The 144,179-nt window shown below is 35.0% G+C and overlaps 1 protein-coding gene across 1 annotated transcript; it reads left to right on the top strand.

Annotated features, from left to right (window-relative positions):
* The first annotated feature begins 42,011 nt into the window (after positions 1 to 42,011).
* LOC150093058 (very long chain fatty acid elongase 7-like) lies at positions 42,012 to 125,720 on the top strand. The gene is made up of 8 exons (XM_090414134.1): positions 42,012 to 42,230; positions 66,236 to 66,323; positions 111,358 to 111,548; positions 111,733 to 111,813; positions 119,941 to 119,997; positions 124,740 to 124,845; positions 125,195 to 125,331; positions 125,427 to 125,720. The coding sequence occupies exons 1-8, from the start codon at positions 42,012 to 42,014 to the stop codon at positions 125,718 to 125,720; spliced, it is 1,173 nt and encodes a 390-aa protein (XP_090270260.1).
* Positions 125,721 to 144,179: the final 18,459 nt, after the last annotated feature.

The following is a 144,179-nucleotide window of genomic DNA, read 5'->3' as shown; positions in this document are numbered from 1 at the left end:
TGTTTTCTAATTTACTTTCCTTAATATCTGTTTATTTAATCTTTACCACTTGATTGTATAGCAAAATTGAAGCCAGTAACTGACAAATAAAAATAATCATGAAGATTCGTTATCACATCATGTACAAACAACTGGTGATTATTTTATTCATAAAATTAAATTTCTTTTGATGTATAAAATAAAATATTATATTTTAAAGTAAAGATTTATATTTTATTTGATGATATAAATAAAATTATTGAATAATATAGTTTTTTTAGTATAAAGTTTGTAATAAAACGCTGCATATTTAATAAATACCTGGTAATAAAATCAACACGATATGACTGATTTGTTTTACCAAATGAAAGACAACTTCAGTACTCCTCCTAAGTTTTTTAGAGACACTGAAGTGCAATGATAAGAACCCTCACTGACCTGGGAGTGCTCAGTTAGGGAATTCCACTCACTGACAACCTGCAAAAAAATCTGCTGCTCTTTCCTGTTTGGCCATAGCCGTACTACTACACAATCCACGGAGTATACCCTTTTCTTTCCTGTCAAGAAATTTGAAGAGTTAATCCGATAAAATTCGTCTAATGGCTTAAATGCGTCTATCCTCTCTTTTCTGCCTAACGTTTGTAACCTATAAACCTTATAAAGACATTCTTATGTCTGACCGTCAATGCATTCTTTAGCATCTGGATAATCCGATATGCTATACATGTATTCTGTTCACATATTTAATATAAAATAGTTTTTAAATTTCAATAGGATTATTATATATATATATATTTAATAGAGCACCGCCCTGTCTGTTCCGGCGATAACATCCTGGTCTTCTTAGCAAATGATATTTTATCTGATAATTGTCAGTGTTTTCTAGCATTTGATTGTTTTTATTATTACGTGACACCTCCAGGAAGTCCACGACTCATCGAGGAAGGGCACCCACTCTATAATTCTCTGTCTCCACTACTCAATCCACTAACTACAACTAACCTCAACTACAACAACGCCATCTACCGCCCGCCGCCACCACTAGTATTTCCACCAACAATCAGAAGCATACATGCCCACGGCTGGATTCGAACCCGCAACCTTTTGGCTGGAAAGCGGATTTGCTAACCACTCAGCCAACCAATCTGGCAATTTTCCTGTAAGAAAAAAAAAAAAAAAAATTACGGGAAAACCCTGTTACCTTGGTATGAAACACGCTCTTTGTATCTTACACAGAATTTCGAAATCAGATTGTCCCCACCAAACGGCGTATCATACGTATCATACTGCTTATAATTTATTTGCTTTCTAAATGTATAAGATATTGAGTGAATTCTGATTGCATCTAGTATTAGAACTAGATGAAATCAGAATTCATCCAATATCAATCACTACAGAAATTTATTTCTTTAATTTCTCTTGTTTATTTTATAACCCATAAGTGAAAGTTTATTTTTCACATCTGTGTAGTATTTTTTTTTCTCTAGAAATATAAAAATTCCTTTCCTATACGGTAAAGAGGACAGAAGATATTTATTTAGTTTTTTAATTTTGTTAAATTTATTCTCTCCCTTCTCCTCTCGAAAGAGCATCTTTGTTCAGAGTTTGAAACACATTTATGAAGGCCATTGATGAAATGTTAATGAAACGTTTATTTATTTTAATTAGAAATGAAAAAGAAAAATTTCTACATTCCTTAATTTGACTTTATGCAAAAATCGAGTTATTTTCGAAGAAGAACTTACAAAATACGCAATAAATCTAGAAAATCCAAAAGAAATCTAGCACCAGGTGCTTGAACTACCTTTGCTCCGACTTGCCTCGACATGTCCTACTTTAGCGTCAGTGTATGTCAAGGTGCCTCAAGTTTCTAACTGGTAAACGTCAGCGGAAAATGGGAGCGAAGAACCAATAATGTTAAGGTCCAGAATGATTGAAATGTTGTCATAAGACTGTTGAAGTTAAAATGATGAACGAGTCAAATTCTTAAAGTTGAAGTTCCTGTGATATCCAACTGATTCATACACTGATGAGCACACACATCTCTAAACTCAAACCTTTGTCAACAGTGTCAATACAAAATTTAAATTAAATATTTCTTTATGTAAACACAAATTTGCAATAAGAACTCATTTGCACTTCCAGCCTAATACCTGAACTTCAGCTCAGCATTCATCATCTAATGGTTACTTTTTACCTCTCACTTCCTCCACTAAATATCTCCTTGAAAATGTAAGCTCATATTGTCGTTGACATAACGGTTCAATAGTAATTGCCCTAAAACTACAGTGAATTTCAACCGCTCACTCCAATGACAATCACATCTTTCTCTCCTTAATATTGCTCTCCGACACACAACTCCTGGATATATTAGCTAGTCAAACAATCCACTGATGTGACATCTCAACCCCTTAAACATCAACTTTTAATTCAACAACCAATGAATGTTCGTGAGAAATTTAGAAACATAACAGTATATATATATATATATATATATATATATACTGTACGATCACAGACGCGAGACTCTTCGACACTTGTGCGCATGTCAGAAGAAGGAGAATCCATTCCATTCTGATTACAGAGCAATCAATCCGTATTGTGGGATGAGTTGTTTATTATTACATATCTGAAGATTAACTTCTCTCTTATGAATATTGTAGTTTATAAGGTCATAACTAGTTTGTTTGTATAACAGTTGGAAAATTTTACGTAAAAAGCACGTGATTTCGAGTGTTGTGACCCATTCGTACATCGCCTTATTTCTTCCTTCTCTTCAACATGAATTGACTCTTCTTGGCGCCGAACCAACTGAGGTTTTAGTGTCTGTGATCCGACGGTATTCATTTTAACCTCCATTCGTTCAATTATACAATTCCTATTTCATTTTTTAAATAATCCATTTAATCCTAAATATAATTTCTTCTTACTTATTATTTTTTTTTGAAATTATTTGTTACCAAGAACATAGTTCTTAATAAATATTTCCTAAAAAACTCTCATGAGTTGCCGATCTCTCTCTCTCTCTCTCTCTCTCTCTCTCTCTCTCTCTCTCCCTTCAAGGCCCTCCTGAAAGAAGACCTTGAAGGAAGCCTCAGGCTAACCCCTAATTCTAACACAATCGCCTTTGTATTCAACATAAATTCCTTTCTCCTATCGATAACTGGGGCAAGGATAAGATCTCAGTTACAATCCCATCTTCTGACACTAAAACCAAATTCAAAACGATTGATACTAATGTTCTTTTCCACTTCATACTACCTAAGAAAACTGTCTTCCAAGAGGTACAAAAGTATCATTTACTTCACAGTCTACTCTTTACTTCATGCATACTATATTAAGATAAACTAAATCGTCCATAATGATGATCACCTGCTTATTGTGTTCTAAGCTAATTTGTATAAAAGTTTCCAATTCATCTCCAGCGTTCTGGAGACAAATGGAACAATTCTTTTAAATGCTCCCCCTATTTATGTGGTTGCAAGATTAGCAGGAAAATCCTAGAAAGATTTAACAAATCACATTCGCTGATTTTATTTATTTCTCATTTTTCTTTCCCGTAACTGTTCGTTCAGCTAATTTTCCTTTTATTTGGTTCTTTCATCACGAGAATTCGAAATGCCATAGGCGACGTATTATCCCACAAGTCTCCCGCAGGTACCCAAGTAATAAATCACATTTTTGTCGATGATCAATGAACGTATTAAAGCTGTAACTATTTTCATTTGTCAGTGATGGCGCCCCAGAGGATTCTTTAGGTCACAGTAAAAGTGTTTTGCGAACATAGGCGTCTAACTCACAAATAAACCACAATTATGATTGTTATCGACCACATAATAACGACATTGTCACTTATCTTTCCTGCCCAGGTTACTTGAAGGTTAGAGGGCGGTGAAGAAACGTTTAAATCATGATCTTCAATGATTAATCACAAACGCTGGTTTTGTTATTAAAGTCTAAATCAGAATTAGAGAAATGATAAGGAAATAATCAGTGGCAGCTCGTGGCTTGAAATCGTGGGGGATGCTACAACTTTCCAAATATACATACTGTGAGTACACTGTATACGTGTTTGAATAAAATATCAAAATTATGGTAAAAATTTAAAAAAAAATTACACATGAAAAAATATTGTTTATTATCGATAAAATTATACAGTTTAGTATAATTCAAATTACTTAAAAATAAAATCCATTCTTCTTGTTTTGTTTCGAACGAAAAGGTCAATAACTTTTTCCTTGATGTTTGTGTGACTGTTGAAGAATTTTTTCTCCGTTGAAATCCTCGCAAGTGCATTTAACCTATCCTGATTCATAGTGCTCCTCAGAAATGTTTTTATTCGCTTTAATGTTGAAAAACAGCGTTCAGGCTCTGATGTAGTCATAGGAATTGTCAAGAGAATTTTTATCCATACAGTAATTTCACTAAGAACACAATCTAAATTATTTTCGGTTATAAATTTTAACAAGTCAATTAATTTACAATAATCGTGCATGTCGAGTCTACTGTGGAATACTCGAAGTTCAGTTGCAAGTTTTTCTTTGTTGATCACGGGATATGCTTCAGTGGTCAATTTTATTTCTTCTGATTTTTGAGGCAATTTATTCTTAAAATTAGATAATTTACCCTTGTTAAATAAGTAAATAAAAAAACAAATAAAATAAGTAAGACGGAGTAAACACGATAAGCACTACGAACACTCTACTACTGGCGCAAACTGCATATAAATAGCAGTGGAACTGCGCGACGGACAGTGCCGCTAGCGTCCTTCGCCTTCCTAAGTGCTACAAGATGGATTTTTATTATTTTTTATACGAAATAAGAGAATTGTATAGGATTGTTGATGATAAATTAAATATTACAAGCAAATATAAATAAATTAATAAATATACAGTATTTATATATCGAGAAAAATTGGGGGTGCGGCAGTTCCGAAGTGCCTGAGCCACCCCTGGTCATATGATTATAATATTATATTATATTGGACCTCTCTCTCTCTCTCTCTCTTTCTTCCTTTTGCTATGATGTCTTTTTTTTGTTGTTGTTGTTCGTTTTTTATGACAGAATTCAAAACATATCTTTATAATGATATATCACGTATACTAGTTTCTTTACGTCACAGTGATTGGTTCTTTCAAAACATTTACCACTTCTGCATCCTCAATGTCCTCTTCAAAAGCTAAGCCACTGACATGTAATGATATTATCATAAAAACCAAATGGTTTGTTTTCTGAAATCTCGCGTTTAAGTGAGTAGTTGAGTGAGTAGTAAATAAAAAATTAAAACTTGTCAAGGAAGCAAGGAGATTGCGCACATGATTTAAAAAAAATATAGCATATTTGCAATTTACTCAGAAAACACTTCTACCTGAAAACATATATTTAAAACAATTTATTAATTTAATGAATTGTATTATTAATTAATTATTAATTTAATGAATTGTTTTTTTTATTGCCTATAAAAAAACCTTGGAAAGTCTCTCTGATTTGTTCCAAGACTCATCATCATAACACTAGAAATGATATGCTTTATTTTATGTGCACTTTCACAACTGAACAGTAGATAATAGCTTTGTCATGTCTGTTATTATGACTGTCGAAAACCTGAAGAGCAATTTTAACTTTTCCTTAAAACCAGAAAATGCTAACTGCTATTTTACAGGAAGATCAAATGCATTCTTCACTGCGCAAGTGATGAATGCGTGAACACCGCCATTAATTGCTGGTGATTTTTATTTCTTCCTTGCGATACTAATCACCAACCATGAATATAATCTCATATTTATCCAGGGGCGGCTCGTGCATAGGGACTTCGGAATTGCAGCACCCCCAATTTTTCTCGATATATAAATATATTTATTAATTTATTTATATTTGCTGGTAATATTTAATTTTATCATCAACAATCCTATACAATTCTTTTATTTTGTATAAAAAATAATAAAAATCCATCTTGTAGCACTTAGCAGGGCAAAGGACGCTAGCGGCACTGTGTTTACCACAGTGTCATATTGCTACGCGCGCAAGCATATGCACGTCATAGTAAGATGCGAGCTATTAGCGTAATGCGGCACTGTCCATTGCGCAGTTCCACTGTTGTTTATCTGCAGTTTGAGCCAGTAGTAGAGTGTTCGTAGTGCTTATCGTGTTTACTCCGTCTCTTTAAGTATTTGGACATTACAATTAAAGACACAACATTTGTTATCGTTTTTATTTTAGAACATTATTTGGGGTTACGATGATGGATTTTATTTTTAAGTAATTTTGAATTATACCAAACTGTAAAATTTTATCGATAATAAACAATATTTTTTCATGTTTAATTTTTTTTTTTTTTTTTTTTCCATAATATTTCAAGCCACGAGCCTCCACTGTGTTCATCTTCAATTCTTTTGTTCATTAGTACATCCTAACTATCTTAACAGTATATGTTATGTTACGTTTTTAGTAGTACTCTAGAGCCAAATGTTTCCATAGTTTAACTTCAAATTATAAAAACATGCATCCCAACAGATTTCCGGGAGAGTACGGGGATTTACCGGTGTCAATTCTAATAAAGTCTCCAGGAAATATGAGTATAAAATTAAAAGCAGCAAGAAACGAAAGAATGTGTGAAAAAGAATGAAGCGAATTGATGACATAATTCCTTTGTTGTGTAACGATTCAAGGATTTTTATGCAACTCATAGGGAAGCCACCTCCACGTTTGAGCACAGTAATCATTGGGATGGTTGAGTGAAAGCAACATCCTAATTTAATTGTCATCTGCGATATTCGTATTTTGATTGAAACTTCTAAGATTACTTCCCCCTATACTTCTGTCGTCAGAAAAAAAATATAAAAAGAGGTGTGGCTAGAAGATTGATGGTATTTTAAACAGCTATTAATTAACTCAGGATATCTTATTTAACAGCAAGGGATTTTAAGATTTTTTCCTCATATTGTCTTTATTAAAAATTTATTAAATAATTTTTTAATTATTAAGTTAACTTTATTAAATTTTGCGTATCATTTTTCAAGGAGAGCCGCATAAATATGCGGTAAACATTTCCCCAACTGTATTTACATAGAAACATTCAAATTCAGCGTGTGTGTGTGTGTGTGTGTGTGTGTGTGTGTGTGTGTGTGTGTGTGTGTGTGTGTGTGTGTGTGTGTGTGTGTGTGTGTGTGTGTGTGTGTGTGTGTGTGTGTGTGTGTGTGTGTGTGTGTGTGTGTGTGTGTGTGTGAATTTTCTCTTCAAGCAGTTTTAGCTTAGTTTCTCTTTGATCTGCTAATATAGCGTTTTCTCTTTATTTTTAGGCGATGTTCTAAGAATCTAAATGCATCTAAGACTCTCCCTCCTGGAAACTGGTATTTAACTTTAATTTAAAAAGGGTTGGGAGGGGGAATAAATATTAACTACGTTATAAAACTGTCCCATTTCGATATCTTAGAGCTGAGTCCAAATCTCAGTATGGACTCTTAGCCAAAACGTAATAAGTAGTTTAAATCTTAAGTCATATTTGATTATAAGTCTGCTGATATTCCAAAACACTTTATTCTTAATCTTTCACAAGTGAAATCAAAACAAAATAATTGCAAATCTGTAAATAAAAATACTGGTTCATTTGAGTTATTAAGAAAAAGATGACAGAAAAAATTTATTACATCTGTGAGCTACGATATAATAAATGTTGTTTTATGTTTCTTGTATCAGTCGTCTGCTAAATAAGAGTAGTAGAAAAGGCGATCTCTCTTTTGGCTGTTTATTTTCAATGAGCCAATCGCATCCTTCTTCTTTACTACCCCAGTAAGATCTTCTGGTTCCCATCTGCCATACGGCCGCGGGAGGGTAGCTATATGCTACCATTCTAGGGAGAGATGATTATGAGCAAAGTGGTTTCCCGTTGCCTTCCTTGCCGTAAGTATTTATGACTGTAGCCTGTGTGTTCACGGGGCCGGTTTGCCTGCTTGCGGGATGAAAAACCCCAGATAAACTGGCGGAAAAAACCCTGCTGCCCACGCCCAAGACCGGCTAACTTGGCTATGGCTGAGGAAGATCCTTAAGCTCCTCACGTCGTGGACGGGAATCGAACCTAGGACACTCCTTCCCCAGGCATATGGTTGTGAAGCGCAAAGCCACTAGGCTAACCGCGCGGGTCCAGTAAGATCAGAAGTAAAAAAAAAACAACAAAAAACGCAAATTTGACAATTAAGAATTATTTTGATTATATATTTATTCTCTTATATTCTCTATGTTCTTAACACTTTACTGTTATTCGTGATAGCACAGTAGCGAGTTCTTTATGTTCGAGTATACGCGAAACAGGTTAATTTTCTTTGTAATCTTCATGCCACCCACACGAGGTCTTTCACGTCATAAAATATGAAAAGAGCTGCAAAACCTGTTTCATACATCCCGTATTTCTTTTCATAAATCGTGGTCCTGGTTTCCTTGCAAACAACATAAACACATCACGAGTGTAATAATTGGTGATTGTGTTTATGATTTCCCGACTTCTATTTAGATTTTCTTTTAACCAACACGTCCAATAGTGCTCAAAACTTCAGCTATGTTATCGACCATTATCCGCAAAGTAACGTAACAGTATTCGTTAATTTACACAAAACAGTACTTTCTTAAATCTACATAGGATGTCTATTCTTACTTCCCTAAAAATGTTTGATATTAACATTATTATAACGTAAAACTTTGCGAGTTTTATTTTCAACACTGACATGATGACTACTGAGCCGCAGAAGCTTGCAATGCCATGGGCCTAAAAGTCTATGCTTGTACAATTAAAAGTTTCGATAAATTCGCAAAATATACTGTTCGAAGAAAGGAGAAGACATATCATATTTATGCCAATGAATGTATCGAAATAATTTTCGATACGTTAATTATATCGCCATGGCAACCATCGTGAATCCTAACTTAGAATCTCACACGGGTGAAGTGAACTAAATATTCTCACCAAGTGAAGAGGTGTATAAGCACTGAAATTTTTCCCATCTCTGTATAAAAATAATAATATTATATAAATAAAATAATTTTTCTCCAATTACGATAAAATTGAAAACGATATGTGCCTGGTTGTACACAACTCAAACTCATTTATTGTACATAAGGAAAATGAAATTTTATATGAATTTCGAATAAACATATAGGTGTATATTTTTACAAATTTTACACTAAGTGTTATGAATGTTTTATGCATTTAATTCTCAGTTAATTGTAAATGCGTTTTTCTTTATATACTGATTCCAGATGAGATGCATCAGCTTAGATCCTAAGAGCGTGTGCTTAGCTTATATGAGGATGATACTAGTTTATTGTCTAGTGTTTAGTGTATTTAGGAATGTTAGGACGTTACTGAGCTGAAATATCCAGAACTAATAAATTGTATTTCATTAAGATTGTAAGGTGTGCAGGGTGCGTATTTCTCGTTCATAGCACGTCCTTACGGTCCTTTTTTAGGCTACCAGTTTGTAAGATTTTCAAAAGGTAGTTTGTGTTTTACATATCTGCAACTGGCTTTTCCTTAGCAATTATTATATTTATATGTTATGTAGTTAGTTGTCCAATATCTTGTTATATCATATGTGGCTTTTGCTATCCTGGTATCTATTTTTATCTTCGTATCCAATATTTATTTTTGCAAACCGGTGTAGTAGTGATATAAAGGTTTTGTGGTTACTATTTTATGTTCTGACATTGTATCGAGTATAAAACCGGGTTGGTATCTTTGTTACTCCCCCCCCCCCAAAAAAAACACATCAGATTTACCATTTTATACTGTAGTAATATTAATCTATTTTGTTTGTAGTGTGCACAAAATGACCACGTTGTTATATAGTATCTTAGCATGTCTTTGCGTAATGCTTTGTACATTAATGTTTTATGTACGAGTACATAGAAACTGAGCCATTTAATCCGAAGAGCTTGCTTGCTGTTGGACAGATATTAGTTTGTAATATATTTATTTCCATCCGGTTAACAAGGGTTAACTACTGAATATCATTAATTTTGTCTTATCACAATTTAGGTATATAAAATTTTTGGTAAGCCTATTAGTGACCAGATTTATGTAATGTACTATGTTTACTTAGATAATTATAACAAGTGTTGTACACATACTAGGTCTTCGGGTGATGAGGTACTACTTTTTTTTTTTTGATTACTTTTTAAAAATTGTATTATATTTGTATCGCAAATAAATATGGATTATATTCAGTAATTAATTTTTCATTAACTAAAAAAATCCAAATTAAGTTTTAAGCAAACTGTGTCTCGTAGCATGTATACGCTATTGCTGTCCTGCCCTTCGTTAGAACAGCAATAGCGTTAGAACCGCGTGATTCGAATTGTTTGCATTAAAAAGGAATTGCCTATTTATTACTAGCAAAAAAGTCGAAGATACCCCCCCCAAAAAAAAGAGCTAATCTATGTGGAAATGCAGCTAAACAAAAGTCATAGGAAGACTTTGGTAAGAATACAGAAAATAAATAAACAAAATCTTCTGGAGGGTATTGGAAAAAGCTTAGAAATGGAGGAAAGAGTACTTTAAAGGAATCAAAGATGATAAAGGTGACATCAAAACTGAAAATAAGAATAGTCTAGATGTCAAAAGTAATTACTTTGTTGAACGAAACGAGCAGTGATAGAACCCCAATAAAACATTTTCAAGGGGATTGTAAAGAGGAGTGCTTATCAATACTTGAGGTAGAAAAAGCCATCAAAAACTTGAAATGCAGAAAGACAGCTGGAGGTATAAAGGTTTTGTAGTGGCTACACTGCCTAATTCACAGAGCCTGATCAGAAGGTCGAATTCCCGATGATTGGAGTAGAACTCTAATAGTTCCCATCTATAAAAAGAATGGAATAAAACTTAATGTTAGAATTACAGAGGAATTTCTCTACTTAGTTCCAGGTAAGATTTATGCAAGCATATTTAAAAAGTGGTTGAGAAAGATTGTGGGAGAGAAACTTGAACAAGCAGTGCTCAGGGCAAATACAGGTTGTCAAGATCAGATTTTCACTTTAAGATAAATTGTTGAGAATTCATGGAAATATGACAAAGATTTGTACTTAAGTTTTGTAAACAAGTAAAATATTTCAACTATTTAGGAACAGTTTTTAGTTTAGTGAAAAATGATATTTTGACATGTGGATGTACTACATACCCTGAACATTTAAAAAAAAAATGCATTTTCTTTTATTTTCAAAATGCTCTCTAGGCAAACGGATGAAAATAACAGAATGCAACCAATTTTATTGTATAGTTATCTATCCAGAGTATCCCATAAAAATTTCAAATTTTTATATCGCCCCATCATAACCTTTTCATAGGTGCACACATTCCGTCTGCATGTATAAGTGATGCATATGAGAAATAAGACTTGTGAATTCACTTTAGCGCCTGCAGGGTAGAGTACAAATGGAGAAAAAGAGCATTCAAAACACGGAAAGAAATTTAATCACCATCTTGGAATATCTTTTCCTGAAAATGAAAAAAAAAAAAAAGAAAATTTTTTCGAAAAAAATTTTCAAAAATCAACCAACTTAAGCAATTTGAAATTATTAAGCAATTTCAAATTAATTTGTGATTAATTTGAAAACTCTCCAAAACTGTGAAAATTTTTCCTCGCATAATTAACGGAAGCTTTTCCATAAAACTGCTTTAGTTTTTATGTGATATACTTAGTTGGCGTCCTATGTTTTAGAATTTCGATAACTGCGTAATGGCATAGGCGTTTTGGGCTGTTAATATTCGATATGCTGTCCTTACTGTGCAAATAAAACTAGCGCTCATAAAATCAACTTCATGATTCTATACTTTAGCGATATTAATCGATTTAGATATATTATAATCTGCCCATACGTCGTTACAGTGTATCTTAATATGTTTCACTAGTGCTTTTATTAATATTGGAACTAAGCCATGTAGTCTGTATACGTTGCTGATATCCAGAGTTTACCTTGCAGGTGATTCATGAGACTATTCCAGTTCATATCTGCGTCTAAGTAAATTCCAAGGTAATGTATTGTTTCAGCCTGAGTGATGGGGCAGTTGTGTTGATCTACGTAACTTGTGTTTAAGAGGGGTCGCGGTGCAAGGATGCTACAGTTACTGCTCTGATAAGCGAGAAATCGACGAAGAGTACGTGACGACGAGAACGTCAACATGATTGACGTCGTTAATCATGTAGCACCTTTTTTTCAAGTAAGGGATAAGAAATACAATACGAATATGAAAAAAAAAACATACGATAGAGTATAAACATACAACAGGAATAACCAGAATATCGATTAAACAGAAAACGAAACAACAAAATAGAATAAGAAAAAAAAAAGGTGGGGTGTGTTTACTAAACTTTTAGTAAACATTCTATGGGAAAGTGTTGTGCAAAAGATAGTAAATTTTTACTCCATCAATGCCGAAGTTTGCTGAAATGTAAACTGGAGAGAGGAAATAGCTGCTATAAGTCATATAATAATCATTTCGACATTTAAGTGGTTTTTTACGTCTTTAAATGTTTCAAAAATCATCATTAAGTACTTCTTTGACACTCAAGCGTCTTCCCCATTTCCTGTTATATGTACACATTTTAGTCCATTTGTATTGAACAAGTTTACCGAAATTTCGGGCATCCACCTGTACGGTAGCCGTGACACACTTTTTTCTTAACAGTTGTGATTGTCTCCCGGATGGGTGAGTTTTTAATGAATACTAGGGCGATTTAATATTTCAGGAACATCTTGTCATTCTTTATTTTTATTAGGATGTTTTATTTGATTTCATTTCGTTTTTTTTTTTTTTTCAATAAGTTTTACCTTAGGTATCTTGTTTACAGAAAAATCAACATTCTTTAAATATGTATAATTTAGCGCTGAAGCCGATATTAATCCTTCAGTGTGATAGTTACACACACACACGCACGCACACAAACACAATTTACTCGCGCGAAATATTTAATTGTTGTTCCCGATTCTTTTCTAAATTCAAAACATGGCATTGGTGTTAGTTTAGGTTACAAAAAACGAAACAAAATAGTAATTTAATTTGTTCAAATTAAACATATTTGGTCGTTTGAAAGTTAAGCATAAAAAACTTATTGCTTAATACTGACCATATACAAATATTTTAACATTCTTTACCTACCAGTTTCGCTAGCAAACTGTCTAGCTTTTTCAAGGCGTTGACCGAAAAGTATAAAAAATACTTGTAAATACAAATTGAAAGGAACATTAAAAACGTTTTCAACGTTTTTAATGTTTGGAGATCTTGGAGTTTGGAGATCAGACAGAGAGAGCACGTTGGTGATGTAAACCACAACAGAAGTATTTCCTCCTGCTTAGCACATCATTTCTGTACGTCTAACCACACGATAGAGGGGTAAAACAGCTCCATGCCATATTTAGACGACGACGATTATAGACATCGTTTATTCAAGGAAGCCGCAGTAGTGTTAAAAACTGGTGGAAACCTCAACAGAAACCATGGTACTATTCTTAACAGTTCATGGAAAAACCTCATCCTCTCTCTAAATCCATCTGAAGTACAGCTAGCTAGTAATCACATTATGCGTTTACAACAAACACGCATGCGTGATAATGATTAAGAACAATAAGTCCACTCAGTCTCTGTCACGCGAACGTGCACCCTTAGCTACTAGAGTGTTTACACTTTTTTAATGTTCCTTTCAATTTGCATTTACTAGTATTTTTTATACATTTCCGTCAACGCCTTGAAAAGGCTAGACAGTTTGCTAGCGAAACTGGTAGGCAACGAATGTTAAAATATTTGTATATGGTCAGTATTAAACAATAAGTTTTTTATGCTTAGGAATTTAATTTATTTCCCTTAAGAAACTTTGAATTAGGAACCATGTCTGCATTCTCAATTTTTAACCATAAGAGCTTCGTGAAGCTTTGTCTAACTATTGTGGTCCAAACGGCAGCAAAATCAGTCCAGGAGCTGATTTATTATAAACATTATAACTTTTACAGTATAATCCATTAAATTAAACATAATAATAATTATGCTAATAAATAGTTTGTAATATTTCAATATGTTTTAATATATATTAAAAATTAATTTTTAATTAGATATAATTAAAAATGATAAATATTTAAAACACCAATATCAAACCTATATTTGTTTTTTATATAAAATTGTAAAAAAATTGTTTTTTATATAAAATTGTAAAAAAATGAAATAAGCTGTCCAAGAAAGGCCATAGTCCATCTCGTCAACATTACAAATGCCATCTTTAGATTCCAGCATTTCCCTTCTACATGGAAAACAGCCACAATCATGCCACTGAAGAAGCCAGGAAAAAATGCTCACCTACCTGGAAGCTACAGACCCATAAGCCTATTATCCTGCCTCGGAAAGATAACAGAGAAAGTGATCCTCTCAAGATTCCAAGCAGAAACAGATAAGTTAGGAATTTTGCCTAATGAACAGTTCGGCTTCCGTAGGGCCCATAGTACATCCCAACAAGTGCACCGGCTGGTAGAAATTATTACTAAAGGTTTCAACTGGAAACTCAATACAGTTGCCATCTTCATCGACGCAGAGAAGGCGTTTGATAAAGTATGGCATCAAGGTCTTCTCTACAAACTGATAAAATTTAATTTTTCATCAGGCTAATAAAGGTAATACATTCTTACCTGAAAGACAGATACATGCAGGTCAGGGTAGGCGAAACGGTTTCGACCAGACGCAGGATCTCGGCAGGCGTACCTCAAGGATCTCTTCTGGCACCTCTACTGTTTTCAATATATGTAGCAGACATCCCTCTGAACCCAAGAACAACATTCACTGCATTATATGCAGATGATACTGCACTGATGGCAAGATCACTGAGCCCAAAACTGGCAACTAAAAGATTACAAAATAGCATACACACCTTAGAAAAATGGATGGCAGACTGGAGGATCCAAGTTAACCCCCAGAAAAGCTCAGCCATACTGTTCACTAGAAAGAAAATTCACACCATGGAGGATATCTATTTATTGGGAGTAAAGATTCCATGGCAGACTGAAGTTAAATATCTTGGAGTGATTCTTGATAGTAAACTCCTATTCAGCAAACATATTAGTTACATTACCTCTAAGACATCCAACGTCTTAGCACAGCTCTTCCCTATGATCAACAGAAAAAGTAAACTGGATATGCAAACAAAATTAACAATCTACAAGATGGCAATTAGACCGGTTATCACTTACGCATCCCCAGCTTGGAGCCACACCGCAAATTCAAACATTCTAAAACTTCAGAGATTACAGAATAAGAGCCTGAGGATGATTCTGGATGCCCCCTGGTACATAAGAAACACCCAGATCCATAGAGAAGTTAATATCCCTTATATCTCTTCCCTTCTCAAAAATCTAGCTGAGAAGTTCTTTACCAAGACAAGTAACCACCCAAACCCTTTAATCAAGGAAGCCTCGGAATATAATGAAGAAGAAATCAACAAATATAAAAGACCAAAGTCTATCTTAAGTTCAGCTGAACACAACTTACTTCACTGCCCTCAATGGGCGAGCATAAAGCTCACAAACATTCCATTTAAAGTCCTACCATTACAAGACAAAGGGGAATATGAAAAGCAATTTTGCTTCACCCATCTAGCCAGAAATGTTAATGTTTAATGTTAAATAAGCTGTAGACCTTCGACTTCGAGGATAATGGATGGCAATGCTGTAGCCAATGAAGTTCTAACTGAGGCTCGGCTATTGTTGTTACCCTCCCGCCATGATCAGAGCTTTCATAGCTAAATAACACCTTATCCCTACACTGTCCTCTACAGATAAAGGGGAAGATGAAAAGCATTCTTGCTTCGCCCCTTTAAGCCAGTCCTTATCCTTATCCTTATAAGGACTAATAAGCTGTAGATGTTTACTTCTTTCCCGGAATTAAACTACGATATTAATGAAAAGCAAGTTCAGAATTTTTTTTTTTATCTAAATATTCTTTGAAATTTCAGGGGTCACGTAGAAATAATCAACTTACTACTTGACATAACTAATTTTTTGTCACACCACAAAATAGATTAATCATTTCTGCTTAGCTATTAATTATGGACTCGATTAACAAAATAAGGAAACTGCAAATAGCAGCTGCACATTCCTATAAGAATTATACAGTCATTAGCGAGCAAGCTACCAGGATCAACCCCTTATTTTCCACAATTTCCTATTTGGAGTGAAATTTTAGTTCCATAATTAGAGTGTGTTCACACCTTACTAAAGGGGAAATTTTCCCATAGTGATCTATTACTTATTACTGACTTGAATACAAAATACGAAAACACTGTTGAAATTTAAAAAGATAAAGAGGTCGCTAATTTATTGTGACGTGCTGTTCTATTCGTGATATTAAATGGCCATGAGCATCATGGTCATTTTATGTCTCGAGTGTTAAGACTGGAAAATATACTTTTGTGTCCTTGCAGATCCGGTAGATATACTTGCAGTGTGCTGTTGACTTTCTCCGACATGCAATTACGAATGAGGTTAATGAGTTCGAGAAGATCTAAGATAGGAATATTTTAAACGATTCCTATATAAATGTCTGGCATTCTCAACTTTAATAACATAAAAATTAAATGAAAATGGCAAGACATCGTAGAGTAGTCGTTATGTATCCATTTAGAAATGATCAAAACACAATTCATTTGACCTTAGATTAATGTAGTCAGTTAACCCATGAGAGTGAAGGAAACATTGTGTATTTCGTACAGTTTGTAAAGGAAGAGGAAAGTTAAATACTTAGATAAATAAATAAACTAAAAGTACAGCAACTGTCATACCATCCAGATGGTATTTCAAGTACTCAGGCAAATTCGTGTAAAGGTAGAATAAGCTCCCATTCTATCGATAACTTTTCTTTAACATTTTTTTTAATTAAAAAAAAACTTTCAAGATAAAGCTGTATATGATAGAAAGAGGAGGAAAGCCGTGCTCAATACTTTCGTCTACCGTATGTTAAAATGTTGACAGCATTTCAGCCGATAGATGTCATGAAAGCACTGAATCATTTATATAACATCTTATTTTTTGTCAAGAAAACAAAAGACATTTGTTAACACATAGTGTTGCAAACAATACTTATCAGTTGGATCTGATATTTTATATTGGTAAGTTTAAAAATAAATAAATAAAAATGGTGATATGCGAAAAAAGTTGGTCGCAAACGTCGATAATGCCACAAAAATAGAACTAACAAAGAATTTGGATAATTAGCTGTATACATTTAATATTAGCTTATAGTTTGGCTTTTATAGATTTTTAAAACCAGTTTCTTGATATATTCTTGCGAAAGGGATTAAATCCGTTAGTAGATGCTATCTGGTCCTAGGAGTTAAGGTTGCATGCATTTGTATTATGCTATGGCGACATAAATATCGTATTAATTTTAATATGTTTATTATTACTCATTTAATTATTCTTTTTTGCAGGCTAATGCACGTTGGTTTATCTATTACTGGCAGTGAAATAATTTCTTGAGTTTTTTTCAAGTCCTAAAACATTTCTTATAGTTAACGTGCATTCTCGGACATTTTCCTGTGGTTCGATTCGTCCTTGAATTATGAGATACTTAAACAACTCCCAGAAGTGAAAGATTCTTGTTTACGTCAATAAATACTTAGAAATTGTCATTTTGTGTTAGGGAAAAACTTGGCAGGGCAGTGACGTTACTGGTTAAAATATGTTTACGAACAAGTTTTGAGGAGCAAAACAAGGTTACAGTTTTACCGGACGGTGAGTGACTAATCGCAAACTCCTAAAGAAATTAAAAAAATGATTACAATGGCTGATTGCAATGAAAGGTAAGAAAACATTAACTGTAACAAAAACAATGGAAATAATAAATTAATCTTAGTGATTCTAATATCAGCTTCGAGGTTATTTATTCCGTCTGAAAACCCATTCCATTATTCTTATTGTGTTTATTATTTTCCTTGGATATTATCTCGTATTAAATTATGTCCTCAGGTAAACTATACATCTGTTTTAGCCAATTTTGTGACGAAATATATCTGTAATTTAACTTAACAGAAACAGAACACTTGAAAAACTGTCGTTGAACGCTCTCCTGTTCGTTTCACGCACTGAGGTACCAGGGACCCCTCCTATTGCAGATGCAATAATTCGTGTTTTGGCTCCGGGCATTCTACGAAATGTAGTTACGGGTACCAGATCACCTTGAACTTTGTGAGGTTGTTTCGACATCAGTATGCGAAGTTGATGAACCTTGGATTTAACTTATAATTTTGAAGATAAAGTTGGCCTCATTGTTACCTTGACCAAGTAACCTTCGGGCATGGAAAGAAATCAAAAGGCATTTTTGTAAGGCACAAAAATTAAGTTATTTATATTATAAATGCATTGTAAGTTTGTTTATTCGGATTTTGTGTACACATAAAAAGGGTAGTCAGAAGTTATTGTGTGAAATCTTAATAAATCAATTACTGAAGGTCCAGGTTTACTGTATTGTGACGCTGACGGAGAAGTTGAAAACAAAGAGAGATAAAATGCTATCTATGAAATTTATATCCAAATATATTGTTGAAACCGAAAATTCTTCATAAAATCGGCATAAAATGCATCGCAATTATACCGAAAATTTAATAAAACAACCTTACAATTAAAACACATCTGCTAGAATTCCTTTGTATCTCTTTGGGTTTCTACAGTACACTCCTTTCAATCTATACATATTAAAAAGCATTCAAACATTCAAGTCCATGAATCTTATCCTTTCAAGTGATGTATTCTAAACTTGACAATATTATTGGTTCGTCATATAATTTTTAAGGCTTTTTTAAAGTAAAAAAAATACTTAATGTGGGTTCCTCTATTTTTTTTTTTCTCTTGGTATAGTGCCAAAGGAAAACGAGATGATGACAAGTAACTACCCAAGTCAAGGTTTTGAGTGATGTTTTATCGCAAAGGAATACGTAGCATTCATCACTTTCAGTTATTTTCCTTATAATTATAAAACTGACAGAAATTTGAGGAAAGGGCTACTAAAATTTCCAAAAATGATGAGAAAATATTCCTCTTCCTCTATCATTTAACTGTTATCATCTTAATAAATAGAAAAAATAATAATAATAAGCTGCTAGGAGGCGTGATCCTTAACTTATCAAACACGAGATCCTTTTTAAAAGAGTTTCAACATTTGATTGCACATCATTTTCTACAGTTTTCACATTCCCTCTAAGTTTTTTTTTTTTTTTTGTTGTTGTTGTTGTTTTATCAATTTACATCGGTATTTCCATTCGTCTTTATTTGAGAGAGCAGTGCTCCTTTTCTTTTTATCATACGACGAAAGAAGGGTTTTTGACTCCTGGAAACTCAGGTTTTCCATGCCGCAAAAAGAAAACTGGCCAGAAGAACACACGCAATTTACAAACATAACACGATTGCCTCATTGTCTAGTTGCTAGGGACATAAATCCAGAACAGACATTTGAAATCTAATCTCTCTTTTTTTTTAATTATGTTTTTCTATCTTAAAAGAAGAAATTATACATGCAAATTCCATTGCATAAAAAAAAATAAATCGTCTAACGCAGCACGAAGAGTTTAGCAGTATTGTTTCATTTCTAAGTTATTTCGTTTTTTTTTTTTTTTGAAATAGGTAGACAGTTGGTCTTTTCCTTCCATTACCTTCATAGTTGTAATCCTTGCAAGAATGCTAGAAGGCAATGTTCTTTGGCCCAGTTAGTACTATCATTTATTTGCATGTTCTGTGATTGATTTTGTTGATTTACTGAAATAAAAACTCCAATTTATTCAGGAAAAATGAAGAATTTCTTGTAAAACACTTCACAGACGAAAATAAAATCCACCATAGAAGTAAGAGCTCTTCTTGTTCCATTTGCCACGTTTCCTGGAACAGGAATGGCGGCAAAAATGTGATATTTTCAACTTGTTAAAAATATCACATTATTTTTCCTCATCGGATGGGGGGGGGGGGACTGTAGGGGTACCATCTTCCAAAAAGTTGACACTCAAGTTTTGAGTACTTCAGCAGACGCGCTGCACCGAAGACAATAGCAGAAGAGATACCCAATACTTCTGATGCCTTAGCATACTTCACAGTAAGGATCGCAAAGTCTAGCGCGATATTGTAACATCGCTAGTTTTACAGCAAGCTTAACACAGGCAATGTTAAGCTTGCTGTAAAACCCACCCCACACACACACACACATACGCAGCCAACTGTTTTGGGTGTTGGTGAATAGCACTCCTTCGTTTGTGACCACGTCAACCAACAAATAATATCTTTCACAATAAAATTTCCATTTTCTGGTCAGTTTAAGCATTCAAACTCCATCTCTTAAAAGTATTTTTAATGTGTTGCATATGAAATAAGAGTTCAGTGCGGTCAATAATCTCTAAATAGGGCAGGGAAAATGCAAAAAAAAAAAAAAAACTAATTAATATGCCCGATATGTATGAATTGAAAGCAGTGCTTTTGTATGGCTTGAACCGTGTGAGTAATGTAGACGTATTTTAATATGGGAAGCACGAACTCCTTTCCATGTGTAGGTGGAAGATGGAATGCTCTCAGTGCGTTATACTTTCCATCGCTCCGAAAGGAGTTCATGATCTATAATGTTTTATCTTAGGTGTCTATTATATTTGTGACCTTTATGATGCGAAGCAATATACTCGTAGGTCCCATGATGGATTTTATTATTATTGCTTTCCTTATGAAAAGCAAGTAACTATGCTTGAAGGACGTTAGTTTTACTAGACAGGAACTCGACAACTCTTGGGTGAAGCAGCACAAGACTCGCAAGAAAAGTATTCCTACCTATTTCGAGGACATCTCAGAGGTGTCAAGCCAAACTCAAGAGTGACACAGTCAAATTTTTCAAAAAGAAAAAAGAAGATTATTTATTAAAAAATAAGTTACTTATAATCAGTTATTTATTTAGTCCTTATAAGGACTGGCTTAAAGGGGCGAAGCAAGAATGCTTTTCATCTTCCCCGTTATCTGTAGAGGACAGTGTAGGGATAAGGTGTTATTGTGCTATTAAAGCTCTGATCATGGCAGGAGGATAACAGCAATAGCCGAGCCTCAGTTAGTACTTTATTGGCTATAGCATTGCCATCCATTACCTCCAAGGGTATTAATCACCGCATCTCACCTAATTCCAGTTATTTATTTATATTTTATATATCTATTTATACTTCTTTGTAATGATTTATTAAAATGGTGTATTTAAACGTATATGATTTTTTGGCTAAATAAAATGAACATTCAGTGGATATACTGAAATGATTTATTATAATTAAATATAAAACTATTTATTTATTTAATAAATCTATTAAGGGAAGGTTAACATTATTAAACTCTTAAAATGCATGAAGTCTTATGTCTGTTAATTGCGTATGTTCTTTTGTCAAGATTGCGTGTTTTGCGAAGCCAAAAGACCGAGTTTCCGCAAGGAAACTCGTGCATAAAAATACATACCCCATCTCCGTAGGAGACCCCGTAACTCATCTACAGATGAAAAAACCCTCGTAAAGGTTCTTTGCATTCTACGCTGTCCCAACAAAAATAAATAATTTGTCGAGTGAAAATGGTAAACTAAAAATGTACGAGTAATCAAAGCTCAAATAGCTATTGGAGTGACTTTGTGATCCAAAAAATTTTCGGTGAAACTAAATTCGGTGAAACTAATTCTGTGAAATAAAGAGGGCTTTTATAACTATATAAATATTTTATTATTGTAAACTTTACTATATATATATATATATATATATTTTTTTTTTTTTTTTTTTTTTTTTTACTGTATCACTGTTGTTGCTTTTAATATCACAAATACTTTTTGAGACGACGTTTTTCATGTATTAATTCCTTTCTTCAAATAATCAATATTTTATGCCTCTTATGGTATATTTATTGTTTTGGGCTTATAAAATGCTAGTCAATTTATGATGTTGAATGAATTTGTGAAATTCAATCACTTGAAAAAATGCAATAATTGTTTCATCCTTTCTTGTTCACGCTATTTACTACCCCTTGTTCAATAAATGACCTTGCCAGAAAGGACGAGGGGGGGGGGGAACAAATTGTCTTGAAACGTAAAAATTGTTAAAGTTAAAATATGAGTGTAGAGCTTCGGTTTTGCAAGAATACAAAAAAAATTAAAATTCACATAAAAAGGATTTCAACATCATTTTAGAATTACAAAGCGAACTTACTGAATAGTTGAAATTCTTCGAACAAATTAATCGTATTTTAATATGAATCATAAAATATAATTTAAAAAAAATGTGTTGGAAAGAAAACACGATTTTCAGTTATTAAGCCATTTCTCTCATTTTCGTAATCAGTGCGTAACTGTGTTAGAAGAGGGAACATATTGTTATCTCATGCTCACAATCATTTGGAGCACATGCATCCATATTACGATGCATTAATCTCGAAATCTCTACTAAAAACAAAACAATTCTTAATGAAGCGGGAAAAATGTTTTTTATTTTTTTTATCAGCTAAAATTTTGTTATTATGAAATGAATAATTTTTTTTCATTGTCATGTTTATATAATGACGTTATTCGTCTGTGTGTGACATTAACATTTGATAACATATGCGAAACACTGAAGAGTAAATTTAACGTTGAGATATGCTTATCTCTCTATCTATTTTATGTTTTTTTTAAAGAAAACTAGAAACTAGTCATTTGAAATCAATTGATACGTGCCTCGAAAGAGAAAGATCAAAACTGAAGAGAAACTTGTGTAGTTGAAAAACATCTACTATTATAATTATATATCTACATCTAGAAATTGAAGAAGGAAGCAATTATACTTGCTTCTTGGAAATGAAAACTCAAAAAGCGAAAGCAAAAAAAAAATGAATACTCGAAAACTGTCAATCTATTTTATCTCTATCTTTCTCTCTTCTTTTTTTCATTGGCTAGAATCCAAACTCTGGTGACAATCAAAATGCCGATGCTGATAACTGCAGGAAAAGAATTATTTTTTTCACCTTATCCTTATAAGGACTGGCTTAAAGGGGCGAAGCAAGAATGCTTTTCATCTTCCCCGTTATCTGTAGAGGAGAGTGTAGGGATAAAGTGTCATTGAGCTATTAAAGCTCTGATCATGACAGGAGGGTAACAGCAATAGCCGAGCCTCAATTAGTACTTCATTGGCTACAGCATTGCCATCTGTATAAAGGTAAAGCCGTCTCTAAAAATTGACGATCCCTAGGCCACTCAATCGTGGGCGAAAGACGGTCCATCTCAGCGTTGGCTCCACTCAGTGATGACTTTCCATCCACACCGAGCAGAACCGCTCATATTCCGAAGAAAAGCATTCACTGACAAAGCCCCTCAGCGGGCCGTGCCGGAGAACACTTTACCCGGAGACTCAAATTGCTCCCTTAAGGCAAAAACCTTAAGAGAGCGAACTCAAACTCTCAAATCTCTGCGCCCTAGGGGTCAACACAACTCAACACAAGCCATCCATTACCCTCCAAGAGTATTAATCACCGCATCTAACGGTTTTTCACTTTTTTGCAAATCAAAATTATGTCTACCGTATGAAACTAAAAATGGCTGTAAGATCAGTTTTGATAAATGCATGCATAATATCAAAATTTTATTTTCTTTTTCATTTGGTTATACTACAAATTAAAGATGCTAAGAAATTATATTCTTGGATTAATTATTTCTCCAAGTGTAAGCAAACAAAGTTTGCAAAGCTGCCATCCATTTGTTTATTATTTATTTATTTATTTATTATTTCCCTTCCGTTGACTCTTCTATCATAAAGAAGAAAATGAAAAACAAAATATGATAGAAAATCTTTTAAGAGTAGAAACATATTTCAAACGGGGAATTTATTTCAAGGATAGTATGAAAACTGAAACTAAAATGCAAGTTATCATGAAAGTTAGTTGATTTTTATGAACACCTGCACTCTTCAAGGACGAGCACACACATAATTGTAGACGAGGACTATTTAAAAGATTTTAAGTTTAATTTTTTTTTTTTTTTGAAGAAAACCTCCTACTAGTCTATTCCAAATATATACAAACGCGAGAGTATCAGTTGAAAAAGAACTTTATCTTTTTCTGATGATCTTTCTTCTAGCATTGTTGCATTGGGAAACAAAGAATTTCCAGAAGGAAAAACAGTCACACTACATCCCGACTAAAGAATTGGAAATGAAGATTTACCAGAAATTTTTTCATGTGTGTAAATGCGTCGTGCTCTTAATTTCTTTTTAGTAAAATAAAAGCTCACGTTATTAAGTTCTTTTATGTAGTCAATATAAAACTGATTTGCACAAATTAAAAAAAAAAACAGGGAGATTCTTTGCTAAAAACCTTCGTAATATTGTAATCGAGTTATACTGAAGTAGGAAATGTTACAACTAAGGCAACGTAAAACAGATCATGTGCTTGTACAAGAATACTCAAGAGAAAAAAATTCTCTTCGCTATTCTTCAAGTAAACGGTAACTGAAGATCAAGCTGAAACGTTGAGAAAGACTGTTTTGCTCGAATTGTGTTCAATCCATTATTATTATTATTATTACTACTACTACTACTACACTGGTGCCACTATGGAGAAAGCAGGCTCATCCCGGGAGGCCCATCGTGAGAGACACACACAAACGATTATTTACACAATGTCGCTAACACCTTTTCTTAAAACTGCTCCAACAGGGGTTCCAAGATTCCATCTGGTCTGGTCCGCTCATGTATTGGAACATTTCTTCAGCATCTATATTTCTATATTGCTCCTATGATTACCATCGTAGTCTGTGCAATGCTCCCTGTCATCATAAGGGAGTTCTGCGCACTTCACCTCTTACTCTCTCGCATCTAGATTTTATCTATCACTACTGCTTCCCAAAGAAACATAAGCGACCAGTCTATTCGTATAATAATAACTTTCATATTTTCCTTGTCGCTGCGTTTCTTGATATCCAGGTAATCCAATGATCTATCTTGCTGGCTCTGACTACACGTGCTCTGATGTTTATGTAACTGTGAACAATCACTCCCAATGTATTGTCATCCTTCAAACAAACAAACAGTTTGTTTCAAAACAGTTAATCTCAAAATTAACAGGTGGATTTCGTTCAAGGAAAGGAAAGTTAGTGTCTAGATAAAACTGATAATCGGAATTGTATAGTTTTGAAATCACAGACAGTTCCTTTCGATACGTTAAGAGTAGCAAACGCAATCTAGTTAAGTATTGTGAAGTCGAAAGTGATAAACTTCTTTTGTACTCAAGGATAAGGAAGAAGTTCCACAAGGAAAAAAAAACTTTTAAATTATCTTTGAATTTCAAGGAAATTGAAAAGTATCTGATATATTAAATAAGATATGAAAGAAGAAATGCGTTCTTCGTGAAAAAAAGTTGGCTATAAATTATCTTTCGGCTCTCAAAGAAAAAGGTTTGAGTTAATTATATTTTAATGGTCATTATTAATAGGAAAAAAAAGTGTGCTTAATAAGTTTCAAGTAAATTGTTTTTGTTTGGGTGTTCTTGTCAAATCCTGTGATCTTGAAGAGAAGGCAAGAAATTTTGCATGATATTTATGATGTTTGATGTTAAATTTGTGAGTATTTTTCTCCTTCGGAGATAGATTTTATTTATAATGCAGATTTGTAACACACAGCTTTCAACACAAACATTTTAAACACACACGTTTTTCATGCAATAATAAATTTACTCTGACATTACTCATTTGTAAACGAAGATTTTGATTTTGAATTTTCTGTCTCTCACTCAATCTCTGAAGTTAGCTTTTATAATAAAATCCCGGTTCCGAATCTGTGATATTAACTGAAGAGTTCATAGCCCACGCTGGTATATAACCAGGCACAAGAAACTAGGATCCCTGTGTCAACTTTATTAATTATTATCCTCTTCAGTTTGAATTATCTGAAAAATTCATCCAGTGCAGATATTATATTGTGTTGTGGTGTTTTGTGTCCAGGAAAGTAAAGTAAAATAATGGGTGAGCCACAAAAGTCATTGAAAGTTTCTTTCTTCAGGAAAATAGCATGATACAAAACTCTTCACTTATCTCTAAAAGGATGGAAACCGATTATTATTTTAGAAGACACATACATAGTGATTTATTTATCCAGGACTACTTGGGAAAAGTTACATAGGAAATGGTCTGATATACTCAGCTACTTACAAAAAAGAGTTGACCTCGGTGAGTATTAGTTCCCCATCTCGCCAAGAAGGGGAAACTAATACTTGATGATACAGGAGCTGATGGAAGTAACGTTTTTTCTATTAGTTGTGAAGAAGCTGAGAGATTTTCACCAAAAATGTACGACATTGATAATCATTTACTATTTTTGGAAACTGAATTTCCAGCTATTCGTATAATGGGGAAAATAATCTCTAATCATTTAAATTCGTCAATGGTAAAGTTAGACTTTCAAGATTTTATCCAATTCGATAAAGATTCTTTATTTTGGGACATTTAAGAACATTTTACGAAAACTGTTTGTGTATATTTGGTGACAAAAGAATACACACAATGTTTAGGGAGGCATGGTGTCATTTCTAGACTGACACAATATCAAATGTATGGAGGTGTGGTTACAATGGTATCTTATTTAAAAACAATTTTGCATGACCAGCTATTTTGATGTAATGTAACTAACCACCAGTGAGTAACAAAAATTTTATTCATTAAACTCTTTTGAAAATGTTAAGAGCGTAAACTAAATATTGTGAAATATTTTTAGGTACTTACATGTTTTTCGAATTTTTCTCTGTGAATATACTTGTAAATAGTAATTCAGCAAAATAAAATATACATTTATAAACTTAAATGAACAATGATGTGTGCTTTTGTTGTTGTGTTTTTCCACAGTGAATTTTTAACTCAGTTATTCTGAATAGATATTGATATTTAAATCCACACCTTTATACCTTAATGCAATTCTGTTTAATTATTGTAAAATCACTACTGTGAAATTAATGCCAGGAATGGGGGAAAAAGTGTTGAAAACTGATATCCATGTCTTGATTATTTTAGAAATTGTCTAATGCTACCTGTTGACATTGTTTGAGTTATCTGAAAACAATTCGTTCACATAATCAAAAATCCGAACTGTTAGTATTAGGTTGTTTTACAGAGAGACTGCAGATAATTAACCCAAAATCGTGACTTAAACTCTTAAAGTTTGGTATAGAAAAAAATGTTTGTACTCTCCAGGTAACACATATACAAATTTTACCTTTCCCACACAAAGTAAGATAAAAACACACCAACAGCATGCGAAAACATGTTGTTGAGTCATCTGCACAAAAGGTTCATTTTTGAAGGAACGGTCAGGATAGGGCATAGTAAGGGTAAACAGTACTATAAGAAAAAACCATAGAGTTGAGAGACTTTGGACTTAAGGTAATCGTTCATCCACTGCAGCTGTTGTTTTGTGTTGTAGTGTTCTGTCTTTCGGTAATGTAAAAATAATGGGTGAGCCACAAAATTCTTTGCAAGTTTCTTTGTGAAACGTTCTAATTGTTCAGAATTTTATAACATAAAATATAAGATCAGAGCTAATAATCGGTGAAATAATAATAATAATTATAATAAATAACTATTTATTTGTGGTGCCAAATGAAGTAATCTAAGAAGAAGAAGACGAATGAAGGAAAACGATAATGCAAAATCTATAGTGGGTGAAAAGTACGAATTTTCGGTTATCATTGCTATAATTGATGTACAATTTCTTTTGAATAAGAGTTCAAATTTATTTCCTAAAGAAATTTGTATTTCTGATGGAATTATTGTAAGATATGCATTGACAAAATCACTTTGTAGTTGGAAAGAATTACCTGAAAGAGTTAAAAAACAGAATTCTTGGTTAATAAAATATAACCATCAGCTGAAGGTTATATTTTATTAACCAATAACCAAACTAAGAAATTGATGGTAGAATTAACATGCGAATATCAAATATTACTCAAACAAGAATAAAAAAATCAAAAACATTAACCAGGCTAATAGGGAGGCCTGTTCTTGATTTAAATGAAATTGGATGCCCAAACCGTGAAAACATAACGTGTGCTTTTAAATTCTTTTGGAAACATAACGAAAGATTCTGTGCTTTTAATAATGTTCAGAAATATATATGTATTGGTTTCAAAAAAATAAATATGCAACCCTTAATTTTACTGCAGTAATAAATTCCCAATGATCACCAAATGAAAATTAACTTTCAGATGAGAGTCACATTGTCAAAAACCACATGGTGGCAATTCTGCCTACCATACTACTGATACCCAGTACTTCTGATGCTTTACCATACTTCCCAGTAAGGATCTAGAAGTCTAGTGTGATATTGTAACATCACTAGTTTTACAGCAAGCCTAACATAGGCAATCCTCTAAACTAGAGGTCCCAAATGAAATGGTTAATCCCCCCCCACATACACACACATATGCAACCAATTGTTTTGGATGTTTGTGAATAGCACTCCTTCCTTTGTGACCACGCCAACCATCAAATAATATCTTTTACAATAAAACTTCCATTTTCTGGTCAGTTGAAGCATCTAAACCCCATCTCTTAAAAGTATTTTTAATGTGTTGCATATTAATATGTTTTCTTTTCTTTTTAGTAAAATAAAAGATCGTGTTATTAAGTTCTTTTAAGTATTCAATATAAAACTGATTTACACAAATTAGAAAACAGGGAGATTCTATGCTAAAAGCATTCGTAATATTGTAATCGAGTTATACTGTGGTAGGAAATGTTACAACTAAGGCAACGTAAAACAAAACATGTGACGGTAGAAGAATACTCAAGAGAAAAAAATGCTCTTCGCTATTCTTCAAGGAAATGGAAACTGAAGATCAAGCTGAAACATTGAGAAAGACTGTTTTGCTCGAATTGTGTAATCCATTATTATTATTATTATTATTATTATTATTATTATTATTATTATTATTACACTGATGCCACCAATAAGAAAGAAGACTCATCCTAGGAGGCCCATCGTGAGAGGCACACATAAACGATTATTTACACGTCTAATCTTGGATTCCACCAACCAGGAATCCAAGATTCCCTCTGGTCTGGTCCTCTGGTGTATTGGAACATTTCTCCAGCACCTGCTAGGCATATTATTTATAAGCCACTTTAGTAATTTATATAATTCTATATTGCCCCTATTTTTCGCTAATTAGCCAAACGTTTAGCTAATTAGCGAAATTAGTTTGTCTGCAGAGATTGCCATCATAGTCTGCAGAATGCTTCCTGTCATCATAAGGGAGTTCTGCGCCCTTCACCTCTTACTCTCTCACCTCTAGATTTTATCTATCACTACTGCTTCCCAAAGAAACATAAGCGATCAGGCTATTCGTATAATAATAACTTTCGTTTGTTCCTTGTCTCTGTTTCTTGATATCCAGGCAATCCAATGATCTATCTTGCTGGCTTTGACTACATGTGCTCTGATGTTTATGTAACTGTGAGCAATCACTTCCAATGTATTGTCATCCTTCAAACAAACAAACAGTTTGTTTCAAAACAGTTAATCTCAAAATTAACAGGTGGCTTTCGTTCAAGGAAAGGAAAGTTAGTGTCCAGATAAAACTGATAATCAGAGTTGTATAGTTTTGAAATCACAGACAGTTCCTTTCGATACGTTAAGTAGCAAACGCAATCTAGTTAAGTATTGTGAAGTCGAAAGTGATAAACTTCTTTTGTACTCAAGGATAAGGAAGAAGTTCCACAAGGAAAAAGAAACTTTTAAATTATCTTTGAATTTCAAGGAAATTGAAAAGGATCTGATATATTAAAGAAGATATGAAAGAAGAAATGCGTTTTTCGTGAAAAAAAGTTGGCTATAAATTATCTTTCGGCTCTCAAAGAAAAAGGTTTGAGTTAATTATATTTTAATGATCATTATTAATAGGAAAAAAAAGTGTGCTTAATAAGTTTCAAGTAAATTGTGTTTGTTTGGGTGTTCTCGTCAAATCCTGTGATCTTGAAGAGAAGACAAGGAATTTTGCATGATATTTATGATGTTTGATGTTAAATTTGTGAGCTTTTTTCTCCTTCGGAGATAGATTTTATTTATAATGCAGATTTGTAACACACAGCTTTCAACACAAACATTTTAAACACACACGTTTTTCGTGCAATAATAAATTTACTCTGATATTACTTATTTGTAAACGAAGATTTTGATTTTGAAATTTCTCTGTCTCTCACTCAATCTCTGAAGTTAGCTTTTATAATAAAAACCCGGTTCCGAGTGTGTGATATTAACTGTAGCGGTGATAACCCACTCTGTATATAACCAGGAACGAGAAAATAGGATCCCTGTGTCAACTGTATTAATTATTATCCTCTCCTGTTTGAATTATCTGAAAAATAACGTGGATATTTCCTCGTATCATTAATAAAGCAATTAAACAGAAGTTGCCCAAGTAAAGGCATCTGAGGTTAGATTGATTGTTACTCAGGTGTATTTCCGTAGATTCCTCTCTGCCCTTATAGTATTTGTTTTCTTTCCAACAGGCATCTTCTTACCCATGTAACGTGCCCAATATCCGCTTCTGTTTGATCCAGTTTACGTAAAGCAGCTCCGATTCTGAAATTTGTAGTAATATTGAGTGTCTCTTTCCTTTATAATGCGTCTCCCTCACTTTATTATAAAAAGTAAATTATTTACTAAGGTAACACAAGATCTACCTTTCACAAAGTCGTTTTGTGCTATCCTTACTATAAAACATCCTATTCCTATGTATCCACCTTTCCTTTCTTCTGCTCTTAAAAAACCATACCATAATTCCTGAGATACTGATCTGGCTGGGCTTTGCTTTCTCTATCTTGGAGACCTTTCTATGTCATGGAACTATTTTGCGATTCCTCCCCTCTTTTCGAATCCTGCGAGAGCTGAGACTTAAACATCGTGGTCAGGACAATGCCAAATCTCTTGAACCTTTTCATTACACACAGTCCGATTCCCCAACGAATCATATACAGATTATACAAACTGAAATTTTATAACATCCTAAGCTAATCCAGTTCGTCCATCTTTCTCTTTTCACATTATTCCTTGTCACATAGTACTTCAATTATCTCTCCCTGAATAACACACCCCTCACCAAATTATCACTGAGTAACTCCATTATACATTCTATGTCTGACACCTTTTTAGAAATACATTGCTTTGAAAGAGGTTAATAGAAACACCATGGGCAAGTTGCATCGTGGCATGTAACGTGTTCACTTGATTTTAGCCGGTATAAATTGGAGGAATATGATGCTCCCAAGTCAGTGCAATTGTGATTGAGTGAAAATGAGAAGGGGACTGACGGAAAGGGACCTTGTGATATGATGGCATGTTGCATGCCTATCTGTTCAGCAAATTGTTGACAATTTATTATTATTATTATTATTTTATTATTATTACTTGACACTCCAGGAGTCCAAAAACTCATCGAGGGAAGACACCTACTCTACCACTCAATCCACCAACTGACCGCAACTACACCAACGGCATCTACCGCCAACCACCACCACTAGTATTTTCACAGACAAACATCCATGTCCACGGCGGGATTCGAACCCGCAACCTTTTGGCTGGAGAGCGGATAAGCTAACCACTCGGCAAACGAGGCCGGCATTACCCTATATTTTCGCAGCAATGAGACAACTGTATATCCTTAATTTGGGCCATCCTGGGTTAACAATCAGTGATACCATACAGAGAAGGAAGCGCACGAGTCAACTACAAATGCTACTGGCGGTGGACAACCCATCACACTCACCGTAAATTACTGTGTAAAAACGGCTATTCTTCGACCTACGTATTGAATGCAGAGATCCGGGCATCGACTGGAACATGAACCCGCACAAAAACATTCAGCCGAGGCTCACGACAAAATGGGTTGCCATGGTGGGACCTTATTACGAAATCCCCACATTACCCGAGCATGCAGCATCGTCTTCAGTAGAGCAAAGAGCATGTATACCAGGACGTGGAGCTTGGAAAGCTCTGTTATGAATCAACGAATCATCCTATATCCTCTAGCGGGCAGATGGATGAGTGTGGGTTTGGGGGTAGCGGATGTCAGGTAAACATCTTACCAGAGTGAATAACCCCAAGTATGAAATTCGGAGGTGTGGGTGTAATGGTATGGTTCTGTTTTTCCTGGTTTGGCCTTTGACCTCTGTTTGTGGTGTCACAAACATTGAACTTCGAGAAGTACCTGAACATTCTGGACAATGCAATGCTTCCTAGTTTGTGGCGTTTCGATGAGACTCACCATTGTCTCTCTTTCATCAAGACAACACACCGTGTCATAAGGCTGCTACTGTAACTGCGTGCTTTGTGGACATGAACATTATCCCACTTTATTGGCCTGAACAGGGCCCTGATCTCAACCCTATTGAATATCTCTGGTTTAAATTGGAGAGTCGGATGAGGTCACGGGACGTCTACCCCACAACAATGCAAGCCTTCGTTACATGTATACAGGGAGAATGATCCAATATTCCCATTGATCGCTATGGTACGCTTGTGGAAGATATGCCCTGTAGGATCGCAGTCATCGCAGCGTTTTATTGAGATGGACTCCATGGCTGTTGGTTCCTCATGCTCTGTTATCCTTTGTCTTCTTTCCAAGCAGTGTACTTCTCTATTATGTAATAATCTGCTAAGTAAGCCAACCTGTACAGTGAATCTCCACATAATATGAAGGACAGCAAATAATCTTTACACAGCATATGAATAACTGCAGTGCTTTTTTAAAAAAAGAAACAGCGAGCGGCAAAAAAAAATGAAAAAATAATAATAAAGTTTATTCCAGAATGCTTATATACACAAAATTATTTATGCAAAGAAACGATAATCATCACTGTACATACTTGATTATAAAAAATTAATTTGCTAACAGTGGAAAATCACTAATTCGTTGAATTAACTTTTTGCATCACATTTTGCGAGTCAGAACAGTAATGCTGGTCCTCGTGATCTATGAATGATGGCATTCATTTAATAATTGTCATTTACTGATTATTCAGTAAGATTTTTTTTTACTCGTAAAAACAACATTCAGCATTACTAATGTTATTCATATTCTATATATCGATTCCTTTTCTTCATTCATATTATGTGTTATGATTTATTAGCGTGCATAATGACCTGATAAGCAGTATCTTGTTCTTCCAGGATATAAGAATGATTCTAATGAATCTGTAACAGATTCAAAAAAGTATTATGGCAACGCATTCACAATAAACTGGAAATTTTTGTAATAAGCACATGAAATATCTATTGTTTAAGACAGTGTTTCTGCCCTAATATTAGTTTTCGTGGAGCCTCTCCATCTTTCCCTCTTGCAATTCTTGTGTTGAGACACTGACAAAAACCATAAAGGGCATGAATTAATTAAAATTTTTAAATATCCATACAGATTTAAATACGTCATCAAATCTTTCGAAAATTGTATAGATCAGGCATCACTGCACAGGCAGATGAATCGTATCTGTCTTTCGGAAACATCTGCGATTTCATCACGGGAAGTCTCGAATGTTCTGGAAATGTTTCTGCGAGTATAAATAAGACTCGAAGGGCGACAGTAACACTGCAACAGTGAGAAGTCGATGGTCGGCATTGTTTTACTCCTATACTCCTACAAGGCAGAAGAGCAACACATCAAAGTTTTATTTGTACTTGTAGAATGGAAGAGGATCTTTCGGTGATCTGAAATTTCCGAATAGTATTGACTGGCTTGAATGCTACTCTAATATTGTGTGGTTTTAGGATAGCCAAGTAATTGCTACAGCATTACCCCTCCAAGGGTAATGCTGTAGCTATTCTTTGATAGAATGACTCTTATTAGTATTGTCTATCTAAATCTCTAAATGGTGTTTTAGATTTGATTTGATTTATTTTAAAATAAATCAAATAAATTGCTTCTTTTTAATTTTTTCTATATAACTTTAAACTTTAACTAATATTTAATAGTTATATTCTTTCATTTAATTACAAAAATAGAAAAGAGTTGCTCTCAAATCTTTCTATTATTATATTTAAGATTGCATATTATAATAGTACTTTTTGATATCGCATTTAATAGTAAAACAATACATTTCATTACTATAGACAGTAACTGCTGTGTATGGTATAATTAATTTTCTCATTATAGAAACATGTCTGTTTCTCTCTGATCTGTAACCACTCGAGTCATCCACAGAACGAGAAACATGATTACACATGATTATATACAGCAAGGTCTCATTTTATGTCACCTCTATTTTCGAAAATTCAAATTAACGAACATTTCACAATGAACATAAAAAATTCAAAACATAACAAAGAAAAAAAAAAGAAAAAACATAAACACCATGTGTCGGCAGTGTTGTTTCTTTGTCCGTTGTTACGTGTTGTATGGCATTAGGTCGAGATTACAAAACAGTTTGCTTAATGTATGATCCACCGTGAGTTAAGTTGTATGGATTCTAAGAAATTGAGTTTCATTAATAATAGCATTGAAATAATAAACGAAAAATGTCATCTAAACGTATGGCCGAAATGCGTAAAAATTATCTATATGACTGTAATATCAGTTTTATTACTGGATTAAAAAAAAAAAAACATAATCTCTCATCTTAAAATTAAAAAAATATATATACTATTTTTCCTCAAACCTTAACATCTGGAAGTATGTAAAAGGTTTATACGCAATATGCCTTTGCTTTATCTGTTCACTCTTATAAATCTAAAATGCATTTTTCATATATGACTCCGTGTAAAAGATGACCAAAGACACAACACTGTCACGCTCAGTGGAACAGTATCCAAGAGGTTCGTTATGAGACGTGATATCGAAATTAAAGAGGAAATAATGTTGCTTGCAAAAAAAAAAAAAAAATCGCTATTATAATTATTTATCTAGAAATTGAAGAATCAAACAATATGATTGCTTTCATGGAAATGAAAATTCGCCTAGTGAAAGCAAAAACAAAATATTCTTTGTATGTTTCTGTTTCCACTGGCCACAATCCAAATGCCGATAACAAGCAAATATCCACATTGCTGAAGTTCTTAAAACCTGTCTAATACTGCCATACTAAAACAACGCCTTAATATGGCAGTATTACGTTTATACAAGTAAATCAATAAATAAATTCTTTAACTCCTAAGGAGACTAAATTATACTTCTTTATTTAATCCTATATATTTTAACTATATATCCTATAAATCCTATATCCTATATATTTATAAATCCTATATTTTTAACTAACTTTTAGAAAACCGGAGCTACACTTTCCTATTACCTAAAGCTAAGTTGAGTCCATATCATGGATGATTTTAGAAGTGTCGCATAGCTGACACTTCAGACCTATGGCTGGAGGGATTGTCTTAAGCATTCATGATTATATCCGTGTTTGTTCACCGGGCCGGTTTGCTTGCTTACGGGATGAAAAACCCTAGATAAACTGGAGGAAAAACCCTGCTGTCCACGCCCAAGACTAGTTAACTTGGTTATGTCTGAGAAAGATCCTTAAGCTCCTCACTTCGTCGACGGGAATCGAACCTAGGATACTCCTTCCCTAGGCATATGGTTGTGAAGCGCATAGCCACTAGGCGACCCTCGCGGACTTTCTAGCGGTGTTGCATTCTGGTGGAAGAAATTGCAAGAAGGCAACGCAGGCACACTTGATCCCAACTGAAGAGTTGGAAATGAAAATTCATCAGCATTTCTTTATGCGTGTAAATGCACAGGTGTCCTGCTCTAAGTTTTTCTTTTCTTTCTTTTTTTTAGTTGAATAAAATTTCGTGTTTTTAAGTTCTTTTAACTATGCAAATATAATTGAATTGCGCAAATTAGAAAACAGAGAGATTGCTAAAAACATCGTAATTCGTAAAAACATTGCAATCGAGTTACATTTTGGTGGGAACATGTTGCAACAACATGTGACTACCCAAAAATATTCATGGGAAAAATTTTTCTATTGAATATTCTTCAAGAAAAGTAAAACTGAACCTCAAGCTGAAACGTTGAGAAAGACACTGGTGCTGGCGAATCAAATAAGTAAACACTTCTTATATCTTTTCTAAAGCTGTGACATTTCTTTGAATTCCAGAACATTTTTACCCTCGGTTAGGAAGACAGACCAAAATTTGACTTCTTGTTTGTTTTCAGCGAAACTTCGGTGGATCATTTTCGATAACTAATCAAGGCGAAAGAAAAACCCGTATCGTTGGTGAAAGCGAACATCTTTTGGTATCAGAATCCTGAAATGCAGTTACACAGAATACGTTAAGTAGTGCAATGGTTACTTGCATAGTGAACATACTTTTCTTACCAAAGTTATGCAACACCATCCCTCTGGCTGCAAGAAAACGGTTGGATCTAAGCAATTGCAAACCATTCTGCTATACCGAATGATTTGCAAACGGAAAGATTTCGTAGTGTTTCAGAATGGAATAATTGCCAATTGTGCATGTCGTGGTATCACCACAGAGAAAGAAGGTTTATCGCCAAAGGCTTATTCTAAACCCCTATTCATAACATTCACGACTACCTCTTGCAACTTGGGACCTTTATCATAGGAGACCCACACTAAGCTTTATTTGCACAATGTCTATAATACGGCTTCTTAAAAATGTCCAACAAAGTTATTCAAGACTTCCTCTGGTAACACATTCCATTCATTTATCATTGTCCAATCAAAAAATTCCTCACTTTCTCGTTAATGACACAGCGTTCAGGGGTTTTCTCTCTCTTGTACTGTCATATACTGGAATATTTCGTCAGTCAACTTTATAAAAGAAGATTGCCCTGTTTAGCAATTTATATATTTCTTCAGCCTATCATCATAGTTTGCGGAATATAACTTGTCATCATTGAGGAGTTCTCTGCACTTCACTGTCTTGGTCTCTCGCCTCTAGATTTTATCAACCACTTCTGTGTCCCAAAGGCGAAAAAATTTGTACATAACAGTCAGGACGCGATCATATCATAATAATCTCCGTATTCTTCTCCTTGTCAGTGTGTTTGTGTTTGTAATTACATCACGATAGAATCCCTTGCACTGTCATTTTCCTACAGTTCAGTCCCATCGATGTAATACACATCTTGTAGTCTTATGATCCGAAAGTGCAAAACTTTGCATTCTACTTGTAACCATTATGATTTGTCTGGCTATTTACATCATCCTCCAGGATTGTAGGAAATCTGTTATTTAGTGACATCGAATTACCTTATATTAAAAAACAGAGAAGGACGATTTTAAATAAATAAAAAAGGAAAGAATAACATTTTGAAGTCTAAATTCATGAACATTTTGTACTCAAGGATAAGGAAGACGTTCCACAAAGAAACAAGAAGTTTAAAATTATCTTTGCATTCAAGGAAATTGCAAAGGAATCGATATGTTAAAGAAGATACGAAAGAATAGATGCATTCTCTCTTGAGAAAAGTTGTGTTCGAATTATCTTTTGGTTTTCAAAGAAAAATATTCAGTTAATGATATTTTAATGGCCATTGATAAGAAAGGAAGAAAATATGCTTGATAGGTTTCAAGTTGTGATATTAATTTTCTTTGTCTCTCACTCATTCTCTTAAGTTAGCTTATTACTATAACAAAACACCTGTTCCAATTAATAATGTGATATTAACTGAAAAGTTGATAAACGATTTCTAGTATATAACCAGGGAGAAGAAAACAGAAATACTACTTTCCTTTTGCTAATTTTTGTCCTCCTTCATTTGAATTAAATTATCTGAAAAAATAGTGGATATTTCCTCTTATCATTAATTAAAAAAAATTAAACAATAGTGGCCCAAATAAAGAGCCGTAAGATACGCCATTGGTCACTTATGTGCATTCCCTTGTATTCCACTCTGCTCTACTATTTTCTTCGATGTCAACCCATCAACCATGCTCTTGTTCACGACATCTGCTTCATTTCCATCTTCATTTGCTCCACTTTACGTAATGGAGCTTCTGTATCCTGTCTATACTGAGATACGGCAAATCGTAGTATAATGGTAGCCATTAACTTTATAACACTTCGCACTCACTAATATGAAAAGTAAATAATATACTAAGGCAAGACCCACCTTTCACAAAATCGTATTGGGCTATCCACACCATAAAGTATCACATTCTTAGGTATCCACCATTCTTTTGTCCTGCCCTCAATGAATCATTGAGGGCAGGAAAAAAGACTAATATGTTTACCATAATTCTAGAGATAATGATCTGTGCAGGGAGTTGCTAACTGTATCTTGAAGATCCTTCTGTCTTGGATCAATGCCATCTCTTCACTATTTATTTATTTATTCTGATAGAGCTGACTACTTAAATTAAACAGCATGGTTAAGACAATGTCAAATCACTTGCACCTACTCATAACACACAGTCCGATATCCCATGGAATCATTTGCAGATGCAGAGTATTCGCACTGACATTTTTTGGCACCATAAGCGAATTCATTTCCTCCACCTCTGTGCTCGCATGATTGCTGTTATGTCATTACATTATCTCTATCAGGAAAATACACCCTCGCAAAACGATTATTATTAATTTCTCTGTTAATTCTACGTGTGACAACTTTTCAGAAAAATATTTCTCTCCTGCAATAATCATCTAAATAAGCCAAGCCAAACGTATATGTGATAGTGAAACTCACAATTTTGTGAAAGAAATAACAAGTAATAAAAGAATAAATAAATTAAAAACCAAAACAACTAAAGTATCCCTTGCAGGCGTAGACTTCTGTGGCTAATTGGTTCAAAAGATATATTTCGGTGATTACACCACATTTTTTATTATTCAGTTATAAAAAATACTGAAATAATAATTCCCGACAAGTTTCGTAAATCGTAGGATTTACATCTTCAGAGGGTAAATAGTATAACTTAACGTTAAAACAAGAGAATTAATAAATACAAATCATAACCGTCTGGCTATTCATAAACTCAAATAACAGACTGCAGATATAAAACGTTATTGACGTTGAACAATACTGGACGATGTCACGTGTTCTTGTTCTCGTTCATACAGTCCGAGCTCAGATTGAGGTAGATTTTTTATTTGAGCTGACCACACTTGATGGACAATTAAACCTTGATTTTTATTGTAGTAGGTTGGGTTTGTTTAGCATATTAGCAGCTTCTTTAAATTTTCGTATATAACTGTTGTTTTCTATGTATGAAGTCGTCGTTTTTTGCCAGAGTACATCGTGTCCAGTGGAAGTGAAATGGAAAGCAAGACCAGTTTTTTGTTTTCTTTTGTATTGTACGTCTTTTTGGTGTTCAGCCATGCGTATTGCTCCAGATCTTCCTGTCTGTCCTACATAGTAAATCCCGCTAGAGCAATGGATTTTGTAGACTCCTGGTTTTTTAAGAGGATGATGAGATGGTTTTGGTGGATGTAGGAATCTTGAGATTTTTTCTATAGGAAGGAAGGCTACTTTTATGTTGTGTTTGTTCATTAATTTGGCTAGCTTGTCGGTAACATTTTTGATATAAGGAAGCGAGATTGCGTTTTTGTAAACCTGTTTTATTGTGTTGTTAGTTGGAGGGATTTTAAGGATTCTCTTGATGGTTTTTGTTTCATATCCATACTGTTGGAGGATTTGTTAAGTATTTTAGTTCTTCATTACATCTTTCTTGTGTGCTGGAGATATTGTATGCTCTGTCTCGAAGAGTTTTAATTAAGCTTATTTTTTGTGAAGGATGGTGGTGTGAGGTTGCATTTAGAAATCTTCCAGTGTTTGTCGGCTTCCTATATACTGAGAAGGAGAGTTTACGTTCTTCGTTAACTTCTAATAGAATATCCAGAAAAGGAAACTTTTTATTTTCTTCTTGTTCTAAAGTGAATTTTATGGTGTTGTGCAAATTGTTGAGATAATCTTTGAAATTGATAAGTTCATCTGTTGATCCATTGAATATGATGAAAATATCGTCCACATAGCGTAGCCATATTTTTGGTTTTTTTATGATAATCCTTAAGAGCATTGCTTCCAAATTGTTCTATAAATAGGTTTGCTAATACTGGTGATAATGATGAACCCATGGCCAAACCTTCTTTTTGTTCCCAGATTCTGTCTTCATAGGTGAAAAAAGTATTGTTTATACAATGTTTAAAAAGATTTAAGATGTCTGGAAGGAAGAGGTCTTCTAGGAGGTTCAAAATTTCTTGTCTCGGGACGTTTGTAAACAAGCTGATAATGTCTAGACTAGCTAAGATGTCTGTTGGACCGATATGTATATCTTTCACTTTTTCTATGAAATGTTTACTATTTTTTATGAAGGAAGATGTTTTTCCTGTATGTTGTGAGATCATGTTGGTGAGGTATTTCGCCAAGTTGGAAGTCGGTGACTCTCTTCCATCTACTATTGGTCTTAAAGGTATATCTGTCTTATGGATCTTTGGAACACCATATATTCTTGGTATCAAAGGATGTTTTGATTGTAAGTTTTTTTTAAGTTCTTCCGTCCAGAGAGGCACTTTTTTTAATAGGTCATTTGTTTTTTTGTGTGTATGCCAAGGTGTGGTGCAATCACCGAAATATATCTTTTGAACCAATTAGCCATGGAAGTCTACGCCTGCAATTACAAACTTACGGTGAGTGCTTCTGGCATAAAGTTATACAACTAGAGAAACCTACGCATTAAACATCAACTTCATTAACCGTCTAATTTTCCTCATCCGATGCAGAGATAACGAAGGGATCTCGAAACTCATCAAAATCAAACGCATTCCATACAAACAAGGCCTCCAGAATTTATCATAAAATGGAACTAGCTTTTCTAAGAGAAAGAATTACAGTCACTAGAGCTGAATTAGCATTAATTAGTAATAACACTTTTTCTCTTCATAATGAACTGGCCACATCTCTTCCATCCTACCTAAGGAACAACATCGATAGTGTTACATTCAACAAAGCAATAGCGATCTCAGAACAGAAGAAACTATATACGAAAATTTAAAGAAGCTGCTAATATGCTAAAAAAGCCAATCCAATGCAATAAAAATCAAGATTTAACTCTCCATCAAGTCAGCTCTAATAAAAAATCTACCTCAATCTGAGCTCGGACTGTATGAACGAGAACAAGAACACGTGACATCGTCCAGTATTGTTCAACGTCAATAACGTTTTATATCTGCAGTCTGTTATTTGAGTTTATGAATAGCCAGACGGTTATGATTTGTATTTATTAATTCTCTTGTTTAAACTTTAAGTTATACTATTTACCCCTTGAAGATATAAATCCTATGATTTACGAAACTTGTCGGGAACTATTATTTCAGTATTTTGTATAATTGAATAATAAAAAATTTGGTGTAATCACCGAAATATATCTTTTGTTTGAAGTATCCCTGTTTAATAAGGCCGTGTGTACTCGACTCAATGATCCCAATGCTGGGAAACTTAACAAGAATGCATTGTGCGTCATGCGAAATTGATATCTAAGGGGGGGGGGGTCCAAAATTCACCACCAGGAGACGTCGTAAACATTGAAGGCATGGAATTTGCACATCATTGAACTGGGTATGTGCCAAAAAGGATTTAAAAAGATAGACACGGAATTTTCCTCTTCATTCTGATAGTTAATACCATCCACAGTGATGGCACTAACCTTGCCCAATGCGCTTTGTTCGTGAAGCTGTCTTCATAACAATTGCAATGTTGTTGCTGCACTCCCCAAATTTCGTCGCCTGAACAAATATCGACAAGGTCCACTATCTCCATGTGCTCTGTGACGAATGATTACTTGAAGAAACGGGATCAACGAGAGGTGGACCTGGCAGAGGTCGCAAACCAACCAGTTCACAACCAAATGAATCAAGTTGCTACCTGTTGTGGAGCAGGCCATGAATGAAAGCGTTGGTTCCTGAAGTGCACGTGCTGTCTCGCCTGCCTGACATTCGCTTTAACATTCCTTGCTTAAGTGGAGTTGGATGCTGCGTGGCAGTGGATGATTTTGTGGAGAGAGATGGGCTTCACTTTCACCTGAACAGAGTTATGAATACCCACAGTTTCGGGGTATGGGTTATGCAAAATCCACATTCAATGAACAAATTCCTTTTCATTCACCCAAAGTCACTGTTTGGTGTGGGTTTTCAGCTTTGTTTATCATTGGACCATTCTTCTTTGAGGACATTCGCTCGGGGTCCTGGGACCTGCTCAGTTACTGTCAAGAGGTATCGGGATATGATAAAAATTTTGTTGTGCCACAGTCACAGCAGTGCCAGCGCATGGATTCGGTAAGTTTTCATGCGTTAAAGGATCCCTCCATACATAGGTAGATCGGTACAGGAGGTTCTTCGAAAACATATCACGGAAGTCGGAGTGATTAGCCGTGCGTTTCCCACTGCATGAGCATCTCGTTCTCCTGATCTGACCCGCTGTGAATTCTGGTTCCGGGGATCATTCTGGTAACTTACCAGAGCTAAAGGAAAACATAACGTAGCCTGCGCAACATAAATCCTGACCCACTGCCTTCTGCCGTTTAACGCACTGTGCAAAGGATGTAGTCTGTGGCATACCGGGAAGGGCAGAACATTGAACAGTACAGACTGTGAATGCATAATGGAAGCGAATTAAAACATTATTTATGTTTGTGTCGCTTTCTTCCCTTCTTATGCACGCACACACACACACACACACATAGAGAGAAAAATTATATCTACAATCGGTACATCGTTCTCTGGTGGTGAGTTTTGGAACTACTTCTTTCCTCAGATATCGCTTCCGCATGATGCACAATGCAAAGGAGGTTTCCTAGCATTTGGATCACTGGGTGGAGCTTTTGTGCAACTCATTCCCAATAAACTGGACTTATTAATTAATTAAAAGTCCATGAACAAATAGCATAAAAGCATTATCAAATCTATTATAAATAATTAACGGGTCAAATTTCGCTTTCTAAAAACCTAATCAAATTACTGAAATCTACGATATTTTTTTTTTCTGATTAAAAAGAAAACTAAAAAAACTCTGAATGCATATGCTAATGATTGTATGGGATGTAAAAGTCCTTATGAGGACTGGCTTAAAGGGGCGAAGCAAGAATGCTTTTCATCTTCCCCGTTATCTGTAGAAGGGCAGTGTAGGGATAAGGTGTTATTGAGCTATTAAAGCTCTGATCATGGCACGAGGGTAACAGCAATAGCCAAGCCTCAGTTAGAACTTCACTGGCTACAGCATTGCCATCCATTACCCTCCAAGGGTATTGGATTGAATGAATCAATCAATCGACCGTGAAATACGGTCGATTGATTCCTTCAAATATCGGGATGTAAAAGAATATGATTATTATTATTATTATTATTATTAAATTTCTCTATCTAAATCAGTTAATGGTGTTTTGGATCGTCTTTTATTTTTTTCGTGGTAAACACTTCTAAAAGGTGAAAGTAAAATTAATATAAGTATTTAAATAATAAACGAAAAATGGCATCTAATTGAAGTGCACGATTTGCAAAAGATTTATAAGCATGAAATCCTTTATTTCATCTGTTCACTGTTATAAATCTAAAACGCATTTTTCACAGTTACCGTGAAAATAATGGCCAAAGAACTAACGATGTCGCGCAAAATGGAAAACAATCCAAGAAATTCGTAACGAGGCGTCATATAGAAATTGAAGAGGAACTAATGTAACTTGCAAAAAAATAAAATAAAAATAAAAATAAAAAATCATTATCATAATTATTTATCTAGAAATTGAACAAGGAAGCAGGTATAATTCGAGACATTTCTTTGAAATGTAGCGAATTTGCCTAGTGAAAGAACGAAAAGAATATTCTTGTATGTCTCTGTTTTCATTGGCCATAATCCAAATGCTGATAACAAGCGAAGCTTCACATTGCTTGTTATAATAGAGCCCAACAGAAAATGAAAACAAAATATGATCAGACATCTTTCAAGAGTGGAAATATACTGCGTCAAAAACTAATAGGATGTTTTCTTAGAGAAAACATCCTATTAGTCTATACCAAAGATTGACTAAGTCGACAACTAGCTAAAAAAATATAAAATATAAATCCTTCAAAGTTCTAGTAGTTCGATGAAATCGATCACTTATATCTTTCTTCTGTTGGTGTTGCATTGTGGCGCAATAAATTGCTACAAAGTTAAACATCCCCCCCCCGCCTCCTTAAATGAAGAATTGAAAATTAAAATCCACCAGGATTTCTTCATGTGCAAATGCACAGATGTCGCGCTTTAAGTTTCTTTTTCTTACTTCTTTTTTTAGTGGAAAAACAAGATTATGCTATTAGGTTCTTTTAAATATGTAATATAAAACTGATTCGCGCAAATTATAAAACAGGAAGATTACGTGATAAAAACATTCGTAATATTATGACCAAGTTACACTGTGGTGAGAACTGCTAACTAAGGGAACGTAAAATGGAAAATGTGACTATACAAGAATATTCAAGGGAAAAAAACCTCAAACTTTTAAACATATTTGCAGTGGATATTCGTACTATTTTGTGATTAAGTGAAATTGTGCACAACAGTACTGTTTGGGGAATTAGATCAGAAAACACTTCCTTATTTTTCTCTCATTGATGGTCTCATTGGCATTTCTTTGGATTTCGGAACTTTATTTACCCACAGTACTACTGATTACCATTAGCAGATCCTTTCTCTTCCTGATCAAGACCAATTCTAGCAAAAGTCATGGCACACCATCCCTCTGACTACAGGACAATGGACGGGATCTAAGAAATATGAAAATAGTGTAAGAAAATTAGAGTCCCCCTTGGAAATCACAGCGATCTTGTATAACGAATGATGTACACACAGAAAGATTTCATAGTGGTTCAGAATGGAGCGATTGCCAACTGTGTGTCGGAACTAGTATAGTCCAACAGAGTTATTTGCCCGAACTGTGTTCAATCCACTATCATCATCATCATTATGAGCCTCCGTAGCTCAGTCGTTTAGACGAAGTCCTTTGGTCAGAAAGACCTGGATTCGATTCCCGTCCATTACGTGAGAGGAACCTTTCGACTAAAGGTGAGTTAATTGGTCTCATACGGAAGTATAGGCCCCCCCCAGAAACTCGGTTTTTCCCCCAAAAAAATAGGCAAACAGGCCCGTGAACACAGTTATCTACAGACATAGGACACACCGGGAGGCATATGGCCAACCACCTTATCCTCTAGACGGTTGCAAGAATAAGAACCTGGACACCGTAAAACGTAGAAGAGGAGGACCAAAAAAGAAAGATTATTATTAATATTATTAGCACATTAGTCCTACCATGGAGAAAGAAGGCTCATCGCTTGAGTAACATTATTCACGAAATTCCATATTGAACTAATTTTCAAATTTCCAATTCACTGACAATAATTCACATCCACTTCTGGAAACACGGGACCTTTATTAGAGGAGATCCATACTAACTTTTATTTGCACAATATTTATGATACCTCTTCTTAAACATATCCACCAAAAATGCACTTAGGACTTCCTCTGGCAGCACATTCCATTCAGTCATCACTTTATGACTGAACACTGACCTCGCCTTCTTGTTAACGACACTCTTACACAATTTCCACGAGTTTTCTCCTGTTCAGTCATGTATTGAAACATTTCTTCAGAATCAGTTAGGCGTTCTATTTATAAAACTCCCATTTATTAATTTATATTATGCCGCTATTTTTCTCCTATTAACCAAATTTCAGCCTACCATCATAGTCCAGAATATCCCCTTTCATCATATTTCATCAGACGTTAGCTGATAAAAACTACACTTTGATCTTAGCCAAAATGCCAAGAAGTGATTAGCCTTATAAGGACTGGCTTAAAGGGGCGAAGCAAGAATACTTTTCATCTTCCCCGTTATCTGTAGAGGACAGTGTAGGGATATATAAGGTGTTATTGAGCTATTAAAGCTCTGATCATGGCAGGAGGGTAACAGCAATAGCCAAACCTCAGTTAGAACTTCATTGGCTACAGCATTGCCATCCATTACCCTCCAAGGGTATTGGATTGAATTGGATTGAATGAATCAATCACCGCATCTCACGGTTGATTGATTCCAATTACTCTCGCTCAGTGTTAATGATAATTAATAAATTTACTATCTAAATCGCTTAATGGTGTTGCAGATTTTCTTTTATTTTTTTTAAATAATTACAAAAAGTTAATTATTATTAAGCTGTTTGAGCATAACTTTTATTATTATAATATTTTTATAGTTATCTTCTTTTATTTCTTTCAAAAAATTTAAATATGACTACATATATTTAGTTGTTCTCACACTTTCTGTGTTATTTAATTTACTATTCCATAATTACTATATAGTAGTGTATTTTTTGAAATCGCATTTAACAATAAAACAACGCATTGCACGTCTATAAATAGAAACTCTTTGTTGTGTTGGTATACTTAATTTTCTCTTTATAGAAACATTTCCATGGATTTTGAAAGATTTCTATCTCTTTGTTCTGTACAGTGGCGGCCGGTGAAAATTTTAAGTGGGGGTGCTGCATATACAAAAAAATAAAATAAAAATAAAATAAAATAAAAAATAAAAACATTCTAATCAGTAACGAATTTATTAATAAATAAATTTACATATTAAAAATTGCTTTATTAAAAATATTTCATCCTCACCACGAATAAACACCAATAAAAGTTTCATATCAATAGCAATGACGAGTGCAAACGAATATCGGCGTTAGATCGCGGTGTGTGTGAGCAATCGACCGTGAGATGCGGTGATTGATTCATTCAATCCAATACACTTGGAGGGTAATGGATGGCAATGATGTAGCCAATGAAGTTCTAACTGAGGCTCGGTTATTGCTGTTACCCTCCTGCCATGATCAGAGCTTTAATTGCTCAATAACACCTTATCCCTACACTGTCCTCTACAGATAACGGGGAATATGAAAAGCATTCTTGCTTCGCCCCTTTAAGCCAGTCCTTATAAGGACTATAAGGCGTTAGATCGCAGTGCATTTGTTTCGTGTAACGATAATTGAAAAAATATAATTCTTTCATATTTTCAACAGTGACACTCGTCATCATTCAGCTTTGTATCTATAATAAATAAATAATTATATGTTATTTTAACAAAATAAAATAAGATTTACAAAAAATAGTTCACCACGCACACGCACCAATAATAAACGTTTCATATCTCACAGAAATGACGTGCGTAAGGATACTAAAAATACACTGCCGTTTGGACAGCGTCTGAATGACGTAACGTGAAATGACAAGCGCAAACGAATATCGGCGTTAGATCGCAGTGCATTTGTTTCCTAATATTAAGTGTTAATCGAGCAATTCCAATTATTAATTATTCAATCAATGTCCAAACATAAGCTGTAACCTTTAGCATGTTGTACTGCATTAATATAATGTTGTAAGCATTGTTATTATTTATAAACACAAACAAACTTTAAATTATTTTTATTTTTTTCCTTGGGGGTGCTGTAGTGTCGCAGTGCTTATGTAAGTACGACCACTGGTTCTGTAGCTAATCAAGTGATACACAAAGCAAGAAATATGAACTATGCGTAGGAAAAATTCAAGAACAATCCTAAACATAAACATAAAAAAAGACAAAAACAAAAACATAAACGCCATCGGCAGCTTTCGAAATTTTTTTTTTTTTTTTTTTTTTTTGTTTTGTATTCTATGGCATTGTGGGTTGAGATTACAAAGCGTTTATTTACGTTTAGGTCTCCTGTGTACCACATTGTAAAGACTGCTAAGTGCAAGTTTTATAATATTAACATATAAATAATAAACGAAAACTGTTGTCTATAGCCGATTGGCAACAAAAAAATAATAAAATAAAATAAAACAATAAATTTGTGTTCCAGAGTTGACTCCCGTTTTGATTCGCCTGTTTATTCTCTCTTATTCCGTTGGTGTCTCTCCTTCAGCGTGGAAATTAACCCATATTCAATACATACAATCTTTCGACACTCGTCTTCCACACTACCATGAAGTCTCTCAACCAATAAAGGATCACTAGTATGAATTTGACTGTACATCAATAGGGGGTTTTGCATATGATACCCACCTTTAGATAAATGGCATGGAAAAGTGTGGGAATCTAAAAGCTTAGTTGCCAATGACAACTGAACGAGATTAGCGCAAAAACCTATTAAGTAAGCTTCCATCATACGGTTTGTCGTGTGATGTCTACAATCCGGTTGGTAGCTTTCTGTCACTACGCAAATTACATATGGATTGGATGGATCGCTATATTCAAGCTTCCCAACTAATGCTAGTGTTCCATAAGGATCTATTTCTCCACCTGCTGTGTCACTTCTACATATGTCAAGGATCTTCATTTGTCTGTAAAAATCCAATATGCAATTCTGTTTTATTTCTCATAAAAAACTTATTTTCTTGTAGTCTTATTTGACAATATAAGTTCTTCATAAAATTGTCGACAAACCCACCTTGTTGAAACCTATGCTTTCAACAAGATTTCAACAATGGTAATTCTAATAATAGAATTACCATTCTATTATTTCTACGCTTTACTCTGCAAATAGATGTCTTGTTTCCTCTATAGCTAGTCATTACGTACGAAGAAAATGTCTTTAATCTTTAGAACTCAATGGCACTGTACATGCACTCAATTGCAATGTCAATTTCTTTTAGTCTCATTCAATGAATTCTTCTTCTCAATTTAATTTCCTACAGTAGATCAACAATAATTTCTTCCTGATTGCAATTTTATTCATAGGTTTCCAGATGACATTCTTATTTCTCCTCTCTCTAGAAACTTTGGCACGTTAAAAACAGGCACAGTATTCTTCAAGGAGGTGAAAATAATTTTGTTGAATTCAACCTTGCTGCAGACGTTTTCACCTAAAATAATCAATTTTTAGTTTCTATCTATCTGTTTTGATTTGGGATGGTGCTGGAAAACTCAAATTCTGAAAGAAGTTTGAGTTTTATAAAATACCACTGGTAAAATACCACCACAGTGCTTATTGGAGGAATGAAATGGCAAATGCCATGTTCAGTCTCCAGATCAGGGTTTCCGGTTTCTGTCCCATTCTCTTCTCTAGGTAGTGAGTGAGTGATACCCTTCAAGGGCTTGCTAAACATACTCAGAGGCGCGTAACCTCCTCCATTTTGAGGGCACGTCACAAAAACGGTAGAGCTATAGGCCTCCTGCCAGATAGTACATGACTCTAAAGCTACCAGGGACGAGTCAGCAGACTTTTCGATCAACTGCCACATAATCCTGCTATCACATACTCTACTAAGTAGAGTATGTGATAGCGGGATTGCCGACAGGTACGACCTAGTAGAGTCTGCTAGGTCGTGCGGCATTGTCGATGCCCGTTATGGCAAGAAGACTGGAAAAAGGAACTTCTAATGAAACATAGAAACATTGACATGGTTGCATGTGAGTCGTTCCGTGGTTAACAGACAGTGGAACCAATTCCAACAGACAAAAACAGCATCTTGAAGATACGGCGAAGGAAGGCCACAAGCTACAACAAAGTATGACCGATATCTCAAATTATCTGCTGGCCGAAACATGAGTGCTACCGAAATTAGCTATGATCTGATCCCGTGAGTATGTTACAGGAACTTCAGTATTTGCTTCCACTCTTCGCAGAATACTGCAGAGAGGTGGTTTGAATGCTACTCGACTTGGTCTGCGTATCTCTATCCCCACGCCACAGGAGAGAAGATTTGTAATGGACCAGGCTCCACGTCAACTGGAATAAAAACACCAGTGGGGTTCGTATTGTTTGTTCTACAAAATCATACCAGGGGGTGCTGTGATCTGGATAGAACTAGATACATGTTATCATCCCCTAATATCCGTGAAAGGGACACTTTTGGTGGAAGTATTGTGATAGGCTGGGGAAGCATCGCGTTGGGTGGACGCACTAACCCGTATGTGTTTCGTAACTGAACCAGGAGTTCTACAGCTAATAGAAACGAAGTCCTGGATCCTTATATTCGTCCGTATATGTGATAGCGGAGACATTTATTCTACAAGACGATAATACTCGTATTCATAAAGAAAAGCTCTTGGACCAACATCTTTAAGAAGAAACTATAGCACGTATGAACTGGTGAGCCAGGTCTCCTGACTTTAATCGTATTGAGCATGTTTGGGATGCTCTAAGTAGACGTTTTGCTACTCTCAACTTCTCTTCCCAAAACCTTGACGGAATTAAGAGAGCTTTGCAGGAGCAATGGTTACTGTTACCAACTGGGCTCCTGGACACAATTATAAACAGTATGAAATATCGTTGAGTGCTGTATTGATGTGAGATGGTGATAACATTTATTAGCAACCTCATTTTAACTTTTTTTTTTACGATTGTCTTCATGCACTCATTTTTTACTAAAGTAAAAATCTCATATCGTACTGCTTTTCAGCCAATTGCATAAAATTCTTCATACAGGTTTTCGATGTTATCGTGATTTTTTTCCCCTTAATCTATGAAAACGATTGTACATCCACTACTGTCCAACTTGAAACGTCGAACCTACACACACTTCACAATTCCTTTCGCCATATGATCCCTTTGTGAGACATGACACTTCTTGCCAGAGAATGGGTAATTTAAAGTCTCCCTCTTTTGAAAAGAATCCTTCTCACATTTAGTAATATTCATCGGTTGAATTTACCAGTCTATAAAATACGAAACAGCTCTGAATCTCCACTTTCCTCTCCATAAATGAAGCGCGACCACCTACAATCTAGCTATCCACTTAGTGAAGTCAACTTCCTAGGTGATTTTATTGTCCGCAATTTCAAACAGGTTCCCTTTTTCCAACACCAACGACCTAGATGGAAGAGATGCACAAATTCTGCTTTAATCAATGATCTTACGGAAATCATCCATCTAGCCACCCGATTTCCTCACTGTCTTCTTCATTCCCAATACTGTCGATCTCTTTTCAACCAGGTCTCCTTCCATGTGTATTGCAGAAGTCATCTCTCCTCATCTCGGTAACTCAGATGACAATCTTATGTAGAATCTTCAACCTCGTGTCCATTGGCACTACAAAAGCGCCAAGTGGGATGACCGGAATTTCTACTTGGCCTTTCCATGGTGTGACTATCGCTTCCTCTCCTCTGGTTCAAATACCTGCTTAGAACCACTCATAGAAATAATCTTCACCATGAAGGCTTCATTTCATTCTTACCAATATTCTCATCTACTTTCGAAGGTTTAGTTCAGCATAAAGTGCACCTAAGCAGTGGACAAAAAAAACCCATCTTATTGGAAGTGTCTTGCTACAAAAATCCCAGCTTCGTACTCAGTCCATGAAGCATGCGATAAACGCGAAATTGTCATCAGTAAATCTAACTTCGAATTCATAGAGACTAACACAGCAGAAACGTACTTCCAACGTAATTCAAATACAAATGGAAGTGGTACTTGTGGTCACTTTCAAAGTCTGTAGAATGCAAATTCTGCACATGAGCGCTTCCATATGTTTCTCTCTCTCTCTCTCTCTCTCTCATTCAGATGGCGCCACATGTTCTCCTTGTGTTCTTTTTTTTCCCTTTAAAAAAACACAAAAGGAATAGGAAATAACTTGAACAATAAAACATACCCTTCACCCGATGGTGAAGGTATCTCTCCAGTTGTAATCAAAGACTGTGCTCCAGAGCTAACACCTGACCTCTGTTATATCATCACTCTTCTATTGACAGTTGGCACTTGTCCTAATCATATATCCAACCTATTACCAAAACGTGAGACGGAAGTCTGCCGTCCTATTACTGACCAATCGCCATCACTTCAATCCTCTCCAAAATAAGGAAAAAAAAAAAAGTATCAACAGTCAACTTCTCCACACTTACAACTTCCACTGTTATTCAGCGACCACCAGTATATAGATTCAATGACAACCAATGACTGCGTATCTTGGGTTGCCACCCGTTCTACCTGGATTGTTAGCTTTCTCTCTGATCGCTCATTGCTTATGATGGCCACAGTCTCTTCGAATTTTGCTACTAATGAAGTACTGCTTAAGGACATCGTTCTATCACATAGTCTCTTTCTCCTATATATGACCTATTTGAATTACCCTTATATAATCACAGCATTGACGACGCTAGCACAATGCACTCATTCCATTCTTTCGACAAACTATGTAGTTCTCAGCCACCTAAGCATCAAGATCATCTACAACCAAACTTTAAACACTGATCTCATACCTTTCACCAAAGGGATATGGATAACCTATGCTTTTTTCCCTTGAATATCTGCTCATTTCTCCTTATCCTCAGTAATTAGCAAATCACCAGAGAGGGGATTTCTCTCCTTGCATCGACATTTATATCCAGCCTTTCTAAGCATAAATACATCAACAAGTTCGTCCACCTCTAAAAACTAGGCATTTTCATCCTCTGAAGATGCTATTTTTCATATACACACACACATAGACTTCATAGACACACATAGACACATAGACTTTCACACACACTTCAACCTCATCACAAATGCACCTTGTTTATATCTCTAAAGATACTCCATGGATATTGTTTCACGTATTTCCATCCATCATTACTCCACTTTCATCAGAAATTAAAAGAATGCTGCTGCTCCTGTTAAAACAAGAGCAACAGCAGCATTCGTTTTCAGTACGACTACAATTCCATCGAACCTTCTCCTTTTCCTTATTGATTCCAGCTACTTCTCTCCTCTAGAACAGTCTTCCTCATGAAGTATATCCAAACAGCTACAACCTCCAGTTATTCAAGATAAATGTTAAGATGATATTTATATATATAAAACTTATCTGTAGTAAGAAACCGAAAAAAATAAGCACAAAAGATGAAACCATTTGTATGCGATTTCTACACATGATGTCACAGTTGAGTTTCCGCTACTTATAATATCTGCGGTTGCTGCAACTGATCTATCACAGCACACTGAAGAAGAAAGGGTGGTTGTCTATATAACTGTCGAACCCTTCCTGTGAGGTTAAGAAAAGCGGAAACAGGAAAATATGCAAAGAGACTGAAGGTTAAAGAGAAGGTCGCTTGTCTAAATTTCTCACTCTCTCTCTCTCTCACACACACACACACTCATAAAGCAGACGTGAGTGGAATAGTGCCTTCAATTATCCGTAGGAAGTCCGTTGCTAAACGGTAACAAGAATATAAATAATGCGTGCAAAAGGACGAAGCTCTTGCCTCATGATAACATCATTTCAAGAACTGACACACCCTTGGATCATCTTGTCGTAAGTTCCAAAGTTTAAGTATCGAAAAGTGTTATAAATTGCTCGTGTAATCGACAACATCTCCTAGTTAGAAGTGGAGAATCAGAACATGGGTAGCAGGTGGAAACTTTTTCCTCTGTTACTAAACATGATTGTCTTTTGAGATGGTAATCTAACACTATGAAGAAAAATAAAGATTAAAAACTTATATGTTTATAGGATGCGACGAGTCCGTTTTGTTTTTTTCCCACAATCAAGTGATATCACGTCGTAAGCATTTTCCAGGAAACATTGGTTTTTGTAAAAGATACTCTGTGAACTATTTCACCGCGCGGCATAATACCTCTCTGCTTGTATGTTAGAAGTCAGTTGCATGATCTTGTATTGTTGGTATACTGCCTTTTGCAACGAAACGTTAGCAAGTTTTAAAAAATAAATAAAACTCCAATGAATTAATTATCTAAATAGATGTATGATTATTTTAATAATAAGCATAGGATCTCTCCGCTATATTCTGATTTTTACTTTCAGGTCGCTAATGAATGACGCAAAAATAGTTAAAATAAAATTATGCAAGCAATAAATAAAGAAATAAAAGCAATTAAAATTCTCAATCTCACGCAATATTGTTTTTAATGTTTTATTTATTGTTATTATTATTATTATTATGAATAATTTTTGTATGTATTTTTAATGATTTCATCTATTATTATTTTAATCACCGATATTTTATTTAATCGATTCTTGTTTTATATTATTCTAATTTCAGAGAAATAGTTTCTTACAAATCGCACACCATTTTGGTCATTCACAACGAATTACAAACTCATATGAGATACTGTATATAAATTACTCTTGTATGAAAATAGATTCCTTTTCTGTCACTAGATGGCGGGTAAAGGCAATCACCGCTAAACTGTATACACCGTGGTAGTTTGAAAAACTCTAAAGCAACTACAGTATTTGTAAAACCGGGAAGAAGATCAAAGAGATGTATGTATTTCACAAGTTCTCGATTCCAGTAGTAGTCTTTATTAAGCTTAGCAATCCATTTGACCAACGTTTAGGTGATTAAACTTTTTTGAATCAGATTAATATAAATAAACTATTCACATAGAATGTTTAGATATGAATAACCATGAGGACAGAAACCTTAGTAACTGGTACCTGTGCATTCTTGTATGTGGAGGTTTACTTTTTTTTTTCTATTTTTAATTTTTTTTTATTATTTATTTTTTTTTTATTTTTACATAGTAAGAAAAACCTGCTGTCTAAATACCAAACATGGAACTCTTCCAAGCCATTTCAGGCCTCCAATAGGCGAGTAAGTATTCTCACACCGGATAATGAAATTCATCGCCTAAATACAATCCAAACTTCCACCTGTTGGCAGTTTACGGTGATGAGATTATGATTGTCGGACCTGTTGTTTATTTTTTATTATGTATATTAATGTATATATATATTAAGCTGTAATGTGTTCAGAATATCTTGCCATTTTATATCATCAGTGCTCTTCCCCAAAAGATTCCAAGTTGTGCAGAAGTGCCGGCCAGGCTAAAGCTACACGGTAAGCGTTTTTTTTTTTTTTTCAGTCATTTCACCTTAACAGATGACAGATATGGAAAAGCAGCTGAATGAGACGATATTTGAAGACGTATATCGAGAATTTATTAGATTAGGCGAATTATCAACAATAATTGGCCGGGAAAAGTGAAACTTTATTATACGTTTCCCCCCCCCCCCCGTAAGTGTCACAGATGCTGTCACCGAGAAAATAGAAGATCAGTTAGAATCGGTGACTTCCACTCCTTCAGACTTTGTACAGCAAAAGCGAAGAACAACAGAACCACACAAAGACAATGAAAGAACAAGATGGTCAAGGTTCGGACTCCATTGCTTCTCCCAAAGAAAAGGCCTCCGATCATCCTAAGAGAAAAACACAGATGGGCAGCTCTAAGATCTACAATGTCCAATCTGCACATTGGCTTCATAAAGGCCAAAAACATGGATGAAGGCATAAAGATACAACCAACAACTGTGACAGACTATAGAAGGTTGTCTAAAGAAATGGATGACAGAGGCATCCAGAATCATACCTTCATGCTCAGCTCGGAAAAAATTTAAAAGTAGTCCTCCGTGGCGTCTGTGAAGACCTTGACACAGCAGAAATAGCTGCTGATCTTAATTTACAGGATCTGCCTCCAGTCAAGGTCAGCAGAATGTATAGATCCGACAAGACTCCCATGCCGTTGGTTCTGATAGAGATTCATAACATCTACAAAGATATCTACAACTGGGCCTCATCGTCACAACAGAACCATTCCGGAAAAGGGCATCTTCTGGGCAATGCCAAAAGTTTAGCCATGCCCAGAAACCGTGTAGAGCTGAATTTAAATGTCTAAAATGCGGGGATAGCCACCCCAACCAACATCTGCACAAAACCAAAAACTATCCCGGCCAAATGTGCCAACTGCGGTGGCCCTCATCCCTCAGCCCTCATCGAACTATAAAGGATGTTTATCTTTGGGTGCATTCAGCACCCAAAGAACAGACGGATGGAGACAGATAAACAGCCCTCCTCCTACAGTACAAGAGCGCCAGAAGCCCGTGCACCACAACCGGAGGCTCAGCGGCCACAGTCAGAGACCTTTAAAGATAAAGGGAGCCAAAGGCAAACAAAAATGTTATGCTGATATGGCTCGTTCAAATAAATCAATACCAGAACAGAATCAGGCAACAGCACCTACAAACCTGACAGCTGTTATCACGGCCTCTATATCGAACATGCTACAAGGGTTTGACAGCTTCAGCCTGTCAAACCCTTCAGCAACCTCCACTAAAAGATTTCTACGTGAAACCCAGTCATCCTCACAGCACTCGTAAATGGACAGAAACAAACTTATTCCAGCCTCACTTCAGATCGTTGGATGGAATGCAAATGGCCTCAAACACAAAATTCTGGAGCTCCAAGATTTCGCATACAGGTATCAACCAGATGTTATATTAATCAGTGAATCACACTTAAGACCCTCAGATAACCCTAAAATAAGGGGTTACCGCCTATACAGAAACGACAGATTTGTCTACAGAGGCGGCGACAATGCCATCTTCATTGAAAGTTGCATCAAGCACAGTTATATGAACAACGCTCCAACCACTAATCTTGAGATCACAGGCGTGGAAGTATTCACCAGCTCGGCTAGCAGACTGAAAATCTACTCTGTTTACAACTCACCCCAAAAAACTCTACTACACTCTTACGTTAATGCCATCTTATGCGTCAGAGAACCCACCATTGTGGCCAGGAATCTGAATTCCAAGCACCCTCTGTGGAATTGCAGATCCACCAACAAGAACGGCTGCATCCTTTCCACCTACATCGGATCAAACAATGCTGTTGTGGCAGGCCCCACCGAACCAACTCATCTTAGTACGTTTGGCACTGCGGACATCTACGATATAGCTATCCTGCGGGATTAATCTTCAATACAGCCTAAAATCAATAAATGAGTCCTCATCTGATCACAACCTAATTTTACTGCAGCTGAGAAAACAAGAATATATGTCTCCTCCTTTTCATTCCTATATATCATGGGAAAGACTGTCAACAGCACTCAAGGATTATATTGCACCAGTTCCTCGCATATTCACAAAAGAAGAAGTAGAATCAGTTACAAACCTCACCCAACAAATTAATTCTGCTATATCGGTAGCTACGTCCTACAAATCTGCCCGCAAGCCAGGTCGTTTGCCCGAAGACATTATGAACTTGATCAGAGAAAAAAAAAAAAAACAGAGCCAGGAAAAGATTTCGTAACACTCGTGCACTACAAGACAAAACAGCTCTAAATAGACTAAATAGCACAGTTACAGATGCACTCAAAGAGACCATATTTGGGAAAAAACGTTAGCCACTATTTCACCTACTGATCACTTCATCTGGGGACTACTGAGAAATATCAAAAACAAAGACAGATCCCTTCCCTCTATACTTTCTGACCAGGGCCTTGTTCACACAGACGTAGAAAAGGCAGAAGTCATAGCAAAAAATTTAGAAGAGCAGTGCAAATTTTAATATGAAAACATGTATAAAATTCATAGACAGATCAGACACTCACTCAAACTTCCAGATATCAGTACTAACCATATTGCACCTACATCACCTGCTGAAATATATGAAATTATTAAAAAATTAAAGAATAAAAAAATCTCCAGGGCAAGATGGCATTAGAAATAGGGTGATCAAACTACTTCCCCGAAAAACTATAGTGTACCTGACCATAATAATAAATGCAATCTTAAGACTTCACTATTTGCCTTCCACCTGGAAACTGGCTGATGTAAGTCCTATACACAACCAGGCAAGGACCCACACCTGCCTCAAAGTTATCGTCCAATCAGTCTCATCTCCATCCTGGGTAAGGTTGCGGAGAAGGTCATCCTTTCACGACTTCAAGCCTCAGTAAATGAACTAAACATCCTTCCTAAAGAACAGTTCGGTTTACGACAATGCCATAGTACTACCCAGCAGATCCACAGAATTGTGGAATATATTACTACCAGCTACAACTGGCGTCAATGGATCTGTTTTTCTCGATCTATCCAAAGCATTTGACAAAATCTGGCACTTCGGTTTGCTACATAAACTCATCGCAGTTGGCATCTCAATGAAAACGGTACACCTAGTTAGATCATACCTAAAAAACAGAACCATGCAAGTCAAAATCAATGGCACCACCTCATCTCTGCGCCATATCTTGGCCGGAGTATCGCAGGGATCCCTACTGGCTCCATTGCTGTTCTCTGTATGCATGTTAGATATGTAAAATCTTTCGATTCTACACCACTACTGCAGAGAAGCTTATTTCAATTTTAATTGGGTTCCCGATTTAGTCGAGCTTTGACACATAAGTACATTAATGTCTTGTTTATTTATTCACCTATTTCCTGGAAACTCCAGTTATTATACCGACCATGTCCTCAAGGTGAGTTAGCCGATCTCATACAGAGACAGTAGGGTTTTTCATCCCGCATACAGACAAATCGGCCCTTCAGAACACACCCAATTTACAGCCAAAAAATACTAGTTGTGGTGGTGGTGGTGGTGGGCGGTGGATGGCGTTGATGGAATGGTTGGTAGCAGAGGTTCTGTGTAGTGGTGGAGACAGTTGTACAGTGGGTGTGCTCCCGCGATGAGTCTTCAGACTCATTGGAGGTGTCACGAATAATTTTAACATTTTTAACATTTTTATTATTTCTCAGATAAATTATAGGAACACAATTATGCATAACAAATACTTTCTCGTACATAAAGTTTTTTTAAATAATAATAATAACAATAATTGTTTACAACGTATATTATTATAATATTCAAAATGATGATTATTACAGCTGTTTTTTGCAATTTTACACTTTATGTATACAATATCAATGGACAAATCACATCGTTACAGTTATTACATACATTACATACATTTCATTACATATGATACATTACTTACATTTGTTTACATATGATACTTACATTATATACATTGGTTTACATGTGATACGTACATTACTGCATTTGATTACATATGATACATCTTAGATGAGAACTAATTTCTCTGCTTTCATCCTCGAAGCTTATATGTAAACTTATCTGAGGATTACATCAGTTGGTTATTATTTATTGTTGTTTTTTTTTTTTTTTGCTGTGTTGGGAAGCTACGAAATCTATGCTTGAGAAATTCGTGTGCGCGCGCACGCACACACACAATAACTTGGAATGTATTGATGCGTCGCTGAACTGGAAGCCTGAACACGAATATATTGTGTTGAATTTTTTCTTGACAATTATTCATAAGACTATTACATTTTTTTATAAAATCTTTATCAAGTAGCTTTATTTTTATCCTCCTACATGTTTTGCCAATCTGTTTCTATTGGCATCCTCAGGGAATACAAATCAGTAAGCTAAAATGAAGGTTACAGACTAGGTTATAATCGATTGTTCTATATCATACAAAAAATTGGTATTGTGCGTGACAATGTGCGTGTCTCGTTAACGTGATTTATTTGTAATGACTCATGACGTAATTGTTGTGAAAGTTCATTTCTTTGATGTTTAATGATCTGATAAAAGTTTTCCAAATTTCTGGTAAAATTAGACCTTGATTCTTGCTTAGGTTTTCAGTTTTACGGACGACTGTAGCTGCTTCTTTAAAGGTTCTTGAATGGTAGTTATCTTCTATGTATGGCATAAGGCTCTTATCCCACTCAATGTGATGGTTAGTAGAGGCAAAGTGGCATGAAAGGCCTGAAATGTCTTGTCTGTTATTTCTGACATCTCCTATGTGTTCTTTCTTTCTCGTTTCGAAGCTTCTAGAGGTCTGACCTATGTAACTAATACCACATGAGCAAGGTATATTATATACTCCAGAGTACTTGTAGAATGGGTGAGGATCTTTCGGTGATCTTAAAAATTTCCGAATAGTGTTGATTGGTTTGAATGCCACTCTGATCTTATGTGGTTTTAAAAGGTTAGCTAATTTTTTGGAAATGTTGCTGACAAAAGGAATCGTAATTGTACTGATGTATTGGACGTCATCACGTTGTCGATGTGGTATATCAGTAAATAGAATCTTGTTATAGAGTCTTTTTGGGTAACCATTTAAAGAAAGTTCTCTGGATATTGTGGTTAATTCCGTTAGTAGGTCATCCTTGTCTATCGTATACTGTATAGCTCTTTTCTTGAGACTATGGATAATGCTAAGTTTCTGAGCTATGTGATGAGCTGAGTTGAAATGGAGGTAACGTCCAGTATTTGTAGGTTTTCTGTATACAGATAGGTTGATACTATTATTGGATTGTTTCTTTATTAAAACGTCAAGGAATGGCAGTTTTTTTATCTTTTTCCATTTCTAATGTGAATTTGATGGTATTGTGGAAACTATTGATTTGGTTGAGGTAATTCATTAGTTCATCTTTTGTATGATCCCAAATGATAAAGATGTCATCTACATATCTGTACCAAATTTTCGGTTTTGGAAAGATCTGGGTTCAGATTTTTTTCTCTAGATCTTCCATGAATAAGTCAGCACAAGGAGGTGAGAGGGGGCTACCCATAGGTAATCCAGTGAGTTGTTTGTAGATCGTTTCTTGCCAAATGAAACAGTTAGAAGTTAAACAGTGATTGAACAAAGTAGTGATGTTTCTTGGGAACAATTTGTCTAAGATGTTGATGACTTCAACCACTGGAATGTTAGTAAACAGAGATGTGATGTCCAGGCTGATTGGCGAAACATGTAGGAGGATAAAAATAAAGCTACTTGATAAAGATTTTATAAAAAAGTGTAATAGTCTTACGAATATATTGTGTTTCATTAAGTTTGTATGGTATTTTGGGTGCGTGTTTCTTGTTCGTAGTATGTCCTTAGAGCTCTTTTCAGGCTATTGTAGTTTGTAAGGTTTCTGTATTCAAAAGGTGATTTGTTTATCATGTCTGGGATGTAGAAGTTTCGCGTGGCCTTTCCGTAGTGATTATTATATTTATATGTGATATAAATAGTAGTCTGAGGTCTTGTTATACGGTATGTATTTCTGACTGTCCTGTAGTTGGCATCGAAATAATGTTTTAGCAAAGCTGCATAGTGGCATAAATGTTTTGCTGTAAGTATTTTGTGTTCTGCCGTTGCAATGTTTATAAGGTCGTTATTTTCTCTTTGTTCCCAAAAGATCAGTTTTATCATTTTGTACTGTAGCGACATTAATCTATTTAATTTGTAGGGTGCACAGAAAGCATACGTTGTTATGGCATATCTTAATATATTTTGGCATAGTGCTTTGTAAATTAGTGTTTTTAGGCGTATGGGAACTATGTCTTTTAACCTGTAGAGTTTGCCACTTATTGTTCGGAGTTTGTTGTGTAGATGGTTTATGTGGCTATTCCAGTTCATATCTGCATCGAAGTAAACTCCAAGGTATCGTATTGTTTCAGCCTGAGTGATTGTAGTGATTTTGCTGTTCTGTGTGTTTTTTATGTTGGAAAGTGGATGTTGGATGGTTATATATTTGTTATCAACTGGTCGAGTCAGTTGATTTCTGAATATCATTAATTTTGTCTTTTCTTAGTTTAGGTGTATGGAGATTTTCGTGAGATAGTCTATGATCAGATTTATGTCATGTTGCATATTTGTTTGGGCAATGCTTGCGTTATTATGGATGGATATTATTGCTGTATCGTCTGCGTACTGGAATATCTTACCTTTGAGTGGTAACTGATTAATATCGTGAGTGTAAATGTTGAATAGAGTTGGGGAGAGTACAGCTCCCTGTGGTACTCCACAGGTTACTAGTAGCTCTCTGCTTCGGTCTGATCCGATACGTGTGATATGCTTTCTGTTTTGGAGGTAGTTTGTAAACCACCTGTGAAGAGGCCCGTCTATTCCAACATGCCTCAGCTTTTCTAACAAGGTTTGATGTGTAAGTGTATCGAACGCTTTAGTTAGATCAATAAAGACTACCATGGCAATTTTGTTTTTTTGTCTAAGGCGGTATTAATTACGTCTGCGAAGTCTTCCAAGAGAGATTGTTGTTCCTTATTTTTCTGAAAACCATATTGTGTTTTGGGGATAATATGAAAGATCTCAGTGTATGCTGCGAGTTTCTTCACTATGATCCGCTCCATAATTTGATTGATAATTGATAATGTTGCTATGGGTCTGTAATTGCTGATTAAATTTCTTTTTCCATGTTTGTATATGGGTGTGATTATGGCGGTCTTTAGCATACTTGGTATTTGTCCTGTTTTAAATATTTTATTTATTAGTTTTAGTAGGATAGGACTTAAACTAGTTGCATGTTGCTTTATATCTTTAGGTCTGATACCATCAATTCCTAGGCCTTTGTTTGGTTTGATTAGATGTATTGCTGAGAGAAGTTCTGCTTCTTTTATGGTTGAGAAAAATAATGTCTGTTTTGATTGTGGTCCAAGTGGAGGATCACGTTTTGTGATTGGGGAATATTTCTGTGCAGTTCTTGGATGGAGTCTGCAAAGTATTGGTTAAAGTTGTTGGATAGGTTTTGCGTCTTTCATGAAGCTGTGTTTTATGGTTTCGGAGGCGGTGGTGTTGGGAACACAATCTAGCATCTCATTGATCAGATGCCAGGTTTGTTTCATGCTGTTTTGTGCAGAGGTTATTTTGTCTCTGTAGTAGCTTCTTTTTGCATTTCTGATTTGTGTTGTAAGACGATTCCTTGTTATCTTAAATTCAGTTTTTAAAGTGTGAGTTTAATGTTGTCGTATAAGATATCTGCTGAATGTGATGCCAGATGTTCCCAGTCTGTTTTTCTTATTTTGTAGTTGACTATTTCTTCGTCTATTATTGTTTTCTGTCGATTTTCTTCTGTGGGACATTGCATGGATATTGTCTTGGTGTGAGGGTTTAGAGCGGTGAAGTAATGGTCTGCTACTTTGCAGTTTATGACTGATGCAGTGTAACTATTTGGTGGTGCTCGGACGTTTATATGATCTAGACAGGAGGCAGATAGTATTTCGGAATATTTCTTCTCTAGTACATGATGTTATTGTTGGTATTAGATTATACATGGATTGCATGTTTAGGTATTGTACAGTGTTGTTCTGGTTTTCGTTTGCAATATTTATGTTTATATCGCCAATTATCATTAGGTGTTCGGTTGAGCATATTTCTTGGCTTGAAAGCCAGCAATTGAGTTCGTGCAAGAATTTTATCGTGTTTAGGTTTGGTGGCCTGTAAATAGCATTGAGTATTATGGGGTGCTGTCTATTGGTGGTATTAGTGATTTCGAGGCAAAGGATTTCAGCATGCTCAAACTGATAGCCTTTTGCTATTAATGTTTGTTTGATAAATATTAATATTCCACCCCCTCTTTTTGTTTGGCGGCATGATGTATGTTGTTGGAAGCCTAGAATTTGAAAAACAGTCGCTTCGTCATTAGTTATGGATACTTCTGTTAGAATCAATATATCAATAATATTAGTGTAATTCCTCAAATATATTCCTCAGATTAATTCTTCATGAGGAGGACACTTTTCTACGAGTAAACATTGCATCTTATTCGCGTTAATAGCCCGAATATGCGTTCAAAATACATACAATTTTGAGCTCCCTGAAAAAGTGTACAGATGGCGCGGCGGGTCAAATTATAATCGAATGTTGGCGTAAGTTACACTTGTATAATGGTAGCCTTATTTCCCTTCTCCACAGCTGCCGAGGTTTGTTAGATACCAATATTATTTACTATCAGTTAAAATCCTGAATCTTTGTATTCATTTACTTTTCATCTAAGTTTTTCATCACCAATGTTCAATAATGTTTTAAGATCATCTTGTGAAGAACTTAGGCCATTCGAGCAACTGATCGCTCTGCCCAACTTTGCATCATCAGCAAAGAGAGAAACTTTACTTAATATTTGAACCTATATAATTTATGAATGTATTCAACAAAAAAGTATCCTAATACTGAACTATGATATAGCACTTACAGGAACTTGTTTCTTTGCAGAATCGTCTCATAACACCAATTTTTTTGTCCATCAGTGAACCAGTTTTCTGCCCACCTGACTATATAATCGTACACATTTAACTTAGCAGGCGCTGATTTGGAACATTATCAAAGACTGCTAAAATCCAAATAATCACATTGTAACTGTTACTATGATCTATTTTCCTCAAGATCTTTTCATAAAACGTAAGCCAAACTGTCGTAATAGGGAAATCCATAGGGATATCCATAATTTTTTGCCGTGTCTTTAACAATACTTATGATTTGGAATAATATTAAAACTTTCAGTTATAAGATACTATTCCCATCTCAGAGACTCATTGACGATGATGACAAGTTGTTTCAATTAACCCTGACATATATCTGTTTACAATCAAGGGAAAGATATCATCGCTATTTGGAACTTATCGACTGCCAAGTGATTTAGTATATCAGTTGTTTCCTCTTCCTGCATTTCGCCATTTTGTAATTCTCGTCCTAACTGACCATTATTCATATCCACATATGCAAAATCCTTATTAAATTCATCTATTAATCGCAGCTGAATCATTCAAAACCGTTCCACATAAACTATTATACTCAATTCGTTTCTGATATCATTACCCCCTCTTTTATAAGGTTGTAAACGTATTATGCATCACACCGTGGATGGGTTTAAGTCATTCTTCTTCTTATTATTTTAAAATTGTGTATATAATCTGGAAACCTTGCTTTGGAGACTGAAAACAGAAGTTGTTCAAACCAGTTCATGCCTCCAATAAGCAGACAGTGGTATTCATTGTCCCGGTGTAAGACCACTGCTTCCTATAAGCAGGCGGGGGTCTTACATCGGGCAATGAATTTCATCTCCCACCTCAAGACAACCCAAAACATGCATGCCAAGGCAGGATTTGAACCCATTGCCTATTGGGTACGCTATCCATTGGATCAACCAGGTCTCTTACATATCTCTAAAAGGTTTTTTGGATTAATAATCTCATTCCTAACTAGCTGAAATTCGATTTTTTTCTATATAATCTTTAATTACTAGTTTACCTTAGGCTAATCGCTGCTTATATCTATCACCTAATACTTCGGTTATCGAACTGTTTCCACAGATTTAACTTATACATTATTTCTTTAAGAACTTGATTATCTATCCAACTAACTTCATGTTTATTAAAAATTTACTCTTGATGTTATATTTAACTATTAGTGTCTCAAGATTCCTCAGTAGTATCCATTCTGCATTAATATATCTTCCATTAAAAAATTATTCGCAATTAGCATTTATTAATGAGTGTTAACAAAGTTAGTATTTGAAATACAATATTTTGTATAATCTGATGATTTGTAATTATCGCTTCATCCCTTTCTCTTAATTCCCTTTACAAGGTTAGAGGATTGCGTTCACAAAGGGATTCGAAGTAATTAATATTGACACTCATCCTTTAATGTTATTATTAAATCCAAGATCCTATCTCATCTAGTAAATTCTCGCCTGTATTATTATAGATAACTATAACGAATCCGCTTTAACAATTACTACGGTTGCATTATTAGTAGTTTTAATTCATTTTCTTAGTTCATATTTCTTATATTAAAATCTCCCGTTCATAACATTTTGCTTTTCTTGAAGTAACTAGCGCACAGTATAGTATTATCACAGTATTATCGGCATCTTCTGATATTATAATATTGGTATGTAAGATAGTTTGAAGAATACTTTGAAATAATAACATACAATTGAAATAATTACTTCTATTTAGTTTTTTATTCCTTTACTTTTCCTGACATTTTTATGTGAATCTAACTATTTTTAATATAAATAAATAAGCGTCTTTACGATAATTATTTCTGGGAATTAAGGAATTATTAATTATTCCTTTAATTAAATATAATATTTATAATACAAGTAAGTGGAATGAATTTGTCTAAAATGTAAGTATTGTTAATTTCGAAGATAGAAGTAGCCACTTTTCACAACACATAAGTTCAGAATTTACCTGTAGATAAAGAAGAATGATGACATTACTAATCTAAAGTGTGGCGCCATCTGGTGTCATTAGAGATAATCTCTCATAAAATTCTCCAGAGTAAACTACCAACTTCTAATAAATAAATATTTTATGGCATAATAAATACGAATGAGGTTTTTTTTTTTCGATTTTTTTTTTGTTTTCATTTTTAAGAGTTTATTGAAAAAGTATACAAATATACAGATTAAAAAGTGTATTAACCATGTTTTTCCATGTTTTTACCAAATAAATGAAATATAATAAATAAAATAAAAAATAAATCAATTCAAATAATTAAATAAAAATAAAAATAAATAACTTTTCATTTTATTATAATATAATGAGGAGTTAAATGAGGCCTCTTAAACAACTAAGAACTGAAATCAAGATTAATAAATAGCAATTTCCGTGATTTTCAGTCAATGATAACCTTGCTAAATTAGATTTTATTCCCAATATTATCCATTGTATATAATGCATTTATTATTTATATATTTACATAAACTTATGTTAACATTTTTATTTCTTACATTATTATTGTAGAGCCTCCGTACCTCAGTCGATATATACGGTCAAAAAGACCAGGGTTCGATTCCCATCCATAAAGTAAGGAATCCTCTTTCGACTAAAGGTGAGTTAGTCGGTCTCATACGGGGGTAGAGGGATATTTTTCACCCGAAAACTCGGATTTTTCGTTCCTTAGAACAGGCAAACCAGTTCCCTGAGCACACACGGATCTACAGTCATAAAATACATACTTAATCCCTCATTAGGAGGGCTCAACCACCCTTAATGGACGGGAAGGAAAGGGGGTACCCCATACGAAATAAACAAATTATTATTGTTTGTATTTTATACGTGTATAAGCTTGATTTTAATTATATTACTGTGTCATTAATATATTTAACAATTTTACGTTTCATATGCAACTGGATAGTATATCAGCTCGTATACTACGTGAATGTGCAAGAGAACTGGCATTGCTTCTGTCATAACAACTTAGAGAATTGACAATCTAATTCTCAGCTCTGGCAGGATTCCAAGGAAGTGTATAGAGGGTTAAGATAGTACTATTGCATTCAGTTGTTTTCTGATTATGCAAAACTGGGTTTTTCTTAATCTTGATTACGAAAAACCCAGTTTTCGAACCCCTCAAGGTGATTTATAGCAGCCTTCCTCACGAAGTGCTTTCGATTAGCTACATTGAGTTTGTTGGACCCCTTTCTCATAGAGAAAACAACAACAACAATTAAAAATAGCTATTTAATCGAAGGCGAGTGAGCTGGTCTGATCGTTAAAACACAGTAAAAGACTTGAAGGTCATCACACGTGCCTGTTTTGTAGTGCCCAAGGAGATTGAAATAGGATGAAGGAAGGTCATTCTCTGGAAGTAAGATCTTGCGCAAGATTATGGTCTGAGTCAACAAAAGGAGAGGCGACCTCTGCAGTGCATTTGGGAGTAGAACCGCTTAAGAAGAAAAGATCTGGGAGACTGGAGAAGGTAGTTTAGTATTCCAGTTAGCATTTAATGGACAATTTGCGTTCTATTCAAGTAGATTTAGAAGTTAGATTTGCAATAAGTACAGACCCAAACGCTTAACTGAACTGAGGTTTTTTCTAAGTAAAATATGAGATTATTGGGAAGACCTTGCGGTATAACTGGAAAGTTGCTATGGCTTCAGAGATTCATGTGCTGGCACCAGGAATATCTTCTATAAGCATGTTTACAGTGATAAGTTTATGTAATGATATATTAATAAATGTATAGCAAAAATAAAGAACTTTTTCGTGTATTTGCGTTTCTTGAATAAACAAATACACAAAAATGCATTATTATTATTATTATTATTATTATTATTATTATTACGTGACACGTCGAAGGCGTTCACGGATTCGTGCGAACCCTGTAGGAGTAGGAGCTTTGTTAATTATGTCTGGCCATAATGCAAAATGTTGAAGCCCACTTATCTGAGGAGGCTTTGACTTTCGATATTTGAAATGTGTAAGCCTGTTGTTATTCTTTGTCTGTTGATTCGTGGTCATCAGAAATAAGTTTGTTTATTATAATACCTGCAGTCTGTAAGCTTTTTTAGCATACCAGATAAAAAAAGTATTAGACGCAGTCGAAAGATTAGAGAATTAAAAAAAAAAACATTCTGTTTTCACGTTATTAATTTTGAATTGATGAGCGTATTTACATTTACGATAATTTTAATTTCTTTCTTCTAGTGTATCTTAAATATTGAAGTAAGAAGTTCTTTGATATTAGTCATCCGAGTGAATACTCGAACTTTTTTGAGACTTGTTCCACTAGGCCACAATGCTTCCCAAACTTTTGGATGTAAAGGGCCCCCCCTTGGAAAAATTAAAATATTTCACGGCCCCATCAGAAAAAAAAAACGGTATTACAGACATATATTATTATAATATTTATTGTATTTATATTCAATACAAAACATACACAACGAATATTGCAAAAATCAAATGCAAACATTACATTTTTAGCATCTTACATACACATTTGATATGGGACACTTAGTCTTAAAAGAATTTAAATTTATTTTCATTATTTCACGGCCCCCTCAACAAAACTAACGGCCCCCAGTTTGGGAAGCGTTGCACTAAAGCCCTGATTTTTTTTTTTGTTTTCCACTAATTTCTTCGCTATACTGAATGTTTGTTCGCAAAACCTTTTCAAACATGGTTGAAGATCAGTCAAAACGATATCTATATCTTTAAATGTTCATACTAAGATGGCAATGTTCTTGTCTAACTTAAACTGTTGTCGACAGTTTATGTGTTTAAACTGTTGTGTGTGTGTATGTGTGTGTGTGTGTGTGTGTTCTACTAACTGGGATAAAGATCTAATTTAATGTTTTCCAACGTACATACAAATCCAAACTTCCCCCTCCCTCCTATAACGTGACTGTTGACATGAGATTTGTTTCTTTTGCTGCTTTTCCTATCAATTCTATTTACTCCTTTGCTGTCAACGCATTCATAAGTAATTTGTAGAAATTGCTATTTCCAAGAATTACTAATACAGGTGTGGATCTGGTTTTTTTTTTTTTTTTTTCAATAACAGACCAATCATATTTCGTGTGGCTGATTGCCTTCGTCATATTCAAATCAATTATACTTTTGTTATTCCTGCATCGATGCCAGACACGTAAGTTTTTTTTTATTTCTTGAATCGTCCAAGTACCTACTTCCAACATTGAAAGCACTGTTTTCTGATGACCTTGAGTTCTTCTTGGAATAACTATACGTCCACATCCCATTTATCAGTCCGGTTCTTCTTCGTCTTCTGGTTGACATGTTTGCTCTTTTTTATTGTTTGTATCTTTTCTTTCTTAGAAAAGACGATAAAGCAAATAAAGGCGTCTGGTCCATTTACTATGCTTATTTTTCCGTGGATGTCCTTGAAGAATGTAAAACAGGTGGATTTTGTAATAGCTTGCAAATAATCTTCATTATTGTGACAAAGTTCTTAATGTCTACTGGAATAAATTAACGTCTTTATAAAATACCTTAAAACAACAAAAAATTAAACGATAATCACAGTAATAAACTTTAATGAAAAGTGTGAATACTGACATAAAAACTTTAAATCAACAGCTCAGTACCATCTATTCACTACTTCTGCTAAACTAAGATGACGTAATCATTTCATTATGATTTTTTGCAGTAATAAAAATGTTTCTAATTATGTATATATTAATATGCTGTATAATAATAAACTATGATATTGTTATTGAAAAAAATATTTAAAAATTATTATGTACGCGTAAACGCACAATTGTGTGCATGTGTACATTGTAAATATTATGCATGAATAATAAAGTTCGATTGATTAAAATATCAGTATTATTATGTGTGTGTGTGTGTGTGTGTGTGTGTGTGTGTGTGTGTATGTATGTATGCAAAAGTATGATTACTATTATAAACATTATATATTGTAATTATTATGTAAGAATAATAAAGTCTAAGTGATTATATATATAGTTTTATGAAGAATTAAATGACTAGAACCGAGATTTAAGTAAAAAGGTTTTAATATAAAAACACTACTAGTTTCGGCATGTAACAGCCTTCTTCAGGTGACATTATAAAAGAAGAAAAAAACACTAAACATTGAGGGTTAAAAGACTATGAACAACACAGACAGTCTTTATACACAATTAGCATGAAAACGTTGTAGTTGTATTTGAAGCTGTTCTTTCGTTTGTTGCATTGTTGGGAGAGTGCGTGCTTGCTGCATCACGTGAACGCCAGTACATGATTACAGCTAAATGACTATCTGGAAGGTTGTAGCTTAAGTTGTTATTTAGATGAACAGGATTGAAGATGATTTCTCTAGATTCCACAATTTTTCCCAGCATTTTTCCCAGCATTTTCCCAGAATTTTTCCCAGCAATTTTTCCCAGCATTTTCCCAGAATTTTTCCCAGCAATTTTTCCCTACATAATAGTAGATTTTCCCCAGCAGACTTTGTAACTTGGTTTTCATCATTAGGATTAGCCGAGAAAAGCATATGACTTGATAATGCACTCGCTCGCTGTCTCTTGTAAGTAATGTCCCTCATGTGTTCTTCCATACGCATTTCGACAGATTTGTCTGTCTGCCCAAAATAAGGAATATCGCAATCACACAATATTTTATATACACCAGGGTATTTGAGTTGATGATGACAAGGTTTTGGGTGGCTAATTAAGGAATGGATCGTTGGAAGTGGAGTGAATAAGGTTCTGATATTGTATTTTCTTAGAACTTTTGCTAATTTATGTGAAACAGTACTTATGTAAAGAATAGATATATTGCCTTTGAATCTATTTGTTTCTTCTGAGTGATGTCTAGGAGGATTAAGAAGGAATTTGTCAATGATTTTCTTGGAATATCCATTAACTTCGAAAGAAGTTTTCAGGTGGTTTATTTCTGTATGCAGTTCATTTGGGTCATCAAGAAGAGAACGGGCTCTATGTTCCAAGGTTGAAATTATTCTCTTTAGTGTTTTTTCTTTTATAATATCACCTGAAGAAGGCTGTTACAGGCCGAAACTGGTAGTGTGTTTATATTAAAACTTTTTTACTTAAATCTCGGTTCTAGTCATTCAATTCTTCATAAAACTATGTATGTTAACCGAGTCAATGATCATTCTGTCACACACACACACACACACACACACACACACACACACGCACGCACACACACACACATATATATATATATATATATATATATATATATATATATATATATATATATATATATATATATATATATATATATATATATATATATATATATATATATATATATATATATATAGGACGGTTCAAAATTCCACGTACAAACTTTGAGGGGAGGTAGACAACATCAAAATCAACCACATTCACATACAGTGGCGCTTCCAGGAATTAATCCTGGGGAGGGCGAGTTGAACGGATAAAAATATGTTTAATGATTATATTAAATAAAATTCATTAGGTGATTATAATTTGGGAAAAAAGCAAAAGTGGATTATGAAAGGAAATTAGCTATGCAAGCTAAAGAGAATCCCAAACAGTTCCTTCAATATGCTGCAAGCAAGAAAAAAACTGTACACGGCAAAATGATTTTAAGGAATGACGATGGTAAGGAAGTCACTGAATCGGTCGATATAATGGAGTTACTGAACAAGCACTTTGCAAAAGTATATCATCCAGGTGGTGACATTGAAAAAATGAAGGAACCATTAGTTTATACGGGAATTGTGATGAATGAAGTGGAGGTGAATAGTCTATTGCAGAACCTTGTGAATACATCTGTGGGATTGGATGGTATACCGGCACAGGTCTTGCGTGAAGCGGCTAAGGAATCATCAGTGCCCTTGACCATATTGTTTAATCTGAGCCTTGGGTGTGGTTTAGTCCCGAAGGTGTGGAAAGTGGAGAAAATAGTTTCACTGCGTAAACGAGGATCCAAGACTACGGTTGCAAATTACCGACCGATCAGCCTATCCGGAGTCATTGTCAAGGTCTTGGAGAAAGTAGTCAAGGGAAAAATTCAGGAATGGATTGATGAAAATGAGATACTGTATGGGGGACAGCATGGCTTTTTGAAGGGTAGATCATGCCTCAGTAACTTGCTCAAGCTTTATAACAAGGTGATGGCTGAATTGGATAAAGGTAATGGATTTGCAGTGATACTGCTGGACCTGGCAAAGGCGTTTGATAGGATACCACATGGAATTCTAATCCGTAAACTACAACATATGGGAATGGATATAAGGTTGGTGAGATGGATAGGTGGGTGGTTGATGGAGAGATATCAGAGAGTAGTTTATTCAGGAGTAGAGTCCAAAAGGCGGTCTGTGACTAGTGGTGTGCCGCAGGGTTCTGTTCTTGGACCACTGCTGTTTAATCTGTTCATTAACGATATAGGGAAGGATCCAAGGGGAACAGTTCATTTGTTCGCTGATGATGCAAAGTTGGGTAGGGCGATAGTGAATGCAAAAGATGTCAAAATCTTGCAGGATGACTTGGACAGATTGGAGTTCTGGGCTAAGGAGAATGGATGTCAATTTAATGTGACAAAATGTAAGGTTATGCATTTTGGGATGAAAAGATTAGCAGCATTATACCACATTGGTGGAACTGTACTCCAAGAGATTGATGAGGCCAGGGACTTGGGAGTGTTGGTGGATAGGGAGATGAAGTTTAGGGGGCACATTGCAAAAGTAGCTAAATCAGCTCATCAACTCACTTGGTTGTTGAAAAATACCTTGACAATCAGAGACAAGCAAGTTATTGTACCTCTGTACCGAGCCCTGATAAGACGTCATCTCGACTACTGTGCCCAGATTTGGTCACCTCGGTTCCTTCTTGATGGGGAGGAGGTGGAGAGGATCCAGAGGCGAGTGACTAAGATGATAGCAGATCTATGGAATGAACCATATGAGAGAAGATTGAAGATTTGTGGGGTGCAGAAATTAGTTGATAGGCGGAAAAGGGAGATATGATTGAGACATTCAAAATGTTCAAATTGCTAAAGGGTTTCTATAGGATAAATTCAGAGGATACTTTTGAGATCAGGACTGGTGGTGAGAGAACTAGGGGACACCTATGGAAGCTGGGCAAGAGTGTGGTTAGCAGGGGTGTTAGAGCTGGGTTCTTTATTTTTAGGTAAATGAGTGGAATAAGCTGCCAGAGTCTGTTGTGGGTGCTATGACTGTGAGCGAGTTCAAGGCAAGGTGTGATAGATACTGTGCGAATGTCGTATAGTTGTGTGGACATGATGTTTAGGGCCTCCCTCTATGAGTCTAAGGACTACCTGGAGTCGCCCGTAATAATAATAATTTATTTAAAGAATAAAATCCAGTTTTCTTTTCTTTTTACAAAGCTCCTGAATTATTTCAGTCGTGGTTACATTAATCTCTCTCTCTCTCTCTCTCTGCGTATATATATAGCAAAGCCAGTCCGTTCAATCGTGATTGTGTCATGGTAGATCCTAAATAGGTGTTTAAAAGGCGTGAGTTAGAAAATGACCTTTCACTGACGCATGTTGTTACCGGAAGCATTGCAAATATTTTTAATTAGTTCTAGATGGTAGGATATATCATTTTGTCACACTTTGAAACTGCATCAACGGCATTTTTGCATGGATCTATCGCAAACGGTTTTTCAAATTTTTTATACCACAACTTGAATTCGGAGCATCTTTTCCATTTGGCAGAAGAGAAAAAAAAATCGAAATGTTGCGGTGCCTAGTGAAACGTTCCTGAAGTTGAGTCAATATTTGATCAACAAATGGAACGAAATAGTTCTCCTGAAATACTCTTCTACAGTGGACTTTAATGTTTGTTTTGATGTAGTCCTTGGCTTTTTAATGTCAATATTAAAATTATTGGCTTTTATACATACTTCATCGTAAATATCTTTAAATGGAGACTCTGGTGTTTCATGAATGATATTTAATTGAGCCACAACGTCATCAACAAAATTTAGGACAATTAAGAGGTCACTGTCAGATTTTTGCATTATTTTAGGTAATGGTAAGGTGCACGCAAATATTTTTGGTAAGCTAAATAAAGAATAAAACCAAATTCACACAATGAATTATTCAAAAGTTATGCGTTAGAGGACGAGTCTCTGTCTTCCCAAGAAATAATTGTTTGAAGACTATGAATCCCTCCATCATATAATTCCACCATGGTCATGATGGCTTCATGGCGTTCCACCCACCTAGTCGGGCAAACTTGGCGTAGTTTCTGTCTCTTAGTATCCGGTGTATATTTATCAATGTTGTCAACAAGGACTTCCTGTCCCTTAGGAGTATTGAAGAAATTGTGTACCTTTTCAATTCAATTTCTTATTTCACTCACAGATACAGCATTTCCAATTGCCAAATTCAAACTATGTGATGCACAATGAACATATAAAGCTTGTGGATATCTAACTGATATGTGCGATTGGACACTGTTAAACGTTCCGCTCATTGATGCCGCACCGTCGTAACCTTGCCCACGTAAATATGACAAATCAATGCCATAATTATTTAAGCTTTCTAATATTTTGTAGGATAAGTTTTTTCCTGTATTGCTTTTACAGGAACAAATTGTAAAAATTGTTCGCAAACTTTGTTGCCATTTTCTTCGTCTATATATCTGGCACACAAGGAAAGATGTTCAGTGGTAGAAATGTCACAAGTTTCATCGGCAAGAATTGAAAAACATTTCGCCGAATTAATTTTTTCGACCAAACGGTTCAAAATGATTTCATTACATGCATTTATAATTTGATTTTGTATGTTCCAGGTAATGTAGGTAGCGTTTTTGGCAGAATGTTTAAAATGTTCAGCCAAGTTTTTATCGCCTGCATCGATTCTCGTTAACAAACCTCGAAAATTGCCTTCATTGGCGATTGGCTCCTGTTCAAATGAAAATTCTCCATAATCACAATGTCATCTCAAGGGTATATTTTGCCGACTACATAAAATTATGGAGAATTTTATCCATAAATATAATCGGCTCCAATCGTTTCCGATTAACTGCAGCTTGTATACACTATCTACATCATTGATTGATTGGAATACATTTTCCATGGTCATGATGTTATATGATATTTTGTTTTTTGATGATTATTAAATTTTTCAATGGCTTTCTTCCAATTATTATAACCTTGCGTAACCAGCTGCCCAGTTACTTCAGATTTAGATTTTCCAACATTAGCAGGTTCAAAAACAACACAATATTTACAGTGCGCACTATTTTCAACTGGAGAGTACAAAAGCCATGTAAATTTTTCAAACCATGCGTATTGGTATTGAAAACTTCGGTTGTGAATTGCGGCACAGGTTGCAGAAAAATTAAAATATGGTTCTGATTTCCACAACGTTTTCAAAATATCTAAATTATCGTCAGAATTAAAGTTAATTAATTAATTATCCAGAAGAAAGTGCTAAGGAAGTACTTTCTTCTGGATAATTCGATGGTTTTGTCAGACCTACGACTATTGAATATTAATAGCGCCAACATTGCTACTAATATTTGAATCATCCTTTTTTGGTTTTTTGGGGGTTTTTTTTGAAATAGTTCAATAAAATACTCTGCGTACGTTTTTCAGTCATAATTTGAATCACAAAATCCAAAAACAAAATAAAATCTTTTACAAATTTAACTTAAAATTTTAACTTTAACTTAACTTCAATGTTATTGAAGAATTTACGTACGGTAAGGTTACTCTTCAGAGATGGAAAGACGTTTCAAGTTCAAGACATACTTTTCAACAAACTCAATGCAAAATAGCACAGAATACGAGCGTATCGCACACGACCTATAACTGAGCATCTGCAATGATTCCTCTGTCCCGGCCTAGACAGCTATATAGGACAGCATTTCTCACCCTTTCTTAGCCCAAGGACAAGTAAAATGCTTAAAACAATTCTATGGACCACTAAGTTACTTTTTTTTAAACGTATGTGAGGATTACCAGCATTTGGGAAAAACTGTGCCATCTATAACATAATAAATCTAAAAGCATGTTTGAATATATATGGAAACATAATTAACTTGGAAGCAAACGATTTAAAGTGTATCATCATCGAACAAAGTTTTAATTTTTATTAAACAAATAAATAATATGATATAATTATTTACTATTTACTTTTAATGAGATGGATGAGCTTCTCGGCCTTGCAGAGTTGCTGGATATCTGGATCAATATTGGTCAACGTCAGTCGAAGATCGGCACACACACTAAGACGATTTCTGTATTTTGTTTTTATTTGAAGGAGTGATGAAAATCCTTTCTCGCAAAGATAGGTTGTAGAAAACTGCATGACGATTTTCGATGCTTCTTCTTCAGATAATTCGGAAAATTCACTTCTCATTGAAGGCGAGATCCAGAATCGAGACAAACCACGATCACCGAATTGCATTTTAAGCCCACAGCCCACTGTCACTTGAAAGCTCAATTAGCTGTTCTTTTTTCGATAACGAAAGGTCGTTCTCGTGACTGCAAGCCTGAAATGGATCGTGAACCCACAGAAATTTCTTATAAAAAGTTATTCGGAAAATATGTTGCCAAATTCTGTTTCAGAGTTTTGAGGTGGATGGACACAAACGCTTTCCCAGTGCTTAAATTGTAAACTAATAAGTTTCGGGACCCTATACAAAATAACCAATTGTATCTACCTTTTGAATACGATCGGGGAAGCTCCAAACCTCCCCGTCCCTTCCATCACGCGTTCGTAATCAGGCTACTGTTGATATTGACTTTATATACACATTCAAAACTGTAAACAATTTTTGAATAATAACACAATAATGTAGGCATAATTACCGTAAAGGGAGAAAAGTCACAAACAGAAAAATATTCCTACAAAATAACCAACTGTATTTACCTTTGAATGAGATCCACTGGTCGAGTGTCCAGCAAGTCAACAAATTTTCTTTCGTTCAGCGTATTAATATTATCGCATTGCAATTGATGGGAATTCTGTGTTTCTGTGGATTCGTTACAGAACTCTTTTTCTTTAGAAACTACAGTACACGCAAACTGTCATTACAAACTCGTTTTGTATTATCACTGTCATCCGAGCTATTTTTCCGTTTAAAGAAGGTGCCAATGTACTTATCCATAATTGAAATACCGTACTTACTCGAATATAACTCTCCCTCGCATATAACTCATACCGCTGATTTTACTTTTCGAAAAAAGAAATTAAAAAGTTTCGCATATACCTCGCAAATGAAAAAAAGCTGAAACACGTGCGAGCGTGTTTCAGCTAATTTGCTCCCGCGGTAAACAACATGCCTTCCCACAATAGCCACTATATTGCAGAGGCAAGAAACACGAGTACTTTTATTATGTCAGTGAATAAGGTACCAGCAGTCTGTGTAATATATTTCTGAACAAATAGTGCAATCAGAGACAACTGGGATAAAAACGACTCTAATTAATGAATCACATCCTTTCATACAGAAACTATGTTCTATAGACTCAATCAAAACCATATGTTGCACCGGCAAACACAGTACCTAACTAAAAACTATTGTTTTTAATTAGATGTGTGTGTGAGTTCCCCTGCCCCAAAGCAGCAATAAAGTTCAACCGAAGGTGTTAAAATTCTTAAACGTGTTAAAACTAAGAAATATATATATATAGTGGATGTTGTTATGGCAGTTGCATATATGGAATTCGGTTGAAGAGAGTTAGCATTTCAACTCTACTGGTAGCTTGCTTTTATCTTCAAGTCGCGCGATTTCCTAAAAAATATATAAATACTGGGGTTAACTACACAACACACTTTGTCCAAGTATTACTTAGCACTTCTGAAGATATATTGAACCTTGGTTGAAGGAGGAAAACCTTCAACAATAAAAATCAATAAATAACAAGCAATTGGTTGAAATGTGGTCGTGTGGACAACACATGTTCTCTTCAAATCTGACAAAACAGCAAGGGAAAGTGGAAGCAATAAACCCATTTGTTTTATACTTCAACCCTCTTTTATTACTCGTCATTCTGCTGCTACAAATTAAAATAGTGGCAGAATGTTCATTCCATGAACATTCTGCCGCTATTTTTTTTAAGTATTCATTTTATTTCAATCATTTTTACTTATTCAATTTTAATTTGCTTTGTTTGGATAATTAAAATATATGGATTTATTTGGTTAATTTAAGTCTGCCTGTGGACCACCTGTCCCATCGTCGCGGACCACAGGTTGAGAAACACTGCTATAGGGTACTCTCACCTTATGTGATCCCTAATTCATAAGTAGTATAGAAATAGAAGACACGACACAACATAAATAAAAAAAAATGAATTTTAATTAGGAATGGAGATTTTTTAGTGTTTTTAACTTTTCTTTTTTTTTGGGGGGGGGGGGGAGAAGGGCCCCTAGGCCCCCTCCCTGGGTGCTCTACTGTTTACATAGGAAAGCATGACCGGAAACGCCACCGGAAGGTACTAACAGGGACACAAAGACACAGAAATAACACAAGGCAGTAAGTAGTGTAAAAACTTTATAAGGCGTAACTGAACAGTTCACTAGTAGTTGGATACATAATATGGTAAACGAGGGGCATGTTTGCCATCTCAGCGTTTGTAAAACGACGCATGTTTTTCGTTCGACGTCGAAAGCATGACAAGTATGTCAAGTTTGCGACCGCACGTAGTGCAAGAATCTCGCAAGGGGATATGCTTTGCATTAAGGGAAAAATACTAAGGAAAGTGATCGGATCTTAACCACCTTTGCCACGCGTTGCTCAGTCTTGCACTACTTGCAAGAGTTGCCTCAGTATTGCACTCTTGTCAGCACACATCCATGACTCAAAGACATGCCAATGAGTGGTGTTGGTTTCAATACTGTTAATGTGATTTTGAGGAGGTTTATGGAGACAGTTACCTTTTCTGCTGACACAAAAGGAAAATATGAGCGAGAAAGGAAAACTATACTTTCTCAAGATCGTTTACTAGTTAGAAAAACCAAACCAATCCAAGATTGTCTGCGTAAGATTTATAAACAGAAATTTGGCAGCTGGTGGGATTAATATTTCTAACATTACAGTCCGTGGAAGATTGTTGGAAGCAGGGAGGACTGCCCGCAGACCAAAACAGAAGCAACCGTTGTTGAAGGCTATGCAGAAAAAAAAGCTCCAGTGGGCAAAAGTGTACGAAGAGTGGACTGTTGAGAAGTGCAAGAAGGTCATATTCTCAGATGAGAGCTATTTCGTTGTCCAAAGAAAGAGAGAGAGAGAGAGAGAGAGAGAGAGTGAGTATCCCATGTTCGCAAATCAGCGGTTGAGAACATTTTTGAGGTCCTACAAATCCAGGAAGACAAAGAAATCATCTTCCAACAGAATTTTGTTCCATGTCACACTTCAAAAAAGGTGAAAGAGTTCCTTAAAATTCACACCATCTAATTGTTTCAGTGGCCAGGTAACTCTCCTGACATCAACCCAATAGAAAATTTGTGGGCCAAAGTGAAAATGACTCTTGGAAAATACAACTATGGTTTCGAGATGCAGAAATAAGAAAAATGTGTTCTACATTGGTCTAGTCTATGCCCAAACGAATTAGGAACAAAGAAGCACATATAAATTATTAGGTAAAGTTGGAGTTGAATTTTTGTACTACTTATTTTCTTGCTTTACTTTTCCTAACTTTCTGGGTTATACTACTTAAGTTCATCTCCATAGGTAAAGTTCCACAGGCCTGATACGATTTTGGTAAGCAGGTACTGTTCCTTTTCCACTTCCCCATCATCTCCATTAAGGCCATGTGCCCATATCTAAGCATAACAGTTCAGATAACTTCTCAACATGGCTTTTTAAATAGGCTTCCTTATCCCTATATTCACTGTTTTTTCAAACTTGGCAGTTATCTCCGATGTGCTGTCTTAACCACTTTGGTGAAACCTTCGTAATAACTCAGTCTATATCGATGGTTAGAAAGACTTGGATTCGAATACTGTCTGGCACTCGAAGAATCATAAATTTTCATATAATGGTGAGTTAATCGCATAGAACATGTTAGGGTTTTCTTCCCAGAAATTCGAGTTATTTTATCTCGACATATAGACAAACACTTCCGATTAACAGACATCATGCATTAGCTTTATAATAACAGCTTTGGCAGTTATTCTAAATAACAATAATAACAACCATCTTGGCAATGTGGCCGTATAATATAAATAAACTCACTGTCCACAATTACTCCTCGGCTACTCAGCAATATTAATGTGGCACTCATTCACACTGACCTATCGAAGCAGTTCATGTTCAAGTCAGCCTGCAATGATTGTGTCAGATCACCCGACTAAACTTTGCATCATACGCATATAATTGAATGTCTTCCTTCAAACCATCCCCTATGTCATTAATATATAAATTAACAGGAGTAGCAAAAGGATAAAAGCCTGTGTTATCCTTGTGGTCCTCCATAGATCACTCTTTGATATCTATCATATAGCTACACTCCACCATGCCACAAGTTATCGTGCATAATCATCCATTTGTGTTCATCGTGTGTGGAACTGTGTCAAATACCTTGGAAAAATCCGAATTATTTCACTACTCACTTTTATTTCATTTTATGCGTATACTGTAATTATTAATAAAAAAAATTATAGACAAAATTTAAATTGCCTTAAATATTGACCAATTAAGTTATTTAAAATAAAGAGCCAAGAGGCTTCATTAAGGCCTCTAAAGAGGCTTCTAATTTCGACTCGTAAAATCAGTAAAATTTTATGCCGTGTTTTACTATTGTTTCACAAATTACAGGAACGAATTTCTTAGTGTTGATTGGTTGAAATCAATTGGACGATGTCTTGGAGACCCAATTTGTATTGGGTCTCCAAGACATCGAATGAAAACAATGAAAACAATTACCGAACACTAAAAGCAGAACTGTTGAAGTGGTATCGACACATTTTGTTCTGCACATCTTCATTAAATACAGAAAGGAATAAAGAATGTCAACTAGATACGAGGTTAAAGGGAGACCACATACCAAAACATGTAACATCAAGCCCATTTTTCGTAAGAAAATGTAATATTGTTTACATTTATAAATGAAAGTGCCTTTTTTTACATCATATTATAACGTAGATGATCTCTTTAGTCTAGATTTTCTTGTCATTTATTGGCTCACTTAAATTTACTACTGGATTGGTTTTACGTAAAAATAATTACAATCATGGAACAAATAAAATATTTAATACACACCGCACACTTATTCAGTTAGTCACAAATCTCGGTAGAATCTCTCAGAGGGGAGTCTGACATTTTAGACATCACATGTGAAACTACATGAACTATGTTTCGATAAATTCATATTGCATTAAATTTCTTAGTGCGAAATGATTAATATTAGTTCCAAAAAGATGGTCATCGTGTATCACCAGATGGCTATGTTGTATCCAAACAAAATTCCCAAATGTTGTTAAGATTTTATTGAGCAAAGTAGAATTATTGATATGTTTTGTCTTCTTAGTGCCTCTGCAAATGGTTCGATTATAACAAAAATTGGGAACTCCTGAGAGGCACTTATAAGTATTCTAAATACGAAATATGAATATTAATTCATCCCTCAAAAGTCCCGTTTTTCTACTAGAAAAACAAATCTATTATGAGCTTATAGACTGCGAAACAACAACTCTCTACATCCCCACACCCTTCAACAACTCATACGGTTCTTTTGTGAGATCACATCAGATGCCCACACAACTCAACAACCTACCAAGAAAGTTAAAACACGTGCATAACTAGAGAACATTAAAAAACGAACTCTGGAAAATATACCAACAGAGTTAAGAAACCATTAACACTAATGTACACATCACAAATCACTAGCATCCAATGCCTACATCCCATACATAAACAGTAGCAACAACACAAATAGTGAAGGCTAAATCCCACTCTCTTCATAAAAGCTAATCCAAGCTTCGAAGTTGGTGGGATTAACTTGCCTCACTCATCTACAAGTAATCCTTATAAGCAAATGCAGAAATTTGTATGTATAATCACTCTTTCTCAAACTTAAAAAAAAATAAATAAATAAATAAAATAATAAAATAATAAAAAATTATACAAAAAATTCTGTATAATCTTCATTGTTAATATTAGAAGAGCATGTGTTTTACATACATAATATAAAGGCAAAAAAGTATTACTAAAATTTTAATTGAAATCCAATGTAGGAATTGCAGCGCTTAGTGCTGAACTCTGTAAAATTATAAGATGCAATGTCACACAAGATGTTTATTGTATGTGTAAATATTTTAGCAATCAATAAATTATTATTATTATTATTAAAAAAACCGCATAAAAATGGGACTGGAGCAGGGAAACCAAAACATTTGAATTATAACCTTCCTATTATTTCGCATAAGTACCAAGCATTTTACACGCACTCACGCACACACACACAGACACACGAGAGAGAGAGAGAGAGAGAGAGAGAGAGACCCCTTTGTTAGACGATTGATATGAAAGCAAGAAAGGCACTTTTTCAACTCAATCAGATGACCTATTTGCCTTCATCAGGCAGATTTCTATATCAATCTTTAGCTCACTTCATTAACAGTTTTTTGAATTAATGAATTTATGTATTTCTATGCATATACGTTATACGAACTTAGTTGTAAGAAGCGAATATATTATTATTATTATTATTATTATTATTATTATTATTATTATTATTATTATTATTATTATCATTATTATTATTACATGATACCTCCAGGGAGTCCAAGGGACCCATGGAGCATTTTAATTCAACATTTAAATCGGATTTGCTAAAAATAATCCAGAATTGTGTCAATGCACTCTACAGATGACTGACTACCTGTATACGTCACGCCTTTTTTGAAGCCATATTTATTCAGTGATCTCTATTTAGAAAATCTGCCTGTTGTTGGATACAACAACAGCTCATCAAACAGATCATAAACTTTACCGGTCACTAACAGAACATTATTGGTCACTAACCCTCCCCCCCTCGATTTTATTAGCTTAATTTCCCAGAATGAATTATTATTAACTGCGCAGACCTTTAATAATCTCCTCATGTACAGGAAACTGGTTTCTGTGACTGTTTGCCTTGTTGCTATACCTTTAAAGAAAGATTAATTAAAGGCAACAAAAAAATAAGACCAACGACATCAAATATAAATTGTCCCTGGAAAGAAAGTGCTACTCGTATATATGTGAACGGTTATTATTATTATCATTATTATGTGTCACCTCCAGGAATTCTGGAGGTGACACGTAATATCTCTGCAATTCTCGGTCTCCACCACTCAGCAACTACAGCGAACCGCAGCTACATTCATTACCTACACCAGAGCCATCTACTCCCCACCACCACCACTAGTATTTTCACAGACAATCACAAACATCCTAACACCATACTCAGAAACGGCTCGTGCATAGGCACTGCGGAACTGCAGTACCCCCAATTTTTCTCGATATATAAATATACTTATTAATTTGTTTATATTTGCTTGTAATATTTAATTTTATCAAAAAAAATCCTATACAATTCTCTTATTTTCTATAAAAAAAATAATAAAAATTCATCTTGTAGCACTTAGGGCGAAAGACGCTAGCAGCACTGTGTTTACCACAGTGTCATATTGCTACGTGCGCAAGCATATGCACGTCATAGTGCGATGCGAGCTATTAGCGTAATGCGGCACTGTCCGTCGCGCAGTTCCACTGTTGTTTATATGCAGTTTGCGCCAGTAGTAGAGTGTTCGTAGTGCTTATCGTGTTTACTCCGTCTCTTTAAATATTTGGACATTACAATTAAAGGATTTAATTGTAATGTCCAAACATCGTAAATCCATTTTATTTTTAAGTAATTTTGAATTATACCAAACTGTATAATTATATCGATAATAAACAATATTTTTTCATGTTTACTTTATTTTTTTTAATTTTTACCATAATTTTGATATTTTATCCAAACACGTATACACTGTACTTACAGTGTGTATGAATGTAATGAATGAATAGGAATGAATAGGAATGTGTATGAATGAATAACACCATTCTTCATAGCTGCCCTATGTATCTCAAGTCTTGTAAATTACTGGTAATTTTTGTTTGAAATAGTGGAATGTCAGAAGACAGAAGATGTCTTCTGACATCTCTAGAGAACCAACTAGGAAGAACATGAAAAATCTTCGTAAGTATGATATTAATTACTTGAAATGTGGATTTTCGTGGACGGGAAATGAAGGAGGAACCTTTTCCAAATTTCGTTCTATTAAAAATGAATCATGTTTTTTGTTTACATGAACATATACATGCAAATAAAATAGACATTTACAATGAAATATACTTTATTTCTTTCTTATTTCATAAGGGTAATAATGAAAATTTAAGAAGGGGTACGTGGATATCTGAAGTTTGAGAAACATTGTCCTAAGTTATCGATACCGGAAGATGAACCTGATAAGTTTTGTACATTATATATATTTGTTTTGATTTGTTGCAGGATAAGTTTTCTACATTATAGTTTTTCTTTTCTGCAAACCGGAGTCCATCAGTCAACTCTGCAAACATTGTACAGAGTCTTGGCTTCTTCTTGTTGTTAAGTATTCTGCAATTAAGCAGGTTCTTCTTTTAGTAGCAAAAACTTTCTTTTCACTGTCTACTGTTCTGAGCCTTCTCTTTCAAGGTTGTTTACTCCATTCAGCATGTCATCTAGCATTGTTTTTCCTTACACTTCCTCTTTTTCCTTCTATTTTACCTTCGATGGCATCTCTAATCACTTCATTTCCTCTCAGAATATGTCCAATCCAATTTCCCTTTCTTCTTTTTATCCTTTTTAACAGATTCCTTTCTTCCTCTACTCTTTTTAAGACCTCTTCATTATTTATTTTATCTATCCATTTGATTTTTTTCATCCTTCTCCAAATCCACAACTCGAAGCTTTCCAAAATTTTAATTTCTTTTTCCCTCAATGTTCAGATTTCAGCTGCATATAAGACAACACTCCACACATAACATTTTATTAGTCTTTTCTTTAAATTTTTATCCATTTTACTTCTGAATAAATTCCATTTTCTATTAAAGGCATGTCTTCCCATTTGTTATTCTTGCTTTTATGTCACTTGTACATCTTCCGTCGCTGCTAATCACACTTACTACTCGCATTTAAACGTCCTTACTTAATTCAATTTTTCTCCCTTTATTCTTACATCAATAGTTATCTCTTTCCTTGTTATTTTCATTACTTTTGTTTTGCTTAATCAAGGGAAATCGCTGATGAGCGGGAAGCCTTTTTGTAGGAAGTCTATTGCTTATTCCTGATATGTATGTTATTTTCTCATTCACTGATGTGTTTATCAGTTTTTTTTAAATGTATATTCATTATTTTTAGGTTTGCTTTTCATTCTCTGTTCCATTGCATCTTTATATTACTTTCTATTTTTAACTGCCTTCTTAATGCTCCGTTTAAAAGTTTTCATGCTCTGATTGGGTTTTCTTCTGCCAATATATGTTCCACTTTTCTATTGAATTCAACTTCTTTAGTTTTTTTTTTTTTAATTTCCATAGTGAAAAGCAGTTCTTATTAATCAAATCTTTCAAGGTGTTTTTTTTTTCTTCAAAGCGCACATTGAAACGGCTCTACATTTAAATGCTTTGATAAAGAATGGTGTCAGTTATTGTGCCCCAATGCTATTACAAAACTAACCTTTATATGAGATTTTTTTTAAATATATGATTTAGCGATTTTTAATCATTTTGTTATCTGTTTCGTATACTGTAGACACAAAACTTGTTGGAACGATTCTTTTTTGAGATGCGTATAAAACACAAAGTATTAATATACAACTTATAAGCCAAAACATTATTACCACCTTCCAGGTAGCATATCGAGCGCCTTCTGGTCGAGATAATCACTTGGCATTGACTCTAGTAGACCATGGAAGGTGTTCTGGAGTAATGAGGATGTCCAATTCAACATGATTCCACACATGTTCGATGGGATTCAATATCAGATAAGTAAAACTTAGAAATAATTAATTTAAGTAACATATTTTCTTACAATTTTCCCCAGCAATTAATATTTTGCATTAAAAAGACAATTTCATTCTTTGGAAGCATAAAATACAATGAATTTGATATTTTTAAAGTTCTTTAAACACAGTTGTGGATTATCCGTTAGGAGGATTTCTTTAGAAAATTGTTTGGTGCATTTAATATCAAAAGATAATTATTATGTGAAAATTACTCATTAAAATGGAACAAATACAAAATAAATATAATTAAAATCTACGTTTTAAGAGGTATTTTGAAAATCCAAGAAGGTCTTCTTCGTTTTTTATTTCACTCGTGCTTTAACCAATAGCGTTAGAGTAACACTTCACCTGTACTTAGGTTTAGCAATATTTCGTCATCTTTAAAATAGTACGGATGATTTCGTCGTTTTTTCTTCAAAAAGTCTTCAAGTGCTATTTTGTTAACGCTCTTGAATTGGAAACAGGTTTTGTTCCTTCAATCCAAAAACACTTGACTGATTTGTGAGTACGACAAGTGACAACAAAATTGAGACACTTGTAACTCACGAGGAAGTAGCTAACCAAAGATTAGTTTATTTCAAGAAATTAATAATACAAGGAGCATTTGGAACTGTCAACTAAACTCAGCACGAGAGTTCTTTGAGTTATTGCTGATTTTCTGTGACATCACCATATATCCCTGATAGATATCTTTGAAAAATGAAGGGATATCTTTCTCTTCATTTTATTAAATGAAATAATAACATGTTGGATGTTTATTTTTATTATTATTATCAACCAATAATTAAAACTGATGGCATAATTTATCTTACTGATACTGCATTTAATTTATGCATAAAAATGCAGATTTCGTTTATAAAATCCCAGTTTAAAGTGACTTATATATTATTTTCGATTATTAAATTTTCTAATTATCAGAGCAATTTTTTCCTGTATAATTCATATTTGTCCTGTATAATTCCTTTAAAGCGTTTAACATCAGTTCCATTCTTAAAAGCTATTGAAGCAAATTACTAATATTTAGGATCGTACTACATTCATTATCGCTTGTTTCGCATGCCATTAATGTCAATGATATATATCAATAATATTCTGTTATTAATATGGGTTCTTTCTAATACATACATGGGACCCTTGTTTATTCATTTCGAAAACTTGATATTTTCAGATCTTCCAGAGACAAAACCTAATTATGTAAATATAAATGCAATATACAACATCTAAATATGTAAATACAATAATACTAATCGAAAACAAATATCAATTTATTCGCTTTCTCAAATCTCAAATATTTGTGAAAACTTTGGAAATATCTATGGCATACTAAAGCTCCCATAACATAATAACATAATACAATTAGTATTTCAGTATGAAATATGAAATATAACATACTGAAATACTGAACATACAAATATGAAATAAATTCCTAATATACTTAGAACTTCTGAGATTATTTTGGTGTTTGACACTTAATTTCAATTTTATTAGCAATATTAAATTATAAATAGAAAATTTCTTATCTAATAAAAAATAAATTATGAATATTAAATTATTAAATAAAATATGATTTAATTTAGATCTTTCTTTGAAATAATGAAAGAAATCTGTTAACATTTTAATAATAAACAGAGATGAATCTGAAAAGAAGCAAATTGAGTACTTTCCTGGGATTACAACTCACTTGGGATGGCAAACATTAAACATGAATCAAATTTATATAAGAATCAAAATTATATACAAAATAAAATTATGTAAAATTATCATGATAATTGCGTCCTATGCCACTCTAGAGGGCGCACAGTTCTCGCTAAATATAAAAATAAAATTTGGCTTCTCGTTATCACACGATGCAGCTTAAGCATCTTGGAAGTTTATTGCATCAAAATCACTTTGAAAGGAGCTAGGTTCAAATGATGTTTGTTATATTTTAAAATAGGCATGATATTTTGGTTAATTTTTGGAAGAGGTCTGTGTGGACCTGGTTATTTAACTGTTTAATTGCCTTAAATAAGATGGAACCATCGTAAATATTTTGAAGTATTCCATAATGACAAGTTTTCTAACTTGTATTCGGCTATAGATTCACGTGCATTCAATCTTCTGCAGAAAATCCAAAATATTCACATCATTTCAGAGTTATTAAACCGAGCTAAAAAGAATGCATAATTTTTCATGTATTGGATATTTTATTTTGATATTATTATTATTATTATTATTATTATTACCAACCCAAGACCTCATGGAGTCAAAGACTCATCTGGGAGGACCTTTTATCACACACACAGTTCATCATACCGTGTTTTAAACACATTCAAACTCTTTGCAGACACGTGTCACATGACACAGCCTGAGTGCAACTGGCTACTCTGATCTCTGTTTCTTTGGAAAACCGCATATCAAAAAATAATACAGTAGATATGTTTCCTTCGCTTTATAATAAAAATGTCGAGGGGATTATTTCCGTTATAACAGAACATTTAACAATATTGGAAGAAAAGATTTCAACTTACTTTTCTTCCTTAAATACACACAATGATGACTGGATACGAAATCCATTTGGCACAGTTAACAGATCGAGTTGTGAATTTTCATTACAAGAAGAACAATTAATTACCTTGTCAACGAATCGTACACTAAAAATGAAATTCTCTTGAAATAACCCTTGAGGAATTTTGGACTATTGTCCAATCTGAATACGCAGCTCTCTCCAAAAGGGCACTGAAAATTTTATTACGGTTTTCAAGATCATATGTGTGTGTTCGGTTTCTCAATATTAACCAAGATATTAACTAAAAAGCGTGAAAGACTTACTAATATACACAAAGAGATGAAAGTAGCTATATCACATATTAGACCTGATATTGCTGAAATCTACAAAAGCCAACAAGTCCATGTCTCGCAATAAATAAAAGGCAAGTCCATGCATATTTTTATTGTTAGTTTTATGACCCTAATGCTTTTGGTGTTCCCCAATTTTTTCTTATAATCAAAAGTGTTCCGTGACTTCGAAAATGTTAAGAACCACTGGTGTAGTACAATGATTTTCCTGGGATGATTCTAGGGCTCTATGAGAGCGCAATGTAATAATAATAATAATACTATACTCAGCCAGGTAATTGAGTGGACCCAATGCATTTTTCATTATGATTTTCTCCATTCAATAAGATATTTTGTAGTGCGTTGAAATGCCTTCCACAAAAAAATCGATGACGCCATTTGAAGTGGTTATAGATATGGTTTATTCAATATAACTAATATTCCTTACGGCCGGTACTTAATTGTTTCTCTTTTTTTATTATTACAGCTTCTATAAACTCAAGAGATTATGCAATGTAGTGTAACCTTTTACAAACAACTAAACCTGATACGTTATTCGAAGCTTCCAAATCTATTGGGAAGGAATGATGTATAATATTATACTAGCGTGTTTTTTAAACTTAGGATTCTTTGTGTGTCTGTGTTTGTTTTAATGAGTTATATAAAATTTTCTTACATCTTGTACATGAAAAAAAAATGACTGTAGTATAGCATTATTAGCTGATTTATAATTATTGTCCTGATTTTTTTTCCCATTTTACCATTTGAATTTCCAATAGAAAAGCGTGCTTTATTTAAAACATTGTGTAAAGTTTAATTTCAGTGTAGATAATTGTATAAATGGGACTCTGTATCTCAAAGTTCAAAACAATTATTAGACTTTTTTAATTAACCCAAATTAGAATATTATAAATTTTGAATAAAAGACTTCTCACAAATATTAATGAGTTTTTTAAAAGAAGAACGTTAAAAATTGCTGTTTATTTATGTTTAATGACACAATTATTACGTTTGAATGACATGGTTTTCTGATCACAATTGTGCTGTTTTAGATTAATTTAATTCTGGTTTTGCTCTACTATAGAGAGAGAGTGTAAGTCCGAAGGATGTAGCTTTGATAAGAAATTAATTAAAAAAAAAAAGAAATGAAACCTGTCAAGTGTATCGTCACGCTAAAAGAAATTGAAAGCGCCCCCCTACCTCAAATGACCTTTATGTCCATAAAAGTCTATCTTCGTCATTGGCTGCTAACAGCAACAAATATTTTCGTTATTATACCTTTTCCTGTTACCAAGATAAGAATTTTCTCAAAACAGTTCTGTTGGGAAAGGTACTAGTAGGTGCTTAGCCTCTCTCTGGAGTTTCGCTCAAGGTATTTCAACTTTTAAGAGTTTAAATGCATTTCGAGTTATGCATCTTTTTGTTATTCGAGTAATGAATTAATTCGGCTATTTTTAATTAAACTTATTAATTTATTTAATTCGATTTTAGATATTTTGGTCACATATATTGGACATTGGATTTCTTTAGTACTGAATAAGAGTTTTTTTCTCTCTTAAGGTTTCTGTCTGGTCTCTGAAGAGAACCAACCGGCTGGAAACAGCTGTCAGGCCAGTGAAACAAACTTTTATCAAATGTGCTAATAAAATATGATGAGAAAAATTAGATATTCGGGTTCGAGGCTACATTGTCATTTGTCGGTGAATTTACGTGTAAAACCGGTGGTTTTTATCTGTTTTATTGTATTTTTACCTTACATAATTAGTATTTTATAGTATAATGTGCATTTAGTGTTTCATAACATATCTTTTGTTAAGATGTTGCTATAATAAATACAGTTGAAAATGGCGTCAAAAACGAACAAGAAACGTATCGCTAAGAAGAGCACGAAGTCGAGAATATGAAGACTTGCCACGTTAAGGAGGTTATTGGAAATGAAGTAACCTCCAAAATAACGAATTTAAAGCAGATTACGTCTTAAGAAAGTCGAGAGGGGTTTGAATGAACATAAGGAGAAAAAGAAAATTAAGCAGCAAAATAAGAAACAACAAAGCAGAGAATCCTGTTAGTCACTAAGCGAAAATTGGGGAAGTAACGTTGCTTGGAAAAGAAGGATGTTATTTGCTACGCGTCTATAATGAAACATGCGATTGATTTGTGAGTTATAACTTCGAGTTTTCCCGGATCGAATATTAAGAATATAAAAGAAGCAATTCAAAAATAGAAAAGAAAAGTAAACGAAATCGTAATAGGTACGAACAACTTAACTGGCGATAAGTTCAGCATGAGAGAGGACATGAAAGGGTTGTTGGAAGAGGAGAGAGTGAAGAGTGAGAAAGTAAAAATCGTCAGTATTTTACCTCGATATGATAAAAATAAATTAAGAAGAAGGGCTTTGATGACAAACGATTCGATGCGCAGCTGTGTAGAAGGAAGCGATGCGAGTTTTTCGATGGGTGGAGTGAATTTGAGGGAAGATGAGATTTGCATAAAAGGGACAGCCTAATAACTGGTATGAGACCTAACATAGAGAGTCAGGGAAACCAAATTTTAGGGGAAAGAATGGTGAGAATGTGAGTGTAAGAGCGACAATGGTATATAACTGTGTTAATGACGGGAATGGGCTTTGTTATGGGAATGTTGACGAGCCGAGAACGATTTCGGGTTTGTGGACCCATCAAACGTGTGCAAAGATGTCTACATGTGTAAGGCATTAGAGAAGAATAGAGATCTGCAAGTTGTCCAACTGTGTCATGCAGACTGCAGGCAAAAATATGCAAAAGAAGATGAAAGTAGATTATTATGTTCGTACACGAATGCTAGGAGTATCAGAAACAAAGGGGTAGAGTTTGCTGCCTTAGTCAATATGTTGGGACCGCAGATTGTAGGGATTAATGAGACTTAGCCATCAGAATATGACATACTATCTGATATCGAGAGTAAAGGGCACACTATTTTTAGGAAGGATAGAAGAGGAAGGGGCATGCTGTTAATGATATCGGATGACCTGAATCCAATTAGTGTTGAGTAGATTGTAGTACTACTACTACTAACAATATTTCATGTGGTAGTTTGTTTGAAACCATCTGGTGTGAGGTGGAATCTAACAAGGTCAATTACTCAGTGGGATGTTGTTACAAGACCTGGTGGGTCGGTTGATATTGCTGAAGAAATGCATCACCAAATAGAAGAGATGAGCGCGAAAAGAGAAATCATAATGGGTGACTTTAATTATCCAAATATTTATTGGGTAGCGGTAAAATCTCATGAGAAGAAAATAAAATTGAATTTATTGTACTACTACTACCGACCAACTTCCACAAGCAACTTGTGACAGAAGGAAATTGAGGTTAAACAATGTTAGATTTGATTATAGTGTCAGAGGGTGTTTCAGTTAAAGACGTAAACTATTCTGTCTACGGCTTGTGACTGTTTATGAATAGGTTACATTTCATAAGGTTAGAATAGGTTAGAAAAGGTTACATGCTTAGTGTCAGAAGAAGCTAAAGACAACCCACGAGAATTCCATTCGATATGATGCAAGTAAAAGAAAGAATGAATATGAACAACAATTCTGAATGCAGATGGTGTGAGGGTTACAGATGCAGAGGAGGTTGTTCAACTGATGAGCGCCCATTTGTTGAAAGCTATCAACCTGGTGTATGCAATATTGAAATCACTTCTACCTCTACACTGGATGAAGAAACTCAGGAGTATGAGGACGAGGGAATTAGAGCTGTTGCACAAACTGAATAAGAATTCAGCAAAAGAGATTGATAGGATATCCGCACAAATGGTAAAAGAGTTTTTGACTGAATTGGCTACATAATTTGAGTCTCAGAACAGGGAAAATTGTACAGAATTGGAAAGAATGTATGGTAATTCTGTTGCACAAGAGTGGTGCAAAGATCGATGTATTCAACTATCGACCAATTAGTATCTCAGGAGTGGTGGTGAAGATTTTGGAAAAATTGGTTATGGCTCGCATTCAGAAATGGGTTGACAGTGAATCTCTACTTTGCAATGAGCAACATGGATTTACTAAGGGAAGGAAACTTTCTCTCATTCTATGACAATGTTACCATTGAACTAGACAAAGGGAATGGATACACCATGATACTTTTGGATTTTGCTAAGGCTTTTTACAGAATGCAACATGACAGACTGCTGCATAAATTGGAGAAAATGGGTTTGAGTTATACAATATTAGCATGGATAAGAGGATGGCTGGCTGACAGATATCAAAAAGTGGTATACGGAGGTATAATTGCAATTATCTGCAAGACTTGACGTAACCAGTATTGTACCACAAGGATCAGTCCTTGGTCCACTGTTATTCAATTCCTACATTAATGATATTGGGAAGGATTTGACAAGGCGACATACAGCTAATTGCTAAAGATGCAACCCTGACTTTAGGACTCTAAGCAATCTTCCAGATTTTATTGGCCATCATCCATTAGGGTTTGTTTTAATTTATATATATCCTTATGGGAGTAAGTTTTTTGTGTGAACATGTTGCTCTCTAGCTTAATTTAATTTTGTAACCTAATTGATAATAATAATAATAACAGGACTCTAGTTTTGATGTAGTAAGAATTTTCCCACTAGAGGTCAGGCCAATAGTTTTAACGGTTGACCAGTAACTTTAGCATATCATGTAGATTGTAGTGCAACTTGTTTGTTTGTATACATGATAACCTTATGTCGAAACGTCGAGTGATTATTTTGGTTTATATTAAACTAAAGTGTTAACTCTAACACGGTAGTTGCTTCCATAATTTCTAAAATATACAAAGATAGTTAGGTTATTGAGGAATGCTGCTGATATGCAGGAATTGCAGAATGATTTGTATAGGTTTGAATTGTGGGCATGGGAAAATGGATATCAGTTCAATGTCAGTAAAGTGCACTTGGACGTGATTAGATATCCAATGTCGTATTATACTGGTGATATTATGCTAGACTGATATCTTGGAATGTTAGTAGATAGTAAATTGAAGTTCAGGGGCATGTATCAAAGACTGCAGATACAACTCAAAAGATAATTGCAACGCTGAAATGAACTTTCACATGCAAAAATGAGGATGTCATTTTGCCTCTTTACAATGCCTTGATAAGACCTCACTTGGACTACTGTGCGCTGTTATCGTCTCCTGGTTTCCGATGCGATTCTGACACAGTGGAAAAAGTGCAAAGGAGAGTGTTAAAATGATATCAGGATTGTGGAATACTGATGATGAAGACAGATTGAAAATTTGTAGACTACAGACACTAGAAAGAGGGGTGATATGATCGAGACTTACAACTTCTGAAAGGGTCATACGGGATTTCAATTGATGGAATTATTCAATTTATGGAGGGTGAGGAAAGGACGAGATGACATTTTTGGAAGCTGAGAATAAATTCCGCTAAGAAGAGGGTGAGGGTTAGATTTTTCTCTGATAGGGTGTAATTGGAATGAATTGCCATTGGATGTTGTGAGTGCAAGCAGTTTGAATGAATTCCAGAATAATTATGATAACTGGTGCTTGTAGTATGTGGCCTCCCCTTGTAATACTACTACTACTAATCACTCTTAATACTACTACTACTACTACTACTGCTACTACTAATAATAATAATAATAATGCTCGGGCAGCATTCTCGTTATTATAAATAGTAAAGGCAAGTAAAACGTCGAGGATTGTATTCTCGTAAGCCAAATTTACGAAATGTTCTTAGTTTTCTTCAACCATTCAGCTTTGAAATAATGCAGGATCTTTAATATCCACTATTTCTATATAATTTACATCGCCGAAGTCAAGCCGTATGGTCCTTTCTTTAGTAATTAATAAAATAAATGATTTATTTTTTTCCAAATTTCATATACTGTATATATATATATATATATATTACATGACATAGTTTTTTATAAATTCTTTCTATATATTATTTTTGTTCTATTTTTTTTTTCATTGTTAAGTGGACTTTTCAAATAACACCAATAAAAGTATTATATAAAAGTTGTTATATAATTTAAATTGAAGTTCATCTTTGAAACTAGTTTGATACGTTTTCATCACCACGATGAGGTCTATGTCAGTTGCTTTAGTAGATAAAAAAATAAATAAAATACTGTACTCCCACAGATGTGAGACCCTACGACACTTCTGTGCATGTCGGAAGAAGGCGAATCCATTCGAATAATAGGGCAATCAATGCGTTCCGTGGGATGAATGTTTATTATTTATTATTATACTTCGGAAAATTAGCTTTTCTTTTATGAAAATTCCAGTTTTTTAAGTAATAACTATTTTGCTTGTACAACAGTTGGAAAATTTTACGTATAAAGCATGATTTCACGTGTTGGTGACGAATTCGCACATCGCCTTATTCCTTTCTTCCCTTCAACATGAATTGACTCTTCTTGGCAGTCTGCCAGCGTCGGCTCTCGCTTCTGTGGTCGGTAAATTGGGTTATAGGATCTGGGAAGTTTTCAGTAAATACCGAAAAACTTCCCATAGAACTGCTTAACCATAGAAACCTACGTGAACACATTTTATTTATTTTTAGTTAGTTATTTAGTTTTTTATTTTCAAGCTACCAATCAAATAGAAAGTTTGATGACGAAAGTGGAATTATCTGGAGCTGTTTATCGTTGTCTGGACTCGAACCTTTGATGTAGTGTCTGGAAGGAACAACGCTGATGAATGCAGTACTTCAGAATAACGCAATGATTGCTGCGTAGAAGTAGTTATGGGGGGGAAATACGGATCATATCATGCTATAAGTGCTATTGTGATATGGTCTAAGGAAAATGAAAGCTAAAAAGTTGTATGGAGCGAATAGAACACCTCTGGAACAACCTGAAATATCCATGTTGACCACATCGGTCATAAAATTGGAGGAAGAATGGGCTAAAACACCTGTCTAATATTATTATAATTCTCTAAATTATAGAAACAAAAACAGACGTGGGTTTAAACCGTTTTGAAATCATCTCTGGTTTTCGGAATTTGAAGAAAGGGCTTCCCCCTTAATCTGAAGATAAAGAATATCCCTGAAATGTGGTAAACTTACAGATTCAGGTTTACCATATTTTAAATTTTCACAAAATATTTAAAATTATTAAGTGCATTTACAGTTGCACTGTTTGGTTTGGGTTTTTTTATCTCGATCCGCTATTTTGAGTAAAAATAAATCAATGCAATGAAGGTAAACATGACCAGTGCTAAAAATGTAGGAACCGTTACAATATAAGCTGAACGAATCCAAGTGGAATGTGGGAGATGGAACGAGTTAGTTTTTGTTCAGCATTATGTGCAGACAGTTGGCTGAATAATTGATGTCTCTCGTATGAAAAGATCGGATAAGCGATGGCCAAATATTACACAGAACTTAACCTTGGTTTTTATTAAACGTGTCTTGTGAAATGGTGACCGTATTGGATTCTTTTATCTTCCGAGCAATTAAATTGTCTTCAATGTAAGGCATAGAGCTCTTATTCTACTCGATGTCTTATTTCTTATCCTTATAAGGACTGGCAAGGGGCGAAGCAAGAATGCTTTTCATCTTCCCCGTTATCTGTAGAGGACAGTGTAGGGATAAGGTGTTATTGAGCTATTAAGTTAAGGCTCTGATCATGGCAGGAGGGTAACAGCAATAGCCGAGCCTCAGTTAGAACTTCATTGGCTACAGCATTGCCATCCATTACCCTCCAAGAGTATTAATCACCGCATCTCACGGTCGATTCATTCGCCTCACTTGTCGATGTCGTATTCCTTATAAGGACTGGCTTAAAGGGGCGAAGCAAGAATGCTTTTCATCTTCCCCGTTATCTGTAGAGGACAGTGTATGGATAAGGTGTTATTGAGCATTTAATGAAGCTCTGATCATGGCAGGAGGGTAACAGCAATAGCCGAGCCTCAGTTAGAACTTCATTGGCTACAGCATTGCCATCCATTACCCTCCAATGGTATTGGATTGAATGTATCAATCCGATCGATGTCGTATTGTCCTTATAGTCCTTATAAGGACTGGCTTAAAGGGGCGAAGCAAGGATGCTTTTCATCTTCCCCGTTATCTGTAGATGACAGTGTAGGGATAAGTTGTTATTGAGCTATTAAAGCTCTGATCATGGCAGGAGGGTAACAGCAATAGCCGAACCTCAGTTAGAACTTCATTAGCTAAGCATTGCCATCCATTACCCTCCAAGGGTATTGGATTGAATGAATCAATCACCGCATCTCACGGTCGATTGATTCCTCAAACTCCTTGATGCCGTATTGTGTTTCCAAATAGCTTTATTTATTAATGCTCTAGTTTGTTAGTTTAGGTTTGCCGTTATTGTTTATATTTGCGTATTTTTATAATTAAGAAGAAGCCACAAATTTAGTGGAAAAGGTTGTAGATTTTTCATTATTCTGTATTTATTAAGCGATACTTTATCGCTTAATAAATATCCTCAATTATATCCTCAATCCTAATAGCATTGTTTTCAACTGTAGTTTTTATACGAATCTACTCGATCTGGTCAGTCTCTATAAAAGACGTTAAGTTTTGCCACTGAGTTCAGTCTAATGTTTATGAACATAACACGATACGTTTACTAAGGCATTGGATATCTCTGTCTAATAGTGAAAGAAAGAATATTGTTTTTCTGAATTACATGAAATTCCAAAATCACATAAATTTTGAAAAGAATGAAAGTATTATTTCATGTAATGCAATAAATAAATAAACTCCTATTCACAACTTTTTAATAACTAAAATAATACTTGATTGTTTTAAGGATTCTTAGTATAGCTAATTCTCCATGCGCAGGAGTATTAGACAATTTCGTTGAACAAAGTGAATGATAAGTATCGCCATCTATTGTCTACTATGTGCACTAATAAGAATTCAGAATTGATATATACATTTTCCTTGTTGTCTATAACAAAAATATATCACATTTTTATAAAGAAATAGGCTTTTAAAAATTATAGGATTTTTTCTTATATAAATTATTATTTTTTGTTGTTTTTGTACAGTTCGTCAACAATTATTGATGAATTAAAAATTGCAGAATTCTTCGCTTTACTGAAGAATTTTTTAATAACCATTTAATTAATTATCTATTTACTATTATCTAATTATCTATTTTTGTTGTTATTATTATTATTAAAACTCCATGAATCAAAAGACTCATCGCTGGAAGTCCCATTGTCACATACACAGTTTATCATACCTTGCCTTAAATATATTCACTGTCTCGGTTCTCACCACACTCTTCTGCAATGCATTCCAATCACTCACTACTCTCCATTCAAAAAACTGCTACTCACCCCCCCCCCCCTTGCTCACATTCTCCTTATACAGCTTCCAGGGATGACCTCCTGTTCTCTCCCTATCTTCACCCATTCTATGCAAAACATCCTCTCCACATTAACCTGGTAATAACCCCTTAACAACTTATTTGTCTCCATAACATCCCCTCTCCTATACAGCAATTTCTGAAATTTGCATTTTCTCAATCTGTTTTCATACTCAACATTCCAGAGACCAGAAACCATCTCAGTCAATAGTCTCTGGACCTTTTCCAACATCTTGTCATCCTTTTGAAAATCTAGTAACCAAATCTGTGCACAGCAATCCATATGTGGCCTGATCAAAGCCTTATACAAGGAAACCATAACATCCTTACTTCTACAAGTCAGTGCCTTCGGCAACATTCCCATTATCCGCTGTGCTGTTCGCACAATTTTAGCAATATGTCCCCGAAAATATAAATATAAATAAATATACATGCACACTGTAAGTACAGTGTATACGTGTTTGAATAAAATATCAAAATTATGGTAAAAATTAAAAAAAAATTAAACATGAAAAAAATATTGTTTATTATCGATAAATTATACAGTTTGGAATAATTCAAAATTACTTAAAAATAAAATATATTCTTTTTTGTTTTGTTTCATGAAAAAATATTGTTTATTATCGATAAAATTATACACTTTAATATAATTTAAAATTATTTAAAAATAAAATCCATTATCATAACCCTGATAATGTTCTAAAATAAAAACTATAAAAAATGTTATGTCTTTAATTGTAATGTCCCAATATTTAAAGAGACGGAGTAAACACAATAAGCACTACGAACACTCTACTACTGGCGCAAAACTGCATATAAACAACAGTGGAACTGCGCGACGGACAGTGCCGCATCACGCTAATAGTTCACATCTCACTATGACGTGCATATGCTTGCGCGCGTATCAATATGACACTTTGGTAAAAACAGTGCTGCTAGTGTCCTTCACCCTCCTAAGTGCTACAAGATGGATTTTATTATTTTTTATACAAAATAAGAGAATTGTATAGGATTGTGGATGATACCATTAAATATTACAAGCAAATATAAATAAATTAATAAATATATTTATATATCGGGAAAAATTGAGGGTGCTGCATGTCCGTACTGCCTCTGCACGAGCCGCCCCTGGTCCTTGTCCACAATCTCTTCCAGATCTTTCATTTTCTCTACTTCTTCCAAAATATTTCCACTGACTGTGTACTCTACCTCCCATCTCTGCTTCCTAAATCTCAATTTCACTTTGCAACATTGAACTGACATTCCCACTCTTTTATTCATTCAGCCAGTGTATCGAAAGCTATTCGGATGTTGCAAAACTACAGCATCCGTTCTACTCCTGATAGTTCTACCCAACTTTGAATCATCTACAACAACTGCTAATCACCATTCAGACCTCTCCCAATGTTATTTAAATACAAATTAAACAGCAGTGGTTCCAAAAAGGATCCTGCGTTACACCCCTAGTCACTTTCCTCTTCTGGAATATCACTCCTCCATAGACAACTCGCTGATACCTGTCAATCTCCAATCAAGCGCACTGATTTAGCCCCCATCCGTTCCAATTTAATTACCAGCTTGTCATGTGGTAATTTATCGAAAGCCTTTCCAAAATATATGTAACACACACACACACACACACACACACACACACAGTCTGTCCAATAATTCTAAGCCCTAGTTTTATTATCTCTCTTATGAATCGGAACAATTCTTCCCTCTTTCCACTCCTTCAGACTTTTTCCCAGTGCAAGACTCATGTTAAATGTTAAAAAGATATGTAAAGACTGTTATTAATTATCCGGAACTTTCCCACAAAACACTTAGTGAAATATTATCAAGTCCTATAGCCTTATTAACATCAAGTTTATTAATTCCTCATACACCTCCTGATCACTTACTAACACTTCATCTTTCTTTCACACTGCATGATGTCACATTCACAAGAATGAAATACCTTTATAAATTGCTCATTAAATACCTCAACTGTATCCTCTACAGCCTTTATCATTTCTCCATTTTCACCAATCAGTGCCATCTTTCCATAATCATCCTTGCTTCAACTGGCCACACATCGAAAAAATATCCCTAGGATTATTTTTTAGCCACATTAGCTAACTGCTGCTACCTTTATCAAGCAAGTCACCCTCCTCGCCTGCTCTTTGTACTTCTCATGTAACTGGTTGTTATAAATACTCATTTTGTGTTTCTTCCATAATACCTTCTTCTTCCAGATTGCATACCTTATCTCTTGATTCATCCATTTTACACCTACTCTATTTACCCTCTTAACCTTTGGAATACATGCTGTATTGCCTCCACCAAATAGTTCTTGAGTAGGGCCCAAGCAGCATTGATATCCTTTCCATCCAGTTCCTCTTTCCAATTTATTATCGCAAGCTCTTTCCTGAGCTTTTCATGATTACCTGTCCTATTATTCCACATATATCCCTTTCTAACAGACGTCCTCGAATGACTGGTCACCCTGCACGTGTCCGCCTGGTGGTCACTCTCACCAACTGATGGAAGATTTGACACCTCCTTTATAATAACATCATCTGATGAGATGATCAAATCCAATACTCTTGATTCTCGTGCGCCCTTCGTTACGTACTACCTAAGGTGTCTTTGAAAACTCCACAAATTAATTTTCTTTACCCACCAGATGCAGTCTCTTGATTCCAGCCTATATTACCATAATTAAAGTCGTCCATAATGATCATCCGTTCCTTGCTAACCAGGCTATTTTGCCTATACATTTCCTTCTCATTACCCTATATATTACCAAGTCTATTTTAACCCGCATCGTTTCACTAATTTACTATATTATTATTTAGTTAGTTTTAATTAGATATTCATAGTTTTCTTTATTGATTTAGTTTAGTATATATTAAATTAATTAGTTTTTATTATTAATATATTATTGTTTACTATTAGAATAAATTAATTATATTTATATATTTATAAAAAAAAAATCAGCTAACGCCTTTTATTCCCGTATACGGGCGTAGGCGAGGCCATTTAGCCCTATCTAACTTTTGGAGACTGAGTGGGCAGTTCAATCCCCACTGGTACTAATCAGAGATAGATGGCCCAAGGCTATCACTAATTAAGCGGTACACAGTGAAGAGAGACGGCTCAAATGTGCCGCCATCTCGTGGTCCCTAACCCTAACACAATATATTTAATGTCTGAAATAATGTGGGTTCTACGGTCGATTTTCTTGAGTTTACGGGACGAAAAACCCGAGTTTACGGGACGAAAAACCCGAGTTTCCGGGAGGAAAAACCCGCTTTCCCGTGCCAGAGATCGACTAACTCGGGAACCGGTCGAAAAAAGGCTTAGAAAAATTTCTTCTAGTCGCCGACTAGACTCGAAACCAAGTCTTCCTTCGTGCGGCCAAGCGCCATGGTATGCAAACGCCACATCCACTAAGCTACACAGGCGTTTTATATATTTATTTATTTATTATTAAACACTTAGGATTTAAGATTGTTAAAGAATTAAGGTTAAACTATTTAATTATTGTTAGGAAAATTCATTCATTAAAATTTATATTTTCAAAAACCATTTTAAAAATAGAATTTTCTCTTTGAGAAATTTAAAATAATTTTTTTCAAAATTATCTTCTTTATGACTTCGTATCGTTCGAATTATGGCGTCTTGTTCGTTACAAAATGCTATTTTTGTAAACCTCCCCTTTATATGATCATTTTAAGAAGAATTTCTTAAATTTCTAGTATAGCTGGTACTTCTCAATAGCAGAAAATAAAGTGATAATCGTTTATAATATCTTATGATATTGGCTTTTCGTTCATCCCATGGTTTGAATTTACTTTAAAAATTAAAAAAAAAAAGTAGAAGGAAACAGACTTAATAAAGTAAATAATCACTACGTTCTTCCTTCTAAGATCTAACCAAACCATGATCCAACCAGGAAAATTTCCAGTAAACGCTAACAAAACGCTCTACAACAAATATGAATGAGAACAGAAAGATACAAAGGAATATTTCATGGAAAAAAAAACTGCACCGAAAACATACACCATAAGAACAAAAGAGAAAGGAAAGAAAAGAAGTAGAAACGGTAGAGGTTTGTTACGTAATGTGTAATGTTATACAACATTATAACACGTGTTTAAACTGTTTTTTTTTTTAACATAAAAGAAAAACTGTGTTTTTTATGGTTGAGATATAATTTTGCTGATTTTTTCTTTCCTTTCATTTAGGGACCCCAATGTTCATCTTAGGGTTGCTCTTAGACATTGCCTTAGTGGGTTAACGGTCATGGGATGGAGAAAATGACTTTCTATGGTGATTATCACCATAGACGGTCATTTTCTTCACCATTCTAAGCAACCGATATATAGTACAATCCAGTACTGTTTGTCTTCGGTTTTAGTTTTGATTTGTAATATATTCTGAAACAAACAGACTGTCTTTTTTCCTTCTACGTAGGTCTGGTTGCGATGGAAAAATTGTCACCATTTATAGCGTCCACCCGAGACGCAAACGGGATACATGAAAAATTCTCGTGTGCCGTCCTGAGGTCCAATACAGCAAAAGAGAGTTTGTTCCTCCAGCTGCAAATTAATATTGCTATATTAGTTTTGCTAAGATTGCTATAATTATAAATATATTTACAGCGCAAGTTATATTTCTTTTTTAAAATAACAAAAATTAGGAAACTACTACTGACCCTGCCGAAAACATACACCATAAAAAAAAACATAAAGACTTAATAGGCGTTATTATAAAGAAAATGACATATTTTCAAGGAAAAAAATCAGGAAATATTTAAATATTGGTATTTATATAGAGAATAAAAATTGTATATATTTATTTTTATGTTACAATAAAATTTTTATTAGTATTGCTTGATTTACTTTTAAAATGTTTTTTTTTAAGTAAGAAATTACTGGTTAATCAATATTTATGAATTTTTACGAAGTACTGGTGATTGAAATGTATGTGAGTGTGGGAAAAAAAATCCTAACCCTAACGGGACTTGAACCCACAATTTCCGTGTTAAGGAGAATCGATGCCTTATCCATTAGGCCACAGGAGCTGACTATGTAAGGATAACTGACCCATGCTAGATTGGGGGAAAATTAAATTAATGAATAGTTTTTGAACTGCTCGAAAGTGAAAAGTCACACAGCTGACGATGGAATATTTTTAGCATTATCACGTGATTTCTTAAAAGCTGATTTAAAAATGACAGACTGTGTTTTCAATCCGTACTGATGACGCAGCTAACATGCTCAGCAAACATATGGAATTAGTCGAAAGTAGGCCGAAATATACGAGAACGCAGGAAACACAGAAAAGTACGCAGAAAACACGTTGAAGTTTAAGAACCGAGTTGAACCAGGTGTTAAAAAAGCTGTCAAAACAGTTTTATAAAGTTCCTCTCAGTTTAATGCTGTTTTGCAATATTATGCTATGAAATGGACTCTTCTCATAAAAAAAAAAAAAAAACAAGTTATTACTGCCAGTGGATGTTAACTGGAAGCTTTCGAGAGTTTGAATATTAATAAATAATAAAATTTAATAAAAATAAAAAGTTTCTGTTTATTTTTATTAAACAGAAACTGTGACTGTCTACAATACTTCAAGAACACACACTGGAACACGAGATTATACTAGCTTATAGATATATATCTTCTTGGGAAGGAGTTTAATTTATCTTTTCAAATAACACATACACAAACAAAAAACGATATCCGACAGTTATAATAAAATCAAAAGGGAAAACAATAAACTTTGGGTCCAATTAATTGAAAATAATTGTTTTGATATATTCAGTGTTTTAATGGACCGAATGATGAAGATGACAGTTCAAACTAAAACTCGATTAGTACGCATCACTTGAAAATATTGGCACTTATATTAGATGGCTGTCTTCCTTCCACCAAGAACGTCAGAATATTTTATTTTTATTTTATTTATTTATTTTGAGGATTTTTGGATTCGTTTAATTTCAGCGATACAACAAATGTTAATCTATGAATGAAGAAGGTAGATAAGAAACATTGAAGAATTTACCCTTGGTAAATTATGCATAAAAATCCATAGCCAATCTGGGCCTTTAAGTATTTTGGATCCCATCCCATTTCCTTTTAAAGTACTAATGCGATTGTGGATTCTTCAACCCTACAGAAACAAAAAGATAGACTGGATTTGATTGACATCTGCTGTAAGACTGTCTGTAGCAATCGTTGCACTTGGAATGGATAATTGTGTTGTTCGATGCACGCTCATTCTTTCTCTCTCTCTCTCTCTCTTTATATATATATGCTAGGGGGATACTCCCCCCACCTGGAGCCTACGGCGCCCCCCCCCGTGTTCCGGACTCGTAGGCCGGTTCTCCTTGAATTCTGATGGCTCGAATTTTGAAGACTCGACACTCAGGGTAGCCCTTCAGTTTCAAAACGTTTCAAAAAAACGTGACATACAAACGTGACATAAAGAGGCTTATCATTATATATATATATAATCAGCATCTAATATTGCTTGCTGATTTAGCAGTCTTTTATTTGTTTGTTTGTGCACCATCTATATCACAGCAAATTTGAATATTAGCTTACTTTTTTTTCTTAGATTGAAATGTCTCAATGTGTGTGTGTTAGACGATGCTGTGTATACATTGAAATGAATGTATTGGATGAAAATATATTTAATACATAACGTGTGTGGGTGGGTGGGTGCGTGCACTTGTCGTTATAAAATAATATTATATTAGTAAATTAAACAGCGTTTTATTGTTATTATTATTATTATTAATTTATTTATTTACATCATTGAAACACAACTAGTCCTTTATTGAAATAAATAACACAGAAATCGAAATTATAATAGATAGACGTCTTCTTCCTTCCTTCCTCGCAAAAAAAATAAAAATAAATAATAATTATCCATGCTTTTATTCAGTATGCGATCAAATAACTTGAATTTATTATGCATTCCTTCCTCAAAAAAACAAGTGAAAAGAATTCAGTATTCTTTTCTTGACAATTGATGTGCTACGAAGCATGAATGCGAGAAAGTGAAGGGCAGGTTTTCAGTTTTTCGATCCACTGGAGAAGGAATATCACAAGGCACTCATCCTTGTCCAGGCGATATTGCTTTCTTCACCGGTTAAAAGCGAAACCAGTCATGGTTTGAATGTTGCAAGGAATTGACATGATCGACAGAATTTCATGGCTTGTCAGAGGTTCGATTTTGGTACCTTTTATATGCCAATGTGTAGCAAATATACTGTTTTAATTAAATTTTCATGGCTTATAAAATGAGTATTCTATTAGATAGCCGACTGTCGTCTAATTAAACGAAATGCTAAAAATAAATTCAGGTTTAATTTTAACTAATTATTTATATTTCCTGTTTATTTTTATTATGTCATTTGTTTGTTTGTTAATGCTTATTTTATTTATTTTTATTACTTTTAAAAAAATCATGTTTCTATTATTTTAATTTAACTTCTGAATGAACTAAAATTTTCCTTCGATATGTAATGTGTACTAATTCCACGCTTATCGCGTGGAATTAGTACACATTACATATCGAAGTACACATTACATTTTTTTTCTTCATTAGGAAAAAAAAACATTAATTTGAATCATGTCTAGGACTCGAAACACCTTTTTTTGTGAGTGTGTTATTATTCAGCTTACGGTAAGTTAGCCACTCACTTACGATGGTAGTAGAATTCCTCACCCCCTCAGACCTCAGCGACTCCGCCAATAACTGAAATTGAAAATAACGCATCCATATTGTTTTTCCAGTTACTTTTTCCTTCTACAATCAGAGTTCTACGTTGTAATCATGGACGTCCTTTTTATTATGACAGACACTTTTTTTAAGATTACCAAATGCTTTATCTGTGCATTCAGTGAATTATGGTCTATCCTTTCAGATTTTTTCTTCTTTCCATTTACAAAATTTCTCCCGTCTGTTTCTCAAAATTTCCGACGACTTTTTTAACGGTGCTGTAAAAAGTTCTCATCCATAGCCTTTGATTTTCACAGAAATCCATTATTACGTAAAAAAAAACTCCAGATGGGAATTTTATTCGAAACCAGATAATCTATTTTAAAAAAGTGTTCAAAATTATGCAAAACAACTAAACATAACCCATTTGAGAGAATTGAGTTTACAAAATTGTCTCATAAGAACTCACCTTAATTTAACTTGCTTTTCTAGATGTAGAGATAACATAGTTTACGCACAAGCGCACACTGCACTACAAACATTTAAAATCAAATATCAAAACACGTGGCTACCTCTTATTCCCATAGTCTGTCATGTCTCTTAATTGCGTGCTCTTCCTCACTAAACTGCACGTGATGCTCTGAGCGTTATGCTTTTAAACATATTGCTTTTGCACTAATTGCCTGCAAGTGGGCTTAATATTTCATTTGTATGGAGAACATAAAACAAAGATAACTTGAAATGGGTCCATGCATTGAGGATAAAAAATAGTGTTTTGGAACACTAAATGTCCAGTTTTCTCATCAGAAATTACGTTTTTTTTTTTTTTTTTTTATCTATCTGATTTCAAAACAGATGTCTTCTTGGCATTACAAAATTATGACTGTGACTGGATATCACTTAGATATAAGCTTTCCAGTTAATATGTGAGATCGAAGTTAGTTTCTAAGCAGCGAGGTGCAGTAGACGATTAGCAGTTTGTAAATAATAAGTCAGCAGAGTTTTTTTCATGGTGACATGCCATGACTGGCCATGGAATGAGAAACCTTTATGCAGATGTAGGTAAACGTCACTTACTCAGCCTATATGCAAAATACTTGGTCACCTGTTCTAGACTAGCGTTCTTCAATCTTTTTACGCCTGCGGACCGTGGAAAATAGGAGAAATATTTCGCGTACCGGCTGACGGCTAAGACAGAAACAAACCAATGTAGATAGTATTTTATTCATTAAATCCAATGTTATAAAAATTACAATTTTTAGGTAGTTTGTAGTCCACCGGACCGATGCCGGTCCGCGGACCACAGATTGAAGAAAAGGCTCTAGACAACTATTTAAGAATGTTGCTGGTCAGTAATCGCCAGTAGTGTTGATCGCAGTGGAAAAAATAATTAAGGATCTTTCGGAGTTCGATAAAGGGCTTATTGTGGATGCCCTTCCGGCTTCAGCCACGATTTTGAAAACAGCAGAGCCGACTGCTTTCTCAGAGATATGCTGGGTGTTGAATCTGAATAACTTCCAATCGGGAATATTACGTTTGTTCTAATGGCTGATGTGTTATTTCAAGGAATATTTTTAAAAACTAAGCACTGACTACAGGAGTGAGGAGTGATTTCCATTTCTTTCAATAAATTCAAATTTCGCGGAATACAGCATCCAATCCAAACCAACAGGTGGCGCCATTAGTTTCTTCTATTTTCGAAAAGTTCGGTTTCTTTTTGGACAGAGAGTGCACATATATATATATATATTTTTTTTAATTTTTTTTTAATTTTTTTTTTCGAAACAGAATACGCCAAGGTGTCTCCTTCCACCCTGATACACCAGTAAAAACTTCAAATGATGAACGTCTAGATGAAAATACCCAAAATTACAGTCAATCCTTAAGGGTTTTGAATAATTTTGGCAGTTAGTAATGACTTATTTTATTTAAGTCATATAATTTCACGTTTTATTTCATCATAAACAGTTGAACTTGATGTATTTTGCAGAAATCTTGCAGGATCTACAAGAATAATTGGAAAAAACAAAAAAAAAATTTTAATTAAAGAATGCGAAACTTTTGGAATAAAAAATCAATCTAAACAAAACTAAAAGAATGAAAATGGGAACAGATGAGGAAAATTTTCTATAAATTTAGAAAACTGAATACTTGAACAAAGTAAAACAATTTACATATCTTGGCAATCTCATTATTCACAACCTCGACAACAAAGAAACAGTAAAATACAGAAAAACAAAGGATAAAATTTTAGGAAGAAAATATACTAACTCGCTAACACAGTTGGAAACGGACTAGCACAGCGAGAGATTTGAAGAGCCGGACTTCTTCCAAATAGGGTCAATGAGTTTAAAATGGGAACATCAAGGCGAAATAAATTTTGAAGTGTCCGTTTTCTTTTCTGCATCGTACCACCTTTCTTCCCGGTTAGCGTGTTTACTCTTCACAGATTACAAGCAAGCTCAACCTACAAAAACTCGAGTGTTTACCCACGCCACAAATAAGTTTCTTAAAACGTTTCTGTAAAACTCAGAGCCAACAGCGACCTGTAAGCAACTTATCGTAGTCTCGGAGAGAGCTGTTTCTCTTCTGTCCTTGCCTTCTTAACAAATTAATAGAGAATTTCGTAATGACTTGAGAACTTACGTACATGTTTTCTTCCTTGTTACTAATCGTTTAAAAAAACGTTGATGGAATCTGAAGCTCACTTGTGATCTTGCTGAGATGGTGGCATATACGATAAGGAACGCTTATATTTGACTCCACTGCGAAAGATCAGAAAAGAGCTACGGAATATTTTTTACTCCACTGCAGGTTGCAGGAGATTCGCTTGATTCAAAGGTAAGTGTAAAAACTAGTAATATGAAAGGAGAAACAGTGAAAAGGATTGCAGTAAGCTATTTAATAGTTTAATATTATCAATCCTACATACTACCACACCACATTGGCCTGCTTTGGACATCTATTCAATTTTTTTACATTTTTAATCATGTGAATTTGAATAATTATAGTCTTTATTTTATTTATTTTTTTATATATTTAAACGTAAATTGCTGGCTGTTTCAAATGCATCATTTCATGCATTTTTAACACATATTTACATTTTACTTTACGGAATAATTAAATATCGAACTGGTTCACTTTTAATAACAAATCTCTTTATTCTTGAGAAACTGCATTGTCTTCTGTACATTTATTTATTTATTTTTTATCGCGTGCAACACTATTAACCTATCATTAGCGTTAGGCTAACGAATAGAAATAAAATGTATAAGTTTGGAATTCCTTCCCCTCATTCTGTTCAGTTGACAATATATTGACACGGTAGACGTGTGGGGAAAAAACCGAATAAGAGAGGGAAAGAGAACACAGTTCGATGTGAAGTGCGTAACACGCGGTTGACGAAACTGTCATGCACTTGCATGTATTCGAACATTTGTTTCATGACATCTGTGTGTAACCGTAAGCTGTAGGCCTTTAAAAATAGAGCATGAGTTGATACAAGTGTATCATCTTTTTTTTCCCACGATTGATGATTGCTTTTCTTATGATTGAAACAGTTTAATCATTTTTTTCTGTTGTATCGCTGTAAATACTTAGTTTGAATTCATTCCCTTTGTGTATAGACGATTCATAAATATGGCTGAACTATGGAGGTTGATGACAGATATATACGACCAGTTCTTGGCCAAAGGAGGTGAGTACTATTACTGACAATATTTGTTTCATCCAGAGCTAGAAAATTTAACATAGGATAAGTGACTTACGATTTTCATGCACGAGCCATCTTCAAACGATGTATTTCACTGTAGATAGAGGCAATATTGTTGTCAATTAAATAATTTTAATTTTTTTAAATTATTATTGGGATTTAATGAAAATGTATAAAATATTAAAAAACTTTTTCAAATTTATTTATAATATATTGTTAAGTTTAGATTATAAATTTTTTAAAGTCTTTTTAACGTCAATACTTAAATATTCTTATAAATGCATACATATATATAAATACACCATATTATTATTTTGTTTTGCATTATAGAAAAATTAAAAACAAGGACAGCTTCCATGTTTATTTTGATCAGATTGAATAATTTTATCGTTTTCCGCATATCGTTTCTGCATGTCATATCTGCCTAGAGTGTGCTGAAAAATTTTAGTTTTATGTAATAATAAACATACTAAAGCATTTTAAGTCGGGTCGATACGTTTTTTTTTTTTTTCTAAAAAGAAAAGATATTTTAATAATATAAATAACATTTAGTCGATTATTTTAAAACACAGTAACAATAACAGAAACGTCACAGCATGATATTCATGATATGCGCGTTTCCTTTGGAATAAAAGATCGTTTTTATAAAAATAGAAATAGACTATCTTCCAGTTTTTTTCATTTAAAAAAAATCAAAAATTCTAAAAGAACTACAGGTTTTCGATCTCCGGTATTTACTAATACTGCGAAGGGAAAAAAATCTTGAGAAGAAAGAAGGCATTCTAACATTGAATTTGAATATCTGCCATCTTGAAACTTCTCTTTGAGATCGATGAATAGAACTGATTACTTTTGGTAATCACTTAGGGAAAACTATTCCAAATATCAGTATAATATTCAGTAATTGGACAGATTGGTTTTTGTGCAGAGTTTTGTCCGGGTTTTTTTCTCTCGGAAACTCAAGTTTTTCATCCCACACACAGACAAATCGGCCTTCAGAACACACGCAATTTACAGACAAAAAATACTGTTTGGCAATGATGGCGTTGATGATAGTAATGTGCTAGTAGGAGAATTAAATAGTAGTGGAGAGGGTGAGATGTATTCAGTGCAGTAGAGTAGAGTGCCCTCCCGCGATGAGTCCTTGGACTCCATGGAGGTGTTGTCATGTAACAATAATAATAATAACATGTTCATGTCAGTTGGAGAATTGCGTTATTATTCCAAATAAAAAATTTCCGCTCTATCTAAAGTTTTTCGATATAGCCAAAAGTAACTGCCTGAAAAAAAGGGTTCTCTTTTGTGATAAATAAAACAAGAGCTTTGTTAGTACTGAAGGCAACAGCGTTATCCGAACCCAATTAAACAATGGTTTGGACATCAGACTTTACAATTATAGAAGTAAATCTTTTAGAAACTTTATTATGGAGTACAACCTTTGTCAAATGAAGAACAGGTGTGTGTGTGATACTGATCTTAAAAAAACTATGGATTAGATTACAATCAAGTGGAGGCCGTCGATATGCAGAAAGTAGTGAGTAAGGGTTGAGGTTGATGGATAAAGCAGCATCAGTCGCACAGTTGGTGGATAAAGATTCACCCACTGTCACATAATGTGTTACACACCACAAATTCGGAGCTTGGTAAATCTTAACTCCAAACACATTAGAAAGGTTTAGAGATATCAAGAATAACTACTTGAGTTTTGCCATCTTTCTCCAAAGAGTTAAGAACTGATAGTTAATAGATGTCTAAAGTGGTGAATGTTGAAGAAGATAGCACAAAACGATAATTTGATAGCTAAGACTTGTCTCCCTTCTTAGGAAAACAGGCTGAATATGAATTAAATTTCATGCATGCATTCTAACATATATTTATAGGTAGTGACTATGTTTACACTCCTCTACATGTAAATATATTTTATATTTAGTGTCACCAGTATGGTTAAGATATCCATAATGGTGTTGACATAAACACACCTTCCTAACATCCTAGCAACAATCCTTAAAACTATGTATACTTTTTTTCATCAAACAGGTTAAATTTTTTTTCATATCTTGTCAGATCCACGAGTCGCCAACTGGCCTCTTATGCAAGGACAATCTCCCGTTCTGCTCATATTGGCTGGATATCTTTTATTCGTCAAATGGCTTGGTCCCAAGTGGATGGAAAACAGGAAACCTTACGAATTCAGAAAAGTGATGATCATTTATAACTTTGCCATGGTAGTGATCAATGGATATCTGTTTATCGAGGTGAGATTGGAATGCGTGCACAGTGAATAATATAAATAATGGTCTTAGAAGTTTTCTTCATTATAATTTCTTTACGTTCAGTGATCACCACATTTCAATGTTTGCAATGCGAGCAAATATTCATGTTTACTTCGATAAATTATCGAACTGGGTAGCTTACATTTCTTCTCTCTCTGCATTTTAGGCAGGTCGCATCGGATGGTTCGGGAAATATAGTTTCTCATGCCAGCCAGTTGACTATTCCGATAACCCCGAGGCAGTTCAGGTAAGATATTTACGTAATTCTTGGTGCGAGAACTAAACATGGTAGTTTCAGTGGCGTTTTAATATTTTTAGATGTATCACTACCACGATAGGCTTACAACCTATCTATTTAAATGATTTAATTTTAATCTATTTAAATTTTGGGCTTTTCCTTTGTGAATTATGGCTTGTTTTTCTTGTTTTCTTTAATTTGTTTATTTGTGCCTGTCGCTATGAACTTTTGAAGTAATGAGCTGAACGTCATTGAACCTCATCAATGAAGATTATGCGAAAAGACAAAAAGAACAACGCTATTTAAAAAAATCACTCAAACATAGGAGAAAATGTGGCATAACTATAAGCATTTGTAAACATATATTCGTATTTTAAATTGTGAACATACATAATGGGATTCCTTATAGTGAAAGAAGATAAAAATGACTCACATAGAATTACAGTATGATGAAAGAGACACAATACATGGAAATATGATTAAAATGGTGACATTTACTAAAGGGGAAATTTATGCTGTTACCCATTGCATTTTGACAACAAACAAGCAGTTAAAATGCAGGGGAAAAAAGCGAGCTTTTCAGATCCCCTACTTTATCTATGTCGCAAAGTCTGCAGGAAAAGAATATATTTCACCTTAATTGTATCATTACTGACTAAATTGCTTTATTGGAAATTATTCTTGACTAATATCATACGCGCTTCCGGTTACGCATGCTAAGTTGCAATATTTAGCATACGTAACCGGAAACATGGCGTAAAGTGAATACATATGTATTCACTTTACGCCATGACAGAACATTAGAAATTGGTTTTGCATGAATGAAACTTAGTCATTTCACTTTAAATTTGGTATATGAAACAATTTTGGAGTGTGCAGAAACTGATATATTTATTAACAAGAAAAATTATGTTGCAAGAAGTTACTAAATTTTAAGTGAAATAATCTTTGGTGACTTAGGCAAGGATGCATAATTAGCGTTATAATTATGGGAAAAAACTTAATGAAGATCGTATCTAGGATTACTTTCTGAATATCGCACGGAATCGGTTCGTTTAAGAAGAGATTGATTATGATAAATCTGCTTACCTTTTATGAAAAGGTCACGAGGGTAAACAGCCATGGCATGATTTATTTGCATTTAGGGTCTTTGCCAACATTCTCCAAAAGAGTCTACTGATCAAAATGTAGCAAACAGGTACTGATGATCACGTATCGAAATCAGTAAGAAATTACTTTGATGGGAAGCAGTAATTAGAAGTGAGTTTTCAAAGAACCAATACAAGAGGGACGTCACGCTATTTGTAAATCACTCGTTTCAAATAATAAGTATAAAATTTATATATGGTTTTAATTTTAATATAACCTTTATTCAGTTAATTTTCAGTATTAATTCAGAACACATGTTTCTTAACATAGAACAATTTGAATAAAATAAACAATATAACTCAACTTCGTCAGAGGTACTATCAAAAGTTGTACAGAAAAGACACTAAAACAACTAATTGAACACAGTACATGTTATCAGAACTTCACAATTAGTACTTACAAACAATTGACTGGAAAACCTTTGTTTTTAATTGCTCTCTACGTGCTGGAACAATGCTATTTATTGCAGTTACGTTCCATAGCATGACGCGTGGCATAACCGAGGTCGGAGGTCTTTAGATTTTTTATGAAAGTAGACCAAACTTGGTGTAGGATTAAGCCTTGGTTTTTGTTACATTGTGTGAAGGATTCGAACAGTGGCGAATTCTCCATGCTTGCTGCGCAAGTTCATTAATTGAGAAAGAAGTACTATTTATTTGTTAATAAATGCATGCATTTATAAGCATTCCATTTAGGCTTTTATTTTTGTAGACAGAAGACGTCTTAAGCTTGCGCGACAATAATTGAGCTATGCATTGTGTATCGAAGACCGATGCTTGCTCGTCTAGTCAAAGCTACCTTAGCTTGCTCGGTTGTGGGAGCTTCCAAGTCCTCGCTGCAGCACTGTGATTTCATGCGCGCGCATAGCCATTTCCGATCCCTTCACATCATCTTAAACACAGACCATACGCAGTCAAAGTAGCTCTAGCCAGTGAGCTTCAGCCAGCCTTTACAAGTGTGCGTGTTGCTTGGGAAAATTAAGTTACAACCAACTTTTTAGGACGATGTTATTGACCAGTTCATAAAGAAGAACCGTTGGGTAGAATTTGTATTCAAGTAGCTAAATTGAAAAAGATAGAATATCATTTGTAAAATAAATGTTGTATGTGTATGATTAAATGTGCATAAATTTCTAAATATAGTTTTGAATGGTCAGTAATTCATTATTCCGCTAATCAGACTTCAATCACACTTCTCACTCCCTGAATGATAACAAGTGCAAGCGTGAATTTCAAGACCAGCATTCGCCCCTGGATCCGAAGAATTTCGGAGGCTTCTTTGAACTTTCTTACACATTTCTGTTTCTTGTCAAATTACCTAATCATCTGTGTTTGTTGAATGTAAGACTAATTCTGATTTATGCTGTTTTCGTTTTTCAACGTCTTGTACGTGTTCAGACACATACGAATCTTCCCAGACCTTCCCATCTAACCAACTTAGCAAATACCACAAGAGCAGTCAATTTCGAACGTCTAGTTTTTTCCATGGGATGATGTGGAGGTTTTGGAGGATGTACTAATTACCAATCTTGAAATCTTGTACATTGGCAAAAAAAAAAAAAAAAAAAAAGCACTTTTAACTTTGTAATCACGAAACAACGTTGCAACTTTGAATGTAACATTCTTGATATAATGTCACGTGATTACATTCTTGAAATCTTGTTTATGTAAAGAAGCTGTCGGAGATATTAAGAATTGTGTTAATCCTCTTCGGTCAGTACCCATTGAGGGAGAGAGTAGGCTTTTATGATGCATGATGGTGTGGAACGGCTATCAGCTGCCGTAGATTTTCTGTATACTGAAAATATTTAAAATTTTGCCTCTAAACCGTTTATTTAGATATTATTGCTATTATATCGTTGTATGGTTCCAGGGAACCGTTATTATGTGACGAATTTCAATATTAGTGTGGAAAAAGAAAAAAGGAAAAAAAAAACGACATCGAACTAATGACTTATTCAATACATTTATCCATTGGAGCACAGAAAAAATTATTTAAAGCAACATTAATAATAGACATTAAAAATATTCAAGGCCTTCAACTTGGGAATAATCCCATCACGCGCATAATATTATCGTCTTCATCACTTTCCGGTCGTATTGTAAAATAAATGCTTTGGTTATTTGGCAAGGTTTTTCCATTATTTTCAGATAACACTGATATACAACAAACACCCACGTTTACATAAAATCTAGAATTGAAATTGTAGTTATTCTAGTTTCAGCGATACTGTACTATATGTTAAAATATTATGTTATTGTTACTAAGGTTACGATCATGCAATAATTAAAAATCAAGCGCCATCTTGCTTGTTTATGTGTTCTGTTTGTATTTACTTAGTATTCGCATCCGATCACTTGACTTGACTTAGTAAAGTGCTTTTTCATGTTCTGCTTCATCCCCTTTTCTCTTTTTTTTTTTATCCTTCATGCTTTTTTCATCGCCGTTTTTCATCATCCATTTTTTAGTTTTGTCCGTATGTTTCCCATTATTTTTTTTCCAATCTTCGTGCTCTATCCACTCTGTGCAGTCTTAGACATGCTTTCGATTAATTTCTTCATTCTTTTGGCACAAAAACAGGTGAAGTCTACAGTGATAGATGACCATGTTTTATCATTTATTATTTTCCCTTTCTGGATCTCTGGGACTTTCGCTACTTAATAACCCTCTCCCCACTCAGTCGTACTTGATCATCGGTAACACTCTGTCAACGGTGTTGCAAATCAAATTGAGTAAATATTTTTATAAGGAGTAGCAAACTATTGGTAGTCTCGATATTTTCATTTCTTTCTTCGTATGTTTTCTTTTCAAACGTGAGCTGGCAAACTTCACATCGTAGTGTTGTGACTTCCGAAATATATGCAGAGGCAAGAGAGAGAGAGAGAGAGAGAGAGAGAGAGAGAGAGAGAGAGAGAGAGAGAGAGAGAGATCGCGTTTCTGGGATTCGTTAGTGTTATTTTAAATGGAAAGGAACTACTTCGTTAATAGTAGTGATGCAAAAGGCTCAATGATATACTTCACTAATCCCACGTTGTTGTTGTGTTTGGAACACTGGAAGAATTTTGATTTAAAAAAATCATTACAAATTGTACTGAGTCCTTTCAGCTCTAGATTGAAGTTATATGTTTGTTGTGTTTGCAGTATACAGATTATAAAAAGTTATATTACATTTTTATACCGACCTCAATTCATGACAGGCTGCTAACACAACAGTACTTGTGTGAACGAGTGGTTAAGATAAAACAAAGAACCAATTTATCTTTTATCTATGCATTATGACCTCCACCTGCACAGCTGGAGATCAGGGTTCTCTGAGAAAATAGTGTTAGGAAGGTTGTTTCAAAAAACGTAGATAGGTGGAGTGAAAAAGAAGAATGAGAAGTTTGTTTTATAAGCTGAACTGTGTATGATGATGACCAGCAGATACTAATGTTATTATTGAAGCCCTGGAGGACAGTGGAGGAATAATAGTTGTTGGATCCTACGTTCTACTCCGATATATATTCTAACTGTTGACTGACTCCACATTCGAACACAGAGACAATTTATTTTTAAGTGCACCACTCTATGTTCTAATTTGCATAAGCAACGTTATGAAATCAATCAGCTAGCACAATATTGTTATCAACTCAATTCAGGCCGAAATCTCCTTATTATATATATATAGGGTTCCCGCTAAGATTCGAACTATTTTAATGAGCAGTGCAATGAAAGAAATCAGGCAATCACAAGATTCAACTCAAAAATAATTATTTAATGCTTTAACGCATAAATTTACATTAAAACAAGAATTTCTAGTAGGGATAATACAATTTAAGAATGAATACGTTCTCAATAGTAATTTACTCAGCTGAGTATATCATTTTCGAATAGAATTTATGCACATAAATTCTACTAACTGGTTTTGTTGATACCGAACTGGCTTCTTGCATTCTGTATAGTAACTCACGATAAGGCACGCGCTGGCTAAAAATAACATAATTTCTCACAACAACCAATCAAGTCTTATTTTGAAGAATTACTTGGATACATTACCTTTTACTAATAACATAAAAAGATTACATATTTTACAGTTTTAATCCCTGTTTTAGTAATATTAATTTCACAATAATAAGTGATATTTAATACACAGTTTTCGCAACTGTAATTCATCTCAAAACAATAAATGAACAAATAAATATTAATAAACATAACTTGAATGAAATCATACGAATAGCATACTATTAATGAGAGCTTATTAGTCTGATGAGCAAATTTAGCTTAGGGAATGGCTGATGATGTTGGGACTCCGAATGAAGTATTAATAATTATATATTTATATAAATCGAACCCAGATCTTTCCGATTAAAGGGCTTCGTCTATAGCGACTGAGCTACGGAGGCTCTAATGCATGCAGTCAAACACAGTTAATCCAAATAGCACAAGGGGGATACTCTTCAACAGAGTATCAGAGTGTTGTCAGTCAAGCAATGCTGCAGCTATTGGTGCCTAAAAGACGTATCTTCCTACACATCCAGAAATGGACTCATGTATATTATTATTATTATTATTATTATTATTAAAACATGAAGAAGTCAGTTCTTAAAATTTAGATTTTAGAAATTTATTAAAATGAATAATTATTAATTTACATGTTATGTGCTTTGTATACATTAATATAATAAATTCAAAGTACAATTAAATTTGACCGATTCGGAGTGTATGCCTATAATCAGTGGTGAGCTATAAGGGGCTCGCGCGAGCCCTCTGTTAAATTTTTCTCAAATTTGCGAGACCCTTTTTCTTCTTATTTACTTTTTTATTTTGTTATTTTTGTGGGATTAGTAATGCACTGGATGGCACAGAGGACAATTTGTTGTATGAGGGCTCGTATTCTGATTTAGAAGAGGTTTCAAGTGTCTCTTCCTTTAGCTCTGGAGATTAATTTCTGGGTTTTGACTATTAAACGGTGGGCTCTTTCCTAGTTAGATTAGGTATTTGTTGAAAGTAGACCTAGTTATTACTTTCTATTTGAAATACTGTAAATTCATTATAATATTCAGTGATAAAGTTTGTTTCCTAAAAAATGTGAAAAAAGGGGGTGCGTCCTATACGCCGGCAAATACGGTATTTATAAATATTTCTGAAATTATAATTGGTTAGGTTTATTATTATTTATAAGATTTACATCTTTTTATTAGTGCCTTTTAAAAACGTTGTAATTTTATCCGTAATTCTTTTTAATCAATTCAAAAACCGAAATATCTTATGGAGTAGCTGCCTTCTCCTGTTGCCACAGATGAGTCCCCATATTAACCCCAGATTATGTAAAATTCATAATTTTTCAGCCCATCCCATCTCTTTCTCTCGAGTGTAATATTACTGTTGTTGCAGCTGCTCTTGTTGTGAAGTAATCCCCATGTGCAAACCATTATTAAATTGGTCCGAGCTAGTCTATTATGCATGATTCAGTAGTTAGTTTACCGGTTATACTGTCGTGTCAGTGAAAACAACCCTCCCTTTGTCAGAGCTGTTGTCACGTGTCTTTTTTCAGGCATTGTAAAAGTAGTTCCAAATGGACAATGCACGAGGAAAATTCAACCCAGTAAACGGATGAGCTATTCTACTTCAATGATTCTGAGTTCATTGCATAATAGGAAAAATTAATCCTACCAATTTTATCTTTGATCAATAAACCTGCTTCGTGTTTTGTGTCAATAAAGAACCCAGTATCATGATGTCTGTTTAATGTGCAAATATATTTCTCTTATCTTCTTTATACCCTATTTTACTTGCGGTGTCGAGGGTTTATTAATCATCGGACCTTAAACCGTTCACAGGATAAGGTGGTTAGCCCTAGTGTTGAGTTCTCAAGGGCGGTTTGCCTGCTTTGTGGGATGAAAAACCCCAGGATAAACGGGAAAAACCCTACTGTCCACGCCCAAGACCAGCTAACTTGGCTATGGCTGAGGAAGATTCTCAAGATGCTGACGGGAATCGAACCTAGGACATTCCTTTCCCAGGCATATGGTTGTGAAGGGTACAGCCACTAGGCTAACTGCGTGGACATAAATGTATTTTTTTTTAAATTTATACTTTTCCTAAAAGATCAAAAAAATGCTGAAACATTTTATTTCTACTGAATTTTATAAAATTATGAAACTTATTTATAATATTTTTTAAATTAAATTCATAAAGATTTTTTTCCTTAACGCATTTAAGTGAAAACGAAATTATTATTATTATTATTATAAATTTCGTAGTTTAATATTTTTCGTGAAATTGGTGATAGTTCGAAATAATTAAAACACAACTTTTAAGATCACTGTTTTCTGAAACCAGAAATTTATTATTATTATTATTATTATCGATCTTCCACCAAAAGACTGAAGTCCATCTGGAACAAGCTTCGCAAACTATTCATATTTATGCTTATATCTGGAAACCGCACGAGGGTATCAACAAAGGAGCCTCTTTGATTCAGGAAGTATCGACGATACCGTTTGGATGGAGAGACGAACTCTGTCTAAGACATAAAAAGCTTCAGGCTTTTCAGCTTTGTAGGAAGGATAAAACATCTAGCATGCAGGTAGAAGAGTTCTTTCGAATAATCGGTATGCCTTCCCAGTATGCCACATGTATAAAACCAGTTTGCCTCATATCCTTAGGGCTTCGGCCATAACTGTTAAATAGTCCGTGGTTCGCCTGGAGCTCCAGGCGAACCACCGGAATCGAACCTAGCACATTCCGAACAGCATTTGAGCTCTATACCAAATAACTCTACTGTGACCAAAAACCGAAATGAGATTGCCGCACCCCCGCCTTATATATGATCTAAACTATAATTAAATTATAGTTGATGGTAATAAAATTACCTTTTGGTTGATGATGTTATAAATTGCTCTTTAGCATTAACATGTTAATGAATTATGTTCTCAAGATTATATGAAAGAAGTTTGTTTACGAAGAATTATATTCGAAATATTTAATTTCCTTTTTCTATAACAGATGGCGACTCTTGTATGGATGTTCTGGATTACCAAACTGGTAGAGTTAACTGACACGGTATGTAATAATCTGGACTTTCTTCGAATTTTATTTATTATAAACATTATTTGTATTTTGAATAATTAGCAATTTTAAAGGATTTCTGATGATTTAGAATAAATTTAAATTCAGTTTATTCTCACACACACACACACACGCACACAACGTCAACAACAGATAATGTTCTCGTTGTGTGTGCTTTAACGAACGAGGTCATCAGAAAATATCCATTAAGGGAACACTATTTTCACCGGTCTACTTTTGAATAAATGTATTCACATTAAATAATTAAATGGCAATTTAAATAATTATATTACAATCATTTACACAGTGGAATACATTGTGTGTCATACGGAAGTTCAAAAATTCTCCACCAGGGGCGCTGTATAATGTACCGAATGTTGATGTAGTAATTTTTCTGTGTGTGTGTGAGAGGAGAAAAGCGACTCAAGCATAAATATCATATTTTTATTCACTTCCATTATGATGCACATGCTGCGTTAGGCTATTCTTTCACCGCTAGAAAGTTATCAGAATGGGCCCGATAAATCCTCTCTTTGAAACCCCAGAGGCAGAAATCACAGTGGGGGGGGGTCAGATAAGGTGAACGAGGAGACCATGTAGAGGGAAACGCATGGTTGATCACTCTGGCTTCCTTAAAATGTTCTCGAAGAACCTCCTGTATAGATAGACTGTGTATCGTGGCTTATTCTGCACGAAAATAACTGAATTCATGCACAGGTGCTGCTGTGGATATGACACAATAAAATTGTTTACCATATCGCGATACCTCTCGTCAGTAACTGAGCAGGTCACAGGACACGACTGGCGAATGTCCTCAAAGAAGGATGGTCCAATGATAAACCAAGCTGTAAACCCGCACTAGACAGTAACTTTGGGTGAATGCAAAGGAATTTTTTGGATCACATGTGGATTATGTGTAGACCATGCCCGGGAACTGTTGGCATTCACAGCTCTCTTCAGGCGAAAGTGATCCTCATCTCTTTCTCCACAAAATCATGCGCGGCCACGTAGCTTCCAACTCCACTCAAGCAAGGAATGCTAAAGCAGATATCAGTCGACTTTCAAAGTTCTACGAATGTAATTCCGGTGTCAGGGTTATCTTGAATGGATAGAAATGCAGAATCTTCCATAATATTTTCAAACAGTTAAAAAACGTACGATCCGGTTTTTCAAAGAGCACATGGAGATAGTGGACTCCTCGATATTTGTTCATGCGACGAAATTCGCAGAATGAAGCAACATCATTGCGGGAGTACAGCTTCACGAAAAGCACATTGGGGCAAGGTTAGTGCCATCACTGTGGAAGGTATTAACAACCTGAATGAAGGGATAAATCGCATGTCCATCTTTTTTAAACCCTCCTGGCACCTGCCGAGTTGTGTGATAAGCGAATTCCATGCATTTGTTATACATACGCTCTTGGTGGTGAATTTTGGTACCACTTCAAATACATGAGAAAAATATAACTCTTCACTGAAGAAATAAGATATCTTTAGGAAAAAATTATTTAGAAAAAAAATGTCTTAGATATACAGGGTGGTTCAAAATTCCACGTACAAACTTTGAGGGGAGGTAGAGGACATCAAAATCAACCATATTCACAGAGGAAAGCATGAACGGAAACGCCACCGGAAGATGCTAACAGGGACACAAAGATACAGAAATAACACAAGGCAGTAGGAAGTGTAAAAAACTTTATTAGGCGTAACTGAACAGTTCAATAGCAATTGGATACATAATATGGTAAACGAGGTGCACTGAGATGGCAGACGTAAAACGACGCATGCTTCGTATGACGTCGAAAGCTTGAATGAGGAAGCCCAATTGCTCACCTGGAGCGCTGGGGAACAGCGCCACCTATCACTTTTGGGTGACGTTTGTGGTCATGCTTTCCTATGTGAATAGGGTTGATTTTGATGTTCTCTACCTCCCCTTAAAGTTTGTACGTGGAATTTTGAACCACCCTGTATAATTTGTGATAAAATACCAAAGTACTAGATAAAATCATAGAAGCAGAATTAACGCCTAATAAAAATAGGATTTTATCCTTCCACTATAGAATACTTGAATTAATCAAGTGTTTCTAGGATTTTCTTTTACATGTTGGAGAGGGTGGGGGACTCACTGTCAACGGTTTCGTTCTTATTACCCGAAACTTGCAATTTTAGCCCCTTTAGTTCCATAAATAGCAAACCAGTTGAAAAAGACGCATAACTGACAGACTTTGTAGACGATCGAGATAGGATTAGACTGCATTCTAGCAAGAGTCGGTTTTTTGCATGTTGTGAATTTGAGGCGTTTTGACGATAGCAAGAATTACGAAATCAGAATTATATATGTTCATCCAAATTTTTTTATACATTCAACGATTGATTCGAATGGGCGATCAGCACCGGACATCGACGTTATTTCATTTTTCCATGGAAAAGCAACAACCCACTATTTTCTTATATTGTTGGTTGCTATGGTGATATGAGCGCTTTTAACAGATTCGTACAAGTTAATTTTTAATCAGTTATATTAGTATCTAGTTACAGCAAGAAATTATTCGAATGACAAAAGGAGGGAAAAAATAGTAGATTTTTAAACTGAATTATCAAATTCTGCAAATGAAAAAATGTGACAACAGAACAGAGGAATGCCCAACGCCGGTTAACCTTTTGGTCATCGTCATTATTAAATACTTTCCATACACATTCTTGAAATTTCTTCGATAAATCAAAGCAGAATTCATTATTTCTACGTTCAAAAGGTTTTCATAACGATGTAACACTCCACAGAATTAATGATAAAAAAATATTGTAACGAAATGACACACGTAAAGAAAAAAAAATTTTTTTTTTCCTCACGAGTCATTCGGTTATTATATTTTTATTATTACCGCACACTTGCGTCTCGATATTTCTTTATTTAGTTCCACTCCACAGAGTTTAGTAATAATAGTAACAACAATAATAAACGAATTGAATTATTGTAGCAAAAGCTGTGTTGCTCAAAAAGTACACGAACTTTTTATACGACACAAAACAAATGCGCATCATAAAACGTAAGTTGGTCTTTTTATATATACTGGGACGATAATGGGTAACTTCATTATCAAGATTTGGCTCAGTGAAACTGTTAAAACGTAGCGCGTTAATGTTGAAAAGTATCAACCCTTATCTGAATTTAAAAAAAAAAGAAAGAAAAGAAAATAATTAACGTTACTAAAAAACCATCTACTTTACTTAATACATTTACGACTTGTAGATTATTAAGCGTCGTTAGTTAATTTCGTTGTAACAGCTAATATTGATTTTTTTTTATTGTTCAACAGAAAGAATTATCTCGTTCTATATATAAAATGTTGTTACGTCAGATACATGTGACTCGTGTTACCATGGCAACTGTAAATTCTGCAAAGGGGCTGAGTGATAATTACTTCTACACTACTATTTCCATTGCAAACCATCTAAATTAGGTTTTAATTAAAACTATTATATTAAGTTTTTAAAAAATATCATGCAAATGATATTTTAATAGGATTTTCTTCAAAAATTAGTTTTGTTTTTTATTTTATTATTAAAATTCAAAGTAAATGATAACACCTTTTTTATTTTTGCTTGCTTTCTATATAAAATAAAACCAGTAGAAATACGTTTACGTTTTAAGAGGTGGTAGATTATTGCGATTGTTTCATTCAATCCAATATCCTTGGAGGGTAATGGATGGCAATGCTGTAGCCAATGAGGTTCTAACTGAGGCACGACTATTGCTGTTACCCTCCTGCCATGATCAGAGCTTCAATTGCTCAATAACACCTTAACATACACTGTCCTCTACAGGTAGCGGGGAAGTTGAAAAGCATTCTTGCTTCGCCCCTTTAAGCCAGTCCTTATAAGGACGTTTACGTTTATTTTTAGAGGGGGTGAGAAAAATCAATCGACCGTGAGATGCGGTGATTGATTTATTCAATCCAATACCCTTGGAGGGTAATGGATGGCAATGCTGTAGCCAATGAAGTTCTAACTGAAGCTCGGCTATTGCTGTTACCCTCCTGCCACGATCAGAGCTTTAATAGCTCAATAACACCTTATCCTTACACTGTCCTCTACAGATAACGGGAAAGATGAAAAGCATTCTTGCTTCGCCCCTTTAAACCAGTCCTTATAAGGACGTTTGTTTTTAGATGTGATTATGTGAGAAGCCGAATACCTTTGGAGGGTAATGGATGGCAATGCTGTACCTAATGAAGTTCTAACTGAGGTTCGGCTTTTGCTGTTACCCTCCTGCCATGATCAGAGCTTCAATTGCTCAATAACACCTTAACATACACTGTCCTCTACAGGTAGCGGGGAAGTTGAAAAGCATTCTTGCTTCGCCCCTTTAAGCCAGTCCTTATAAGGACGTTTATTTTTATTTTTACTCAGTAAAAATGTAATTTTATTTATTTCTAAATGCAAAAAATTTATTTGAGCAATTCATAACTGCTGTATTTTCGTAGAAAATAATTATGAATAATACTGTTAATTTGTTTGCTGTTTTTAACATTATGGAATTTTCCATTTGTTTATTGTTTTTAGATCCATAAATTTTGTAGATTTCGTGAAATATTGCTTCTCCCCCTGGAAATATGTAATAAAATTAAACCTGTATATTTCTTAATCAATTTTAACTTCTTAATTGTTAGTAGTTGAACTATTATAAAAGTGATGATTGCGATATCGAATGCTTACATTTTTTGTTCCTACTTTCAGATATTCTTTGTTCTCAGAAAGAAATTCAATCAAGTGAGTAAACTCCATCTTTTCCATCACACGTTGCTACCTTTGACAGTTTGGTACGGAGTCAAATTTAGTCCAGGTATAAATTTCATATACTCAATATTACTGTGGAATAAATAAAGTTAACACTTATATAAATAAATAATAACAGCTTGCTTAACTGAAATTTTAATTTTGAAGCGTTATTGGTTGTTGTTATTATATGTAATTAGATTTCATTTTATATGAATAAAATTAAATGAAGTCAAAATTAAAAATAAACAAAAAATTAAGCTACTTTACTTATATTTCGTATTCAAATATTAATTGATATATTTTTAATTAATATCGACATAAAAGAAAATTATTTCTTATATTTCATTTTTCAATTCATCTCTATTTGATTACAAAAATAAGAATAAATTATTATTTTTCCTTTATCACGTTAGGTGGCAGCAACAGTTTTGGTGGATTTGTTAATTCTTTAGTGCACACGGTAATGTATACTTACTATGGGATAGCAGCTCTTGGGCCAAGTTTACGAAAATATCTTTGGTGGAAGAAATACCTCACTGGCCTTCAGCTGGTAAGAGCATTAAGTCGCTACTCACTCATCATTGAATAGATTCCTTTAAGCAATCATGAATAATATAATCATATTATCTATTTATTTTACTTTAGGCGCAGTTTCTTTTAGTTTTCTTCTATTATTGCCAACTGCTTGTGCGCTCATGTTCGGATAGTGTTCCATTCATTCTACTGAATCTAGGTCATAGCGCCATCTTCTGGATTCTGTTTATCGACTTGTATAAAAATACTTACAGAACACAAAACCAAATTGCTTCATCAATAAAACTAACATTCGCTTTTCCAGGGAGTAAAACCAAACATGATGAAAAAGAATTGTTGAACAATTCAGAGAATTCTACAACCCTGCACAAAAGAGCTTCTGCATATAAAATTCTTGCACACTAAATACGAATACATGAATCTGTAAATAATTTGAAATAGAAAGTCATAAATAAATAAGAAAAAGAATTGGGAATGACCAATTTAAAATAAATTTTGTAAATATTAAATACGAAAAATAATTAAGATAGTGCCTTTAAAAAATAAAGTTTACTTTATATTTAAAATAAATTTTATAAATGATAATTATTAAATAATGTGAATGGTGTTGTTTGAAATAAATGTTATACTTAAAATAATATACTGTTATTTTTTTAAAATTTATTTTGAGTGTATTTTATTAGTTTATTACATTAAATTTTTTTTCTCATTTTCAATATTGTTAGTCTTTAATGACAAATTAAAAAAAATATATATATATACCAGTGACGTTCTTGAAACGTCAGCAACTCCCATATACACAGCTTTTTTTGTTTGTTCTTTTGTTTTTAGCGTCATACTGCCATTTATGCAAAACTTATTTCTCACACAAGATCGCTTAGTGATAATCAACGACGTACATGATAGGTTCCCAAGTGTGGATGGTCAAGTTACGAAAACTCATAAATCATAGGAAGAATGTCACCAAGTCCAACAATAAAAGAAAACACTTCAGAAAAACGCAAAAAAAAAAAAAAACAGAGGTGTAAGCAGGAATTTCCTTGTTATATCCACAACGTTGTGATGAAACAATGATTCCATAATACCCAAGATGCCGTCGCTATAGCAACAGCGAAACGTTTCCAAGAAAAAAAAATGGCGAAAGTCAATATGAACTGCCTTCTCTACTATAATTTTCTTTCTTCTGATGAGGAAATGGACATATTCTCTCTCTCTCTCTCTCTCTCTCTCTCTCTCTCTCTCTCTCTGAATACAATATTTATTTCACATAGGTTAAAGAACCACACGCTTACATACTGCAGTGTTGACTGTTCCTTTTATCCATGGAATTGGCCAGTACATTATACCGAGCTGTTTCCGTTTGGTCATAGCACACACACACACACACACACACACACACACACACACACACACACACACACACACACACACACACACACACAACGTTTCTGTTTGCTCATAGTTGTTTCCTTTGTTGTTGCATACAATGATGCGTACTCTATAGAAAGAGTTTGGGTCACTGGGTCATCGACCCTCTGCTACTGTAGGAAATTTCGTAAATGTGCAAATCACAAGCCTCTAAATGACCAGAGTTATTTGGAGAAGAAGCAATATTTAATTTAAATACATTCTGATGAAAAGCCAAACTGCTATTTTTTTCAGGGGAGGTTAATATAAGTTAAGGAGATAAAAATCCCTTACTGTTTTAAAACCAGTAAGCGAAACTAAGATCGAAAATCGAAAACTACGATCTGTAACGTTTCATGCCGACGAACTGTCAGCGTATCGAAGCGTAAGTGACCACTTGGTAGTGCCACACCACGGCAACTCGTTGCAAAGGTGGAGCAAGTTCCCTCACTGTTCTTGATATTTTCTCATAATGTAAAACACAGCTCTTAAGAGATTTTCTCATAATGTAAAAAACACAGCTCTTAAGAGATTTTCTCATAATGTAAAAAACACAGCTCTTAAGAGATGTAGTACTGTTTTGCATTATGAGGAGAGGTCACTACCAAGACCGGTTTCAACCTTATGAATAAGTAAAGCCGTCTCTAAAAATTCGGACGATCCCTAGGCCACTCAATCGTGGGCCAAAGACCGTCCATCTCAGCGTTGGCTCCACTCAGTGATGGCCTTCCACCCACACGCCACCACCGAGCGGAACCGCTCAAATTCCGAAGAAAATCATTCACCGACAAAGCCCCTCAGCGGGCCGTGCCGGAGAACACTTTCCCCGGAGACTCAAATTGCTCCCTTAAGGCAAAAACCCCAAGGGAGCGAACTCATAATAGCCCCCACCGGTTTCAGCCTTTTTTGAGGCTTCATCAGTGAGTAGCTAGACCTAGAATATCAGAGTCCTTATCCTTATAAGGACTGGCTTAAAGGGGCGAAGCAAGAATGCTTTTCATCTTCCCCGCTATCTGCAGAGGACAATGTAGGGATAAGGTGTTATTGAGCTATTAAAGCTCTGATCATGGCAGGAGGGTAACAGCAATAGCCGAGCCTCAGTTAGAACTTCATTAGCTATTAGCTACAGCATTGCCATCCATTACCCTCCAAGGGACTGAATGAATCAATCACCGACTATGTAAGTAAAGGTGAAATCTCAAAAAATCGGACGATCTCTAGGCCACTCCATAGTGGGCGAAAGACCGTCCATATCTCAGCATTGGTTCCACTCAGTGACGGGCTCCCCGACCACCGAGCAGAACCGCTCAAATTCCGAAGAAAATAATTCACCGACAAAGCCCCTAAGCGGGCCGTGCCGGAGAACACTTTTCCCGGAGACTCAATTGCTCCCTTAGGTCAAACCCTAAGAGAGCGAACTCATTAACCCAGGATAACAGCGACAGCCGAACCTCAGTTAAACTTCATTGGTTCAGCATTGCCATCCGTTACCCTATACGGGCATCTCATATAAAATCAATCACCGACTATGTAAGTAAAGGTGAAATCTCAAAAATACGGACGATCTCTAGGCCACTCTATAGTGGGCGAAAGACCGTCCTAATCTCAGCGTTGGTTCCACTCAGTGACGGGCTCCCTGACCACTGAGCAGAACCGCTCATATTCCGAGGAAAATAATTCACCGGCAAGTACCTCTCAGCGGGCCGTGCCGGAGAACACTTTCCCCGGAGACTCAAAGTGCTCCCTTAGGGCAAAACCTAAGAGAGCGAACTCATTAACCCAGGATAACAGCAACAGCCGAACCTCAGTTTAACTTCATTGGTTCAGCATTGCCATCCGTTACCCTATATGTATGGGCATCTCATATAAAATCAATCACCGTATGTTTAAGTAAAGGTGATATCTCAAAAATATCGGACGATCTCTAGGCCACTCATTCGTGGGCGAAAGACCGTCAAAATCTCCGCGTTGGTTCTACTCAGTGAAACTCGACCACCGAGCAGAACCGCTCATTCCGAAGAAAATAATTCACCGGCAAGTACCCCTCAGCGGGTCGTGCCGGAGAACATTTTCCCCGGAGACTCAAAGTGCTCCCTTAGGGCAAAACCTAAGAGAGCGAACTCATTTACCCAGGATAACAGCAACAGCCGAACCTCAGTTAAACTTCATTGGTTCAGCATTGCCATCCGTTACCCTATATATGGGCATCTCATATAAAATCAATCACCGACTATGTAAGTAAAGGTGAAATCTCAAAAATACGGACGATCTCTAGGCCACTCCATAGCGGGAGAAAGACCGTCCTAATCTCAGCGTTGGTTCCACTCAGTGACGGGCTCCCCGACCACTGAGCAGAACCGCTCAAATTCCGAGGAAAATAATTCACCGACAAAGCCCCTCAGCGGGCCGTGCCGGAGAACACCCTCCCCGGAGACTCAAAGTGCTCCCTTAAGGCAAAAACCTTAAGAGAGCGAACTCAAAAACTCGTCGCCCAAGTGGGTAACAGCAACAGCCGAACCTCAGTTAAACTTCATTGGTACAGCTTTGTGTTGCTATCCATCACCCCCAAGGGCATTAATGAACCAATCGACAATGTAAGTAAAGGTTCAATCTCAAAAATATCGGACGATCTCTAGGCCACCCATTCGTGGGCGAAAGACCGTCCAAATCTCAGCGTTGGTTCTACTCAGTGAAACTCGATTACCGAGTAGAACCGCTCAAATTCCGAGGAAAATAATTCACCGACAAAGCCCCTCAGCGGGCCGTGCCGGAGAACACCTTCCCCGGAGACTCAAAGTGCTCCCTTAAGGCAAAAACCTTAAGAGAGCGAACTCAAAAACTCATCGCCCAAGTGGGTAACAGCAACAGCCGAACCTCAGTTAAACTGCTTCATTGGTACAGCTTTGCGTTGCTATCCATCACCCTCAAGGGCATTAATGAACCAATCGACTATGTAAGTAAAGGTTCAATCTCAAAAATATGGACGATCTCTAGGCCACTCATTCGTGGGCGAAAGACCGTCCAAATCTCAGCGTTGGTTCTACTCAGTGAAACTCGATTACCGAGCAGAACCACTCAAATTCCGAGGAAAATAATTCACCGACAAAGCCCCTCAGCGGGCCATGCCGGAGAACACTTTCCCGGGAGACTCAAAGTGCTCCCTTAAGGCAAAAACCTTAAGAGAGCGAACTCAAAAACTCATCGCCCAAGTGGGTAAGAGCAACAGCCGAACCTCAGTTAAACTTCATTGGTACAGCTTTGCGTTGCTATCCATCACCCCCAAGGGCATTAATGAATCAATCACCGACTATGTAAGTAAAGGTGAAATCTCAAAAATACGGACGATCTCTAGGCCACTCCATAGTGGGCGAAAGACCGTCCTAATCTCAGCGTTGGTTCCACTCAGTGACGGGCTCCCCGACCACTGAGCAGAACCGCTCAAATTCCGAGGAAAATAATTCACCGACAAAGCCCCTCAGCGGGCCGTGCCGGAGAACACCTTCCCCGGAGACTCAAAGTGCTCCCTTAAGGCAAAAACCTTAAGAGAGCGAACTCAATAACTCATCGCCCAAGTGGGTAACAGCAACAGCCGAACCTCAGTTAAACTTCATTGGTACAGCTTTGCGTTGCTATCCATCACCCCCAAGGGCATTAATGAACCAATCGACTATGTAAGTAAAGGTTCGATCTCAAAAATATCGGACGATCTCTAGGCCACTCATTCGTGGGCGAAAGACCGTCCAAATCTCAGCGTTGGTTCTACTCAGTGAAACTCGATTACCGAGCAGAACCGCTCAAATTCCGAGGAAAATAATTCACCGACAAAGCCCCTCAGCGGGCCGTGCCAGAGAACACCTTCCCCGGAGACTCAAAGTGCTCCCTTAAGGCAAAAACCCTAAGAGAGCGAACTCAAAAACTCGTCGCCCAAGGGGATAAGAGCAACAGCCGAACCTCAGTTAAACTTCATTGGTAGAGCCTTGCGTTGCTATCCATCACCCCCAAGGGCATTAATGAACCGACTATGTAAGTAAAGGTGAAATCTCAAAAATACGGACGATCTCTAGGCCACTCCATAGTGGGCGAAAGACCGTCCTAATCTCAGCATTGGTTCCACTCAGTGACGGGCTCCCCGACCACTGAGCAGAACCGCTCAAATTCCGAGGAAAATAATTCACCGACAAAGCCCCTCAGCGGGCCGTGCCGGAGAACACCTTCCCCGGAGACTCAAAGTGCTCCCTTAAGGCAAAAACCTTAAGAGAGCGAACTCAAAAACTCATCGCCCAAGTGGGTAAGAGCAACAGCCGAACCTCAGTTAAACTTCATTGGTACAGCTTTGCGTTGCTATCCATCACCCCCAAGGGCATTAATGGACCAATCGACCGCATCTCACGGTCGATTGATCCAGGATTCAGAATTTTTTTAAGTGAAGAAAACTTACATACTTTTGCTATACGATTGCCCGTAAGGTGTGTCACTATATTCTATTATACCATAGTATAACTAAGATGAAAAGCCAAACGGACTATCGTATAGCAAAAGTATGTAAGTTTTCTTCACTTAAACTCTGATATTCTAGGTCTAGCTACTCACTGATGAGACCTCAAAAAAAAGGTTGAAACCGGTCTGGGTAGTGACCTCTCCTCATAATGTAAAACAGTACTACATCTCTTAAGAGCTGTGTGTTTTACATTATGAGAAAATATCAAGAACAGTGAGGGCTCCACCTTTGCAACGAGTTGCTGTGGTGTGGCACTACCAAGTGGTCACTAACGCTTGGATACGCTGACAGTTCGTCGGCATGAAACGTTACATGAAACGTTAGTTTCGCTTACTGGTTGAAAAGCAATAAGGGATTTTTATCTCCTTAACTTAAATACATTCTTCTTAAAGACCAGTATTAGATATATGGATCAGAATCGATACTGGAATTTATTTGATGAAGATGATAAAAAAAATTTTTAGCATCTTCAGCATCATTTTTTTGGGGGGGGGGAAGAGAAGAGTTGATTTAGTTTCTGAATCAGCTCTACCCTCAGAAAAATATTAAAATAATTAATAATTAAATATATTTTAATTAAATATACTTTACTAAGCAAATTTATGTTAAATAATACTCGCATTATTATTTAGTTCAAAGAGTTTGGCCAATAAAGTAATTTAAATCCTGACTTAGACGACTGAATAAATTTAGCCCTAAAATTTATTTTTCTACGTAAGCAGTCTGAGAGTCACTTTTGCCAACAGCGGAACATCTTTCGATAAAATATCTTCGTTGCAAACAATACTTTACTATCGACTTTGAAATGTAAACAGGCTTGCATCTCGGTCCTCCTTTTTGTACTTATAAACTGTAATAGTAATCAGAATCTTTGGGAAGCCCAAAGGAAAAATCTTCCAAAGGATGTTCGTTGATTTAGGAAGAGTGAAGCGAAGCATGATACCTAAAATTGAAGGTAAGTGAAACGGTGAAGAAATAATTGGGAAGAGCAAATACTGAAGCAGTGAAGTAGAAGTAAACAAACAGAGCGAGGAAGCCACAGGAATCAGACTATTACTCTCAGCGTAAGTATACAAGTGCGTTGTGCTTCTAAAGCATTTTCGTTTGTTTTGCCGGAAATCAAAGCCAATTGTTTTCTCCAAGAAAAAAATATGCACGATCATCTTGGGGTTTTAGCTCACCTCATTCTACCCTTTCATGGAAAAACAGTAAAAATCGATGAATTTCCAACTCATGTATTTTATATGGTCGTTTATAAGAAAGATATTTAAAAAAATAAAATAAAATAAATTTCTACTTGAGAATACTACCTATGATCAACGTCATAATTTCGCAAAAACGGATTAAAAAATCACAATTTTGGAAAATCACTCGATGAGTCGAATTTTATTTTCATTTAAACACCTCAGTGTGTTAGAAGTATTTTACAACAATATTATTTTGTGAAAAAATATTTAATTATTTATTTATTGTATATCAATTCACTCACGAGTGACAGCTAAACGTATAGCACGGTGGTACTGTTTGTATGGACGTGATTAAAGTTGGTTTGGATTGGATTACTTCGGGATGTGAGATCAGCATATTATGGATATGAAGCCAATGTATTTGGCCTGTTAAACCCATATGTTTCCCGGCTGATTTTACGTTTAGTGAGATGAAAAACCCGAGTTTTTTCCAAGAGGAAAAAGAATATCATCTGTGTATGTGACACAAATGATCAAGGACAAACAAGAAACTGGTCGATAGATTTCCTGGTGGTAGTCCTTGTGGAACTGCTTCAAATAACCGAGATAGATGGAATGAAAGAGCAGGATGAGGAGTTGATTTGGTAGATTTGTAGCTAAAGGTTATTGAACAGCAAAGAACGGAGTATACTGACGTCAGCAAAACCATCAACATAGAATGTGAGGTTAGTAGAACGTCATTTATAAATAGGTTGAAAAATAAGAAGAGGTTGCAGTGTTATGGGTTGTTCTGGTATTGATTGAAATAACCTGAAGCTATCCACTGTCACCCAATTAGTACGACGAGAGAGGAAATTAGCAATCTATTTGCAAAGCACAGAAGGCAGATTGCAAGAGAGTCATTTGATAAGCAAGTCTTTGTGCCGGATACAATCAAATATTCTGGATATATCAAGAATAACCTCCTGAGTTTCCACAAACCAGTCATGACTTCTCTCCAATGTAGAATAAGGTTAGCCAGCAGATCCGCTGTAGAACTAAAGTAGAGTAATCCACAACAGTGCAACTTCTTAATACTTAATGGAAGAATACCTCCAGATAGTGAAGAAGTTCATCACATTTTCGTTATATTTGATAGAATTGAGGTGAAGGCAACGTGATCACAGTTTGATGGCTGACTGTAATTGCTGTTTTTTGCAAGCTAAATTAAGCGTGCTTCATACATTTGTGGAGATGCTACACGATTATGAATGATCTAGACGGGATATTGGATGAATACTAACTGAGGGGGGGGGGGAATAAGATCTCTTCTGATGGCGTCCCTTGTGGTATACACGCTCCTAAGGATTTTCATATGTCTTTCTGGTTAAATATCTGAGGAGGAGGAGGGATTGGGTTAGCTGTTTTGCTATAATGAAAATTCATTACTTTTGGTCGTCTATATAAGAGTTGGAGAAGAATGATATCTTGATATCATTCTTCTCTTTATCTTCGAAGATGTTATGATGATGCCTTTAGATGTCAGAGGGATGGAACTTGGTAAAGGCAGATATTCCATCCAACAAGTTCCTAGCAATTGAACAGCAGGTTCAATTTGTTGTTTCAACAAGAGAAATTTGTCCGTTTAAAGTTTATTATTATTATTATTATTATTATTATTATTATTATTATTATTATTATTATTATTATGTGGATTTCAAAGACTCATCGAAGGAGAGCACTCTCTACCACATAACACTTCGTTCTAAACTACTTAATAATCCCACCATCTACACATTATGGAAAATATAATAGTAATTTTGTCTGTTAGCTGCGCGTGTTCTCTGGCCGATTTACCTATAAAATTGGATTTGAATTTGTTGATTATTTTTACAGCTATTGCGATCTATAGTGTAGGCTTTTGTCGAAGCTGGAGATTTTCTCTTATGTGACCTGTGACATGAATTGTTATTGTAATGTTAAATTCAGCTTATTTAACACAATTGTTGGAAAGTCTTGGATGATGATCAATGGCTAGCGATAAAAGAAAAATGCCTTCATTACAACAAATATTACACCAGTATTTGGGTAAGAGCAGATATTTAGATCATGAGAGCTGAAACTGTAATCTTAACATAAACAGGAGGAAGGGCAGGAGTAGAAGTCCTGTGATTATTATTCCATTTAGCTACATTGTAGTGCCAAAGAATATAAGACTGAAAAGAGGTGCGGTGAAGGATGTTCATTAGCAAAGGAGAAATCTAATTCTAAATCTATCAAGAATAAATCTAATTTATTCTACATCATATTTGGATGGATAAAAGGTATATTTTTTTGGAGAAATTGCTAATATTATATGACATTTTGTCCGCGCGGTTAGCCTAGTGGCTGTGCGCTTTTCAACCATATGCCTAGGGAAGGAGTGTCCTAGGTTCGATTCCCGTCGATGACATAAGTGGCTGATCCTTCAGCTCCCAAGTTAGCCGTTCTTGGGCGTGGACAGTAGTTTTTTTTCCCAGTTTATCTGGAGTTTTTCATCCCGCAAAGCAGGCAAACATGTTGAGAACCCAACACTACAGGACCTAGGGGCGTAGGGCCGACCACCTTATCCTGTGAATGGTTTGAGGTCCGATGATTAATAAACCCTCGACATCGCAATGTAAAAAGAGGTGAAAAGGAAAATTAGATGGGAAATCAGATGATGATATTCTGGTAGGAAATGGAAAACATATTTTGCATTATTATTAACAGCAAAGAACAAGACATATCTATTTGTTGTTTCAGTTTCGTTAGTGATCTGGAGGATTAGGGAAGCGAAGCCGGTTTGAGTTGTGAACATTACATCGCCAAAACATAACGTTTTATGTATTTATTATGCATAATATCAAAACATTATTGATAAATGATTAGGTACAGTAGATATCTCAATCAGGAACAATAAAGGCAACAAATGTATGCAATAAAATTTTGAGAAAGAGATTAGAATATTCTAGTCAGTGGAGAAGCAACACTTTGGCATTGGGGAAGTTGCCTAAGACGCCAGTCTCAAAAGGACCAAGTAATGTTTACACAACTCAAACCTACTCCACTTCCCTAACAGTGGTAGTGGGCAACAAAATCCTCTACCACTTAGAACTATATCGATTATTTATATTTATTTAATAGTGATATTTATATAGGGCCTTCTGAAGTTCAATAGGTTTGGTTGGAAAGACCTTGAGTCAAATCTTGTCCAGGACACGAAGATTCTTTATTAGGGCTTTTCAACCGAAGCTGAATTAGCCGATGTCATACGATGGTTTCTTCCTTCCCAGAAGTTTGGGATATATTATTTATTGGGATATATTATTTATTCCGCAACACACTGGAAAGAACACGGATCAGATTAACAACACTATCACGCATTAATTGGGCTCGAAAGAAGCCAAGATCCTTGGTCTTAAGAGAGTTTGTCACGTTAAGGGAGAACTGGGATGTAAAGAGTAAAATTTCTTTCTTTGTTGATGATATTATAAGTTGTGCATAACAATTATTTGTTCGGATGACTTAATTTCTTTACAAGAACATTGGATAGCGAAATGCAGTTTAAAATTTTATATCAAGTAAATGAAATTATATCCGATTCTGAAAGAAGACAATATTATATAGATATCCAATGAATATACATGAATGACGGGAAGGTTAGAAAAAGTTAATGAATACAAACCTTTGGTTTCCATCGAATTTCGTTTCAGGAATCCTATTGGTCAGAAAACTAATAAAGCCCGGTAGAGTGTGGAATTAATTAAATGAGATTGACTTGTAATGGAAAGGATTTAATAATATCCTCACGTCTTTATTGGGCAATATTTTATTATGGATTATGATTGATGTCAAGAAAATCGAAGATATGCAACAGAATGTTGATTGATTATATCCTGATAGTTATTAAAATCGATTACTTAGTTCTTGTGTGAACGAATTTATCTAACAAGAGACGGGGAAGTATTAACGGAAGTTAACAATTAGTTCCGGGAATATAAGAGAGAGAGAGAGAGATCAAGCATTTCTACATCTGGCTGAATCCCTTTCTATTAGATATTGACGAAAAAGATTTGAACAAATATAGAAAGTTAATTTTATGTCCTAACAACGGATTATAGAGTGATGGATTTAGGTAATATTTTAAGACGATTAGATAGTTGTTAGGGATGAAGAATATATTAATTAAACTTTCATAAATAATCATCATTTAATTTGGCATTAACTATGTCGGTTTGTTATATTTGTATATGAATATTCATTGGAAAATGCTTAAAATCAAGAAATATAAAGATGAGAATGAGAGAATGAATGATAAAGATTTGCTGAGTGAGTAAACACATAAACCTACCTGAACGTGTTTTGTGAAATTCAGGAATTGGGTATCTGTTTGGTCACGGTGGTGTGATTGTTCTTAATCAGATTTTTTTTTTTTTTTCTTCACCCGGAAGTTAATATTCTGCTAAAATTCTAAAAAAAAAAAAAAAGTTGAATTCTAAATTCTAAAAAAAAAAATTTTCAAAAAAAATATATAAAGTTTTGAACCAAAAAAACATAAACAATTTTCAGGAAGCAGACGAAAGCGAAATTTCTAATTTTCTCAAAAGCCACCAGGTGCCCCCATAACAAATGTTCACTTCCATTCTCTATGAAGATTAATGAACCAAAGTGTTGCGCGTATGCACCCAAGTGGAACCATTCGAAATTCGATTTCCTACGTTCTACTTTCTGCAGATGTCCCTTTATATGTGATACGGAACTATTTGAATCGGACATTAAAATAATGATATTGTCACCCTCCCCGGTGAACTTTTATAAACTTTGCGACCTGATTACTGATTTTGAAGTGGTGTTTTATTTCAATTTATGAATTATGATGACTGTTCGTTAAAATAAACATTTTTCTTCCTTCCTTTCACCTCTTTCGATATTTAATCACCGTCCTAAATTGCCTTTAATGGATATGTTATAAATATAAGCAAAGCAGAGGTCCAGCAATTGCTGTCTATTTCGTTATGTGATATAAGCGGCTCTGTAAGCTCCATCGTATAAGATAAGAGAAATACCAAAGGTAAGTCTCTTTGACTACCTACTGTATTGATACTGAATATAACCAGAAAGGTCATTGACTGTGTATCGCTAATAAAGTGAAGAAAGTTCTCTATTATTATTATTATTATATAATGATAAATCAAAATTGGAAAGGACAAATTGTGCTATTATAGTAAACAGAAATAACAGTTGATTATATAAATCCACCTTATTTATTATTATATAAGTTTAGTATACATTATTGTTAATTTAGTATTACAGAAAAAAAAAAAAGGTGGATTGATTCATTCAATCCAATACCCTTTGAGGGTAATGGATGGCAATGCTGTAGCCAATGAAGTTTTAACTGAGGCTCGGCTATTGCTGTTACCTTCCTGCCATGATCAGAGCTTTAATTGCTCAATAACACCTTATCCCTACACTGTCCTCTACAGATAACGGGGAAGATGAAAAGCATTCTTGCTTCGCCCCTTTAAGCCAGTCCTTACTTATATAAGGATTACAGAAAAACATGGGAGGGATCCACCACCATGAGATACGGTGATTGGTTCATTAATGCCCTTGGGGGTGATGGATAGCAACGCAAAGCTGTACCAATGAAGTTTAACTGAGGTTCGGCTGTTGCTGTTACCCACTTGGGCGATGAGTTTTTGAGTTCGCTCTCTTAAGGTTTTTGCCTTAAGGGAGCACTTTGAGTCTCCGGGGAGGGTGTTCTCCGGCACGGCCCGCTGAGGGGCTTTGTCGGTGAATTATTTTCCTCGGAATTTGAGCGGTTCTGCTCAGTGGTCGGGGAGCCCGTCACTGAGTGGAACCAACGCTGAGATTAGGACGGTCTTTCGCCCACTATGGAGTGGCCTAGAGATCGTCCGTATTTTTGAGATTTCACCTTTACTTACATAGTCGGTGATTGATTTTTTATGAGATGCCCATATAGGATAACAGATGGCAATGCTGAACCAATGAAGTTTAACTGAAGTTCGGCTGTTGCTGTTATCCTGGGTTAATGAGTTCGCTCTCTTAGGTTTTGCCCTAAGGGAGCAATTGAGTCTCCGGGGAAAGTGTTCTCCGGCACGGCCCGCTAAGGGGTACTTGCCAGTGAATTATTTTCTTCGGAATGAGCGGTTCTGCTCGGTGGTCGAGTTTCACTGAGTAGAACCAACGCGGAGATTTGGACGGTCTTTCGCCCACGAATGAGTGGCCTAGAAATCGTCCGATATTTTTGAGATATCACCTTTACTTAAACATGCGGTGATTAATACCCTTGGAGGGTAATGGATTGCAATGCTGTAGCTAATGAAGTTCTAACTGAGGCTCGGCTATTGCTGTTATCCTCCTGCCATGATCAGAGCTTTAATAGCTCAATAACACTTTATCCCTATTCAGATATAACGGGGAAGATGAAAAGCATTCTAGCTTCTCCCCAGCCAGTCCTTATAAGGATTACTGAAAAGAACACGGTTTTATGTTTGTTTTATGAAAACGGAAGATCTTTCGAATACCCGGATTAAGGAAAAAACAAACATAAAACCGTGTTAAAAATGTAAATGCTCTTTTTTAGGCATTTACAAACTAACTCTAAAACATTTAATTATTTGTTATAATAGGGAATTTCTAAGCGATTGCATTAAAACGTGTAATGTAATGTAGTTAGAGTTTATGTAGCCGGTTTCAAGTCATAGGCTTATTTCACTGTAATGAAATACAAAGAAAAACAAAAGAGAATTTCTTAGGGTGTCCGTTAAATGAAGACTACAGCAAACAAACGAATCTATCACTGGTTGTACTATCTCTGGCAAAAGACGAATCATCTAACAGGGCAACCAACAATCTCTAACAGGCATGTTTTCCTAAATATGCTTGCATTGTTTCGTGGAAGTTTCTCTTGATTGTCCGTAAAATCCTTAGAATAAGCTGCATCGTTTCACTGTAAGCTTTCTCTGGACTGTCCGTAACTCCGGATTGCTTGAATTAAATACTGTCTTTATAGTACAACATAAATAAGTCAATAAAATAAAAATAAATAAATAAAACTGAATGAATAGAAATTCGCAGAAAATAAAGGTCTGTATTATGAGGTTGATGTTTAATCTACTTTCGTTTGATAAGCTGAAGTATTGTATTATATGTGGCTCCCTCTCGTAAACATAAATCGAACTAAAGTCATGTTATTATTTTTTAATATATAAATATAAATTTTTTTTTAGTGATTTGAATAGAAACTTAATATTAAAAGCAATGTTTTGTAATGATTTACAAAAAATGAACTATAAAATATTTCTGATTATTGCAAAGAATAATGTTCGAATTGCTAGTAGGCTGTTTTTCGTACATATTTGTTCCATAGATGGCGTTGCTATAAAGTTATCAATTTCCCTGACAACTATGTTGAAATTTTTCGCTCAAAATTTCTTAAATTGCAGGAATATTATTATGAATGATAAACTTTAGTCATTATTATGTAATTATGTAAAAAGATTAAAATAACATGCTTTCTTGGTTAACACTTATTTTAAGATAAAAAGACACCAATAGATTATTAAAATAAAATTAGTATAAAAATTAAACTCAAAAAGAGTTTCGTGCTAACCCCATGTGGTAGCCGGGATAAGAATAGCCCTAGCGTGTCATACGAAGCGATTAAAATTGGTACCCAGAACGGGTAATGGATGGCAAAATACTGTAGCCAATGAAGTTTTAACTGAGGCTCGGCTACTGCTGTCACCCTCCTGCCGTGATCAGAGCTTATAGCTCAATAATACCCCATCCATACATTTTCTTCTACAGATAACAGGGAATATGAAAAGCATTGTTGCTTCACCCATCTAGCCAAAAAATAAAAATAAAAAATCGTGCCAACGGCAATGAAAATTTCTGCTTCCGTTTTTTTTAGTACCATTCGATGCTGGCAATTATTGATATATAATACATTTTTTGTAAATATCGGTATTCCGTTATAATAGCAAGAATAGACTGAAACTAAAAATAGGCATTGATTCAGTAATTGTCGACTACGTTGATAGCAAGTAACAATAATTATGACAGAATCGCATTAAAATTGAAGTTTGTAGAAAGAGGTTTGACATCATTAGCTGGTTTATTTTCATAGGGAGTTGTTCAACACCTCAGAAGCAACTAAGGCTATAATACCGGTGTGTTATGTTTATTAACCGTGTATATTATGTTTATATTATGTTATGTTTATTAACCGTGTATATTCTTCTAGCCGGTTTACCTGTAATACAGAAAAAAAAAACAGTTTTACGCGAAGAAAAAAGCCAACTCCGTATGGAAAGGGTTCACTTACCTTTAACAGAAAAAGAAACTAATAAAAATTCTATATTTCTAAAGGAATATCAACACATGTTTTTGTAATCAAAGTACATCATCTTTATATCATTTGATCTGAACAATATATGGTCTCATTTTCTTAAACAAAAAAAAAAGAGAGTAAAAAATTGACATTCCATGCTCGAGTGGATTTGGACGCTACGTCGCCGTGGAAGATTTTGCGGGAAGAAGAGGATCACTTCTACTCGAATTACCAGGTATGGATTACAAAATCCTCATGCAATCCAAAAAAGTCCTTTCATTCCCCTAGAGTTGCTGTATGGTGTTAGTTTACAGCTTCGTTAATCATTGGACCATTCCTCTTGGAGGACATTCGCCAGTGGAATCATGTGACCTGCTCTGTTACTGCCGAGAGGTACCCCGATATGATAAACAATTTTGTTGGGCCACAGTTATAGCAGCTCCTACAAGTGCTGCTGTAGCTGATTTATAGGAGATTCTTCGAGAACATTTCACGGAAACCAGAGGGATCAGCAATTCGTTCTCCACTGCATGCTCACATCGTTCACCTCTGATCCCCTGTAATTTCTAGCCCTGGGGGATTTCTTAAACATTGCATTTCTAGGGATCATCCTGATAACTTAGCGCTGAAAGACAGTATAACGCAGCATGTGCGCAACATCACTCCCGACCAGCTGCATTCTACCGTTGAACACACTACGCGCAAAATGCAGTTTGTGGCATACCGGGAGGGGCAGCACATCGAACAGTACAGCCCGTGAATGCATAAGGGAAGTGTAAAATGTTCTTTATGCTTATGTCGCTTTTCTCCTTCTTACCCCCAAAGAAATATTCCAATATCTACATTAGGTATATCATACAGCGAACCTGGTGGTGAATTTTGGAACTACTTTTTTCCCTCAGATATTGCTGTCGCATGACGCATAATATAAAGTTTGGCAGCATTTCGATTTGGATCATTTTTGATGATGTCTTTATCATATTGAAGTATTCTTCCTTTTTCCTGAATAATCGCGTGAAATGGAAAAAAGGCAGTAAATTACCTTTCCTGGATATCCCAGTAAACAAAAAAAAAAAAAAAACGCTAGCAGATTAACTACAGAAAAATCCATATTAGTAGATGTTTATATGTACTCTCATTCCATCACCGTCAACAAAAATTACCAATTATCAAAGCCTAAAAAAAAAAGCCTAGATACACTTAAGAATGATGGAATTAAAAGAAACCAAGAATTCAAATCCTATTTAAAAATGCCACTCAAAGAAGTTACTGAAAAATTGTTATTTTCTCATAAACTGTCCCATGTTAACTCTGAAATCAATTTCAAAGACACTGTCTCCTTACCATACGTGGTAACACATCAAGACAAATAGTCGAATTATTAAAATCCGTCAACGGCAGAACCAGAACAGCCTTCAAATTAGTTAACACCTTAAAATGTTTCCTACATTCCCCTAAAGAAAACATTCTGTTTTATAACCTTCCTAGGATGTACAATACTCTTTGGCTTCTGTGGAAAGGTTCAAGGAGTTTTCTGAGGGCATGTGCTCATATGCTACACTAAATAAATACCAAGGAATTATGCTTCATGACATCTGGTATCATTAATCAGTGTATATAACATTCGCGACGAGTGTCATACTAGCAGTCGTATACAAAGTTTGCACAACAACGTACAAACTTCGCCTGATGTGCCAAATGACACGTGATTATACTGTCAATCAAATATCGTTCAATTTATAAAAAATAAAGGCTGTTGGAAGAATAAGATTGTGTGTGTCTTTCTGAAAACCTGTCAGCCGAAAATGACAGAGAAAAATGTAAAAGTAACATTTCTTTAAATTTAATTTTGAATGTGTCAGTTGTAACCCTCTTGACTGTTTATAATTGGCACAATAGTCTCCTAGTTAATTAATTAAAAAAGGCTTTTTTAATGACAAAAAATGATATCTTTAAGGGCAGCAGTCTGTACGTCTTACCATTAGTAATAAAAATACTTTTCTAAGAATAAATCTCCTTCTACAAATATTTTACTTTTACTGCCCTGCACTATTAAAATTCCTTCAAACCCAGCAGAACAAACGATGTTTACATTTGGGAGAATTAACGATTATTGCAATTGGTGACATCGACATGCAATATTTTAAAGCAGAGGTCGGCAACGCAGTGTCCGCGGACGTCATGACACCCGCGGTGAATTTTTGATGCGCCCTCAAAGAAATAATTGTAAACTGCTTTGGAGCTTGCACCGGTATTTCCTTAGTCCTTATAAGGACTGGCTTAAAGGGGCGAAGCAAGAATGCTTTTCATATTCCCCGTTATCTGTAGAGGACAGTGGAGGGATAAGGTGTTATTGAGCTATTAAAGCTCTGATCATGGCAGGAGGGTAACAGCAATAGCCGAGCCTCAGTTAGAACTTCATTGGCTACAGCATTGCCATCCATTACCCTCCAAGGGTATTGGATTGAATGAATCAATCACCGACTGTTTAAGTAAAGGTGATATCTCAAAAATATCGGACGATTTCTAGGCCACTCATTCGTGGGCGAAAGACCGTCCAAATCTCCGCGTTGGTTCTACTCAGTGAAACTCAACCACCGAGCAGAACCGCTCATTCCGAAGAAAGTAATTCACCGGCAAGTACCCCTCAGCGGGCCGTGCCGGAGAACACTTTCCCCGGAGACTCAGTTGCTCCCTTAGGGCAAAACCTAAGAGAGCGAACTCATTAACCCAGGATAACAGCAACAGCCGAACCTCAGTTAAACTTCATTGGTTCAGCATTGCCATCCGTTACCCTATATGGGCATCTCATATAAAATCAATCACCGACTATGTAAGTAAAGATGAAATCTCAAAAATACGGACGATCTCTAGGCCACTCCATAGTTGGCGAAAGACCGTCCTAATCTCAGCGTTGGTTCCACTCAGTGACGGGCTCCCCGACCACTGAGCAGAACCGCTCAAATTCCGAGGAAAATAATTCACCGACAAAGCCCCTCAGCGGGCCGTGCCGGAGAACACCTTCCCCGGATACTCAAAGTGCTCCCTTAAGGCAAAAACCCTAAGAGAGCGAACTCAAAAACTCATCGCCCAAGTGGGTAAGAGCAACAGCCGAACCTCAGTTAAACTTCATTGGTACAGCTTTGCGTTGCTATCGATCACCCCCAATGGCATTAATGAACCAATCAACCGACTATGTAAGTAAAGGTGAAATCTCAAAAATACGGACGATCTCTAGGCCACTCCATAGTGGGCGAAAGACCGTCCTAATCTCAGCGTTGGTTCCACTCAGTGACGGGCTCCCCGACCACTGAGCAGAACCGCTCAAATTCCGAGGAAAATATAATTCACCGACACAGCCCCTCAGCGGGCCGTGCCGGAGAACACCCTCCCGGAGACTCAAAGTGCTC

This window comes from Typopeltis vanoorti, chromosome 24 (assembly GCF_054136105.1).
Source record: "Typopeltis vanoorti isolate ZY-2024b chromosome 24, IOZ_Tvanoo_1.0, whole genome shotgun sequence".
NCBI lineage: Eukaryota > Metazoa > Arthropoda > Arachnida > Uropygi > Thelyphonidae > Typopeltis > Typopeltis vanoorti.
Note: the sequence above shows the minus strand (reverse complement) of the source record. Positions and strands in the feature narration are given on the sequence as shown.

What these genes read in the sequence shown, in the direction of transcription:
- LOC150093058 (XM_090414134.1), top strand. Translation starts at nt 42,012, where the DNA reads ATGGGTTATGCAAAATCCACATTCAATGAACAAATTCCTTTTCATTCA. An exon ending in GAATCCTCTTTCGACTAAAG is followed by an intron (nt 66,324 to 111,357) that starts GTGAGTTAGTCG and finishes ATATCTTGTCAG; the next exon opens with ATCCACGAGTCGCCAACTGG. An exon ending in CGGAGTCAAATTTAGTCCAG is followed by an intron (nt 124,846 to 125,194) that starts GTATAAATTTCA and finishes TTATCACGTTAG; the next exon opens with GTGGCAGCAACAGTTTTGGT.